This window comes from Gopherus evgoodei, chromosome 3, assembly GCF_007399415.2.
Source record: "Gopherus evgoodei ecotype Sinaloan lineage chromosome 3, rGopEvg1_v1.p, whole genome shotgun sequence".
Classification (NCBI taxonomy): Eukaryota; Metazoa; Chordata; order Testudines; family Testudinidae; genus Gopherus; species Gopherus evgoodei.
In genome coordinates, this window is record NC_044324.1 from 48,278,092 (window position 1) to 48,396,849 (window position 118,758).

The 118,758-nt window shown below is 42.1% G+C and overlaps 1 protein-coding gene across 5 annotated transcripts; it reads left to right on the forward strand.

The window, feature by feature from the left end:
• The first annotated feature begins 23,407 nt into the window (after positions 1 to 23,407).
• FBXO25 (F-box protein 25) lies at positions 23,408 to 99,081 on the forward strand. Of its 5 annotated transcripts, none has more exons than XM_030555538.1 (12): positions 23,408 to 23,512; positions 29,304 to 29,450; positions 46,410 to 46,516; positions 47,600 to 47,649; positions 52,751 to 52,843; positions 64,399 to 64,492; positions 65,302 to 65,486; positions 74,874 to 75,056; positions 81,650 to 81,793; positions 87,559 to 87,585; positions 93,129 to 93,221; positions 96,572 to 99,081. In XM_030555538.1, the coding sequence occupies exons 2-11, from the start codon at positions 29,311 to 29,313 to the stop codon at positions 93,216 to 93,218; spliced, it is 1,113 nt and encodes a 370-aa protein (XP_030411398.1). In that variant the 5' UTR covers positions 23,408 to 23,512; positions 29,304 to 29,310; the 3' UTR covers positions 93,219 to 93,221; positions 96,572 to 99,081. The 5 variants fall into 5 exon arrangements, with proteins under 5 accessions (XP_030411398.1, XP_030411399.1, XP_030411397.1 ...); XM_030555539.1 differs by lacking the exon at positions 96,572 to 99,081 and adding an exon at positions 96,347 to 96,553; XM_030555537.1 differs by lacking the exon at positions 96,572 to 99,081 and having other exon boundaries at positions 93,129 to 94,371.
• The last annotated feature ends 19,677 nt before the right edge of the window (positions 99,082 to 118,758 follow it).

Genomic DNA, 118,758 nt, shown 5'->3' on the forward strand with positions numbered 1-118,758 from the left:
ATTCACCCCATGTCTAGACTGGGAAAATGGATGATGTTTTGATATAGGTTAGTAAACATATTTTAATTAAAAGATTACAAACAGGACTTTCCACCCAGTGTAACTAGGACAAGTCATCATCGAAAATCTGTGAATTTGTTGTCATAAACCTTAGGGATAAGCCATAGAACCTGATTCTAGTCCCACAGATCTGATGTAAGTCAGGAATAACTCCACTGAAGTCAATGGATCTACATCAGTGGAAGTGAAATCAGTAAAAGGCTCATTATCATGTATCCCTCCTGCTATGTAGCATTGGCAGCAACAATTGCCAAATTCAGGTTCCTTTTAACATTACAAAACAAAACTGGCTCAACTCCCTCATCCAGAAATCTTGGAAAACTAAACACCACCCCCGAGTACCTCTAAGAGGCACTACTTCCCCACTTGCAAGCACTGAGTCCGTGCATGAGAAAAGAAAACTTACTAAAAATAGAAGATGTGGCAGGGTGCTGGTGCAAAAGCACCTAACTAGCCCCTGCCCAGTCAGTTCCAATCAAGGGAAGCAGATTGGGGCTGATGGAAAAGGCCTGATGCCGGCCTGAGGGTTGGCAACACCTGATGGCCTGACAAACCAAGGGCTAGAAAGGCTGGAAGGGAGCCAGAAGGTGGGGGGCAGCCAGAGAGAAGTCAGTCAGGGAGGGAATAGAGGCCTCCTAGTTGAAGGCTGACTCTGCCTGTAAAAGAGGTTGAATAATCCTGTAAAGCTTGTAAATAGACAGACACTGGTGCTGGGATAACTGTTGGTAAATAAAGGCACAGGTGTTGCACAACCCTAAAGCCTCTCTGAGCCTTATTGGGGCAGCAAGCAGGCCTCAGGAAGAGGGATGGGTTGTAAACCCTGTTACAGAAGGAAACACTGTGTTAATTTGGGAAAACCCTGAACAATAACTCAAAAGTAAATAAACAATAATAAAGTAACAATAAGTAAAACACCTACCCCACATTATCTTGGGCACTATCCTTTGCATCAGTTTCCCATTTTCTGTGTGAATGTCCCCTTAACACACCACTTCCCTTTTCCCTCCGTAGCGCCCCACTCATGGTTTGTTGTCTAAAGTCAGCAAAATCCCAGAATTCAAGAGTGCATTCACAGGCTGGGGGAGTGTCAAGCAATGCCTCTACTGCTACCACCGCTCATGCTGCCGTATCCTGAGTTTCCACCACTTAGTCCAGCTCTTAATGATTTCAGCAGGTAGTGAGGAACCTCACTGCCACAGCAGCCTCTGCGATGTCTTTCAATACAACACTGTCCCAACACCAAGTCTAAGGGTATGTCTACGCTGGAAACTTCAAAGCTCTGTCACAGGAATGCTCCTGCGGCAGCGAAGTGCGCGTGTGGTAGCGCGCAAGCTCTGGGAGAGAGGTCTCCCAGCACTCCTGGTATTCCATCTCCATGAGGGGATTAGCTCTGAGCGCTGTGAGCACGGCTCCCAGAGCCTGTCCACACTAGCACTTTAAAGTGCTCAGACTTGCTGCACGCAGGGGGGTGATTTTTTTAACTCCCCAAGCCAGCAAGTTAGAGTGCTATAAAATGTAAGTGTAGACAAGCCCTAAGATTCAGTCCCCTAGACCTGTTCGTCAGTGATTTCACCTCAGTTATACCTGAGCAGAAGCCAGAAGTCTAAATTGACTCTGATCAGCTCTTTCTTTAAAGACTGGAAGGGGAGTGTAGACAAATGGGGCAAGGATGGTACTCAAACTGAGTTTACACTGCCAGGAAGGAACACCCAATGCTTAATTTATGCCAGCTGGCACCTCTAGGCTTGGTAGTTCATAGCCCCAGTGCCTCTGGGCTTGCTGCATCAGTTATGAATGTAAAAAAAAAATTGGTTGATCTCTGCTACCTAAATGCTTCAGCCCCAGCACCTCTTTCATTACAAATTAAGCACTAGGAACATCTCTCTCTCTGACTTTCAATTGGATTTGCATGACTATCACATGCTTAGTGAGTGAAGTTACCTTTAAAATGACCTCCTCAAGTAGAGCATATTAAGTGTGAAGCTCTATTGCCCTTAGTCATACAATAAGGGTAACAACATTTCATTACCCCTACATCCACAACTAAATTAAATTTTAACCCAAATCAGCCAAAATTGATCACTTTAACAAAGCAGGTATATCTGTTGATCACCTAGGTAAAGTAGGTGTGTTTATGCAAATATGATCTGCTCCTGTGGTCTTTTCCCCCAGTTCATCACAGATGACAGGGAAGAGCTCATTCAGCCCGATTACAGCTACAAATGTATTTTTCCATTGTTGTCAATTTGCTTCCTGTCTGATCCTGTTTATCCAGAGATAACAGATATGGTTACAACCTTTGAGACATTGATAGCATCACTCATAACAATACTTATTCAGCTTGGTTTTACATTATTCCATTAAGCAATGGTTATTTTAGAAGAGAGATTGCTAGATAGGAGATAAACATGATACAGTTAGATACTTTAAATTATGGCTAGATATAGAAAGTAATACAGTATTAATGGAAATAAATTAAAATAGTATCTCTTGCAGGGGTTTGGAGAACAGGAATTAAAAGTGTATGACTTGAAGGGTATGGTTGTGTTTATTTTAGATAATGTGGTTTACAGGGTGCTTATGCTTAGGGAAGCATGCTGTGGCTCACCAGCCTAGCAACATTCTGGAGAAGGCCAGGGGGAGGGGTGTGAGCTCAGCATGTGGACTGGAGCACTATGAGCATGTGATAAACCCATATATGGGTTTGTTTAACTCTAATTGGTTAGAGGTTCATGTTATGTAAGTTGTTATGTAACTTGTTATATAAGCACCATGTGCTATAAAGTAGCAAGGGGAGGGGCTCCTTGCGGGAGGGACTGTGTCTGATTTTTTGTACCAGGGGTTCTCTTTGTCCACATGTTGAATAAAACTTTATTGAACTGAACTGAATTGAATTGAATCGCATTGGATCGAAGTCCCATGATTTCTACCCAGCATCAGACTCACTGGGAACCACCAAATCCCAACAGACTGTAGGAAGTTGAAATGATTTAAGGAAATCTTAATTATAGATACATACTTCTTTTTTGTTTTTAATTGTCTCTTTAAAGACAGAGAGATGTCAGATAGGAAAGGAGCGGGAGAGGGAGAAGATAAAAGATTATATTTTAAGCACAACTTGACACAATATAGGAACACTCACCACATCACTAAAATCTATTGTCCAATGTAGGCCCTGCTGCTGCCAAAACTGATTTAATTTATTTCAGTAAAGACTCCTCATGAAATCATAATATTTAAACAGACAAATTACAGAAAGGGAAAGCTTTTAACCCTGCTTCCTCATTAACCTCATCTCCAAAAAGGCAGAAACAATTTCCCAGCTCCCAGAGAGAAAATCTGTAGTTTCAGACCCTGCAACGCCCAAAAGTAATGGGTTAAAATTGAACATTGCCCTCATTCTCCCATCACAATCACATTCCCCTCTTGCCAAGCAGCTTTAAATGGTGGTCCTGCTGCTGATAAATTGGCCTCTTATCATTCTACCCTTCATCTTGTAATCTAAAGCAACATTTGACACAATTTTACCAGCTGTTAATGCTTTAGAAACACATTTTAACATTGACCATAAAATAGATTTATTGATTCAAAGGATGAATTTTTAGAATCAAATGTGTAAAAAACTGGAGGAAGCAGTCAAATCCAATCAGATACTGTGTAGCTCTAAGACTTTTTATTGGTATCTTGAGAGAAGACAATATTGTACTTTATGTAGGTCACCAGGGAAAGCTCCGGCTATGCTCCATAAGCACCAAAACCATGAATCTGGCTCTCTTAGTAACTTGACTCCCATTGATTTCTCCACTGAATCCAGCCACAATCCACCCAGCATAGCAATTTTCTAGAAGAATGTATTACTGCTCTTAAAACACAGTTATTTCATTACAGCATCAGTACAGACATTAATTTGGAAAGTTTAAAATTTCTGCTCTAAATCCTTTCTCACATGCCAGTTTTTCTTACTTTGAATTAACCAGGGTTACCATGCACCCTGCCTTTTATCAACCAGTGCAATTTATGTTAATTTCCCAGTACTTTCATTTTAATATGTCTCTCCAGATAAATACTCACTGTACTTAACATTTTCTCCAGTGTTTTACTATCAATATTCCTCTTAGCATGGCTTAAATTCTCATAGACTATTTTCCAGTGGGGCTGAAAATATTTACCAGAGCTCCACTTTGGACAGCTCTGGCTGAAGCCCTGCCTCTCAGGGAGGAACCAGGGTTTGTAATGCATTACTGGACTCACTCTGCTTCATCTTTACTACTATTTCCCTTGCAAATTGTTGCCAATTTAATCTCAGAACAATCATCAGTTCTCCAAAATCTTTGCCCAATACTTACCTCTAATTTTTCCCACCAGTACAAGTAAACATCCAGCCATGGGTTACTTCTAATAAACCTCCTTTTATACTAAATCCTATCTACAATACTTTTGTTTATGCATCATTACCAAAAATACTTGCATCTTTTGATAACTCTTAGTGTCCCTCAAGACAAAATATTTATTAGGATTTAAAAACAAAAAACCAACAAAAAACCCTAAAGCTCTAATTTTCTGAGATGCTGCTTTATTTGGTATGTTTGCTGTTACTTATTTTCCTCTTAGACAGCAGTTTCTCTTTCCTTTAAGTAATTTTTTTATCCTAGAAAATTTTTTTGCAAAATTTTTACATAAAGTTTAGAATCCCCAGGATACCCTATTTCCCTCCCAGTTTACAACTCTTAGAATTACGGCACAGATATTTTCAGAGATTAGAAATTTATGGAAAACTCCTTTTTTCACCTTTTAAGTGTCCTCTTTTGTTGCTGCTTCTTTCATAGAACTCTAACTGAATTCAATAAAAAATCTATGGGCAGAGTGGTGACAATATTGGACCAATGTATTATGGGTAAACTTGGATTTCTTGGGACATATTAGAAATGGGGGCAAATTTTAGACTAGGCAAAGTTTTAGTTATGTGTGTGTGAATCTGCAGAAAATTTCAATTAGCACAGAAAAACTTGACCATAAAATTTAGAAAGAGGAAAGCTGAAATTGACTAGGATAATCAACATAGTTGTATATTGTTTCTTTGCTCATTATTTCATTTTGAAATGTTAACATATGACTTTTCCACTGAATTATATAGAGAAAAGGTGTGTTAAAGGTCTTACCCAAGAAGGGATAGAGAGTATTGCTGACAATCCTGACAGAGTATCATGGGACAGCTCTGCCCTGAGCACCCTTCAGAGACAGAACAGTCGCATACCTGCCTCAGTTTTCTCAGGAACTATACACAGGCTTTCTTGTCTTAATAATACCCCTCTTTGGAACCACTTTATTACCAAAATATAGTTCAAATAATCCATAATAAAAGTTCCAAACATAGTCCATTTCTCACACCCACAGTATATAGTCCTTAAAACTCCACATCCTCTGGTCCAGTGGTGAGCAACCTGTGGCGCGCGGGCTGCCAGACAGTTTGTTTATTGTTCCTGGCCAATGGGAACTGTGGGAAGCAGTGCAGGCTGCAGGGATTTGCTGCTTACCACTTCCCACAGCTCCCGTTGGCCAGGAACAGCGAACTGCAGCCACTGGGAGCTGCTGGCGGCTGTGCAAATATAAACAAACTGTCTGGCAGCCAGCCAGCAGATTACCCTGGTGGGCCACATGCAGCCCACGGCCCACAGGTTGCCCACCACTGCTCTAGTCCATGAACATAGCATATACCACCCTCCTGCATCTTCCACCACACCTAGGCTCTTCTTCAGTCCTCTCCTGTCCCTTTTAAAGGACAGCCACCCCATCCCTTCCAGCTGGACTGCAAACTCGCTCTTACCAATAGGTTCTCCCCACAGCCTCTCATCTGTGAGTTCATCCTCACCAGGGGAGCATCCCTCACTCCCGCTGGTCCTCAGACCTCTCTACCCCTCTGGCACCAGCATCAGCAGGTAATCCTCTCTGCTGATCCCTTTCCTTCAACCCTACCCATCTTAGAAATCAGCAGGTAACTTCCTTTGCTGCTCTTTGATCTTCAGCCTCTCCCCAGAACCACCTACAGCTTCCTTCAGAGACTTCCTACAGACTCTTTTTCATTTCAAAAGGGCAGAGTTAGGGATATTAAAGGAATTAGATAAAGAAGCCAGCTGAACTGAAGACCTCAAGGACTTAAATGTGCAGGAAGTTTTTAATTTCTTCAAATCAGCTATACAAAAACTATATGAAATTTGCATCTCAAGCAAGTGAAAAAAGCTTGTAGGGAAAGGCTCCAGACCCAGCTGGATGAATAACCACCCCCAAGAGGTTATTAGGAGTAGGCAGAGAGCCTGCTGGAATGGAAAAAAGGGGTCAGTCAGCAAAGAAAGCTGCATTGTGGAGATTAGGACATATAGGAATAAAGTGAGAATTGCTAAAAGTCAAGGAGAATTAGCTCTTGCCAAGGAAATTAAAATAAATAATAGGTTTTTTAGTTATAAAAAGAAAAAGAAAAGACAGAAGGACGAGGCTGGGCTGCTATTGCAGCAGAGATGGAAAGATTAAAGATAATCTAGGTATAGCCCCAAAATAAATGAATATTTGGTCTTTGTTTTCAATAATGAAGATGACATGGAGCATGCGCATGAAGGCAGTCCAGCTGATGGAAATGAGTGTCTAGAAATGGAAATTATCACATCTGTGGTGGAAGAAAAACTTAAAGAGTTTAAAGCACTCAAATTGGGGGGCCTGGATAATTTCCAGAGCAGACTACTGAATGAACTGGCACATGAGATTGCTAGTCCAATAGCAAAGATTTTTAATGAATCTATCTTTTGGGAGTAGTATGATATGAATGGAGAATGGCTAATGTTGTACCGACATGTAAGAAACAGGAAAAAAGAGTGATCCAGGCAGTGACAGACCTCTTAGTCTTGCAAGGTTTTGCAGTAGTAATGCAAGGTTTTAGAACAAATTGCATCAAAAAGAATAATTAAATGCATAAAAGTAATTGGTAAAGAGAATATAATGCAATATGGGTTTACCAAATGTAGATCATGCCAGACTGACCTGATCTCCTTCTTTGAGAAAAAAACTGGTTTTTTTTAGATAAGGTAGGTGCAGCAGATCTAATATATTTGGACTTCAGTAAAGCATTTGACACAGTACCACCTGGAGAATTATTAGTTAAATTAGGGGAGATGGGGATTAGTACAAGCACTGTAAGATAGGTAATGATTTGGATAAAGGGGAGGAGGCAATGTGTTGTGCTGAAAGGTGAATTATCAGACTGGAGCAAGGTTACTAGTGGAGTGCCTCAAGAATCCGTCTTGGTATCAATCAAATTCAATATTTTTATTAATTACTTTGGTACAAAAAGTAGGAGCGTGCTAATTAAATTTGCTGATGATACAAAATTAGGAGGCATCATCAAGCCTGAGGAGGATTGGAATATTATTTAGAAAGATTTGGATGACCTTGAAGACAGAAGTGACAGAAATGGGTGAAATTCAATAGTACAAAGTGCAAGGTCATGCACTTAGTTTCTAATAATAAGAATTTCTGCAACAAGCTAGGGACTCATCAATAGGAAGCAACAGAGGAGAGAGACCTATGTGTGTGGGTTGATCAGATGGTGTCTATGAGTCATCAATATGATACGTCTGTGAAAGAGGCGTATGTGATCCTAGGATGTATTAGACAAGGCATTTTCAATACAGTATTAATGCCATTGTACAAGGCACTGGTAAGACCTCATTTGGAATACTGTGTACAATTTTGGTCACCCATATTCAAGAATGTTGAATTTAAACTAGAACAGGTGCAGAAAAGAGCTACTAGAATGACATGGGGAATGGAGAGCCTATCTTATGAGAGGAGATTCTAAGACTTGGCTTGTTTGGTCTAAGAAAAAGAATGAGAGGGGATATGACTCCTCTCTATAAATACATTAGAAGGGTAAATATCAGGGAAGGCGAAGATCAATTTAAGCTATTTAAGATAAAGGACAATGTTGGCAGAAGAGCAAATGGATATAAACTGGCCACGAACAAATTCAGGTGGGAAATTAGAAGGTTTCTACCCATCAGAGGGATGAGGTTCTGGAACAGCCTCCCAATAGGAGTTGTGAGGGAAAACAATCTAACTAATTTTAAGATAGAACTGGACAAATTGATGGGTGCAATTGTATGAAGGTTTGTTTGTGAAGGTAGGGGGCAAGGCTCAACAGCCCTGGGCTCACTTCCAGTTTATGTCTTATGCTCCTAAAGCTCATGCTTCAGGGTTTCAGCCAGCCAACTATTGGGATCAGGAAGGGATTCTCTCTCCTCACCCCATATATTCTAGGTGGGTTTTTTATCTCCTTTCTCTGAAGCATCAGGATGGCCATGGCTGGAAATGGGACACTGGGCAGGGTGGGCCAGGGCTCTGAGGTGGCACTGAGCATTTCTTCTCTCAGTTGCTTGGCTGGTTGGTTCTTGCTCCTATGTTCAGGGTTTAGCTGATCACTGTGAGATTGGGAAGGATTTTTCCCCAAGGTCAGATTGGCAGTGACCTTGTGAGCTTTTCACCTTCCTCTGAAATGTGTGAATGCAGGTTACTTACCAGGATTATCAATATACATCTCACTTAATCATTTCTTGCAATTATCAAGGATGCATGCATCTCCTATTCTCTGCCTGTGGCATGTAACAGTATAGTCTCCTGTGAGTTGTAATATTTTGGTCTCATTTTGCTGTCAGGTTTAGTGTGCAGCTACTGGGTGGTGTTGGTGGCCTGTGAGAGGAGGTTAGACTGGATGATCTAGTGGTCCCTTCTGGTCTTAAACTCTATGACTCCTGATCTCTGGCAGTTCCAGTCTCTCTCCTCTAAGGCCCAAATGTCCTCTTTGAAGCCCAGTTGGCAGTCAGCTGACTACTCACAGGTGCACTAGCCTCTTCTCTCTTAAAGGGCCTTTGTCACCCTTATCGTTTTCTTAATCTGTGTGACCCAGAAATATTATGCTATCGTAATTTTGGCAGATCGGTAATATAGCATGTTCTGACAATGAAGAAACAGTGGCAAGATGACCCTGAGTAGATGGTGCTGAAGGAAAGCGTTTAGAAAAGTTGATGCCAGCAGTGAAGAAAAGGTCTGAGGAGCTAGTGTGATAGGTTGGAAAAAATACAATAAATAATCTTCCAGGACAAGTAAGTCTTTTGTCCAAGCTTTGTTCTTGTACTAGTCTGAGATTATTCCTGAAAAAAATAATAACCTGTGCCAGCAAATCTCCAATTCCTTGGAATAGTGAAAACTTCCTGGATTAGCAATCCTTTTCCAACTTTCCTAGGAAACCCTACGATAGTTCTCTTTATAACTGACATGGACTCTCTGCTGCTGTTTCCTGTTTTCTAGCTGCTCCATCACTTCCTTGTTTCTCATCAACTATAAACATCACACCTCTCTCTGATGTCTTCATCAATCCCCTGGAGTCTGGATTTAGTCCAGTTGCTAAGTAACCAAATCAGCTCATGTTATTTTCTGTAATTTCTCCCCTTATTTAAATACAAACATAGGTGAATCAACAGAATTCTTATAATATCAGAGATGACTGTCTCAAAAGCAGTGAGGCTCAGTTAGAAATGTCCCAGGGCATTCACCATAGACCCCATTCTCAGAAGGCTGGTCAGAAAAACAGGGTGACTATCCATCAGCAGTCAGCCTGATTTTAATATAATCCTGCAGTCTTCTCTGACCCAACAAAACCAAAGGCTCTTGCACTAACACAGGGATCAGCAACCTTTGGCATGCGGCTCATCAGGGTAAGGACCCTGGCGGGTCGAGCCAGCTTGTTTACCTGCCGCGTCCGCAGGTTTAGCCAATCGCGGCTCCCACTGGCCACAGTTCACCGCTCCAGACCAATGGGGGCTGCGGGAAGCGGCGCGGGATAAGGGATGTGTTGGCCACTGCTTCCCACAGCCCCCATTGGCCTGGAGTGGCGAACTGCGGCTAGGGGGAGTTGCGATCGTCCGAACCTGCAGATGCAGCATGTAAACAAACCCGCCTGTCAAAGGTTGCCGATCCCTGCACTAACAGACCTATTGACAGCATTCCCCACTATAAGCAATGAGCACTTGGGGAAACTGTAGTCCCCAAATGCTATAGGATTTGATCAAATGTGATGGGTACCAGGAGAAGCCACAAGAGTGGGGGGCTGAACAGTGAAGGTTGGCACAAATGTGATGGCCATCCAGGGACTTGGGGAGTAGTGGATGAAAGAGGGTCAGAGTCTTTCCATACCTTCTCCAATAGTCAAATTCCTAAATTCCTTCAGCATATCTTAGGAGCTTCATGCTGTTGTTAAGTGCTGAGGAATGTTGTTGCTGCTGCAGCACTGTTACTGTTCTTGGAGCACTGATGTCAGCTGCACTAGCAGACAGTGCAGCATGATAATCCAGCAGATCTCAATGTTATTCAGAAGAAAGGCCACGGGATCAGTTCAATGGCAAATGCACTTGGTCAGGTTTATTGTTGGCAAAGCACAGTATCTGTGCCCGATAGAGGCTACAGGTACACTAACACATGTATGCCTGCGACAATAATACCAGTTCTGTCAGCACACTAGGATGCCGTTCCCTATGCTGGCCAACAGTGTCCCTTCTATGACGTCTCCTTTTATACATTGATACAAACAAGTTACACTCCTTATGTGATTAGTTACCAATCCTACACCTTGCATCTGCTAATTCAAACAAAACATCCTTATCCATTATCCTGTCATCCCATCCTTATCTTACAAGAGGTCGGTGTGCTCCTGTACCATGTCTTAAGAATGTGTTCACACAGTTACTTGGGAACTCTGGGTGTTCTTGTACCATCCTCTCTGGTCAGGAATGTGCTTATTTGGTTAGCCAATACCTAGTATGTTGTTATTTTGCCAAAGCCAGGCCTACTCTGGTTCACAGACTTTGCTTCACATGGTTAGTTATGCCTAGGGCTCCAGTAAGCCTACACATGCTCACTGCTATGGTATTGGATCAAAGGTAAGAAGGGGAAAGAGGAGGAGGAGGAAAGCCAAGAAGAGGCTGGAGCAGCAGTCACTGAAGTCAGGAAACTGATCAAAGTAAGGACTGGGGCAAAAGGCTATTCCTCAGTTCCAGAATACTGTGGAACTCCTAAAGTGAGCAGAAAGCCTTCAGAGGGATCCCCATTACTACAGGGCTTTGGAGCAGAGCCCGGAGCAGGAGCGCAGAGCAGCTCTGGAGCAGTGGAGCTGCAGGTTTTTGCCTGGAGCTGGAGCGGAGCTGGTGCACAGCTCCAAAGCCCTGCATTCCTGAAAACTTTTGTAAGTCTATAGTAGGATTGCTACATTCTTGCAGATAACAGAAAGTCCACTGGAGGCCATCCCATTTCTGAGAACTTTAGGAGATTTGCAGAAGCAAAGTCTTTCTTACATAGAGCGGGGGACTCCTGGAGGTTAGACCCACACCTGCAGACTTTAAATGGCTCACAGAAGGAGAAGACGTGATTGAATCTCAATGGAAGAATAGTCACTAAGGTCACGTCTACACTACCTGCTGGATCGGCGGGTAGTAATCGATCTATTAGGGATCGATTTATCGCGTCTCGTCTAGATGCAATACATGGATCCCTGAATTGATGCCTGTACTCTACCTCAGCAGGAAGAGTAAGCGGAGTCGATGGGGGAGCCATGGCAGTCGACTTGCTACCTTGAGGACGGCCAGGTAAGTCGAACTAAGATACTTCGACTTCAGATACGATGAATAGCGTAGCTGAAGTTGCATATCTTAGATCAATTCCCCATCCCCAGTGTAGACCAGCCCTAAGTCTCCGAGCACTTGTTCCTTTGGAGTTAGGAGCTTCAGGATGATTCCTTCCTCCAGCATGACCGAAATTTCTGTATTATCTGACTCTTTAGGACTATCCAGTATCCCTGGTCACCTACCCCAATCTAGCTCTCATGTAGATTTTAGGAGGTACACTATATCTAAGACAAAGGATAGGCAAATATTATAAGGAATCAGGCAAATTTCCTAACACTGATTGGACCCCTCTTAATAATTTCTCAAATTCCAACAGACTATTCTTATGCTCTCAAACTGAAAATGAATGACTTATTAAATTTGCTTTTCTACATCTCAGGCATTGTTCTACATCTTGCCAAGATCTTTCAAATATATTTTATTTGAAGACTCTCAGACAAATTGTTTTGTAGCTAGGAGTTGGCAAAAAAGTATTAGAAATTCAAACATGAATGTGATTATCACTTATTTTTTTCTATGTCCTATCTCTCAAAAATGACTTTTCTGAAGAATGTCAAATTTAGTCAAAATATTGTTAGGTGGTCATTGAACACACATGCCAAATTTGAAGCTGAAAGGACTTTTATTGGGGTACAGAGTGCCAAAATTATCCTTAAAATGGAAAGGATGTCTCAACACTAACTATGGTGTTGGCAACAGTCATTCTATAATAAGAACATTTATTCGGTAAAAGTTTTGATCCATTTGGATTAAAATGCTGGACACACAAAAGATTAAAGTTACTGTCCCAAACAACTAACATTCTTGTGCTAGAACAAATATAATTACCAAAAGAGGCACATTGTTATAATTCCCACAAATGTATAACTAGGGTAAAAATGCTGAAAACAAGGGAAAAATACTGTAATTGCTGGCACCAAGGCAAACCTCTTAATTATTGTCTACAATCAAGAAGGAAGGGAGTTGGCACATGTGTCACTCCAGCAAGTCAACAATTAGTAGCAGCCACAAACATATTCATTCAACAACTATCAAAGGGAAAAAAAGGAAAGCATAAAGCGTATTATCCTATAAACAATACCAATGTGCCTGCTTATATTCAAATGTCAAACATATTATTCACTCGGGTCCCTCACAGTTCTGCCAAGATTATAACAAAGATACAATTAAGTAATAGCCTGTTCCAGATAATTTAAAAGATAGCATACAATGTGTGCAAGAATATTATATTCCTACTTTCATCAAACTTATTGGATGAAGCATAAAACTATAAAGCAGGGATCCGCAACTTTTGGCATGCGGTCTGTCAGGGAAATCCATTGGAAGGCCAGTTTGTTTTCCTGCTGTGTCCACAAGTTCGGCCGATTGCGGCTCCCACTGGCTGCGGTTCACCGTTCCAGGCCAATGGGGCAGTGGGAAGTGGCGGCCAGCACATGCCTTGGCCCACGCCATTTCCCGCAGCCCCCATTGGCCTGGAGCGGTGAACCGCAGCCAGTCGGAGCTGTGATCAGCCAAAACTGCAGACGCAGCAGGTAAACAAACCGGCCCGGCCTGCCAGCAACTTCCCCTGATGGGCCGCATGCCAAAGGTCGCTGATCCCTGCTATAAAGGGTGCAAACATCTACCTTTTACCTTAGGAGTTATTTGGGGTATTTGTTTATTTGGTTATGACGGGGAAGTTTGACGAGAAAAGGTTTGATTTTAGCAGCTTCTCAAAGTTTTCATTTGCATTATATCCAGTCAAAAGATTCTTCTGGACACAACAATTCTACTAAAATCAATGGCAGCTTACTGTGACACCCTGCGCCCCATGTTTACCCCTGTTCTATGATTTTGATATATTTTGTGCAAAGCTGTGCTTTGTGAGGTATCATTCAAAATGCATAATCTACTGAACATCGTTGTCCTGTTAAAAAGTGTGTATCAACACTATATGGAGCTATGAGGTTTTACTTATGATTGTTACTGAAATATGCTGTAATTCTCGGTAATGCCCTCAGACCATTTTCTCAAAGACACAGGCAAACTGGCACATCAGCTAGATGATAAAAGGCCATTAACAGTTTAATCAGAGAGTTATAAACAAAGTATTTACAATTCACCTGAATGACAGCTGGTAGTGCACATACGCAATGGAACTACTTGACTCCATGACCCAGCAAAGACTTTTCCAGTACAAAGGGTCAGAATAGAAGAAGGGAGAAAAAAAGGCCTCTGGCCATCTCTCCTCCCCATCTCTACTCATGGCAGCAAGCTCGCTTGAAAGACAATAGGAGGATCTTTGAACTAGGGGGAGTGGTCTTAGCTGAAAGGCTTTCCAGTTAGTACAGGTCTGTCGCATCTTACACTGGGGTTACGTTCCACAGTCAGCATGTGAAGTGAAAATCGCGTATAGTCAAAATTAGATTAAGTTTAATCGTGGGTGGAATCACCCGCACTACATTACAAGTACAGTATTAAAATGGTTATTTTTCTCTTTTTTTTGTTATTGCCGACTGTGTAATGCTGAAATTGCGCATGTTAAATGCGCGTAAGATGCGACAGACCTGTATGGACTGCTGAAGATTTTTGGGTGAGGGAAACCCTTTTGCTTTCAAATCTTATTTAGCTTAGTAAAGCTGAGGAATTAAATTATGGTTTTATCTTTTTATTCCCTTTGTAACCAGCTCTAACTTTTATGCCTTAACACTTCAATCACTTAATTTCTCTCTCTCTCTAAATAAACTTGTTCTACTGTTTTATCTAAACCAGTGTGTTTGACTAAAGTGTTTCGGGAATCACTACTCAGGCTAACAAAGGCTGGTGCATAATCATTTCCTTTGATTAAATGATGGGCTATTAAAGAGCTTGCATTGTTCAGTGGTGTGAGGGACAGTGCAAGATGTACATTTTTGCGCTGAATGGCTATGCATAAGAATTTGCAGGGGTCACCCTATATGTAGTTCATGAGTGGCTGGGTCAGCATTTGTATAACTTAGCTGGGACTGACTTTACATGATGGCTGTGAGTGATCAGAGCCTGGAAAGGTCTGTTTTTCACTAGCAAAGCAATGTAAAAGGCACCCTGGGCTGGAGAGTTAAAAGGACCCACTAGTTCAACAATCCAGACTGTACTCTGGGGGATGTCACACTTACGTACAAGAGATCATGACTCAATCACATTTATAATGTGCAAGCAGAATAAAATCCAGACCAATAATAGATATACTTGGTCTTTTAATAGGGCCAACTGAACAAAGCTGAAAACAATTATGAGCCAAATCAGCTGGTGGGAAGAATTTAATCAGAAAAATATGAATGATAATTGGGAAATGTTTAAGAACACTTTACTAGAAGCCCAAAAATCCTTAAGCCAAGAATCAAGGAAGAAGGTTGAGCTGGTTAAAAAACTGACCTGGTTTAGAAGTAAAGAGAAGGCAGGTATAAAAAACAAAAAACATATATATAACAAATGGAAGAAAGGAGAAGCTAGTAGTAATTAAATCAGAAGTTATTAATTGTAGAAAATTGATAAGGGAAGCCAAGGAACACAAGGAGAAATCAGTGGTCAGAAGTGCAAGGAAAATAAGGAGGTTTTTTAATATATTAAAATCAAAAAGAATCCTGACAATGATATTCATCCCTTTCTAGATGGAAATAGTAGAATTAGTGTTCAATACATTTCTGTTCTGCATTTGGGGAATAACAGATGATATAGTCTCATCATATGGTGATAATACTCTTTCCATTCCACTAGTATCTTTGGAGGATCATAAACAGAAGTTACTAAAGTTAGACATTTTTAAATCACCAGGTCCAGATAACTTGCATTCAAGAATCTTAAAAGAGATGGCTGAGGAGCTCACTTGACCATTAATACTGCTTTTCAATAAGAACTGGAGCAATGGGAAGTTCCAGAAGACTGGAAGAAAGCTAAAGTTGTGCAATTTTTTTTAAAAGAGTAAACGAGCTGACCCAGGTAATTATAGGCCTCTCAGCCTGAGCAAGATAATGGAGTGACTGATACGGGACTCAATTAATAAAGAACTAAATGAAGGTAATGTAATTCGATGTTAATTTACTTTTGTCATAAACAGATAAGTAAGAGTTAATAGAACAGAAGTACTTCATATCTCTTTTGCCTGTAAGGGTTAACAAGATCAGTGAGCCTGGCTGTCACCTGACCAGAGGACCAATCAGGGGACAGGATACTTTCAAATCTTGAGGGAGGGAAGTTTGTGTGTGTGCTGTTAGACTTTGGTTGTTGTTCTCTCTGGGTTCTGAGAGTGACCAGACGTGCAACCAGGTTTCTCTCCAATCTTTTTGATACAGTCTCTTATATGTCCAGAATAGTGAGTACTAGGTAGATAAGGCGAGTTAGGCTTATGTTTGTTTTCTTTATTTGCAAATGTGTATTTGGCTGGGAGGAGTTCAAATGTGTATTTGGCTGAAAGGAGTTCACATTGGTATTTTGCTGAAAAGATTTTAATTTGTACTTGTATACTTAGGCTGGGAGGGTATTCCCAGTGTCTATAGCTGAAAGACCCTGTAACATATTCCATCTTAAATTTACAAAGATAATTTTTACTGTTTTTTCTTTCTTTTATTAAAAGCTTTTTCTTGTTTAAGAACCTGATTGTTTTTTTTTATTCTGGTGAGACCCCAGGGGACTGGGTCTGGATCCACCAGGGAACTGGTGGGGAGAAAGAAGGGAAGGGGGAGAGAAAGGTTAATTTCTCTCTGTTTTAGGATTACTTTCTCTCTCAGGGAGAGTCTGGGAGGGGGAGAGAGAAGGAGGGGGGAAGGTGAATTTTCCTCTCTGTTTTAAGATTCAAGGAGTTTGAATCACAGTGATCTTCCAGGGTAACCCAGGGAGGGGAAACCTGGGAGAGGCAACGGTAAGGGAAAGGGTTTACTTTCCTTGTGTTAAGATCAAGAGGGACTGGGTCTTGGGGGTCCCCGGGCAAGGTTTTAGGGGGACCAGAGTGTACCAGGCACTGGAATTCCTGGTTGGTGGCAGCGCTACAAGTACTAAGCTGGTAATTGAGTTTAGGGGAATTCATGCTGGTACCCCATTTTTTGGACGCTAAGGTTCAGAGTGGAGAATTATACCATGACAACTTTGTTTATGGAAAACAGATCCTGTCAAACTAACTTGATATCTTTTTTGATGAGATTATAAATTTAGTTGATAAAGGTTACAGTGTTGACATACTATATTTACACTTCCCAAAGGCATTTGACTTGGTACCAGACTGCATTTTGATTAAAAAACTAAAAGGATATAAAATTAACATGCCACATTTTACATGGATTAAAAACTGGCTAACTACACCGCCACCTGTTATAACATGAATTTGGATATAACGCGGTAAAGCAGTGCTCCGGGTGGGCAGGGCTGTGCACTCCAGTGGATCAAAGCAAGTTCAATACAACACAGTTTCACCTATAACGCAGTAAGATTTTTTGGCTCCCAAGGACAGTGTTATATCGAGGCAGAGGTGTATTAGGTCTCAAACTATAACTGTAAACAAGGAATCGTCATTGAGCAGGTATGTTTCCTGTGAGATACCAAAGGGATTGGTTCTTGGTCCTATGCCATTTAACATTTTTGGACAAAAACATAAAAATCATCAGTGATAAAGTTTGCAGATGACCCACAAATTGGGAGAGTGGTGAAATAATGGAGAGGACAGGTGACAGATTCAGAGCGATTTGGATCACTTGGTAAACTAGACGCAAGCAAACAACATGCATTTTAATATAGCTAATGTAAATGTATATATCTAGGAACAAAGAATGTAGGCCATACATACAGGATGGGGATTCTATTATGAGCAGCATTGACTCCGGAAAAGAATTAGGGGTCGTGGTGCACAATCAACTGAACATCAGCTCTCAGTGTGATAGTATGGCCAAAAGAGCTAATGCGATCCTGGGATGCATAAACAGGGGAATCTCAAGTAGTAATAAAGAGATTATTTCACCTCTGTAGGTGGCACTGGTCCAACCGGTGCTAGACTACTGGGTCCAGTTCTGGCGTCCACAATTCAAGAATGATGTTGATAAATTGGAAAAGGTTCAGAAAAGAGTCACAAGAATGACTGAAGGATTGTAATTACTATAGTGACAGATTCAAGGATCTCACTCTATTTCACTTACCAAAGAGAAGATTAATAGGACTTGATTACAGTCTATAAGTACCTACATGGGGAACAAATATTTAATAATGGGCTCATCAATCTAGCAGAGAAAGGTATAATAGAATCCAATAGCTGGAAGTGAAGCTGAACCAATTTAGGATGGAAATAAGGAGTAAGTTTTTAATGGTGATAATAATTAACAATGGTTACTCACTGACAATTTTTAAATCAGAATAGGATCTTCTTCTAAAAGCTATGCTCTAAGAATCACTTTGGGGAAGTTCTATGGACTGCGATATACAGGAGGTTAGACTAGATGATCATAATTGTCCCTTCCAGCCTTAAAAATCTATGAATCTCTGAAATGGGAATAGTGCTAATTTCACTTACACCAGTGTGTAAGTCAGTGGAGTCACTTCTGAATTACACCAAGATAAGTGAGACCACAATCAGTTCCTTTACTTGCTGTAATAACAAGACCCTCTGTAATAAGACAGTTTCTATCCTTTGGATCCCATCTCTTCCCCTTCATTGTCCATATTATCCAGGGGAATTATAGGTCTGAAGACTAAATATTAATAATGGCCACTAAATCACTGGCTTCTCTGTTGAGGCATCCACCATTACATCAAATATGAGGGTGATTTTGACGTTAGTTCACCAGGAACTAAGAGTGAAATCATCAAACTGTTTCACATCAGCCACCAAAGAGCAGCAGCTTTCTATCACTTTTGACATGGATCACTCCTGGACTGGATTTAGAAAATTATTACTCTTAAAAATCATAGGATTTACATTTTTACAAAATATTGCATTGAATTTATAAACAATTTAATACAATGTAAGTACAATATTTATATTCCAATTGATTGATTTTATAATTATATGGTAAAAATGAGAAAGTCAGCCATTTTTCAATAATAATGTGCTGTGACACTTTTGTATTTTTATGTGTGATTTTGTAAGAAAGTAGTTTCTAAGTGAGGTGAAACTTGGGGGTACACAAGACAAATCAGACTCCTGAAAGGGCTACAGTAGTCTGGAAAGGGGTACAGTAGTCTGTCTTAGAGTATGTCTACACTGCAGCCAAGAATGTGCAGCTGGCCCATACCAGCTGACTCAGGCTCACAAGGCTTGGGCTAAGATGCAAGTTAATTGCAGCGTAGACATTTTGGCTCAGGCTCCTGCCTGCGCTCTCAGAGCCTCACAAGGTCCTACAGCCTGGTCTGCAGCCCAAGAATTTATACACCACAGTTAAACAGCCCCACAGCTAGAATTACCTTTGAAATGAAAAAAAGGCACCCCCCCACACACATAAAGCAAGCCCACCACAACCCCAACCCCCAACCACAAGCCAACTCCACAACCCCCCCCCCTTCATAAGCCACTTATAGTATCTAGAGCAGAGGCGGACAAACTATGGCCCGGAGGCCACATCCGGCCCGCAGGACCCTCCTGGCCGGCTTTGAGCAGTGGGCTGCAAGCTCCTGGGGCACTGCAGCTGCAGAGCCTGGCCTGACCTGTTGCTGTGTGCTGCATGGTGGTGTGGCTGGCTTCTGCTCGGCAGCGCGGCTGTAGCGCCGCTAGCCACCGGTTCTCCAGGCAGCGCAGTAAGGGGGCAGGAAGCAGTGGGGGTTGGATAGAGGGCAGGGGAGTTCGGGGTGTTAGTCACGGGACAGGGATGTGAATAGGGGTTGGGGTGGGCAGAGGGCAGAGAACGAGCTGAATGGGGGCAAAGGTCCTGGGGGGGGCAGCCAGGAAGGAGGGAGGGGTTGGATGAAGGGGCAGGGGGCAGTCAGGGGCAGGAGTTCCAGGGGTGATCAGGGACAGGGAGAAGGGGTGGTTGGATGGGGCAGAGGTTCCAGGGGGGCAGTCAGGGGCAGGGGTTCTGGGGGGCTGTCGGGGGCAGGGAGTGGGGGGAGTGGATGGGGCAGAGGGGCCGTAAGGGAATGGGGGGGATTGGATGGGGCAGGAGTCCAGGGGGGGCCATCAGGGGGCGACAAGCAGAGGCGGATAGGGGGTGAGGCTGGGCCACGCGTGGCTGTTTGAGGAAGCACAGGCTCCCCTAACCAGCCCTCCATACAATTTCTGAAACCCGATGTGGCCCTCGGACCAAAAAGTTTTCCCGCCCCTGATCTAGAGAGACAAAACGTATAGATAAAGATTGATAACATCGCACATTTCCTCACTCTCCCATGACTCAAACCCTCTCACAGGCACACTCAGTGCATCTGCGTGTTGGTGGGCAAACAGCTGCTGTATTTTTAACAGTTTTAACTGTCTTAAACTACAGAAGTGGGAGCACTGCAGCATCTTTAGCTGGACACCTAAACTTTTTATATTAGCTAAAACTCAGTGTATTGTAATGATAATGCAAATCTTTAGACCCATGGGAAAAGAAAAGGCAGCGTAAGTTATTTTTCTGGCAACTCTATAAAACCCGACCAGACCAGTCAAATACTGGCCAGGTGGTAACCCTACCCACAGTCCAAGTGCCAGCAAGGGTCCCATGTAGGGCACAGGGGGGTTGTTTCATACTGGAAGTGTGCTCCCAGGCAGAGCTCTTAACTGCTCAGCATTAGTGTAGAATGTGAGTTCTGCAGAGAGGTGCTTCTCCTAGCTTGTGTCCCTGGAGCAGGGAGTCAGTGTTTTGCTTACAAACAGAGGCAGGGTGATTAAGTTAAGAAAAGCCTGGTACTGTAATTAAATTAAGGATCTGGATGTCCTTAGATGAACCTGTAAAATAGGAATCCCTCTGGAGGTGGGAGGGGGAGTTGAAGAGGGAATGCAGGGGACTCAGAAGAAATACAGCCAAGCTTTCTGAGCCAACGTTACATTCAGAAAAGAGGAAGATGTGAGGGGCGTAGGTGAAAAGAAGGGGCCAAAACCCAGGGAAGGGATAGTAATGGTATAGAAAAGTTCCCACTCTGGTACTTAATGTGACCCCATCACCATAGTATCTGAGTGCCTCACATCACAGCCCCTCGGTGAAATAGCAGTGCTGTTATCCCCACTGCACAAGTCGGGCACTGAGGCACAGAGAGACTAACAGCCAGATTTTCAAAGGTATTTAGGCACCTAGTGGGATTTTCAAAAGCACCTAGAAGTCCCTCTCCCTAAGGCACTGACCTGAGGAAGTCCATGGGGGATGAGGGGGAAAGTAGAACCCAGGTCCCTCAGGGCTAGCTCCCTATCCACTAAACCAGCCTTTCTCTCTGCTGCATGCTGCAAAAAAGAGGCCTCTGATGGATGGTAGCAAAACCTAGAAAGCCAGTTCTCTGAGACTCTAGCACACAGTCCCAGATGATTGAGAATAATGTCATGATTATCAGTATCAAAAGCAGCACAGAGGTCAGGAAAGATGAATAAAGAAAGAGAATGAGAGTCAGATGAGAGGAGACCACTTAACTGCCAATGGGTGGAAGGTTCTGCCCCAGGCTGAGTTGTATAGCAATGCCTGCTGTGCAATTTTAGATTTTAACTGAAAACCATTTTGTTTTGTTTTTTTTGTTCTGAGTTTGAGAAAAGGAAGGAATGAGAAAGTGTCATGCGTATCAGCTGTGATTATTCATCAAATTCTTAGGGTTTCAGCTGTATTCAGGCCAAAGAACAGAAATTGCATCCACAGAGTCCATAAAGTCGACCATTATTGTCATGATTTGTGTTATTTAATGGGCACAATTTGTGTGCTCAGCACTGTTCAGAATACGCCAGAAAATGTAGCCCCTGAGCCAATGCATACAAGATGAGTAACTCTGAATAAGATGGCTCCAATATTTAAGTATGAAGTGTATACTTATTGACCACACATGTTATCACAGAGTCATTGTGATATTTATATCTACGAGTGGAGGCACTGATGGCAATGAAAATTTTACTTGATTAAGGACTAGAAGATTTGACCCTCCAACTTTCTTTTAAGAGGAAGAGCTGCCCAGAGTTCTTGTGCCTGCTCATTTTCCTTTCCTGCCTGCAGTGGCCCTGATATACCTCAGAAATGTCAATATTTTCTCCAACTTTAAAACGCTGATTTTTCTTGCTGTTTGATTTAAAATATTCTCCTGTGAAAACTGCAACTCAATCATTGTAGTATTGTGTTTACAAGCCTTCTGGAAAGTAACTAGCCTTTAAAAAGAAAGAAGTGTTGTCAACTCTCATGATTTTGTCATGAGTCTCATAATAATTGTCCTCCTCAAAGCCACAGCTGCTGGAGTCAAGTGATATATGACGATTTCAGCCTTCATTCTTAAAGAAAAATGAAGGTTCTGGCCCTTGCGGCTGTGGAGAAAGTTTCAAAATGCGACCCCAGTGCACCTTAAATGCTCAAAAAGCAGAATGTAAATAAAAAGAACACCAAATCTATTAATTTTATATCATTTCATTATTTTAAAACCAATATTGTGGTTTTTGGTGAGCCTGATTCTTGATTTTTGAAGATTTGGAATTGGCAATACTATGAAAGTGACTTGAAAGTGTCAGTTTCACTCCTTTTTAAAGTCATTTTCTAGTGTATTATTTGTAATAGGGTAACATCCCTAGAGCCCCATGCCAGTGCCCTAATAGGATGTCTCCACAAGTTAAATGATCTATTCCAAGCTTGATGAACTGCAAAAAAGTGATAGAAAGTAATCTAGCCTTTTCTACAATTGTTTAAATTGTTGTACTCAAGAGTAACAAAGTAAGCATATACATTAATTTTTTAAACCTAACCAGGGTCCCTTAAGTGAACTGACACAAGATGTCAAAACATGTTAATATTAGACCTAAGTGGGTCTAATATTTATTTAATTTTCTTTCTATAGGAATTAGAAATGGTTACCTGACAGGTGCACTGTATCTAAGTTATCATCTGCAAAAAACAAGAATGTTTTCAAGTGCTCAAGCAGCCTTTTGAATCACAGTTAAAGTTGCCACCCCTTTGAAATGGTGCCTAGTGCCTGGAAGTCCAGTGAGCTGTCATGGGCCAGCGATGGGTTTCTGATTGCAGCGCAGACACACCTTTTAGGCAGGTTTGAGACCCCAGGAACGAAGTCCATTCACAAACCTCACCACCTCTTGCTCCAAGTATATTGCTTTGACCTGACCTTTTGTAACGTAAGTACACAGACAGCAACGTGGATAGGAGTGGCCTGTTACCGCCCCAGCCACTCTCCTTCCTAGCGGGCTCAGTAGGAGCCGCTGCCTCAGCCAAGTCACCCTGGGGCAGGGCCGAGCCTCCAGCTCGCGACCACAGGGCGAGGGGCGGATCTGCTGACATCACAATGAGCCCCAGGAGAACGGACTCCTCCAACTGTGCGCGAGCGGTGACCAAGGTCCCACAGCCCCAAAACCTGGGACACGCCCCCTGCCCCTCCCAGCCCGCTCACAGCGGGGCCGGGCCTCTCCCCCGCCAACCAAAACACTGACATGTGCCTCTCGCTCGCCTCAGTCACGTGACGCGGGCGTCTTAGAAAACTTTTGACGTCACAAACTCCATAACCAATGGAAAATCCTGCTGCTAGGTAGCAACAAGCGTCGCGGTAAGCGGCCAATCAGCGGGAGCGGGAGGGTGTGGATTTCAGCCCCAATGTTAGTTCCGTCAACAGTCCTGCAGCTGCCCGGGTTCCGTCAGGTGAGCGCCGCGAGCCTCTCGCAAGGCCAGGGCCAGGGCAGCGGGAGCCAGGCTGGGGCTTGCGGGGTAGGGCTGGCGCTGAATGGGGTGGGGGCCTGGGCGGGTTGGCACCGGAGCAGGAGGGGGCTGGGGCAAGAGGGAAGGGGCTGGGCTGAGGGCGGGTGAGCGGCTGGAATAAGAGAGGGCAGGGATAGAGAGAAGGGAGCAGGGATCTGGGGCTGGGACTGGAGGGGGTAGGGGTTGGGACAAGAGGGAGCAGGGATCTGGAGGGCTGGGCTGGGACGGGGATTTGGGGGCTGGGACAAGAGGGGCCAGGAACAGGGATTTGGGGGCGGGGTAGGGATTGTGGGCGGCTGGGACAGGAAGGGGCAGGGATTGTGGGGACTGGGCTGGGACAGGGATTTGGGGGATGAGGCAGGGATCTGGAGGGCTGGGTTGGGACAGGGATTTGGGGGCTGAAGCAGGGATCTGGAGGGCTGGGTTGGGCCAGGGATTTGGGGGCTGGGACAGGAGGGCTGGGCTGGGCCAGGGATTTGGGGGCTGGGACAGGAGGGGCAGGGATCGGAAGGGCTGGGCTGTGACAGGAGGGGGCAATGGTGTTATGGGGATGGGGCTGAACTTGGGGACGGGGTTGCTGGGATCAAGGGGCTGGGGCTGCACTAGAGTGGGGATGTCTAGAGGAGCAAGGAATAGGATAGTAATGGTTTGTGTGGTTGGGCAATGTGGGGAGTGAAGGCAGTTGAGGGAACAGATTTTTACCCCAGGTTGTTGGGGACGAGAGTTGCTGGAGTTAGAAACAGGGTACATTTAGGAGCCTGCAGATTAGGGAACTGGAGTAGATGGAGAAGGAGCCAAGGAGTGAGTAGGGCTGGTGAAAGAAAATGAGAAGATAGCTTTTCTACAGGGAAATCCTCATGGTGTAGAGTGCTGAATGGGGAGTGACAGAGTAGTGTAGGATCACATCATCCTAACTTTGTCTGATGAAGGATTTTCTGTTCTGAATGGTACCTCAAGTGCTGTCAGTTTCATGTGTGATGCTTTATTCACCCCACCAAAAGCAGGACAATCTCAGAAATGCCTTCAAATTCTTTAGTCTGTCAGGTTTTGCCATTTTTTGAGGAAAGGGTGGGAAACCCAAGAAATCAACTCTCATTTGTGCTTCCAGTGCTTGGAAACCAAGAAGCTAAACAATATCTGTTTTAAGTGGCAAAGTCCTGTGGCACCTTATAGACTAACAGAAGTATTGGAGCATCTGATGAAGTGGGTATTCACCCATGAAAGCTTATGTTCCAATACGTCTGTTAGTCTATACGGTGCCACAGGACGCTTTGTTGCTTTTTACAGATCCAGACTAACAGGGTTACCCCTCCGATACTTAATGTCTTTTTGTAGTGCCAATCACTGCAAATCAAATAACTAAGTTTATTGTAAATTATCTGTTGTGTGAAGTTGGAGGGTAAGTTTTTTTTTCAGGGAAAGAGATGTGAGGAAAACAAAAACATAATGGGTCCAACATTCAGAAGTCTAGAGAACTATATTCTTGCCATGGTGGTGCAAAGGAGTTTTCTCTGCATGAGGTAATGAGATCATGAAAATCTCACTCTATGCCAGGGGTCGGCAACCTTTCAGAAACGGTGTGCTGAGTCTTCATTTATTCACTCTAATTTAAGGTTTCATGTGCCGGTAATACATTTTAATGTTTTAGAAGGTCTCTTTCTATAAATCTGTAACACATAACTAAACTATTGTTGTATGTAAAGTAAATAAGGTTTTTAAAATGTTTAAAAACCTTCATATAAAATTAAATTAACATGCAGAGCCCCTGGACCTGTGGCCAGGACCCGGGTAGCGTGAGTGCCACTGAAAATCATCTCGCGTGCCACCTTCAGCACCTGTGCCATAGGTTGCCTACCTCTGCTCTATGCAATTATACATACCTCTTACATAAAGTTTGTGTGGGCTGGCAGCTCTTTAAACTGGTGAGTTCAGGAATGACCAAACTTTGTTCAGTTGAGGGCTATGTTAGTAATTTTCCAGGAGTCGATGAGGATCCAAGGCAAGCCCCAATTCTGCAACTGTACCATTTTCTAATGCAGGGCCCCATTAGCTCTGATTTCCTTAAATGCAACTTCTCTTGTTTTCTGGAATGTCTGTAAGAGTTTTGAGCCTGAGATGCTCCAGGAGAGAAGCCAAGTCCCACAAAAGCAGATCACTGCATAGCAGGTTGTAGTCTCCATGGTCTCTCTGTCGCAACTAAAGATGGGTGAGAAGCATGTTGCAGCATTTTCAGCTGGAGCTAGACAGATAGTTCTAATATTGCACAAGATGAAAGTATTTTTGTTCTCTTTTTTTAATAGAAAATGCAGGTCATGTACTGATCTCACATAGTTATTGATTTTCTGTGGCTGTCTCTTACTATGGCTTTCTCCACAAGGGTTTTATTGCTCATTAAATTGGTAGTTTCCTAGTGATTTTTTTTGTTTTTCCACCCCTGAAGTACAAATGTACTTACTTGTCCTAAACATGGGAGGTCATAAAAGTGTAAGAAAGAAAGCCCTACGTGATCCAGATTCTAGATACAAGTTTCTAAAGTTTATGCAGGAGCAGCAAAAGTATTGTCTGTGGACGTGTGCGTGTGGCTGTCACTTCCATTAGTATTTTTAAAACCTTTAATCCAGTTATCAGTTTTGTAGAAGTAGAGAAAACATTTACTGACTTTTTATTTCCTAGTGAAGACTTTCATTTCAGTCCCATTGGTTTGGAGGTCATCTTTAAGGCTATAAAGTAATTAAGAGTTTATTGACCATGTATACTAAAGGCATGTTGTTTTGAAGCAGACATGACTTTTATAGGAGTGTTTATGCATAATTGTACTGACTCAGTCTGACTGCTGGACGTTCTCAAAGTTCAAGAGCAATTTTATTTATTTATTTATTTATTTTTAAATAATTGAATTTGCTCACTGTTGTACTAGGGTTTCACTGATAATCAGTTGTTCTACTTTATATCCTTCCTGTTTGACGTAAAACTTGAATGACACAGTTTTAGGTTCCAGTCCTACCCATACTTGCACACCTGCTTACCTTTATGGATGTGAGGAAGCCCACTGCTTGATATGGGAGGGAGGAGGGAATAAACCTTTACATTTATTTATGGAGAAACCTGTGGTAATCTGACAGACATTAAAAAGAAAATTCAATTTCTTCTTTTTTAAAACAATGTGATGCTAGTAGTAACTGTAATCAAGCCCTACACAAGATCACAAAGCAATACCTGAACCTCTGTGTTGAATTTCTTTGCTGCCTTAATGTTCCCATTCATGTTCTTAAATGTCTTCATAACTTTAGTTGGACCATTCACATGCATTCTATCCAGTCTCTAATGACTTTTGATGCTCTGAACTCGTTACCAGAAAGATACTGACAACCTGGAAGGAGATGTCCAAAACCAAACATTAATTGGTGTTTACTTTGTCTCTGTTCCAGTTCTTTCTGCAGCACATAACACAGGGATCAGCAACCTTTAGCACGTGGTCCTGGCAGGCCAGGCCAGGTTGTTTACCTGACATGTCCGCAGGTTCAGCAGATCACGGCGAACCGCGGTCAGTGGGAGTCACGATCGGCCGAACCTGCGGATGCGGCAGGTAAACAAACTGGTCCGGCCTACCAGGGTGCTTATCCTGGCAGGCCGCGTGCCAAAGGTTGCCGATCCCTGACTTAACGCATTGACTTAATGTAGCAAGATCTATTTTTTTTTCTTTGACGTCTAGTGGCATAGCTCTGATGGTAACTGTCACAAACACCTGAACGCCAGATATTTGATAAGAAAGATAAAACAGCCTTTTATGGGAACAACATTGCACTCCTGCGGACAGATTTCAAATTGAAATTCATCTAAAAGAAGCTGCAAGTGAAGAAACAGGAAAAATTAAAGGCAGAACTAAAAGTAGGAGCATTGACATTAATACGAGATGGTTTGAACATGAGAATCATCCTGATTAAGACTTCCCATGCTCCTATTTAATACTATTGACTTTAGGGTTGCCAGCCCTCCAGGATTGTCCTGATCTCCAAGAATTAAAGATTAATCTTTAATTAAAGATTATGTCATGTGATGAAACCTTCAGGAACCTCCAACCAAAACTGGCAGCCCTAATTGACTTTCTCTCTCTCTCTCTCTCTCTCCTAAAAAGGAAAAAAACAAAAAAACCCTACATAATATTGCCATTAAAGAATCCAGGAAAATATAACTGCAGCTTATGCCATTTGCACAACCTATACTATGTAGTTGTTCAGCACACTATTTAAAACTCATGGAGGAAAATATGGGTAACACCTCCCTCACTAGAACTGTTTAATATTTTCAACCAAAACATTTTCGCATTTCCCATTAGAAAAATGAAGAGGGTTTTATCAAACAAATTTGAGGTGTATGTGCCACTGCAAAAATCAGGAAACATCAAAATGGAAATTTTTTGTTTAGTTTTCAGGTTTTGAAAATCGGATTTTTTTTTTTTTTCAGTTTTGGACTTTGTCTCATTTCCATTTCTCACTTTTCTCTTTTGTTTCCTTTGCTATTGAAAACAATAAAATGAAATCTAGACTTTTTTTTTTTCCTTCTGTGGTGTCAAGTATCAGAGGGGTAGCCGTGTTAGTCTGGATCTGTAAAAGCAGCAAAGAATCCTGTGGCACCTTATAGACTAAAAGACGTTTTGGAGCATGAGCTTTCGTGGGTGAATACATCTGAAGAAGTGGGTATTCACCCACGAAAGCTCATGCTCCAAAACGTCTGTTAGTCTATAAGGTGCCACAGGATTCTTTGCTGCTTTTTTCCTTCTGACATTCTGTAAATTTTCAAACCTTTTCCAAAGTTGGAGAAGTTAGTGGCAAAAGGAAAAATCAAACAGAGTAAATTTGCCACTCTGTCAAAGAAAGAGAAACAAGTTAAATATTTAGAAAATTAATTTTTTTCCCAAAAGTATTTTGTTTAAAAATTTTGGGAAAAAAAGAAATTATTCTCAATGAAATGGGGAAATTCTTAATGTGTCTCAAAAGTCTTTCAATTTTTTACCAGATCTCTACAACAGATTGTAGAATTTCAAAAATATAAAATGAATATAGCCCATTATCAGCCTTTTGTTTAATTGACCGAATAAAGATATTAATCATCCTGAGAGTTCTAATGTGTCATGAGGAAACTGAGACATTATGTGTCTATACTAATGTCCTGCTATCATAAGTGTATTGCATTTCATACTGAGTATGAAGGGGCTTTGATCACAGCTCACATTAAACAACAAGTTCTACAGAGAACTACTCCATTTAAAAACATAACCAAAGGATGTTTTGGAAGCACCTGACAATTTGCTTATGCAACTGTCATCTTTTTGACTTGTTTGCATTAAATACATGTTAACAAAACAGCTCTTAAATTATCTGAATAAAAATCACTTTCTTTCTCAATTTAATCAGCTTTCAGTTCTGTTGTATCTTTGTCTAACTTACTAGTTCTCCATCTCTTTCAGAATTCTAGAGGAGGAGAAAGGTACATGACTCCTGAATTTCTAATGCAGTAAAAAGTTTGTTTTAAAAAATTTCAGGTCATCCTTTTATGTATCACAAAGGAGAAAAACGAACAGTTTCTTTTCTTTGCCAAACACCGTCAGCTGTAGAAACCTATTTTTTCTGAAACTTGATTGCTCGGTTTAAAATGGGGGAAGATGAAATAATGAATTAGGGAGGTTCTGAAACATTTTCAGGAATATTTAAATTAAGCTATTTATTGCTTATAGGGAAGCCATGCCATTTTTGGGCCAAGACTGGAGATCTCCAGGATGGAGATGGATTAAAACAGAAGATGGTTGGAAAAGATGTGAGTCCTTCAGTCCAGAACTTGAGGATGAGAACAGCCAGCTCAACAACAACATCAGTCATGCTGTGTAAGTTTCAGAACAAAGATTAATAGACTTCAACCAGGAAGTAGGAGGGATTGTGCTCATAGTTTAAAGTTTGCTGTAGCAGGGTGTGTCTTATTCAAACTCAGACTTTGTGTTCCACACATTCTTCCTATCTGCACTCATTAGCAATACAGAGCTGTAATCATAAGCACTTTGGACAGGGAATGTCAATCAGCATTTTGATGAGAGGAAATTATCTGAAACTCCAACTTTGTGGAGGCAGGGAAGCAGCCCACTTGATATGTGATTAATTCATATATTCAAAACGTATAGTCTCCTTGAATAATGGGAAAACATTACAATAACTTTTAATCAGTATTTTAATGAAGATCATATGATTGTTTAGAGTGTAGCAATAATACAAGGTAGTTGGTAAAATTTACCTATTTTTTTTTTTAAATAACGTCTGTCCACGATGGGATGATGTTCATTTGTCAAATGGCTGCTCTAGATATCTTAGAAAACTTGGATAATTTACATACTTAATAGTATGTTACAAGTAAAAGGGTGTACAACTTCTGCAGTTCTTCTAGTATTTTCATGAGTCAGGACAAGGTGGAATAGTGTGTTAGTTTATCATCTCTGGAAAACAGGTCAAATTTAGCCACTGTTACAAGTGAAAGTTGATGGACTCATATTAGTCCTTATTGGAATGTTGCCCAGATCACAGCTACCATGCAATATGTCATGAATGGCAGTCTTCTCTTAGAGAGACAACGTGATTGAGATAATACCTTTTATTGGAGCAACTTCTGTTGGTGACAGAGACGAGCTTTTTGAGCTACAGAGAGCTCTTCTTCAGACCTGAAGCTTGTCTCACTCACTAACAGAAGTTGGTTCAATAAAAGATATTACCTCCCCCAGCTTGTCTCTCTAATGTCCTGGGACTTACATAGCTACAACTACAGTCTTCTCGTAGGACAGACATTGAAATTTATTCTAAGTAGGAGCACTACAGATTAAGATGCTTTAAGAGTGTAGTATGAAGCTTTCAGAACTCTTGCCCATATTATGCCAGATTCTAGCCACCATTGTTTATATCTGACTTACTTGCCAAACTCATCCTCAGACAGCATTGATAGCATTTTCAGGATTCAAATGTTGGGCAGTAAAACCCTGGTCCACCAACTTCAGTGGGAGCTGGAAGACTTTAAATGGGATTTGATCAGACCCTAATTTAAAGCTGCCACATAGTGCCTTTAACCATATGCAAACTTCACTGGTACTACTCGATATTCTCTGCAATGAGTCAAGAGTGCATTTGACTATTCGGATCTATTGAGAAATAACCTGTTTGATATGTTAGCTAATTTGAGAGTGGAATAATGTATATTGCAAATTTTAGTAAACTTTTATGAAATAAATGACCTTTCTGTAGTTCTGTTCTGAATTTATATTGGTTCCTTTCCCCCAAAATTAGCCAGAGGACAGTGCTCTTGGTTAGGACCTCCAGTGTAACCAATTTACCATCCTGAGGAAAGGGAGCATACAGTGTTCAAGTTGTTAGTTCACTGAGAACTTCAATTAATGTACAAATGAGCACAGTATGTTAATTGATTTGAGTGTGGAAAAAAATTAACCGAAAAGAGATTTTATTAGCAAACATGGAAAACCTTGCGTAGATGTGCTCTAAAAATTCCTTAACTGGTCATGTGCAAAATGCAATCCTAAACTGTTGAATGATCAAGGAATGAGTGATGTGTCCATCTCTTTTAAACCTGTCTTGAGACTTGCCTACATCTCAGACCTTACTGCTGTCTACATACCATCCTTCTCTCTGTGCTTATCTACCACAGACCTTTCTGGTTTTTCAGAGAGTTTGCTAGCATCTTGTTGTCTGGAACAGTATTCAGTTATCCTTTCATCTTAACGACTCTTGCCTTCAGATATCTTCTGAAACAGATCCTCTCTCCTTTGCCTGTATCCCTTAAATAATAGTTGCAGTTGAAAAATGAAAACAGGAGGCTTAACTCTGAAGCATTTTGTGAAAGACACTACATATGACGCTGTTATGTAATACTTGTAGAGAATTTCTGTGTGTTAACTTAATGGAAGTTTCCTAGTACTGTATGTATGATATGAATTATATCTTTGTCGTCTTGTAAGCAAACATTTAAAATGTCAAGGACTTTGTTCTGCTTGTATCTTCATATCTCATATTTGTTTCCAGTGTTGACTGGAAAAAAACCATTAATTTCTGTTTGTGTACTTACTTTTCCTCTTCACAATTAAGAAGTGGTCCAGCTTGATCTCGTAAGTCTATTGATCTTGAAATCATATAGCTTTCTTTTCAAGGAAACTAATCTGCGGCTATTTAAAACATTTTTTCTTAAGTATCTGTTAATCTTAACATGAAACTAGTTATATTTATAGAAGGATGATTGTAAGTTTTTTAAATTACTAGGCAGACACAGTGAAGCACTCATATCCTTCCAAGTGACTGCATATGAAATACTTAGTTACTGTGGACTTTGCATCTGTCCTGTAATAATTTGTTGAATTCCCTTTAAACTTGAATGCCTGTCTATAGAATTCCATTCTCACTGTTAAACATCATATATGTAGTTATTTATGCAACATGAAACAATACATCCAATTTTGCTTACTGATTCTACAATAGCACTCTAAGCTCCTTTGAAACAAACAAAAAAAAATACAGAAATTGAAGGAAAACTAATCCCATCAACTCCTTTTTACTTTTGAAAATGGAATGTAGCACTAAATGAGGAAGAATAAAGCTTGATTAAATGTGGGACAATTAATTCCAGCTAATGGAAGTAGCATGTTGTAAGTGGTCCTCGAGTAGTAGTATATTTTACAGCATCCATGAATGTGTTGTGTGCTTTTTTTATAAAGGGACTACTGTGCATAGTGATCTGACTGTTCACTTTCAGTCTGTGAAAGTGGGTAGACAAGAGCTAAACTCATTTTAGAGAGGTTTCTAACAAGCCTATAAAAACAAAAGTAGATTTACCAAAAATTTTTTTTAAAAAATCTGCAGTATCACTAATGAAAGTACTTGGATGTTTGCTGGCTTTGGGGAACATCAGTTTCAAATGAGAACTTTTATTGGCTTTTATATATAAAATTCAAACACAGACTTTCAAGGACAGTTGCTATGTAATAGTAATGGACTATTTCCTTAGGCTTAAATTGCTGTAAAAGGTAATTGTGATGCTATTTCCCTCTCTCTAAAATCCATCATTGGGAGAGGTATGGAAGTGAATGGGGATGAGTGACGTTGCTTAACTTGCTTTGTGAAGTTTGATAAAGTGAATGAGGTTTATTCATTTTTTACGTTCAGTTCAGTTTTGTTTGTTATATAGAGAGAGCTTGAATTTAACTGACTGAAAATTGTTGTGCTGTTGCTGGTATTCTTGTTATGTTTGAGGTAAGGGGTAGGCATTGATACTTTTGATTCAGAGTTTTTTAATGCCCCTGGGGAAGTTAAACACAATGCTTTTTTAGCATAAAAATTTATTAACTAATAAGTTTCTGTACTTCTGACTGCCAGAAGCTGAGGCTTGATGATAAAGGATGGATCACTCAATAATTACCCTGTTCTGTTCATTCCCTCTGAAGCATCTGGCCCTAGCCACTTGTCAGAAGACAGGATACCGGACTAGATGGACCATTGGTCTGACTCAGAAGACCATTCTTATGTTGTTAATTTGGGGAAAATAATTCAGTTTTGTCTTTTTATTTGATCCTGTTTCTGTAAATAATTTGGGACACTTCTGGCACTTATTCATAATATTCAATTAAAGGAGAATAATTATCTAATGATTGAGGCATGGGGTTCTCTTGGAAACTGAGGGACTGGTCAGTGACTTGGCTAAACATCTCTTGCCTCAGGTAATTCAGTTGTAAACTGGCTAAAAAACACTACCTAATGAAAACTGTAGTGTGGAGCAAACAGCCATTTAACTATAAAATAAACAGCATTATGCAGAAACAATTTGAGGATTATTCCTAAACCCTTAAATTGTTGGATATAAATTTAAATACATTTAAACTGGAATGGAAAAATAGAGGCTCCAATTTTGCAGCCCTTTTGCTGGTTGGTGTGAGTAAGGGGCATGAAATTGTGCCCATCATGTCTAAGACACTGAAGTATTTAGAAATGAGTGTGCTGATGGAGACAGTACCACTTTAGTATGATGAACGGGGTACTACTATTGGGGATGGAAATTCGTGATAAAACTTTTTTCTCTAAAATAATAGTGAAAATCACAGAAATATTCTTTCCCCTGACTGACTGCTATAGTTGCCACAAGGTTTACAAATGCAGGCACTCTTTACTAAAATCTGGTCCATACTGTGAAAAATCTGAAGTTCCAGTTTAGATGGTCTTCTCAGCCAAAATTTCATCCTTCTAGGAAAGTTTCTCTTCATACAGCCAGGAGTGAAACTTCCCTGCCACATGACTGGAATATCCACAGAAAGAAATGCTCACCTATTCTATCCTAAAGTCCTATTAATCTTGGAGTCCAGAGCCATACGGTGCAGAGATTAATTTTCTGGCAGTGAAGAAATTACAGGGAACCGTTCAAGCACTTCTACAGTTGATGCAGGTGACTGTCTTTCATGGAGATAGTCTTTCAGATTGTGCTCTGCTACCTTTCCTCCGAAAACACTATTGTAGGTTGGAAAGACTTCATTCTGAGAAAGAAACAACTAGGCGCCTGTTTTGCTTAGCAGCCAGAATGAGGCACCTTGAACTTATGAAATGCACTTAAACATGTAATATAAAACTAGCTGTTGGTTGAACATTGACATGTCTATTGCAGTGTGTCTCTGCAAATTCCTCCTAAAGGCATATCATTGCCTTGAGAATTTTTTTTTTCCTGGAAGAGGAATTTTGGAGAAAACCATGCAGTCCTGTGGACAGTGCAGAATGGCTGAACAGTGGGAGTTGTGTGACTATTTCCCAGATAGAAGAACTTTATCATTACATTGAGTGCAACTCTTACATATGTCTTACAGGTAAAAATAAAAGGGCTGGTATGTCAGTAGAGATGGGCTAATAAAGAAAGGGTTTCTTCCTTTGTCACTTAAAGCCTGTGATAAATGAAGGGATGGAGGGAGAGCTCCCTTTGATGGACACCTAGCCAACCAGTTAGCTACAAAATCCTGTTAGTAGCTGTTCTTTACTTGCTTTACTTGTAAAGGGTTTAAAAAAAAACATTGGTAAAAGGAAGAGAGTGGGCACCTGACCAAGAGAGCTAATGGGAGGGCTAGAACTTTTTTAAAATTGGGAAAGAACCTTCCCTTTGTCTGTCTGTCCTCTGGAGAGAGGGAACAGAGCAGAAAGAAGGCTGAATCTATGCTGTAAAAAGCTGTAAACCAGGTATGAAATTCACCAGATCATACCTAGAACTACTCAGTTTGAACCCCCAGATGTGTAAGTAGATCAGGAAATGTCTAGAAAGATGCGATTAGGTTTCTCTTTTATTTCTGTAAGGCTTATGGACTCCTCTGTGCTAATCCCCAAATGCTTTTGTTTTGCTTGTAACCATTAAGCTGGACCTCAAGAAAACCATTCTTCATGGTTGATTATTATACACTTCTACCTCGATATAACGCTGTCCTTGGGAGCCAAAAAATTTTACCGCTTTATAGGTGAAACTGCATTATATCGAACTTGCTTTGATCCACTGGAGTGTGCAGCCCTGCCTCCCCCGGGGCACTGCTTTACTGCGTTATATCCAAATTTGTGTTATATTGGGGTAGAGGCGTATTTGCTCTTTTTAAATCTAGCAATAACCTAGGTTCCAGAAGTATTTTCTTTCTTTTTGTTTTTAATAAATTTTACCTTTTTTTTTTTTTTTTTTTTTTTTTTTTAAGAACAGTATTGGGTTTTTTGTGTCCTAAGAGGTTTGCGCATATGTTGTTTAATTAGCTGGTGGCAACAGCTGATTTCCTTTTTCTTTCTCCGCCCTTCCCTGGATTGGGGGTGAAAGGGCTTGAGGGTACCCCACTCGGAGGAATTCCCAAATGCGCCTTCCTGGGTCCAAAGGGGGTTTTTTGCTCTTGGGTGGTGGCAGCATCTACCCATCCAAGGTCAGAGAGAGGCTGTGACCTTGAGAGTTTAATACAAGCCTGGAGTGGCCGGTATTAATTTTTAGAATCCTTGCAGGCCCCACCTTCTGCACTCGAAGTGCCAGAGTGGGGAATCAGTCTTGAGAAAGCATCTTACCAGTTAGGCCATTTTAAAAAAAAAAAAAAGCACTGGTTTTTGCTCTGCCGGAAATAGTTTGCAGTTAGTTAGGAGTCTTGTTGACAAAAGAAGGGTTGTGGTATTAGAAAGGCATCTGTAGATTTGGTCCTGGTCTCAGTTAAAACTACTGCAGCACAAAATAAATTTGCTGTAACAAGTACGCTTTCTTTGTGAGGTATCTCTAGTTTGTGTGTTGCAGTTAACATGCCATTCTCTCATACTGTGTTCAGTTGCAGCTAACAAGATCTTAGCGGGTTTTGGTTCACTCACTTACAGACCATTTGCTGTTTGTCACTGTGTTCTGAAAGAAGCATGCTGCACTAGTGGGGTGATTTATGTGGCTTTGAATGGTCCTGTCAAGTATTTCTAAAGCTTTAATGACTTCTTAACACAGCTTTATGCAAAGTCCTTATGAGAGCACTGTTACTATATTATGACTCTGGCAAATGTTCTGGCATTTTGATATGCTACACTATTTGTAGGTTTATGGGCTCCCTACTTTACCAAGAAACTCATTTGTACTTTTTATTTAGAATTTGAAGTAGAATTTTTCAGCAGCACAGGGGTTTGTCTGCCGGAGCAAATTGCAGGATTAGAGCCCAAAATCTTGCTTTCAGTTTAAATGGGACTCTTAATTCAGCTCTGAAAGTCTAGAAGACTCTGTTTCTGTGACTTAAATTTCTGCAGGGCAAAAGCTAAACATAATTTTTGCTGAATAGGACAATATTTCTGGTGTTAAAAAGATCTTCATCTGAAAGCTTCCAGTACCCTGAGTTACGTCACTTTGATAAAAGATAGTTTAACACTTAATCTGGATTTAACTAGTATCAACAAATAACAATGGATTGATGTATTTTAATATTTGCCATTTAATGCCTAGGTGTGGGGTTTTTTCAAATGCACTTTTACTTGCCCTGGTGATTTACAACATCTAGGCTATTGCTGATGCTTCTTAAATCTAAACTGACAATGAAAAATAGATTCATATGGCAAACTCAGCTGTTTTAATAAAAGTGAATACTCATGAGTGGTATAAGGCTTGTATACACTTATTCTGTTAAAGAATGATGCTGGCTGGGGAAATAAAAGCAATTTTACTTATTGTTGAGCTTCAGTGTCCTATAGCTTTAGCGATTCTGCTTATCTGCACAAGGTTGGCTGCCTTCACAGTGAAGACAATCTTAGTTATCCGTGTTTTTGAAAAGTAAGCACTCATGCTTGTCTTTGTATGGTTAGCATTGCTGTTTCCTCTAGTTATCTGCTGACCTGGAAAGCAAAGACTTACTTCAAAGAAACTGCTTTGACTTTATGTTGTGTTATGGAGTTTTCTCCCAGCTTTAAAAAACTTTGCGTTTTTATTGTACAGATGAGTATGTTTTTTTTGTTTGTGTTTTTTTAAAAAATAAATGTGATGGAGCAGGAGGGACTCTAATTTTTTGCGTCTCAAGAATATATTAAGTATATAAAATCATTGCAAAACAGCAACGATCACAGCTTCTAAAATAGTTCTTCAGATAATCTTCTTGGGTCACCCTTTTATCACTGGACTATATATACGTTATTTAAAGTTGTGACAGTTTGGGGAATCTGTTTATGTAGAACTTGTGAATTGTAGTGGTAGTTATGAAGATGTTGTACTATTAAATGGCTCTATACAGATATGAAACACCATTTGGTGACAGCTGTAGCGTGTCTCTCCCAGACTACATACAGTGGTGGATTGTTAGTCTCGTAATTGTCACCTATTCAGGTGGAAGCACTTTGGCACAATGGGTTGGCTGAAGCCCAGGAGAACCAGTTCCACTGTGTTTCTCTGCAGGGGGTTGGAGAAGTGGGAATTTTCTTCTCTCAAACAATTACAACAAGGAACCAGGTGCTGGTGGTGGGACATATAAACTCAAGAGATTAACTGAGACAGGCAACTTTGGGCAGGAGATGGGAAGAAATTGGCATGCTTTTGTGGGAGGGTTGTGTGCGTTTGCAAAACCAGTCAAACTAGCCGACCTAGGAATGCTCCATGATTTTGAAGAGATCCATGAGCTGCAGGAAAAGGATCCCAGACACTGCAGAAAGCTCTGGCTAAGCCCAAAGAAATCTCAAGAATGGCAAGGAAGTTGAAGTAGGAAAAAGCACACAGGCATGTTACTTTGTTTGTTTGTTTTTGTTTTTTTTATAGATCTGTATATTTCTTGTGCTACATAAGTGAAGAGTGATATTTGATAATCTTGTACAAAGTCTGTCTTTCTGTTTGCTTTCACTATTTTGTATCCCTAAGAGGTGAACTGCAAACAGAAGGTTTCCACCTTTATTTAGTGAGATTCAGAGGAACACTCAAAAAGCTGGGGAGGACATCACTAGTTGCAGGGCATTAGGCAATTGGACTGCAGGATTTCCACTACAAAAAGTGGTGTCAGACATGAGGTCTGCTCCTGGAGTGCGTGCCTAGAGGCGCAAAGCCTGGGATAGTGCCTAAGATCTACTGAACACCATCTAGCTAGGGGTAAGTGGGATTCAGGATTGGATCTCCTCACAGCAGTCTGGCAAGTGTCCAGCTGGGGGAACTCAGCCAAATCAGTGATGACTTTTAAAATGTTTATCAATAAGGTAGATATTTTATTAAATCTGTTTATTTGTAAATACCTTTACTCCCTTACTTGCATAACTTAAACTATGCGGGTTTTTATGTGTGTTTTGACATTAATGTATAATATTACATTTCCAGTTTCTTCTCTTGAATGACTGACTGAAACAGTCTCATGTGATTTACTGTTCAACATTATTGGCTGTAAAATAAGTGGGTAATTAAATAAATCAGGCAATAAATTCTGCACTTGGTCTGAACTTTCAACTTTAAAAGCAGCAATTATCTGATATGTATTGCGTCTCTCATCTGATCACTCTCCAAGAAGGATTTACTACCTTAAAAGGTAAAAACAACTACTGGTTTTTCTTAAGCAGTAGTCTTGTAAAAATACCCTTCAGTCAGAAATTTCCCTTCTGCAAAATAACTCTATATCTTTGTTTTGTGGGAATTGTATCACTGTCTTAAGTTTTCTGTGTCTTAGACATAATTGTAACACCTTTGCTTTAAAATAAATCACAATTTGGCACAATAGATATGTGTTGTAATTTGTGTTAAAATGTATTCAAATAGTGGATGAAGCACTTAGATCAAGGCATAAAAATGTGCATTGTGTTACAAACCTCTTTACTTTGTATTAGCATTTTATTCTTTGCATTTAGCAGAGCAGATACAACTTTTTTTGTAAAAAATTAGTTGAAAAATCAATTTGGAAAAATTCAGCTACAGGGTCTACAGTGTTTTCTCCCAACACCCTATTGACAGTTCTTTCATTAATTGTAGAGAAGATAAAAGTAATCCAGGATTTTGGGGATATAAAACTTGCTTTAGTTGTTACCAAACACTTCAACAATTTTTTTTGGCAGGGAAGCTTAACTGTGTAGTGAATTACTATTCAAGAATAGACTTTAAGATCCATTACAGTACATGTTTCCATATTACTGTTATCTTACTGTTTTATATATATATATATATATACACACACATACACACACAAAGTTACTATGTGAAAGGCAAAATACTTCACTAAAATTTATTTCCCATTTCAAACAAGCTTGGTATTTAAAAAAAAATATATTCTCCTTTTTGTTTACTTCATAGGAACATGTCAGTGCAGACATGTAGGCCATGTCTACACTTACAGTTTTGCAGCGCTGGTAGTTACAGCTGTGTTCGTACAGCTGTGTAGGGCCAGCGCTGCAGTGTGGCTACATTTGCAGCACTTGCAGCGCTGTTGGGAGTGGTGCATTGTGGGCAGCTATCCCGCAGAGCACCTCGTCCCATTTTGGCGCTGTGGCTTGTGGGAAGTGGGAGGAAGTGTGCGGGTCTTTCCGCTTCCTGTTCCAACACCCCGTGGTGCTTTGCTGCACATTCCGAGCAGTTTGGCGGCATTGTGAGTCTGCAGCGCGATTTCTGAGATTTCTGTTACAAATGGAGCCTGAGCTGCTGAGGACCTTGCTGATGAATGTTGCCAGCATATCACGCATGGCAGTGGAGCTATTCCTTCAGCTGCAAAGTGACATTGAGGAGTCAGACAATGATATTGAAACGCCTGATGCTCAAGACACTCAATTGCTTGTGGCAGTAACAGACGTGCTTAGCACCGTGGAACGCCACCTTTGGGCTCGGGAAACCAGCACTCAGTGGTGGGATCACATCATCCTGCAAGCATGGGATGACGAGCAGTGGCTGCAGAACTTTCGGATGAGAAAAGCCACTTTCATGGGACTGTGTGCTGAGCTCACCCCTACCCTGCAGCTCAGGGACACGAGATTGAGAGCTGCCCTGCCAGTGGAGAAGCGGGTGGCTATTTCAGTCTGGAAGCTGGCAACTCCAGACAGCTACCGATCGGTGGCGAACCAGTTTGGAGTGGGAAAGTCTACCGTTGGAATAGTGCTGATGCAAGTTTGCACAGCCATTAATCGCACCCTGCTAAGAAGAACTGTGACTCTGGGGAATGTGCAGGACATTGTGGATGGCTTTGCACAAATGGGTTTCCCTAACTGTGGAGGGGCAATAGATGGGACGCATATTCCTATTCTGTCCCCACCCCACCTGGCATCAGAGTACGTGAATCACAAGGAGTATTTCTCCGTGGTTCTGCAAGCGCTTGTGGATCACCGTGGGCGTTTCACTGACATTTACTCAGGATGGCCTGGAAAGGTGCATGATGCACGCAACTTTCGGAACAGTGCCCTGTTCAGGAGGCTGAGGGCCGGGACTTTTTTCCCAGACTGCAAGATCACAGTAGAGGACGTCGAAATGCCCACTGTGATCCTTGGAGACCCCGCTTACCCCTTAATGCCATGGCTCATGAAACCGTATACAGGGAAGCTTGACAGGAGCAAGGACTGGTTCAACTACAGGCTGAGCCGGTGCAGAATGACTGTGGAGTGTGCTTTTGGCCGTTTGAAAGCCCGCTGGAGGTGTCTTTATGGGAAGCTAGATTTGGGGGAAAGCAGCATCTCCGCTGTTATATCCGCGTGCTGTACCCTCCATAATATTTGTGAAGGGAAGGGTGAAAGATTCAGTGAGGAATGGACCTCCGAGGTTTGACGCCTAGGGGATGAATTTGCACAGCCAGAGAGCAGAGCTACTAGAGAGGCCCAGGAAAGGGCTTCAAGGATTAGGGGTGCCTTAAGGGAGCAATTTGATGCTGAGAGTCAACAGTAATGTTTGGTGCCTTTGCTGTGCTCCTTTCTACCTTGGAGTACAATATTTACCACTTCCTGCAATAATAAAACGTATTGTAAAAGCCATAAAATCCTTTATTCAAAGTAGAGTACATAAAAGGCCAGGGGGGTTAGGGTGGTGGACTGTACATTGAGAGGTTTGAATATGTCCTGTTTGGATTACTGTTCAATGTCTGCTGCACTTCAGGATTACTATGCTGCAGGGTAATGGGGGTGGAGTGCACAGAGTAAGAATTGTAGTTATCAGGGCTGGTAGGTGATCGTACAGGTGTTGGGGGCAGCTGGGGGTAATAAGAAACTGGCTGCTGGAGAAAGAGATGTTTTGTGCAAATACTGGGGAACAAGAAAGAGAGCGTTGGGAGGGGTGTGGGTTTCCACGGTACAGATCTGCCTGCATGGCTACGAGAGACTCGAAAGACTCAGTTTGGCGAGCCAGGAGGCTTATCATCTGCTTTGAGGTTTTTTTTGGTAGCCAATTCCTTTCTCCTGCTTTCTGTTTGCCTCCACTCATACATTTTCTCTCTCCATTCCTGCGTCTTCCTACTTTCTCTGTTGTAGTGAATCATAACTGCTTTGATCAATTCTTCTTTTGATTTTCACGGATTTTTTTCTCAATTTCTGCAAGCGACGTGAGGGCGGTGATCCGGCTGCATTAGTCAAGGTCACTAAAAAAAACATAGATAGAAACATGTAATACACAGAGGCTACATTGTTTATTATCATACAGTGAAGGAGATTTTAGACTTTTTGTAGCATCCTTCCCACATACCTAACATAACAAAGAGAGGCCAGGGAAGCGAAGGCATGGCAAGCAATGGGGTGGGTGTTTCTGCCCCGACTGCACCTGGGAGGGTCACTGGGGTTTATTTGCACTGGGTACAGGAGGTAGCTGGTGTCCTGCACAGGGGACAGTAGTGAACAGGAAGGTGGCGAGCTGCTGGCGGGGGGAGGGGGCAGTCCGTGTAACTGCCGGCCTGCTGGAAGGGGGGGGCAGAGACCGGAGCGCACCGCGGGGCTGGCTGCCTGCTGGAAAGGCGGGGGAGAGACTGGAGCGCACCGCGGGGCTGGCTACGTGCTGGAAGGGGGTGGGGAGACCGGAACGCACCGCGGGGCTGGGGGGGGACCGCGAACCTAGCGCCCTGCACTCAAGTATCCCTAAATTCTCAACAGGGTTTCCTACTGCCAGATATATCACTGCTGCGTGTTACCTGGGAAGAGAGGGAGGGTCTTCTACAGCAATGTGGATTCCGCCCTGGCCCCTATGCAGCTTGCCTGTGTGCAGCCATGGTCCCCCCACCCCTCGCTGCACAGTGGATCGGACGAGTTAGCCTGACCGGGACAAGGACCTCTCCCTATAAACTTGCAAAAGCACATTGCGCATGCTCTGGCTGCAACTTTTCAAGAAATTACCAAGGCAGATTACAGAGATGTGATAGAGCAAATCAATGGGCTATTCCACATTTAGGCATGCATGCAGGCAGCCATAACCCCAACCGTTCTCTCCCAAAACATAAAAACCTGCTTACCCCGAGCACGCTCCGCAGCTTCTTCCTCACCAGCAACTTCCAGCTGCTGCGACTGGCTAGCCTCCTCTTGGCTTGAGAAGAGCTCCTGGCTGCATGCCTCCTGGGACTCTGGGGTGTCTCCCTCCATGCCAGTAGCTTCACTGTCGGCTTCCTGTACACCCTCCCCCACTTCTCCCTGCTCTGAACTCTCCATCGTGCTCCTAGGATTGGCAGTGAGGTCACACCCAAAGTATGGCATCCAGCTCCTTATTAAAACGGCAGGTTGTGGGGGCAGCTCCTGAGCGGCGATTTCCCTCACGGGCTTTGCAGTAAGCACTCCTCAGCTCTTTTATTTTGACCCTGCACTGCAACGCGTCCCGTTCATGGCCCCTTCTCAGCAAGGACTGTGATATCCGCCCATAGGTATCATAATTTCTCCGGCTAGAGCGCAGCTGTGCTTGCACAGCTTCCTCACCCCAAACACTGATGAGGTCCTGCAGCTCGGAATTGTTCCATGCTGGGGCTCGTCTGGGGCATGGAGGCATGGTCGCTGATTGATTGTTTGATTGCACTCCACACCTGGCTGAGCAAACAGGAAGGGGATTTTTAAAATTCCCGGGGCATTTAAAGGTGGGGTCAGCTGAGCCCAGGGCAGTGGAGTGTGCATGATTATCAGAGAGGCTTCTAAGGTATGCTGGGATACCTCCTTATACCACGGAGGTCAATAAAAGCGCTGGTGGGCGTCCACACTTGCTGACCAGTGCTGGATCACCAGCGCTGGAATCCCTACACCCGAGGCTCGACCGGGTGTACAACCAGCGCTGCAACCAGGGAGTTGCAGCGCTGGCCGTGCTTTGCAAGTGTGGCCACATCCTAGGTTGCAGCGCTGTAACCCCCTCACCAGCGCTGCAACTCTCTAGTGTAGCCATGGCCATACATTGTTGAGGATAATGATGACACTTTGCAATTAGATTGCTCCAACCCCATCCGACCCTACCCCCCAAAATCTCCAGTGCAATAGCATTTTCCTCAATATTGTAGTGACAGCCTAAAACAACTAACGTTATGATCCTAGTCAGATAATCTCTGCTACAACAAATGCCTCATTGAAAGCTTCATTTAACTGTATCAATGGTGTTTGTCGTATACTATATTTCTGTGGCACTTAGTAAATGGAAAAAATATTCTTGTCGTTTTTTGCTGCAAGAGATCATGTTCCCTTAGAGTGCTAAAGCTTGTTACTGGCCTTCCTCAAAATAATATATATGAATAGAAGAAAAGGGAAGTTGATAGTAATGAGAGAGTAGAAATTGTAAAAAATTGATAAAGGAAGCAAATGGACACAGCGATATCTATGGCTGGTAGAGTTAAAAACAATAAGAAGGAGTTTAAGTATATTAGAAATAAAAAGAATCCTAACAATGGTATTCATAGAATGATAGAAGATTAGGGTCGGAAGAGACCTCAGGAGGTCATCTAGTCCAACACCAACTAATCATCCCAGCCAGGCCTTAAAAACCTCTACGGATGGAGATTCCACCACATCCACTGTAATCCCCAGGATCTTTTATACAGAACTGCTGCTTAGCCTGTCAGTCCCCAGCCTATAGCGGTGCATGGGATTCTTCCATCCTAAGTGCAGGATTCTGCGCTTGTCCTTATTGAACCTCATCAGATTTCTTTTGGCCTAATCCTCCAATTTGTTAAGGTCACTCTGGACCCTATCCCTACCCTACCTCTCTCCCCAGCTTAGTGTCATCTGCGAACTTGCTGAGGGTGCAATTCATCCCATCATCTAGATCATTAATAGATGTTGAACAAAACCGGCCCCAGGCCCAACCCCTGGGACACTCCGCTTGATACTGGCTGCCAACTAGACATTGAGTCATTGATCACTACCTGTTGAGCCCGATTCGCTTTCTATTTTGGTCTATTACTATATGGAAGTGATAGAATTATCAATAATAATGCAGAAAAGGCTGAAAGGGTCAATAAAAATTTATCTTCTATATTTAGGGGGGGATACAGATTATGTAATCATATGATATCACTCTTTCCATTTCAGTAGTATCTCAGCAGGATGTTAAACAGCAGCTGCCAAAGTTAGACATTTTTAAATTGGCAAGTCTGGTAACTTGTGTCCCAAGAGTTTTAAAAGAGCGGGCTGAGGAGCTTACTGGATTTTATGGTGCTTTCACTAAGTCTTGGAACACCAGGGAAGTTGCAGAAGACAGAAGGAAGCTAATTTTGTGCTAATGTTTAAAAAGGGTAAATGGGATGACCCAGGTAATTTATAAGCCTGTCAGTATGACATCGATCGCAATCAAGATAATGAGGTGGCTGATGAGAGACTCAGTTAAGAAATAAAGGAGAATAATATAATTAATGCCAATCAATATGGGTTTATGAAAAAACAGATTGTCTTTACTTGTTTCTTTTTTTTTTTTTTTTTTTGAGGATCATACAAGCTTGGTTGATAAAGGAAATAGTGTATTAATTGTAATATACTTCAATTTCTGTAAGTCATTTGATTTGGTACTGCATGATATTGTGATTTAAAAAGCTAGAACAATTTAAAATTAAGTTGGCACACATTAAATAGATTAAAAACTGACTAACTCATAGGTGTCACAATGTAGTTTTAAATGGTAGAGTGTTGAGATTGGTTCTTTACTATATGCTGCTTAACATTTTTATTAATGACCTGGAAGAAAACATTAAATCATCATCGATAAAGTTTGCAGATGACTCAAATTGTGGGAGTGGCAAATAATGAAGATACCCTGCACAGAGCAATCTGGATCACTTGGTAATCTGGGTGCAATAAAACAATGTTTTAATATGGCTAAAAGTAAATGCCTACATCTAGGAACAAAGAATGTAGGCCATGCATTCAGGAGAGGGTACTCTATCCTGGGAAGAGAGTGACTCTGAAAAAGATTTGGAGGTCATGGTGGATAATCAGCTTAACATAAACTCCCAGTGCAATGCTATGGCTAATGCAATCCTTGATTTCATAAATGGGTATCTCAAGTAGGAGTAGAGAAGTTATTTTACCTCTCTCTTTAGCGTTGGTACAACCACTTCTGGAATACTGTGTCCAGTTCAGGTATCCACAATTCAAGAAAGATGTTGATAAATTGGAGAGATTTCAAAGAAAAGCCGCAAGAAAGATTAAAGGATTAGAAAACATGCTTTATAGCGGTAGACCGAATGTAGCTTAACAAGGAGAACAAGAAGGGGTGACTTGATTACAATTTACCTACATGGGGAACAAGTATTTACTAATGGGCTCTTCAATCTAACAGAGACTTATTTTAATGGCCAGAAGTTGAAACTAGACAAATTCAGACTGAATATAAACTATACATTATTAACAGTGAGGGTAATTAATCATTGAAGCAGTTTCCCCAAGAGTCATGAGGCATTCTCCATCACAAACAATTTTTGAATCAAGATTGGATGCTTTATGAATTACTTTGTGAATTTCTATGGGCTGTGTTATACAGGAGGGCAAATTAGATGATCACAGTGGTCCTTTCTGTCCTTCGAATCTGAGAACCTTGACTGCAGTGGTTTCCAGACTGTAGTCCATCAGCCAGTGTTGATCTATGCACACACAATAGCAGTTTGAGGAAAGGTGTTTGATCATATAGTGCTGGCTCCTCATTAGTTCCTCCTCCTAAATTACACTTTTTAAGGTTTTAAATATGGCCATAATATGAAGTTCCTATGGAAGCTGCTATTTATTTGAAACAAGGATATTACACGATTATGAAAATGAGACAGGAGCTGCTGAACATGACAATATCTCTGCTAAGGTCCCTGACATAATATTCTCTTTAAATTGTGAATTTCCAGTTGGCAGAGTGAGGTGCAAGCCCTCTATAGTTAAATACTTATCATTAGATGGTTCTTTAATTAAATGTGTGTTTATTTCAGCATCTTAACTGATGATGAAGAAGAAGAAATATACAGAACTGAAGACTGTGAATTTGCAGCCAAGAAAAGGAAAAAAGAACATTTTTGGAATAACACAAAATCACAATGTAAGACTAGATTGCTTTTAGCTCTAGTTTGGAGGATGTTTCAGAACTTTGAAGTATTTAAATATTTCTATAAAGCTTACTCATAAGGGCATAATTCACCAATTCTTATTAGTATTGCTTCTATAAAAACTCAGTATTAATAATGCATACATAAATAGTACAGCTTTTCTAAACTATATCATTAATCAGCGAGCATAAGATCTTGATGATCCGATGAAATTACATTCGTGAATTGTGATATCACTTTAATAATCAGTCTACTGATGCTGCTTTTGTTTTCTTTTTCTGGGGAAGTTTTTCTTTAAACTGAGGTTCTTCGAATATGTAAACTTACTTTTTAGTTACTGCCTTTATAAGTGTGTGCTAATCTTATGTAATTTTAATTCAACTTGTCAGTAGTGAAACAGCTCTTGGAAAAATGAATTTTTATTTTTTTTTTTCGCCCCCTTTTACTTTTAATCACAGCATCTAGGGTACTTAATGGTTTAAAAAAATACTGGGGGGTATACAGTGATCCACAATCCTTGAAGAGACAGAGCATAGAGGGACAGAAAGGGGCATACAGAATACTGAAGAGGGGGCACAAACTGCTTGGGATTGAGGGACAACACGGGGGAACCCTGGGGCAAAGACTATTTTTGGGGAGACAGCAGAGTATGTGCACAGAATGAGGGTGGGGCTCTGTGTAAAATACGTGATCATGTAACTAAAACTGTATCCTAATATATACTCACAAGAGGGCAGAATATAGGTTGCTGATGCAGCCTAAAATCTGGAGTTTCCTTACTTTTGAATGCTTGGCTTTGCAACCTAAATAATTTTCTTTTTGTTTAGTTTTTTGTATGTGTAATTTACTACAAAAATTTTATACCACATAAGTGCCTAAGTCACTTAGGGACTTTTGAAACTGTTTATTCATCAGCTCTGTTAAACTTTTGTAAGTAGCCTTCATCTTAATATCTTAAAGAAAACCTCATTTGCAGAGTTTTATCAAGAATGATACATTTGTGTAACTTTTTATGTAATAAACATTACCCAATGTGCTGAAAGTTAAAATTGTTACATTAATTTATTTGTTTTTAGGTTTTTATAGTGAAAAATGGATCTATGTTCACAAAGAAAGCACCAGAGAAGTAAGTGTCCTAAGTTGTCTTGCAGTCCTTATTTACTGCCTGATTACATGTGGTGTTTAAGTACACATCTTAAGCTTTATCTTCACTGCATGCTATCCTCATGATCAACGCTGAGTCGTCTAGTCCCCCCCAACACAGTATGCATTCAGACAGTCTTATAGTGGGGCAGTCCTCACACTCTGAACAATAGGACAGACCACAAGGTAGCTTTTAACACATGTTGCTACCACAAGGTCAACATAGTTAAAACAAGGGTATCTGTAGCTGCTCAACAATTGAGATACCATGGTACTTAAATTAATTCTGATAAGCCTGTTGGGTACCTATTCATGTGTTCTACCTTGCCATCTCCCTGAGCCCTGACCAGAAATGGTCTACCTTCATTCCCTCTGCTCAAGAAAGTGCATAGTCCCACTCTGCTTGCAGTTTTCCCAGCTATCTTATCCCCAGTGTTTTGAAACAGCAGAACAGTGGCCCCTAAGAAGCATATGTATTGGTATGCAGCCTTCTGGCCTTACAAATGCACCAGAATCTTGGTGCAGCTTTGGACTGAAGTAAACCAAACCCACATCTTCAACTATACAAAGAGGAGTGTCAGACTGTACAAAAGGTATATCTGAGGAGCTGCTGGCTGATCATGGGATTGAGCAGACCAAACAGCAGTGCAGAGAGAGAATAAAGGGGCTCGAGGTGAGCTATTGGAAGACGAGAAAAAAGAATAAGAAGTGTGGTAGTGCCCCAGCAACATGTTCATTTTACAATGAAATGGACTGTGTTCTGAGCAGCCCTGTGAGGAGCACGTAGACCCGTTTCAGCCTGGACTCATTTGTGGAGCTAGAAGGGGTGTGGGTTCAGAATTTGAATGTCCACGGAGATGTAACCTAGCCCACCAGCAAGGAGAGGAAGAGGCAGAGGAGGATGGCTTTAGTCTGGTCCACAAGCTTGTCTCCGATTCACAAGAGCTGTTCCCTTAAACATCCCAGGAAGAGCACAGTGTGTTAGAGGGTGTCCACACTGAAGAAGTAGGGGAGAAGTCGGCATCTTATCTGATTGCCAACAGATCTGCAACAGTCTGAAGCTGGCAGTTTACACAGGGCAATAGAAACACTCTTCTAAACATTATTCGTTCTCACATCTGGGTGCTCTGTCTCTTGAGTGCCAGGGAATCACCTTACTCTGTTCCATGAATGTGTGTTTCTTCATGTGAAAGTTCTGGGGTCATGGCTAGTCATCCCATGTTTCCGTCATAATGTACTTGTGCTCCTACCCAGAAGCAGCAGTCTGTGAAAGTTTTGGGCTCATGGCTAGGGCTACATTTTCATCATGGATATTTTTAGTAAAAGTCATGGACGGGGCTGTCCCTGTTACAGGAGTCCAGCACTAGAGAAATTATAGTGTTAGGTGGGAGGGTGCCAGGCCACATGATGCTGCGAGGGGAAGGTTAGTGGGGCTGGCAGGCTCCCTACCCGGCTCCATGTGTCTGTGAAGCTCCTAGGCAGTGAAGAGGGCAAGGGTATCAGTGCACTGCTCCCACCACAAGCACTGTCTGCGCAGCTCCCATTGGCCAGAAACTGCAGCCAATGGGAGCTGCGGGGGCAGGTCCTGTGGGTGCGGGCAGCACGCAGAGCCCCCTTATCTCTCTGCCTAGGAGCTGTAGGGCCATACCAGTGGGAGCTGGGGAGCCCTGCACCCACTTCCACCCTCTAACGCTGAGCCCCCTCCCACACACTCAAACTGCTGCTGCTGGCTGCTGCAGAAGTCACAGAAAGTCATGGAATCCATGGCCTCCATGACAGCCTCACAGCTTACTCATGACTAGTCATCCCATGTTTCCATCATCATGTGCTCCCACCAGAACACATTGTGTGCTTGTGTTCCTACCCAGAAGTAGGGGTTATCTGCCATTTAAAAACAGAATCATCTCGGTTCGTACCTCCATGTCCACTTGGCCTTGTTCAATTGCTTTGATGCTACTTCTGACTGCAAGCTGCTACCTCAATCTCCTCTAGCCCCAAAACAGCCTCCTAAGTCCCTGTTCACATCTAACAGCTAATGTAGAGACGTAAAAACAAAACATTGCATGAATAAAAAGCAGTAGTTCCCTGGTGATTAGAGAGCCAAATGGCACACTACTACATCAGCTTGGTTACTGCCAGTAAGTGAATTTTATGGGCCTCAATTATTTCCTCCCACAATCCCAAGAGCAAACAGACAAGTTGTCCTACAGCACCCTGCAAATGTAAGCACAGTGACACAATTAATCTCAAGATACAAGCCAAGATAACTCTATTGCTTGTCACTGCCACATACAATGCCAGTACAGACATAAGATGTGACAGCAGTGTACTGATATCTACAACAGAGGTGTAGTAGTGAGGCAGGCTACCAGGCACTTACAAGCACACGTTTACTTACCCCATGGTTCCTGATAAAATTGTGCACTGCTGCAAATGCAGAATTTGTGCAGAATAATGTTCCTCATGGAACTTTATTTTTCATGCAGAATTTGCGATTTCCACCAAATTGTTTTTATTTTCCAGTTTTGCGTGTTTCAGTTGTATTACTTATGTATACACATAATGTCTTTGCTCGCACATGAGCGTGAACCCGCTGCCTCCACTCCCACTTATCACTGTACCTCTCCAGCAGTCCTGCACAGGGTGAGCATACCACCTTCAGAGACAAAAGGGTATTGGCTGATGAACCATGTACACGACCCAGCCCACGCGCGCACTCACCCCAACACACACTCTGCCCGGGTTCTCCATTTCCCCATGCTAACCACCACTGTCCTACAACTGAACTACCGCTAACTCACCAACCCCCCTCCTGCTACAGTGGCGTGACCGTAAAACCTTACAATACACACACAGGTTTGAACTTGGACAGGACATGACAGACAGACATAAAACAGTCCTTAAGGATGCTAGCACCCCCTTAGGCCAGGTCATTACAGTACATTTGTATAATGACTTTGTTTAAATGAAATATTTAATTTCACTGAAATAGAAGATAATAGTGCAACGGGTTGTGCCACAGAAACCCCGTGTGAGCTGCCACCTGATGTGCCAAGACTACCTCTGCTCCTGTTTTCCCTGCCAGCTCAGGACTCCAGCACCCTGTCTTGCTGAGCCAGACACCCCTGTCTGCTCCAACAAAGAGACCCAGGGTCTGAATTACTTGCCCCAAAGCTGCAGGTTTACCTGAAAACAGCTCACAGAAGTGTGCTTGTCTTTAGCACTCAGATGCCCAACTCCCAGTGGGGTCTAAACTCAAATAAATCCATTTTACCATGTATAAATCTTATGCAGGGTAAATTCATAAATTGTTCGCCCTCTATAACACTGATAGAAAAAGATGCACAGTTGTTTGCTGCCCCAGGTATTAATACATACTCTGAGTTAATTAATAAGTAAAAAGTGATTTTATTAAATACAGAAAGTAGGATTTACGTGGTTCCAAGTAGTAACAGACAGAACAAAGTAAGTCACCAAGCAAAATAAAATAAAATGTGCAAATCTATGACTAATCAAACTGAATACAGATAATCTCACCCTCAGAGATGTTTCAGTAAGTTCTTTTTTTCAGACTGGACACCTTCCAGGCCTGGGCACAATTCTTTCCCTTGGTACAGCTCTTGTTCCAGCTTAAGTGATAGCTAGGGGATTCTGCATGATGGCGCCTCTCTTTTTTTTCTCTTCCACCTCTTTATATATCTTTTGCATAAGGCAGGAATCCTTTTGTCCCTCTCTGATTTTCCACCCTCTCCTTCTCAATGGAAAGACACCAGGTTAAAAATGGATTCCAGTTCAGGTGACATGAGCCCCTGTCACTGCAAGACTTCATTACCCACTTGCCAGCACACAGGTATACAGGAAGACTTACAGGTAAAACACAGACATTTGCAGACAATGGTCCTAGTTAATGGGAGTCATCAAGATTCCAAACCACCATTAATGGCCCACACTTTACCTAATTACAGTAGGCCTCAGAGTTTTATATTTCATATTTCTAGTTTCAGATACAAGAGTGATACATTTATACAAATAGGATGATCACACTCAGTAGATTATTCCCTCCCCCCCCCCACCTCCCACAGTTCCTTACATCTCGTTGTAAGTTGCTGGAAATGGGCCATTTTCATTACCACTACAAACAGTTTTTTCTCTCCTGCTGATAATAGCTCACCTTAACTGATCACTCTCCTTATAGCGTGTATGGTAACACCCATTGTTTCATGTTCTGTGTGTGTGTGTGTGTGTAATATATATGTGTGTATATATATATAATGTTTTACATAAACTCTTCATCGGATGTGTGTAGTGACACAGTAAAATACAGTAGGAAGTGAGCTGTAGCCCATGAAAGCTTATGCTTAAATCAATTTGTTATTCTCTAAGGTGCCACAAGCACTCCTCATTCTTTTTGCAGATACAGACTACATGGCTGCTACTCTGAAAGCTTTATAATGATACCTTCTTACAAGAGACCTCTTGCATGAAGCATATCTCAGTTACATTATATTCACTTATTAATTTTTTATAAAACCATATAGACTGCACAACATCACAAACAGTCAATAATATGTAATAATATGCCTAGTAAGGAATCTATTTGTCAAAAAACATTTCCTGAATCTTTTTTGTTGTCTCTGTTGTTACAGACATAGTTGCTAACAGGTATTTTGAAATAAATTACCAAAATAATTGAAACAGGTGTGATTAAATTGTTATTTTGACAAATAAAATTATGCAGAATTTTGCAGAATTGAAATATTGTGCACAGAATTTTTTTATTTTTGGTGCAGAATTGTCCCAGGAGTATTCACCTGTGATGAAGAATAAGACCTTACTAATGTGTGGCATCAGTTAGATACCTTTTAGTTCAAAATGGAGCAGTTGTAGTTTCCTCATCTTCTCTCTAAGAAATCAAATGAATGCTTAGCCTAAATTCAGGAAAGTATCCCAATTCCATGAGAGTGCTTAGGTATATGTTTAACTTTAAGTACATGTTTAAGTGCTTTCTTGAATCAGAACATTAGTGATGATTAACTGAACCAGTTTTTTCTTTGTTCTAAAAGTATGTTTTCTTCTTGTTCAAGAGACATGGCTATTGCACATTGGGAGAAGCTTTTAATCGCTTAGATTTTTCAAGTGCAATTCAGGACATCAGAAGGTTCAATTATGTGGTCAAAGTAAGCTGTTTATATTATATATTTCATAAATGTTTTGCTGATTTGTCTGGTATAATTATACACTGGCTATTTGCAACTACATAAATAATCTGTTTGCATAAAAATATGCATTTAAAAATATAAAAAAAATCCAAGTTCTGGAGTAAACTTTGATTTTTTTGTGTGTTGAAAACTGATTTATTATACTGTGAAATTCCTCAGACTGCAGAAGGAAGAAAACAGGCCAATAACTCTTTTCTGATGGCTTTTCAGAGAAGCATTGATGGTAACTTCAGCAGTTTTTTGCATTATAAAAAAAAATAAAACAGCAAATTAAGACCCCCACTATTAATATTCTGCAAAATAAACTATAATACATAATTTAACTTTTATTTTCACAATTGCAATTTTAATAATTATTGATGATGCATTATGAATTAGGAAATTTTCTGTAGAACAATGAAGTGTTAGTGCTATGAGTAGGGTTGTTAAGTGTCTAGTTTTTGACAGGAATGTCCAGTCGAAAAGGGAACCTGGCAGCTGTACTGACTGGGCGCTAAAAGTCCAGTTGGCTGCAGTGGTCTCTGCCACTGGAGGAGGGGGAAAGAGGAGCTGCTGTGGCTGGAGCCACATGGAGGAGCTTAGGGTGACCAGACAGCAAGTGTGAAAAATCGGGACAGGGGAGGAGGAGTAATAGGCTCCTATAGAAGAAAAAGCCCCAAATATCAGGACTGTCCTTATAAAATAGGGACATCTGGTCACCCTAGAGGAGCTTCCTCTCTGCTCAGCTGCTGATGCCTTACAGAGTGTTGGTGTGTTTCTGGACCAGGTTCCAAGAGCTTGGTCCCGCCACCCAGGAGGTGGGGGGATCCTGTCCATTCCTCCTTTGTCCCAACGTGCTCTGATTGCCCCAACCCTAACCCCTCACTATGGGGATTGACCCTGCCCCAGCTTCTTGCTCTAGGGGTCGACCACTGCTGTGCCTTCCTTTTGCAGGTGGGCAGGTTCCATGTCAGCTCCTCCTAGCCTGACTCTGCAGGCAGCAAGTGAGCAAAGTAGGGGTGGAGAGCGAGTGACTGAGGGAGAGGGTGAGGAGTGAGCAGGGCCTCAGGAGAAGCAGCAGGATAGGGGTGGGGCAAGGGTGTTTAGTTTTCTGTACTTAAAAAGTTGGCAACCCTAGCTATGGGGGTCATTACACCAATCTGTCAATCTTTGCTGCTCCACATGCTTTATAAGTGGCAGGTACTTATGAGATAACTGGTATTCCCTTTCTACTAGTATTATTTCCTGTTCTTTGGGAACAGCACGCAGATTTTTAAAAATCTTCTAGCCTGTCCATCTTCCAAAAATGACTTTAATGAGAAGCTGTTCTTGCCATGTTTGTCTTCGTCTATTTCATAAATGACAGAACAAGGCAAAGTTTTTTTTTAGAGAAGAAATTTCTCAACACCTCTAGTGATTACTTCTTGGAACAATTTGTCCTAGAGCATCCAACAAGAGAGGCTAGCCTTAACTTAGTTTTAAGCAACACGCTGTATCTAGATTCAAAAGCCAAGGGACAGGTAGTGTACTATAAAGTGACAGTGACATTAAACTTGAGAAAATGAGGTTTTAGTCAAATGAGAAGGTTAGTCAAAAAGGCCCTGAAGTTTAAAAAAAAAAAAAAAAAAAAGGATTTTAAATCCTTGGTGAATGCAGGGATGGTATTTTAAAAACAGTAACAGTCTCAGAAAATATTTATTGATGAGAAGCGAAGAGAGTGTTTAAACGAATATGGCTAAATGATGGTGCACAAAAGGCTACTTGAGCCAAAGAAATACTTCAAAACTTGGAACCTGACCATAGTAAAGCCAATAAACGGGTGCATAAATTACAGTAGCCAATAAGAGATGGAACTAGAAGGACCAAAATGGATTTCAAAGAGCAAACAGCTAAGGTAAAAGAAGATTTTTTTCTTTTAAGTGTATCAAAAGCAGGAAGCCTGCAGAAGACTCAATGTGACCGCTAAATCATCAATAGTTGAAGGGGGCAATTAAGGACAGTAAGGACATTTCTTTGCCTCAATCTTCACCACTGAGAGTGCTGGAGAGCTGCTTAGCCAGGACCTGCTCTTTTCTTGTAATAAAGGTGATATATTCAGAGGTGTCAGAATAGATGCTGGAACAAATTGTTAATTTAAAAAGCAGTAAGTTACCAGGCCCAAATGGTAACTCAAGAGTTATGAGAAATCTAAGTAGAAGTAGCTGAGCTGGTAACAAAAACATGCAATAATTAAAACAGCCACTGTTCAGAGGATTGGAAGGTAGCAAGCTTTTTTTTAAAAAAAAAAAAAAAAAGTCTAAAGGTTGATCTAGTGAATTTACAATCCAGTAAGCCTTACATATGTACCTGTCAGATTGTTGAAACAATAATTAGCAAAAGATTAACAAAGCACACGGCAGTTCATGTATATTAGAGCAAGGGTCGGCAACCTTTCAGAAGTGGTGTGCCGAGTCTTCATTTATTCACTCTAATTTTAGGTTCGTGTGCCAGTACTACATTATCGTTTTTAGAAGGTCTCTTTCTATAAGTCTGTAATATATAACTAAACTATTGTTGTATGTAAAGTAAATAAGGTTTTTAAAATGTTTAAGAAGCTTCATTTAAATTTAATTTAATTTAATTTAAATTAAAATGCAGAGCTCCCTGGACCAGTGGCCAGGACCTGGGCAACATGAGTGCCACTAAAAATCAGCTTGCGTGCTGCCTTCGGCACACATGCCATAGGTTGCCTAACCGTGTAATAGAGTCTAGGCAGCTGGGTCTCTGCAAACAACATGTCAGAAGTAGTAAATGAGAATTAGTTGGCATTATAAGCAGTGCAACCAGATCTGCCTTAGTTAAGGTTACATAGTTCTTCCCATTTATAGAACCTGTTTTCAGTGGCTTATAGCTTTTCCAAAATTTAACTGTATGCTGAAGGGGACAGACAAGACTGGGACTGATTCAGGAGGGTTCAGGTTTGTTGGGTGGAACAGTAGCACAAAGATCTGTGCCCATTCCCCTCCAGAACTTGGAATGGAACACAAGATTCCTTAGTATTACCATTCCTCTGTCAACAAATCTCTGAAAGCCTCTGGCAAAGTGTGTGTCTGTTCTTCTCCAGTACTATAATGGGGTCAGCACTTGTCTCTCGTGCATGCTCCCTTTTTTTGTCCGGCTGATAGTGCCTGCAAACGTTCTTTTCATGGTGGAGGGACCCACCTCTTGTGGATGGCGCCCTTTTTCTCAGTTAGGTATGAGCTGGTACCTGCCTCTCACAAGCACCGACCCCAGCTGCTAGTTCTCTCGGCTGGTGTTGGGCAACTCAGCTGTCCCCTCTCCCCTCTTCTGGTGTATACAGTCCAAGTTCTTTCTCGGCCCTGGTATGGGGTCATAGCTCTAAGGCTTCTTCCCAGAGGCACTGCCTCCTTCAGCCACCCAGCTGGGGCCCATCTCGGTGCCCTCAGCTGGTGTCCTTTTCAGCAGCCCTCCCTGGGTTCAGTCTGCAGCCAGACCTGCAGGGCCCATCTCAGTACTCTTGCCTGGTCTGGCCAGGTCTTGGGCTCAGTCTGCCCACACTGACCTTTTCATGGTCATGCTGCTACTCTATCCATCAAGCCAGGCACCTGGTCTTTGGCAGCCAATCCTGGGCTCAGTTCTTCCTGGTGAGCTCTCTGCAGTGAGCTGCTCTTGTCTAACCAGCCAGGCACCTGGTCCTCCCTCATCAAGCTCCACACAGCAATTAAAGGCTTTGCTCTGCTGCTTGCCTTTTATCTGTCCCTTCTGGCCCCTTATTGATCGATCCAGCAGCCCCTATGATTGGATGCTCTTCTGCAGCCACTCTAGACTGCCTGGAGGACTTCTCGCCGCTCTATTCTGGGACAGGGTGATGCAGGCCACGAGGCAGACTTGTTCGGGTGGTGGTTCTTCTACTCAGTCTTTGCTCATGCCCCGTTAGTCGGGCTGTACTCCGCTTAGGCTACCTCTGCCTCTGGCTCCTTTTGGCCTCTGGCCCTACCCAGTAAATAATTAAAATCTTGCCTGTTTTCCATGGCTGCCTCTTGCTCTGGCTCTGGCTCTGGCGCTCCTTTAGCCTCTGCCTCTGGATTCCTTGTTTTATTGCTACCTCTGCCTCTGGTCCTCCTTTGACCTCTTCCTCTAGCCTCACACAATAAAACAGTTAAAAGCTTGCCCCAGTAAAACAATTGATTCTGATCTGACCCCCTTTAGGCAAGGTCGGTCTGAAGTTTCCACTTCTGGTACCATAATGTAACAGAGTCAGCACTTGCCTCTTGTGTGTGCCCCCTTTTTTTGGCCAATAGTGCCTGCAAACACAATTCTAGGCTGCCTGGAGGACTTCTCACTGCTCTATTCTGGGACAGGGTGATGCCAGGTTCTCAGTCCTCCAGCAGTGGGCCTCTAGACCTAGTCTACCCTACCACAACTACACAGGACAGCCTACTACTATCAATTTACTCCATTAGCTCAAGTGTTAGAGGCCTGTGCTGTGGATCCAACCCTGCTACTGAGCCATGCTGGTATCAGTATGATGCAATGTGATATGATTTTTTTTTTCAGTTTTCTTTGTTAAAAATCTAGGAAACTATATACAAAAATATTACATTAAAAGTTGGCACAGTCAACCGTAATTGCAGCATTTCTTAATCTGAGTGCTTGGATTGTAACCTTAATATTTCTGATGTAGTTTTTGTATATAACCATTTTTTTCAGATTTCCAAAAAGCAGTTGACAAGATCCGAAACAAGAGGCTACTAAAGAAGTGAAGTAGTCACAGAGTGACAGGCCACATATTGCCATGGATTAAAAACTAGCTGGGAGACAGAAAGCAAAAAATGTAAAATGAAATGGTCAATTTTTATCATGGCAAAAAGTTCCCTGCAGGGTATCTTAAGGTTCCTTCTAAGTTCTGTGATTAATGCATTTATTAATTATCTGGAAATGGCAGCAGGTAATGAGATAGTAACATTTGCAAATGTTACTAATAGGGCTGTCAGGCTATTTAAAAAAAAGTAATTGTGCGATTAATTGCATTGTTAAACAGTAATAAAATACCATTTATTTAAATATTTATGGGTGTTTTCTACATTTTCAAGTATATTCATTTCAATTATCACACATAGTACAAAGTGTACAGTACTCACTTTATATTTGTTTTTGATTACAAATATTTGCACTGTAAAATGCAGAAGAAATAGTATTTTTCAGTTCACCTAATACAAGTCCTGTAGTGCAATTTCTTTATCATGAAAGTTGAATTTATAAATGTAGACTTCTGTACAAAAAAACTGCATTCAAAAAATAAAAGAATGTAAAACTTTTTAGAGCCTACAAATCCACTCAGTCCTATTTCTTGTTCCGCCAATTACTCAAACACGTTTGTTTACATTTGGAGGAGATAATGCTTCTTGTTCACCCTGTCACCTGAAAGTGAGAATAGGTGTTTGCATGACACTGTTGTAGCCGGTGTCCAAGATATTTACATGCCAGATGCGCTAAAGATTCATATGACCCTTCATGATTCGACCATCATTCCAGAGGACATTCATGCATGCTGATGATGGCTTCTGCTAGATAACAATCCAAAGCTGTGTGGACTGACGCATGTTCATTTTCATCATCTGAGTCAGATGCCACCAGCAGAAGATTGATTTTATCTTTTGGTGGTTTGGGGTCTGTAGTGTCTGCATCGGAGTGTTGTGCTTTTAAGACTTCCGAAAGCATGCTCCACACCTCAGCCCTCTCAGATTTTGGAAGGCTCTTCAGATTCTTAAACTTTGGGTCAAGTGCTGTAGCTATCTTTAGAAATCTCACATTTTGTCAAATCTGCAGCGTTCTTAAAATGAACGTGTGCTGAGTCATCGTCTGACACTAATAAGAAATCTATGGCAGAATGCAGGTAAAATAGATCCAGAGATTCACAATTCTCCCTGAAGGAGTTCAGTCACAAATTTAATTAACGCATTTTTTTTAACGAGCGTCATCAGCATGGAAGCATGTCCTCTGGAATGATGGCCGAAGCATGAAGGTGCATGCAAATGTTTAGCATATCTGACACACAAATATCTTGCAGTGCTGGCTACAAAAGTGCCATGCGAACGCCTGTTCTCACTTATAATGTCACCAGAAAATAAGAAGTGGGTTGCATTATCTCCTGTAAATGTACACAAACTTGTTTGTCTTAGTGATTGGCTGACTGAGACGTAGGACAGAATGGACTTGTAGGCTTTAAATTATTGCTTTTGAGTGCAGTTATGTAACCCAAAAAAACCCTAGATTTGTACGTTGCGCTTTCATGATAAAGAGATTGCACTACAGTAGTTGCATGAGGTGAATTGAAAAATACTATTTCTTTTATCATTTTCACAGGGCAAATATTTGTAATAAAAATAATGTAAAGTGAGCACTGTACACTTTGTATTCTGTGTTGTAACTGAAATCAATATATTTGAAAATGTAGAAAAAATCCAAACATATTTAATAAATTTAAATTGGTAGTCTATTGTTTAACAATGCAATCAAAACTGTGATTAATCGTGATTAAAAAACTTAATTGCATGAGTTAACTGCAATTAATCAACAGCCCTAGTTACTTAGGTTAGTCACCCCATCTCAGAAAGGATATTGCACCACTAGAGAGGGTTCAGAGAAAGATGCCAAGAACAATCAAGGGCATGGAAAACCTTTCATAGCAAGAGTGAGTGAAAATATTGTGTTTGTTTACTCTAGAAAGGAGATGAGTAAGAGAGTGGCACATTTGGGGGCTCCACCCTGACTTGTGAGAGGTTATGTCACTGCCTGCCATGGCTTACAGCCCGGATACCAATAGCTAGCAGACAAGCATGCAGGTAGTTCCCTGAGTCAGTATGCTGTGCAGCCCTAGTGCAACACTGTGACCCCAGCAGCCCATGGTCTTCACCAGTCCTCATTAGTGCTTGCACCTCCAGTCCCAAATTTCCCCACAACCATCTGCCCTGAAGTGTCCAGCCCTCTTCTGTCACATGCAGAGAAATAATAAGGTTGGATGCTCTTTTAAAGAGACCAAAGTACAGCTTATCACTTTAACTGGAGTTAAGAATCACTTAAATTCAAATACAGCACTAGGTTGGTTTAGATTAGAAGTAAAACAAGTTCATTAATAAAAGGACATGGGTTAAGTGATATAAAGTTGAAGATAATGGAAGAAGAACAGGTTACAAACAAACCAAAGTTAAAATACGCTTTCTAGTGGCTAAGACCTACCTTAAAAAGCTACAGACTTTGCTCAAGGTAGTTTTCTCACTAGTCATTCTTTGATCAGGCAGTCTGGCCAGGGCCCAACACGTGGAACACAAACTGCTCGGTTTCTTTTTCTCCTGCGAGGTAAGGTAAAGATGGAGTCTCTATCTGTCCCTTACGTTCCCAAAGGTATTGTTTTTTGTCTTGAAAGTCAGGAAGGTTTCCCAGGGATTTAGTCTCCTATGTCTCTCTATGGTGCAGGAGCCATGCTACTTCTCCATCTCTCAAGTTCAGTCTCAGGGTATTCCCTGCTGGTTTAGCTTGATGGCTTTGTTTACTGCTGATATGTAAATTGAGGTAAACCCACATTTCTTTGTCTGTAGGACAAACCTGTTTATTACCTTGGCCCAGGCTAAACCACCTGGTTTTAAACACATTCTAGTAACATCACACAGAGAGAATTCATAACTTCACATATGATGATATTGACCACTGTGATATTATTTTTCAAATGATACCTCACAATGCATATTTTGTACATATAATTGCTGTAGTGTGTAGCAGGTGAAGACAGAGAGATCCTGTCCTTTTGTGACCCAAGGTAAAAGTATATAAAATAAATAATAGAGAAAAGGTAATTAGGAACCTAGGCTTTTGCAGCCTCTTAACTTAAGAACAGAGGAATGTTGAATTCAGGTAAGAGTTGGGGAAGTAAAAAACCAATAAAAAGAAATCCTTTTTTCACATAACCTGTAATTAAGCTGTGGCCAATGGGGGCTGCGGCAAGCAGTGCGGGCCAAAGGATGTGCTGGCTGCCACTTCCCGCAACCCCCATTGGCCTGGAGCGGTGGACCGCGGCCACTGGAAGCAATGATCGGCCGAACCTGCAGAGGCGGCGGATGAACAAACAGGCCCAGCCCGCCAGGGGGTTTACCTTGGCGGACCATGTGCCAAAGGTTGCCAATCCCTGTGCTGCAGCAAAGTCCAAAGGCTTCATGTGGATTTGCTTGAAATAAAATAGTTCCCAATTATCAGTTGCTCACAGCTCCAATTTTATCTAAATTGAGTTAGTGTTTCATGAAGTGGCATTAGATCTCCTTTTCCTTCCTCTTAGGTGCCAGAAGGGTATTTTCTATGTCTGTTATTTTTTTATTCCTACTTAATGACCTAATGCATCTCCCCTTTGGTAGGAATTTATCTTGTCTGAGAGGAAGCTAGAGATTAATATTTCAGGAGCATAAATGAAAGCCCCATACAAAAACTACAGTCCTAATCTGTACTAAAAATTCCCAGCAAACCTAGCTGTCTGTTCCCCCTACTTCTCAAGCAAGTATTTTAGTAGAGTTTTGTAGTGAGGGTTTATAATAGTCTTATGACATCACTTATATTTGTAAAATATGCTTTAATACACTATACAGTAACTAACAAAATCACCATAGTCCAGAACAATAAAATGTATTTTAAACGTACTTTAAAAGCTTTAATGCATTCATTTGTTCACCTTCAAAATGGCAATGGGCTTCCCACTTATTAACACCAATTAGAAAGGTAATATAGTACAGAATAGAACTGTCCGTACGGCTTTTCAAGGGATCGGGAATACCACCTTTGAAGTATTAGATCTTGTAAAATGATTAATTGAGCTTTGCTGAAATTGTCCAGTCTCAAGTTAAAAAAGTTCTCTTTCATAATGTAACTTTAACTACAGTGTAGTCAAAAAGAATTGACCTTGGATCTCCTTTTTAAAGTAATGAAATTAAAAAGATTGAGCACACTGAGTGCACATTAGTTAAACGTCGGCTTGTGAATGCTGGAAATTGTAACTTCTGCCTTTTTCCTTTAGGAAAAAGTCTATCTAAACAAGCTTTTTATATGCATATAGCTCTTTTATTACGAATACAGAAAATTTATGAGAAATTAAGAGAATCAGTGGTGTGAGTAGCAAACTACCCAGTTTTCCCATTGTGGTATTGGTAGGAGATGAGCATGAATTCAATCAACACACCTAGAAATCTGATATGTAAAAGCATTTTAATATAGTGATTGCAGCTGTGAATAAGGTTTTTGTTCTGATGGCTCTCACTATGCAAATAAATATTTGTGCCAATATCGAAATTTTGGGGTATCTCATTTCCATTTCCAACTTCTGATTTATCATTAGTGTAGGCCCCAACATGTAACTTCTCTTATTTTCTACCTTACATTTAATGTGATTTTATGTTAATTGTGACAAAGAGCAATTTTTTTTCTTAGACGTACCTGCTGTTTTTTTGCAACAGAACTGTCTAAAGAGCTCAGTGGTAATGGGTTTTAGTGGTGTCTCTTGCACCAGGAGTTCCCTTGTATGCATTTAAATTGAAGCTCCTTTACACCGCTTAAGGGCTCAGAGCAGCCTATCTATTTGTCCAGGAAATAGCACTCTCTTCAGCTTCTAAACAAGGGAAGGCTACAAGTACAACTTGAATGTTCTTTCTTTCTTTCCTTCCTTTCATGTGCAGAAGGACATTGATCATCTCTGGCTGCATCCCTTGTCAGGCCAATCCCAACCCTCCATCTAGGCGGACCAGATAGCAAGTGTGAAAAAGTGGGACAGGGGTGGGAGTAATAGGAGCCTATATAAGAAAAAGCCCCACATATCGGGACTGTCCCTATGAAATTGGGACATCTGGGCACCCTACTTTCTTCTCACTGCCCACCTATCATTGAGAGTTTCTTAAAGGGAATTCTGCGGGCTATCATGCAACTGCATTCTGGCTGTTCCGACGACAGTTTTCCCTAGCCTGAGGGGTGGAGATCATTTGAGCCAAATAGGAGAAAAATAACAGCAAGTCTCATGATTTGTAGACATGAGAAAACCAGACAGTAGCTTTGATTATTAATTTCAAATACTAACTGTATACTAAGGTCAAAAGCAAAGTTCTCCATCTGCATTTCATGTGCTCCAGATCAGCACCAGACTCACATGTGTTTTAAAGAGATGGGGTTAATTCTTAGAATATTTATTGCAAATTTCTTAAATTAATATTTGTTTATGAATATTCATATCCATTTTTAGCTTCTCTTCAAATACTGTATAACTTGTGGTAATACGATTATATGCACACCATTCATCATTGGATTACTGCAGCTATCAGTTCCTGGGGCTGAAGGTGGAAGCAATGCAGAGGCCTCCAGTTTGTGAGGAATGTGGCCGCTTCCCTCTTGAGTGGGATGCACCATGATGTATACTGACTACCATTTTTTATTCAAAACCTGATCTTCAAAACTCTCAATGAGTACCCATATATATCAGAGTCCACATCTCCATCCATGAATCTCCAAGACAGTGACCTTCTGCTGTATCCCTGTAACTTACAAAGACCATGATGGAGTATGGGAGAGCAGAGATGAAGCATCAGTAAAAAGTTTAAAGTGTATATACTTTTTTTTACTAGGGTACTATGCAAGCTGAGATTTCTGTGTACCAAACCCTGAGTCTTGTTTAAAACTATTTGAATGTTGGATAGTGACTGAGTTATGTTAATACTTTTCACCTGTGTATTCTGTCTAAAGTAATGCAATTCCATGATGTTCAGTGGACCTCACTAGGCAAATGTAATTTATCTCATGAGCAATTGAATATTGCGATGATGGAGTTGCAGAAAGCCCTTAGATGCACAGCTACCCGTTCTGAGAATTCTCAGCAGTAGCGCCTTTCAGACAGCTGTATGGCTTCTGTTAACATTGTTTAGAGTCAGTCCTTCAATTTGATTGTTGTGGAATTTTGAATATGGCATAGCAATTTAAAATAAATTCAGAATGTTCAGATTTAAAAGGGAAAAAAAATATGGCCATCAATGTACATGCTCTGTCAGAAAACATAGCCCTTAAAGCAAGTTTTGAACTATGTGCCCTTTGCAGTTGTACATGGTAGCTTTTCTTGTACATGGTAGCTTTTATAAGAACTAAGGTGAAGAGAGGAATTACCCCTTCAGCTGCAAGAAATGTAACTATATTTTACTAATCTTAGACTATGTGGATTTTTTTTTAAGTCTATTTGGTAGGAACCTCAGAATTAATATTTGTACAGTACACTGAAAATGTATGTCTCAATATGAGTTACAAATGGAAGGTTATTTAAATAGTTAGTGGAACCTTATGTATATTTTCAGTGTTCTTTAATTTATATCCTTTTTTCTCTCCCTAGCACTGTAGCTACTAAAGTTTTTTCATAAGCCATAACTGTGATTCTACAGTCTTTCATAGAAAAATATCTATTTAAAGCATTCTTGATTTTTTTGTAGTCCTTCATTCTAATGTTAATTTTTTTTCTGTTTTAGTTGTTGCAGTTAATTGCAAAATCTCAGCTAACCTCATTGAGTGGTGCAGCACAGAAGAACTACTTTAATATTTTGGACAAAATTGTACGAAAGGGTATGTTCAGGGTTCATTAGCATTGACTGAGTTGCTTTTCTGACTTTTCAATTAGTTTCGTTATTTTTAATATGTACTGCTTATGTCACAAAACAAAGATAATGGCATATTTAATTCATGGAAATCTAATATACTTTTTAACCGGTTTCTTAACGTTGAAGAATATCATTCAAAACAAATGTATAAAGTGAAATCTGAGATTATCCTTCCTGGTCAGAAGTTTATGGTTTCTCTTTTACTATTCTGTACTCTTTATCAAATCTAAAATGTCTTAGTTCTGAACAAAACTATTCTTGTTTTTATTAACATGAATACATGTGAATGTCTTTTTTTTTTAAATTCCTTTGCATGATGAACTAAAACATTTTAGTCCAAATTTGCCAAGTTACCCAACAGAGGTATGCAAGAAACTGCAATTATTCCTGGTGTGTATAATAAGAAAACTGGGTTCTTGCATATTGATGTTGGAAAATGTTGGGTTTTTTTTAAAGGTGACCACTGTATATGGAAAACATTTAATACTATCTATTGAAAATAGGAAATCCACTTGAATAACTAAGATGCAGCATTAATTTTATTAATACATGGCATGAAATGTTGCACTGATGCCTTCATAGCAGTATTGTCTTAAGAATCAATCCTGCACCTATGGGACCTGCCAGAGCAAATTCCATTGTGGGATCAGGGCATTTAGTTTGGAAGTGAAACCACTGCTCAGCTGCAGTTTGAGTTAGTTTAGATAGGAAAATGTCAATAACTTGGGTTAAATGTAACAAATCAAAAGAGTTCTTCTTATTCTTCTTTTCCAGTTTTGGAAGACCAACACAATCCACGCTTAATCAAAGATCTTCTTCAGGATCTGAGTTCTACTCTCTGTATACTAATTAGGGGAGTAGGGAAATCTGTGTTGGTGGGGAACATCAATATTTGGATTTGCCGATTAGAAACTATCCTTACATGGCAACAACAGCTAAAAAATCTTCAGATGAACAAGGTATATTAAATTTGTTAAATCAGAAATATGAGGTAAAAATGTTGGTGTGGATGGGTATAGTTTGCTCAGGAAGGATAGACAGGGGAAGAAGGGAGGAGGTGTTGCCTTATATATTAAAAATGTACACACTTGGACTGAGGTGGAGATGGACATAGGAGACGGAAGTGTTGAGAGTCTCTGGGTTAGGCTAAAAGGGGTAAAAAACACGGGTGATGTCGTGCTGGGAGTCTACTACAGGCCACCTAATCAGGTGGAAGAGGTGGATGAGGCTTTTTTCAAACAACTAACAAAATCATCCAAAGCCCAAGATTTGGTGGTGATGGGGGACTTCAACTATCCAGATATATGTTGGGAAAAAAACACCGCGGGGCACAGACTATCCAATAAGTTCCTGGACTGCATTGCAGACAACTTTTTATTTCAGAAAGTTGAAAAAGCTACTAGGGGGGAAGCTGTTCTAGACTTGATTTTAACAAATAGGGAGGAACTTGTTGAGAATTTGAAAGTAGAAGGAAGCTTGAGTGAAAGTGATCATGAAATCATAGAGTTTGCAATTCTAAGGAAGGGTAGGAGGGAGTAAAGCAAAATAGAGACAATGGATTTCAGGAAGGCGGATTTTGGTACGCTCAGAGAGCTGATAGGTAAGGTCCCATGGGAATCAAGACTGAGGGGAAAAACAACTGAGGAGAGTTGGCAGTTTTTCAAAGGGACGCTATTAAGGGCCCAAAAACAAGCTATTCCGATGGTTAGGAAAGATAGAATATGTGGCAAAAGACCACCTTGGCTTAACCACGAGATCTTGCGTGACCTACAAAATAAAAAGGCAACATATAAAAAATGGAAACTAGGTCAGTTTACAAAGGATGAATATAGGCAAATAACACAGGAATGCAGAGGCAAGATTAGAAAGGCAAAGGCAGAAAATGAGCTCAAACTAGCTATGGGAATAAAGGGAAAAAAGAAGACTTTTTATCAATACATTAGAAGCAAGAGGAAGACCAAGGACAGGGTGTCATAACCTAGTCCCAGATTTGGACCTTAGCGTCCAAAATATGAGGGTTAGCATGAAAACCTCCAAACTTAGTTACCAGCTTGGACCTGGTAAAGCTGCCACCACCCAAAAATTTAAGAGTGTTTTGGGGCACTCTGGTCCCCCCCAAAAACCTTCCCTGGGGATCCCAAGACCCAAATCCCTTGAGTCTCACAACAAAGGGAAATAAACCTTTTCCCTTCCCCCCTCCAGGTGTTCCTGGAGAGATGCACAGAAGCAAGCTCCGTGAATCTAAACAGAGGGATTCCACCCTCCCCGTTTCCAGCCTTGGAAAACAGAAGTGCCGAGAGCTAACCTCTCTTCCCCCCTCACCCAGAGGGAATGCAAAGTCAGGCTAGTAAATCTAACACACACAGATTTCCCCCTGACTTCTTCCTCCCACCAATTCCCTGGTGAGCACAGACTCAATTCCCTGGAGTTCCCCACTAAAGAAAAACTACAACAGGTCTAAAAAAGAAAGCTTTATATAAAAAGAAAGAAATACATAAAAATGGTCTCTCTGTATTAAGGTGACAAATACAGGGTCAATTGCTTAAAAGAAATATGAATAAACAGCCTTATTCAAAAAGAATACAATTCAAAACATTTCAGCAACTATACCCATGTAAATACAAAAGAAAAACAATAGAAACCTTACTGCCTTACTATATTTGTACTTACAACTTGGAAACAGAAGATTAGAAAGCAAGAGAAAGAAATCCTCCCATAGCCGAGAGAGAGACAGGCAGAAGACAAAGAACTCAGACACAAACTTCCTTCCACCCAGACCTGAAAAAGTCTGGTTTCCTGATTGGTCCTCTGGTCAGGTGCTTCAGGTTACCTCTTTCCAGGTGTAAGAGACATTAACCCTTAGCTATCTGTTTATGACACAGGGTAGGCCCACTGCTCAGTGAGGAGGGGGAAACAGTAACGGGAGACTTGGAAATGGCAGAGATGCTTAATGACTTCTTTGTTTCAGTCTTCACTGAGAAGTCTGAAGGAATGTCTAATATAGTGAATGCTTATGGGAAGAGGGTAGGTTTAGAAGATAAAATAAAAAAAGAGCAAGTAAAAAATCACTTAGAAAAGTTAGATGCCTGCAAGTCACCAGGGCCTGATGAAATGCATCCTAGAATACTCAAGGAGTTAATAGAGGGGGTATCTGAACCTCTAGCTATTATCTTTGGGAAATCATGGGAGACGGGGGAGATTCCAGAAGACTGGAAAAGGGCAAATATAGTGCCCATCTATAAAAAGGGAAATAAAAACAACCCAGGAAACTACAGACCAGTTAGTTTAACTTCTGTGCCAGGGAAGATAATGGAGCAAGTAATTAAAGAAATCTGCAAACATTTGGAAGGTGGTAAGGTGATAGGGAATAGCCAGCATGGATTTGTAAAGAACAAATCGTGTCAAACTAATCTGATAGCATTCTTTGATAGGATAACGAGCCTTGTGGATAAGGGAGAAGCGGTGGATGTGATATACCTAGACTTTAGTAAGGCATTTGATACAGGCTCGCATGATATTCTTATAGATAAACTAGGAAAGTACAATTTAGATGGGGCTACTATAAGGTGGGTGCATAACTGTCTGGATAACCGTACTCAGAGAGTAGTTATTAATGGCTCACAATCCTGCTGGAAAGGTATAACAAGTGGGGTTCCGCAGGGGTCTGTTTTTGGACCGGCTCTGTTCAATATCTTCATCGATTTAGATGTTGGCATAGAAAGTACGCTTATTAAGTTTGTGGATGATACCAAACTGGGAGGGATTGCAACTGCTTTGGAGGACAGGGTCAAAATTCAAAATGATCTGGACAAATTGGAGAAATGGTCTGAGGTAAACCGGATGAAGTTCAATAAAGATAAATGCAAAGTGCTCCACTTAGGAAGGAACAATCAGTTTCACACATACAGAATGGGAAGAGACTGTCTAGGAAGGAGTATGGCAGAAAGAGATCTAGGGGTCATAGTGGACCACAAGCTTAATATGAGTCAACATTGTGATACTGTTGCAAAAAAAGCAAACGTGATTCTGGGATGCATTAACAGGTGTGTTGTAAACAAGACACGAGAAGTCATTATTCCACTTTACTCTGCGCTGGTTAGGCCTCAACTGGAGTATTGTATCCAGTTCTGGGTACCGCATTTCAAGAAAGATGTGGAGAAATTGGAGAGGGTCCAGAGAAGAGCAACAAGAATGATTAAAGGTCTTGAGAACATGACCTATGAAGGAAGGCTGAAACAATTGGGTTTGTTTAGTTTGGAAAAGAGAAGACTGAGAGGGGACATGATAGCAGTTTTCAGGTATCTAAAAGAGTGTCATCAAGAGGAGGGAGAAAACTTGTTCACCTTAGCCTCCAATGATAGAACAAGAAGCAATGGGCTTAAACTGCAGCAAGGGAGATTTAGGTTGGACATTAGGAAAAAGTTCCTAACTGTCAGGGTAGTTAAACACTGGAATAGATTGCCTAGGGAAGTTGTGGAATCTCCATCTCTGGAGATATTTAAGAGTAGGTTAGATAAATGTCCGTTAGGGATGGTCTAGACAGTATTTGGTCCTGCCATGAGGGCAGGGGACTGGACTCGATGACCTCTCGAGGTCCTTTCCAGTCCGAGAGTCTATGAATCTATGAAAAGGGAGAAGGTGCTTTGAATACTGGCTTTTGATCTGTATACAAGCAAAGTTTTAAATGTCTAAAGCCATTTTTACTTGACTTCATTAGTTATTCTGCACAAATGAAGATATAAAATTTAAAGTTCAATTATTTTACACTCACTAAGTATTTTAAAATCCTTTTTCTGTGAAAAGGACAACGGTAACCTTAAACTTTAGCAACCTGCTTTAAATGAGTCCTGGCAGATGTTCACAGACTTAATTTTCTGATAGCCCAACCATAAATTTCAAAACTGATAGCTCTGTCGACCTTAATCTGACTAGTTAGAGATAATTATTCACTGGTCAGACATACAATAACTCCACCTTACTAAGGAGACACAGACCTGAAATCCAAGATTTAAGAGGGACCAAGAAAACATGAATAAAACATTGAAATAGTGATTCCAAAGGTATGCAAGCCAAAAGGGTTTTTTTCTATGAAACTAGGTAACTTATGGACTTCTGGAAGCAAAGTTTGGATCTGGGTCACTGCTTTTATTTTTTTTAAAGCAAACTGTAGGGGGCGACAGAGGGTTAGGAGAGGAAGCAAGGCGAGGTACTGAGACTCTGGGGGGGGAAGTAGGAGGAAGGGCAGTCAGCTGCAGGCTGGGAAGGAGAGTCCCAGGTATTTCTCTCTGCTGCCTGGCTCTTGCCTCCGCCAGTATGCAAGATCTTGGAAAAAATTTTGAATGAAAGTAGTTAAGGACATTGAGGTCAATGGTAATTGGGACAAAATACAACATGGTTTTACAAGAGGTCTTGGTAGTCCATCGATCCGATGATGACAAATCTGAGCAAATCATCTATTGTTGGTCTCATGGTGTGCCCTCTGATGGCTATACAAGCCAATTCTAGAGGTGCACATTTTGCTGCAGATGGTGCATGGGAAGTTCGCAGTCAGTGGGTTGTGTGCTGCTGGTACTCTGTGACGTCGTTCGCGTGCCTCTTGTAGACGCCGGCAGCGGTCTTCCTCAAAGGCAATGCAAGTATTTCTGACTTTTGCACGCCACTGTGTTCTGTCGCTGGCGGTGTCCTCAAGGTCCCTGGGTTTGATACTGCTATACTGCACATTGGCTTTGATGGTGTCCTTGTAACGTTTTCGTGGACAACCTATATGCCGGATGGCTTGGGAGAGCTCACCATAGAGAAACTGGTGGACGATTCTGTTGGCATCCATGCGGCTGACATGACCGGTCCAACGTAGCTGTGACTTCATGATCATCATTTCAATGCTTGTCATCTGGGCTCTCTGGAGGACCTCAAGATTGGGCACTTTGTCTTGCCAGCGGATCTTCATGATGTTGCGGAGGCAACGCATGTGGAATGCTTCAAGCTGCTTGATGTGACACCTCTGTAGTTATCTGAGACCTATACAGGTTCGAGTAAGTTTTGGATCGAGTGAGGAAAATCAAACGTGACAGACTGAAAGTTCAAAACCATATGACCGTTTATTGATGGGGAATTAGTTGCAACTTGGGCTGGGGAGGAGCGCTTTTACCAACTAATACTATTAGAATGAGAATATTTACACAACTTGAAACAATCTATTTACATCCAACAACAAGAAATCAAACAATTTATAATTAACTGATTACTAAAATTCGGAACAGATACAAAAAAACTAAATAAACTGTGCGCACATTAACTAAATACTGTAAAATACAACAATTAACCGCAATAGCAATTAATACAACAATTTAACTTTTATATACTATGTACATAACTTGCACCAAATAACAATATATACAGTTCTGTACCAAATAAGGGAGGGAAAAAGAGAAGAGGCTAAGCAAACAGAATATTACGGAAATTAGAATACAAATACCGCACTCCAGGCTCAACTGACCAGCAGTACATACACCGAGAGCATAACGAATTGATGGGAATTAATCCCACCCGTCCCGAGCCGGCTAAATCTGCAGGAGACCCTTCTAGCTGGAAGGAAGATCCAAGTCTTCCAGCTAACATGCGGATACTCCTGCAGATCTTGGCGCGAGACATGGTTTTCTTCGAAAGCTCTCTTACTCATGTCAGCATCTGATTGGTCCCTAGCTCCTTCGCCTTCCAGGTTCCGAGTTGGAGCCCTCCACGTAAACAGGATCTGCACACGGCACACTACCCTGATGCACACGGTACGCTGGTATTTTTGCACAAGGCACTAGCCTGACCCCTAGGTGACCAGGCAAAAAGGCGGGAAAATGCACACGGCACTATAATGTTGCACACCGCACTAGCCTGACCCTTAGGTGACAAGGGAAAAAGAGCAGGAGAAGTGCAACACCATAGTGCAGTGTGCAACGGTACCAATGTGACCTTTTGACCGACAATTGGCCATACGGACGCCATGTTTGATCATAGGCCTAGGGCTGCGACAATAGTGTCCAAGTTTCACACCCGTACAAAAGAGATGAAAGAACAGCAGCTCTGTACACAAGGAGTTTTGTTGACATCCGGATGTTGTGGTGGTTTAAAACTTTGACATGCAGATAGCCAAGTGCCTGGCTTGCTTTGGATATTCGTGCGTTGATCTCATTATCCAATGATTCATCACTAGATATGACACTGCCCAGGTATTTAAAGTTCTCCACTACTTTAAGCTGAGTCCATCAATGGAGATACTCGGGACAGAAGCATTTGATCCAGGTATAGGTTGATGGAGAACTTCTGTATTTTCGAGGCTGATAGTTAGTCCGAAGAGTTGCGAGGCCTCGGCAAACTTGTTGAAAACATGCTGAAGATCATTTTCAGTGTGAGCCATGAGAGCACAGTTGTCGGCAAAGAGTGCCTCAAGAAGGAGTTTCTGCACTGTCTTAGTCTTTGCATTCAGGCGACGGAGCTCAAAAAGTGAACCATGGTGCCGATATTTCAAATATATACCTCGATCCAGATCTTTCATTGCATGGTTAAGGTTAAGTTACAAGAGGTAGATCGTACCAAACCAACCTGATCTCCTTCTTTCAGAAGGTAACAGATTTTTTTTAGACAAAGGAAATGCAGTGGATCTAATTTACCTCGATTTCAGTATGGCATTTGATATGGTTCCACATGGGGAATTATTAGCTAAATTGGAAAAGATGGGGTTCAATATGAAAATTGAAAGGTGAATAACGAACTGGTTAAAGAGGAGATTATAACGGGTAATACTGACAAGTGAACTGTCAGGCTAGAAGGAGGTTACTAGTGGAGTTCCTCAGGGATTGATTTTGGGACTAATCTTGTTTAATCTTTTTATTACTGACCTTGGCACAAAAAGTGGGAATGTGCTAATAAAGTTTGTGGATGACACAATGCTGGGAGGTATTGCTGCTACAGAGAAGGACTGGGATATCATACAGGAAAATCTGGATGACCTTGTAAACTGGAGTAACAATAATAGGATGAAATTTAATAGTGAAAAGTGCAAGGTTATGCATTTAGGAATTAATAACAAGAATTTTGGTAATAAATTGGGGGCACATCAGTTGGAAGTAACGGAGGAGGAAATGTTTTTGTGCATTTTTAATTCAATTCCAATTTCCAAATAGAGCTTGACACAAATCATGAGTAAACAGTCATCTAGTAAATGAGAAGTATATCATTCACCGTTTTCTAACATAATAAAAATATAAAAATTAAGAATAAATAAATGTACATTAAGCTATCTAATTGCTTAAATAAATGAGGATAGATACATTGTGTCTCCTGGTTAGCAAGAAGAAGTAGCAAATTTAGTGTGAAAGCTATATTTAGCTCCAAATCAACATGTGTTAATGAACACCAACGAATGAGAATAAACTCTAGATATTTTCCTAAAGAAAGAAGTATCAATGCAAAACATGATTAAAATAGATTTATTTAAATCAATCCACCCTGAAGCAAAGTTAGAAAACCTTAGCAGCAATAAACTAATATAACTGTTTATCTAATATGCAACTTTGCTTATTTGGTAGGTAGCGGGGATGGAATCAGGAATTTACTCAGACTTGTTACTTTATTATTCTGCCCTGAATAAATCACAACACATTTTGAAATAGAAGATAGTTTACACTAAAAAAAATGGGAAATTCAGCCTTGAAGATATTTGTCATGTGGCCAACAAACCAAAATACCATCCTTGCTTGACAGATAGTTGCTTGATTTGTTATTTCCTTTATTTTATATCGTAACTTCCACTGAGTGCTTTTGCTTTAGTTGCATATTACAAATGCAAGATTGTAGTCATCATGTTCACAGATGCCTGAGCATGATGATCTCTGAAAAACTATACACAAGATGTCACTACAGAAAGTATATTCTAAAAGCGAGACTAATAAGTGTAATGAACTAAATTGTGGGATTAAGTTAGGGCTGTCTATTGGACCCAGCCACCCTGGGGAGTGCAGCTGCTGTAATACGATTGAAGAGAATGATGCATATGCTTCCCTTTGCATCTGGTCAGTTCCACTAGGTGGGGCCATTGTCATCCCTTGCATGGAACAGTGACAGCAGTGCTAACACTATATAGTCTATATAGTCCCTAAAAATGTCTCTTATTGTGCCCAGCCCCTTCCAGTAGGTTCAAATAGAGGAAAGGACAATGCACTTTTTACATCTATCATGCCCCTGCTGCAAGGAAGAGAACCTCTCTAGTCTCCACCCTAGGTGCTGCTGCACAGAGAACGAGTGGCTCTAGCTTTTTTGTCACATCAAGCACGGCAGTCAGGCAGCCGGTCCTGCAGATTCCGCAGCTTGTCTGTGGGAGGTCCGCCGGTCCTGTGGCTTCGGCATACCCGCTGCCGAATTGCTACCAAATCTGCGGGATCGGCGGACCTCCCGCAGGCATGCCACAGAAGGCTACCTAACTGCCAGCCTTGCAGGGACCAGCAGGGCGCCTCCTTCTTCCCTCCCCCCCGCAGCTTGCCGCACCAGGCACGCACTTGGAGTGCTGGTGCCTGGAGCTGCTGCTGACGGGGACCCCATGGAAGAGGACTCTAGTCAGGGATATATACTCCCTTGGGTCAACCACTCTATATTTGCTTTCCTATCAGTGTGGCAGAATCAGTGTTTCATCTGTTGGGAGCTCTCTGCAGAGGTGGTATTTGTCCTACTCTCTTCCCTCCAACTCCTACATTCCATATCTGTTGCACATTCTGTTGAGTAATTGACATAAACTTCAGTGCTTTTTAATAATAGTTTCTCTTATTTCTGATTGTCCAGTTTACTATAATAAGGTTAAAGATTGACGATAGTGGAGGGAAACTATAGGTACGTTTTTAATGTGTTCATTTTTCTGAAAGTTGGTGTTGTATGCAACTTTTAACTAATTTTCAGACTGCATATTTTGGATTTTTGCTTTTAATTTCCAAAAGCTTTTTCATCCAAAGCGTAACTTTAGGTTCTAAGAATTCTCATACATTTAATACCAGAAAAACTAAGAGCTGTAAAACCACATTATTCAACTTCTGTTCCTTGAGGAATTTAATTTTCAATAACAAACTTGCAGAATAATCTAACAAATGTTGAAAACCAAATGATCAAAATATCAAAAAAAACCAACAAAAAACCTGGTCCATATTTTTTCAGGGAAACACACATACCTATATATAATTATAAAAAATATAAAACTTTAAGAGATGAAATAAAAATAATTTTTTGGTTTAAACCTAAAATTGAAAACACTGCTTATGTTATACTAACAACTCCATGCAGTTAAAAGTTAACTCTTTTTGTTTTTTCAGCAAGTCAACAATGGTCTCACGCTCAGTGATCTCCCTCTGCATATGCTGAATAACATTTTATACAGGTTCTCAGATGGCTGGGACATTATTATGCTAGGTCAAGTGACCCCAACACTGTACATGCTCAGTGAAGACAGGCAGTTGTGGAAAAAACTTTGCCAGTACCATTTTGCAGAAAAACAGGTAACGAGAGAGAGAGAGAGGTGTGTGTGTGTTAAATCTGATACTTTTTTCTGTCATACTGAATGAAGATGATCTCAGTATGAATTCCTCAGTGAATTTGCCCTTGCTTTCACGTTGAACTATGGCAGTGTGGGTAACAGGAAAGTGATCTGTTTTTTTCAGAGGTGGTGTCTAACCTCAGTTCCCATTGATTTCTGTGAGAAATGTGATCTGTACATCAACCCAAGAGACTTTATCCGGATGTTTTCCATGCAGTGGTGGGGAATACAGTGGAGACAGTGTCTGCACTAAACTTTTTTCCCTCCATATTTCCCACCATTCCTGCCAACTGTGGCAGATTGGACTCTTAAAGCTTTAGTATATGCATTTTAGATGCCAAGGTAATAGGTGCTTCAAGCTAAGATTTTTCATAAATTATACAAATCTGAATAGTCAGCCATGAGCTTCTAGATTATATTTCTCTACCTAGACTATTATGAGTAGATTTTCTTGTATACAATTAATTTTTACCACACATGCATTAGTCTCAGAGTTCACCTAATAACATTCATATTCATGATTTTAACCTCAAGGCATCTAGATAGACTTATGTATCGTACTGAGGAGGAGCCAGTGCTACATGTAGATACCAATGACATAGGGAAGGGTAGGAGAGATGTCCTGGAGGCCAAATTTGGGCTGCTAGGAAAGAGACTGACACCCAGAATCTCTATGGTGGCATTCTCAGAAATGCTTCCAGTTCTACGCCAGGTAGGCAGGAAGAGCTTCAGAGTCTCAATACGCGGATGAGATGATGGTGTAAGAAGGAGGGGTTTAGATTTAGTAGGAACTGGGGAAACTTTTGAGATAGGGGGAGCCTATTCAGGAAGGATGGGCTCCGCCTAAACCAAAGTGGACCAGACTCCTAGCACTTAACATTAAAAAGGTTGCAGAACAGTTTTTAAACTAAGAAATGGGGGAAAGCCGACTGCTGCAGAGGAGCACATGGATCGGACAGAGATTTCTATTAGAGGAGAGTCTTTTGATAGAGAGTCTCTAGGTTTTAGTCAGGAGGAGAGGATGGAAGAGGATAAAGCATGGGCCAGATCAGATGAGAAACATTCACATAAAAAAGAATCCGACACATCAGAAAAGGGCAGACAAATAAACAGGGACAAGTTTTTAAAATGCTTGTACACAAATGCTGGAAGTCTAAATAATGAGATGGGTGAACTAGAGTGCCTCATGTTAAAGGAGGATATTGGTATAATAGGCATCACAGAAACCTGGTAGAGTGAGGACAATCAATGGGACACAATCATTCCGGGGTACAAAATATATCGGAAGGACAGAACAGGTCATGCGGGGGATGGGGAGTGGTATTATATGTGAAAGAAAATGTAGAATTAAATGAAGTAAAAATCTTAAATGAATCCACATGTTCCATAGAATCTCTATGGATAGCAATTCCATGCTCTAGTAAGAATATAACAGTAGGGATCTATTATCGACCAGCTGACCAGGACAGTGATAGTGACTATGAAATGCTAAGGGAGATTAGAGAGGCTATCAAAATAAAGAACTCAACAATAGTGGGGGATTTCATTTATCCCCATATTGACTGGGTACATGTCACCTCACGACGAAATGCAGAGACAACAGTTCTCAATACTCTAAATGACTGCTTCTTTGAGCAGCTGGTACAGGAACTCACAAGGGTAGAGACAATTCTCGATTTAGTCCTAAGTGGAACACAGGATCTGGTCCAAGAGGTAACTATAACAGGACCACTTGGAAATAGTGACCATAATATAATAACATTTAACATTCCTGTGGTGGGAAGAACACCTTAGCAGCCCAACACTGAGGCATTTAATTTCAGAAAGTGGAACTATGCAAAAGTGGAGAGGTTAGTTAAACAGAAATTGAAAGGTACAGTGACTAGAGTGAAATCCCTGCAAGCTGTATGGACACTTCAAAGACACTATAATAGAGGCCCAACTTAAATGTATATCTCAAATAAAGAAACACAGTAAAAGAACTAAGGAAGAGCCACTGTGGCTTAACAACCATGTAAAAGAAGCAATGAGAGATAAAAAGCCATCTTTTAAAAAGTGGAAGTCAAATCCTAATGAGGTAAATAGAAAGGCACATAAACACTGCCAAATTTAATGTAATAAGAAAAGCCAAAAAAGGAGTTTGAGGAACAGCTAACCAAAAACTCAAAAGGTAATAACAAAATGTTTAATACATCAGAAGCAGAGAGACTGTTAACCTGTGGGACCCCGGACAATCGAGATACAAAAGGAGCACTTAAAGACAATTAAGTCATTGCAGAGAAACTAAATAAACTTTGCTTCAGTCTTCATGGCTGAGAATGTTAGGGAGATTCCCAAACCTGAGCTGTCCTTTGTAGGTGACAAATCTGAGGAGTTGTCACAGATTGAAGTGTTATTAGAGGAGGTTTTGGAATTAATTGATAAACTTAAGAGTAACAAGTCACTGGGACCTAAGAGTTCTGAAAGATATCAAATGTGAAATCGTGGCACTATTAACTATGGTTTGTAACCTGTCCTTTAAATCAGCTTCTGTACCCACTGACCACAAGATAGCTAATATAACGCTGAAATTTAAAAATGGCTCTGGAGGTGATCCCAGCAATTACAGACCAGTAAGTCTAACGTCAGTACCGGCCAAATTAATTGAAACAATAGTAAAGAATAAAATTGTCAGACACATAGAAGAACATAAATTGTTGGGCAAAAGTCAACATGGTCTCTTTAAAGGGAAATCATATCTTACTAATCTGTTGGAGTTTTTTGAAGGGTCAACAAACATGTGGACAAGGGGGATCCAGTGGACATAGTGTACTTAGATTTCCAGAAAGCCTTTCACAAGGTCCCTCTGTCATTTCATGCTAACACCCATATTTTGGACGCTAAGGTTCAGATCTGGGAAAAATGTTATGACACCCTCACCAAAGGCTCTAATGTAAATTTAAGTTGTCATGGGATAAGAGGGAAGATCCTTTCATGGATTGAGAACTGGTTAAAAGACGGGGAACAAAGGGTAGGAATAAATGGTAAATTTTCAGAATGGAGAGGGGTAACTAGTGGTGTTCCCCAAGGGTCAGTCCTAGAACCAATCCTATTCAACTTATTCATAAATGCTCTGGAGAAACGGGTAAACAGGTGGCAAAGTTTGCAGATGATACTAAACTGTTCAGGATAGTTAAGACCAAAGCAGACTGTGAAGAACTTCAAAAAGATCTCACAAAGCTAAGTGATTGGGCAACAAAATGGCAAATGAAATTTAATGTGCATAAATGTAAAATAGTGCACATTGGAAAAAATAAACCCAACTATACATACAATTTGATGGGGGCTAATTTAGCTACAACTAATCAGGAAAGAGATCTTGGAGTCATTGTGGGTAGTTGTCTGAAGACCTCCCCGCAGTGTGCAGTGGCAGTCAAAAAAGCAAACAGGATGTTAGGAATCATTAAAAAAGGGATAGAGAATAAGACAGAGAATATCTTATTGCCCTTATATAAATCCATGGTACGCCCACATCTTGAATACTGCATGCAGATGTGGTCTCCTCATCTCAAAAAAGATATACTGGCATTAGAGAAGATTCAGAGAAGGGCAACTAAAATGATTAGGGGTTTGGAACAGGTCCCGTGTGAGAGAGATTAAAGAGGCTAGAACTTTTCAGCTTAGAAAAGAGGAGACTATGGGGAGGATATGATAGAGGTATATAAAATCATGAGTGATGTGGAGAAAGTGAATAAAGAAAAGTTATTTACTTGTTCCCATAATATAAGAACTAGGGCCACCAAATGAAATTAATGGACAGCAGGTTTAAAACAAATAAAAGGAAGTTCTTCTTCACACAGTGCACAGTCAACCTGTGGAACTCCTTTCCTGAGGAGTTTGTGAAGGCTAGGACTATAACATTGTTTAAAAGAAAACTAGATAAATTCATGGAGGTTAAGTCCATTAATGGCTATTAGCTGGGATGGGTAAGGAATGGAGTCCCTAGCCTCTGTTTGTCAGAGGGTGGAGATGGATGGCAGGAAAGAGATCACTTGATCATTACCTGTTAGGTTCATTCCCTCTGGGGCACGTGGCATTGGACACTGTCTGCAGACATGATACTGGGCTGGATGGACCTTTGGTCTAACGCAGTATGGCCATTCTTATGTTGTTATTTTAACCTACCCATTCTTTAAACCCTTAGTAATGCAGGGGGAGTGTATGTGTCTACACACACATCCTTGCCCTTTAACACACAAGGCTAAGAGTTTAAGAACTGCTTTCCAAACAACTGTCAAAGAAATTCCATTACTGGTTGGAAGTGAGTCAGAATAGCCTCGTTCTGTTACATTGGGTGAACTCTAAGGCCTTAGACCAAACTTAGAAAAATTAACCCTCCTTCCATTCCTAATAGTCAAAGAGGAGAATAGCGTAGAACTTCATGTCTGACCATTCATGGCCTTATACAAACACTGAGCCAGTTAACTACCTAATGTTGAATATATGTACAAAATACAGTGCACACTGTTTGAAAATAGATATCAAGAGATACAGAGAGCAAGAATGAGGGCCTCATCAGATGACTAGTAAATATTCCACTACTAGAAATTCTAGGATTCTAAAGAAGTTGCAAGCATGAGGTAGGCATGGCCACTGTTTTGTGAAGATTTGAGAGAGGTGTTTTCCAGGTGGCACTCTTGCAAATATCATGGAGATGAGCTGACCAGAAATTGTTCTGTAATCATTGGGCTGAGCTAATCCAATTGTACCAATGTTTTATTCTTTTAGGATAAAGTCCCACATTATTATTACTGTATTCCTTGAATGCCATCAGTGTGCTCTCTGCCATTCAAAGCATCAAAGAAGGCATCAATGCTACCTCAAAAAATACTAAATTCAGTGAATTATACAACTTGGCCACAACAAATTATCTCTGATATAAAATCTGTACTGTCTTGAGATAGTTTGTAATCTAGCAAGGTGATATTAATGTGAATATCTTCATAGAAACATTCTAAGTTGGTGCTTGAATAGAGACAGTGGTTCTAAAGACTTGCTAATTCCACATACTCACAAGAAACATTGATTTTAAATGTCATTTCATCGTGTGAGTTGCCCAGCATATCCCATCCTGTCTCCTCTGTCTTTAAGACTGTAAACTCTTTGGGGCAAAATTATGTTATTGACTATATAGCACTGAGATCAAAATGGATCTTAACTAATACATAAATGGTGATTGTTTCTCAAGGAGAGGGATGGAAGGAGTCCCAAACTGACATGGCATCAGGGGAATAGAAGTAGTATGCCAAAGGAGAGCTTAGGAGGGTGATTTGGGGGAAATGTAGGCTATAGGAGCAGCCATAGGAAGAACAATAGCTGAGAAGTAGGCAGGGTGGGGTTGAGCATTTTGAATTTGATGTACAAAGTCAGGGAATTTTGAAGAGGAGAAGGATTCTGAACAAAAATCACAATGGCTGGAGAGGAAGCTGTTATCTTAAGATAATATAAGAAATAAAAATCACTCCAGCACATCAGTGTAACATGTCAGATACAGGATCTCTAAATACTAGTGTAAAAATACTTCAAAAAAAAAAAAGTCTTTCTGAACTCTAACATTGAGTTTCCAAGCAGCTTGTAAGTGGACTAATAACATAACTGAATCTATAGGGGTTTTTGGGGGCTATTAAATTGTAATTTGCCTCAAGTTAAAAATGTTTCACTTTACAAGCAGCAATATGACCTTAACCTTCACTATGTTCCAATGTTTTCTGCTGTCTTCTCAATACGCTAGTAGAAACCACATTGATTTGAAGGATTCTTGCACGGTTGCTTGGAAAAATTAGGCAGCACATCTGTCCATGTGCTTCAGTGTTCCGTGCTTCCAAAAAGGATATACAAAGCATGTGCAAGTAAGACTAACATGCATTTATTCAAAATTAAAAGAAAAACATTATTTAAGGTTCTAATAATAGTTGTGTAAAATATCTTAATTGTGAAAAATATGTAGCCTAAGCCTCCATTTATAAAGTCTAACGCTTTGGTTGCTTTGTCTGTACTTTACAAGGGAGTATTTTACAGCCACTGTCCTCACAATAAGCCACTAGTTATAATACATCATCATCTTCCATCAGTTTAGAAGTGAAGAAAATATACAGTGCAATATTTTTTCTATATAACTCTTAAAATAGTACTCGTATGCAACAAGAGAATTATTAATTTGGCCCTTTCAAGTTAATGGAGTTGCCCCAGTTATGAGTAAGGCCCAATGTAGCCTAACAAATCTGTATTTTCTGTTGTTCTACCTAATTTAGTTTCATTGCAAAGGTCTCAAATATTTAGAGGGGTATGGACTAGAATATGGCATAAATCACTGTTATATGGATGGGTCTCTAAAACTGTGCTTCAGAGTTTCAAGTTGACATTCCATGAAGTTGTATATATGAGTCAGAATATTAGCCCAAGAGAGCCCCCATTATAAAATAATTGATATTGAACTATTATTTTATACTTCAGCCTTTGATTGACTTGATTACTTTCTGCTAACAATTTAAAGAAAAATGTTAATTTTATGTCCAGTTCTGTAGGCATTTGATCCTGTCAGAAAAAGGTCACATTGACTGGAAGTTGATGTACTTTGCACTTCAGAAATGTTATCCAATAAAGGAACAATATGGGGACACATTACAGTTTTGTCGACATTGTAGTATTCTGTTTTGGAAGGTAAGAACTGGCAATGTATAATTTAACAAAACGTTAGAAAATACTTTGACAGTTAGCTACTGAAAAAAATATAGTTGACAGGGAAAATGTTAGTGTTGCATAATTTTGTGCCATCCCAGCTGGAAAGTAATTGAGCCTTAAATCAAACTAAGTAAAGTGGTCATACCTACGGAGCTTGGTGTGTGGTTCCAAAAGAGGATTCCAGATGAAATGAAAAATCAAAAGTTCAGTTCCGTGCTATATTTAGTTTTTAAATCTGTACCAGAAATTGATATTCTGTGCTTTTATAAAGAAAGAAGAGAAGAGTGTTACTCCCTACCTTCCAGCAGCCTTTTCATTAGACAGCTGTAATGCACAAATGCTCAGGGATGAGGAGGAAGCAGGCAGAGGACTAACTTCAACATTATGGCAGCTAGTAAAAAGGATCAATAGTAAAAACATTTTACCATAGTTTTTCCACAGCAGTGATGTAATATTTTACATGATTTAATAACCAGCTATGTTTTGTGAAATGCACTGGAGAACATATTAAAAACGATCTTTCTAAACATGAATTTTGTGTTTTTCCCCTATCTTGCTCTTTGGTAGTGAGTATATTTGTCCTTGAAGGAGGATTTTGTTTCTCCAGGGCAATCTGCTTCTTAACTCTCACCTGAAGTCATAATAAGCCTATTTTGGTTTAACATTTGATGGCTGGAAAAGTGATTAGATGCCTCTTTCTGACGGACTTCAATTTGCAACTCAAAGACTACAGTAGGTTATGATTTCAGGTGGAAAATAAATAAGAAAGAGTTACTTAGAAACCTTGAAAAATCTTCTCCTGAGAAATCATTTTGCTTTTATACATTATATTTTGTTCCTTTTCCATTATTCTGAAATTCTAAAGACATTTACATGAAAGCAAGATTGTGTAAGATTCCTTTTCTGCTCTTTCCTCACTCTCCTCCCAAAGAAGATCATTCTTCTTGTGTGACTATGGGTCCCTTGCATGACTTTGTAATTTGTCCAATGAGGAGTAATAGTATGTATGCCAATAGCAATGTATGAATCACGTCGTTCTGAATTTGAATATCCTTGTTATCTTGTCTGTACCTGCAGACCCTAATTAAATCAGCAGTACAAAAACATGCAGTCAGTATAGCCTTCTGCTTTAAAAAAGTCTAGACAATCTATTGATGTATAGTTCTTGCACTTCTGATAAAGGTTTGCTAGGGAATAAAAGCTGTCCATTGCAGTAGACTCTGTCCTGTAATTTGCTGCCTGGTCAGTAGGAGACGGTTTCCCCTTGATAAAATGCTGCTGGTGATATAATGATGCAGTTAGGAGAGGGTTGGATTTTTTAGTCCTTGTGTATACTAGTTCCCTTTCTAATTTCTAAAGGCTTTTGTTGTTGGTGTATTCCTGTATAAGGGGATGACTGGATACTATTTGACATTTTGCCTCCATTCAAATGTTTGCTAACTGTTGTGCTTCAGAGTGTATTTCATGCATTTAATGCTGGGAATGACCAGTTTTGTGGTATTCTTAGGAGTCTAGAACTTAAGTTGAAGGATCATGGGGGAGTATAGCAGGAAGCAGAAATGCCACGTACATGGCTAGAATGACTAGATACTAAGAATTGTGGAGTATTCCATGCAAGTGTACTTACTGATTCCTTCCTCCTATGATAGGAGTTCTAAGTGCTGCTCGACAGATCAATTCCGAGGCAGGAGTAACAATAATTTCATGGTGGCATAGCACTAGTGATTGCTGTTGCAAGACTTCCCATTCAGAAGTGAGTTGTTTGATTGGGCTGACTGTGGATTTTCATAACTTCTTTCAGACAGTTTTTAAACTTCTCAAATTAAGGAGTGGCTTTAATTTTCAGGCTCTCGGAAAAAGCGGATATGGGAATGTGACAAAAAACTTCAACTTTTAAAATAATTGTTAAAGTTTGCCAGTAGTGGGGAACTTAATTCTTTCTCTATGCAAAGTGGTCTAACAGCTCAGCTTAGTGCTACTAATTTTGTTCTGGTGGGACTTTTTATTGTTGTATTATCTTAAGGTGGCTAGGTCAAAGAAGTGGTGTTTGCATTTGGTTCTGAAGGTACTGAAGTTTGTTGGCACCCTGATCTCATGAGGGAACAGGTTCAAAATCCATGGGCCAATGGGCAAAAAACCTGCGTTTTCTGAATTTTTCACTTTGTTTCAAGTTCCACTGGAATGTAGGTTTCTTGGGAGGTCATGATCATGCAGGATGGAGAGGTCTTGTTGGTAACTTGTGACAGTGACATCAAGACATTTGAAGAGGAGGATGAAAACCTTGAATCCAAGGGAAGCAAGAACAGGAGGCAGAGCACCGGGCCACCACTGTGGCTGAGCAGAGAAGCTACTGTGTTCTGAACTAGTAGTAGCTTTTTTATTATTATTATTATTTTATTTTATTTTGATGGTTTTTTATTTGGGTTCAGAGAATTACAATAGTCAAGCTTTGAGGTGATGAACATGCCAATCATTGGACACTGTGGCTAAATCTGAAAGGTTTCCCACCAGCTATGAATGAAGAAGGAGCTTTTTGCAGCAGTGGTAGTTTTGGCCTCCACAGGCCAAATGGCCACTGAGGCTATGAACTAGTACTATCTGAAAGCAGATGCCCTCAAAGGAAGTGGTGACGTAAAAATGGGAGTTCTTTGGAGTGTTTCTGTCATTCCACCAGCATCATTTCAATCTTTCCAGGATTCTGCTTCAGCCAGCTGCATTTCCTCCAGTTGCTGATGTCAGCCAAGCTGTTGGGTAGCTGGGAGAATGTGCTGTTTGTGTCTGATGTGAAGGTGCTGTAAAGTTGAGTGTCTTCTGTGTATTGTACCTTTTTAATTCCTCCTCCAACCAGGGGTATGGCCAGTGTACCCAAGCTAATACCTTTTTCTTGTAGGACGTGTAGTAGGATTGCTAGTGACTCAGAATCTCTGGTGTACTTCATCCAAAAGATGGTAGCTGGAGCAGAACGAACACACACACACACACACACACACACACACACACACACACACACACTTTTCAAAACCTTGTTGTGTGTTATTGGTTCAGCACTGAGCCTGGGAGAAGAGGGCCACTTACTGAATTACCGGGGAACCTGTATCAGTATTCATGTCGCACTCCCAGTCAGTTACTCAGCCCAAGCCGGAGAAGCTAATAATCCAACCAGAGGACCAAATTCGGTGATGAATCCTAGTCACGTGTCACCTGAGGCATGTTGCGCATATGCTGAGAAGACTGAATTACCATTCCAATACTGTGACCTTGCCTGATCCTGCTGATTTGAGGGATCTAGTAGAAGTGGTATGGCTGCAGAGTTAATAAACGCATATCTCCAAATCCAAATTTAGTAATCTTTGTGGCACCATAATCACCTCCATAGCAATTGATTGTGATATCAGATAGGATTATGACTTCTGGTGTAGAATAAGCATGGATGTGTTTTGGGATTAGTGATGAGATATGGAGGTTTATCTCCTCTACAGCATTGGAGTGTGAACCACATCAATACCATCTAACGAACATTTGGCACTGCTGAAATAATTAGTGGTGTTACTTCTTTCTAAATGGATTATTTCCCCAAAACTGGCACCCTTGTTGGCAGAGATGCCAAAGGCTTGATCAACATAGAGCCTGAATTGCCTCCTTGCTCTGACCCTTTCACAAGCTTCTTAACCAAAAAAAGAGAAATCAACCAAGGGAAATGAAACTTCCGCCCCTGTCATCTCTGATGAGCCTTTGTGCTCTTTGGAAAAAGATGTATACCAGTTTAAATATATTAATGGTAGTAAACCTAGTTGTGACAAACCTTCTGTTAGGGTTTAGTGTGGTACATGGTTTTAACTTGGTCAATAAAATGCACCAATTAGTGGTTGACTAATGTCATTATACACCTCTACCCCGATATAACGTGGTCCTCGGGAGAAAAAAAAATCTCACCGTGTTATAGGTGAGACCGCGTTATATCAAACTTGCTTTGCCCTCCCCCATTCCTTGTTCCCTGACTGCCCCCAGCAGAGACCCCCATCCCTAATCACCCCCAGGACCCCACCTGCTACCCAAAACCCCTGTCCTCTGACTGCTCTGACCGTGGGGAGGTTGGGGAAAGGGCATCCCCCATACTCACCTGCGACAGGAAGTGGAGAACTGCGGCTGGGAGCTGGCGGAGTGGAGTGGGCTGGGGCCAGGCTGCTCCGCTTTCACCGCTGCTGGTGAGTGTGGGGAGATCTCTTCCCCCAAACCTCGTCCCCAGAGCGACACGGCTGAGGCCAGGGCGACGGAAGCAGAGCGGGCTGCTCCCGGCCCCCCACTAATCCCCCGGGCCACTCTGGGACTGCACGGCCCCCAAAATTGCCCTCCCACAGCTCCTGCCCCCCTTGGCCCTGGCCTGGCCCGGCACCCTTAATGCGCTGCTTAGAGCAGCGTATCAGAGCTTTACTGCGTTGTATGCGAACCTGCGTTATATTGGATCGCATTATATCGGGGTAGAAGTGTAGTATCTGTAATTAACACTTATATTTTCCAAACTGAAACTTGATCCTTTACAATACTTTCAACACTTTCTAAATGTTTGATTTAAAAAAAATGGAAATTTGTAAAGGAAAAACACTAGCTAGTTACTTTACATAGGGGTGGGACTGATAAGACATTTACACTTTGTTAAATTACATATTATCAGTACATACTATGAAGAAAATAAAGGAAGATATTTTCTTAATTGAATACCTATAATTCAAAAGCTGGTCAATTTTTGCAAAGTTCAAAGTAATTTTGGAGACTTTGCTCTTTTTTGTTTTCGTTTTACAGTTCCTTTCCTATCTTTTTTAAAAAATAAAAAGTTGTTTTATCTCCTGTTATGTGAAAAATTCACACAAAAAGGAGAATGTCTGACTATACATGGAAGTAGTGACAGTAAAGAAAATGATTTCTCACTTTTCAGTTTTTCAGTCATTCAGTTCTAGTAATCTTTGCTGTTATTTGTAACAGTAATAGTTTTAAAAAACCTTCAGACAGCAAATGTATAGGGTATTTTTTATTGATGGCATTCCTTTAAAACAAATGATCATAGAAAACTTAAATACAGCAGTGAAACCATTACTGCCTACTTCATAGGAGGTGTAATATATAAAAGAACATCTTATACTCTTTAATATTAAAAGAGAAAATGAATATAGCACACACTCATCACCTCAAATGACACTTTGAAAAGTGATTTTTCGAAAAAAGACTGATGTTCATTTTTAATATAGACTAAATATGTAATTACTCAGTGGAGTGAAAATGCTGACATCTAGTACTATTAAGTGATGCACTTTTGTGAGCGCTTTTTGTTTATATCATAACTCTTCCACATTATTATGTGGTGTCACCAATGTGGGTAAATGTCTTCCATTGCTAACTGGATGATATATTTCAGCAGGTCTAGAGATGGACAAGAATGATGGAGTATTTGTCCTTCTTTAATGGTAATTTTTTCAACGGTAGGCAGATCATTGAAGCAGTACGCAGTGACTAACAGCTATTTCAAGCAGATGATGTTCTTGCTCCTCTCAGAGCTTTAGCGGTAGTTTGTTTGTGGGCTTTGTTTTCCAACAGATTAAAGTAATCTAGTGCAGAATATTCCTGTGGTGAATAATAATCAAAATCCTGTACTAAGCTTCTTATTCTAAATGACAGTCCAATAAATCTTACTGTTTCCTCTCTTTTACTTTATTGCACTCCTTCCTGCTTCTTCCTTCATGATCCCCAAGGACTACCACCTTGCTTTGTTACTCAAGGTATTTCATGTGTGTTTCATCCCTGCTTTTATCTGTGCTGGTTCTGTAATGTTGAAGTGAACAAGATGTTCAGTTGTAATTTGTTTCGGTTTGTCATGACTGGCTAAGAACAAGCTATTCCTGCAGCTGTTGACACTATGTTAGATACTGTCATCTTCCAGCCTCAGTTTTGCACTTTTTGTTGTTGTTGTTGCTATTTTTATTGCAGTGTTCCTCACTGTACTGTTTCAACTCAAGGGACTAAATTCAGCCTCTGATGTAAGCAGGTGCAGCTGTCACTGAATTCAGAAAGTGATGCCCTTTTACACTAAGGATAAATTGTGCACAAAGTAGGCATTAATGGCTGTTTCCACACTCTAATGGATTTAGTTCAGCACTGAAATCTAAGAACAGTAAAGGCAACATCACAGAATTATGTCTCTGCAGTATGAAACAAAGGTACTGAAGTTCCTTTTACCCCAATGAATAATTTAATTACACTTTAACCTGTTTTACTCAAAGACCTTCTACAAATAGTCTTTTTTTTAAAAGAGACCTCTTGTGATTGGAGGAAAAGGAAATTAGGACATTGCTTTCTGATTGAGAAATTAACAGAAAAGAATTACACAGAGCACCATAGGCCTGTCGTTGTCATGGGAATGTCATAATTTGCAATTAAGCTGAAATTTGAGGAAGAAAACAATATTTGTCATTTGGTGCTCCTTGTAGACAGTGCACATTTTCATTCAACTTACATTTATTTTGATCTAGTTAAACAGATTTATTGAAATTTGATTGGAAGTGAATCATTATGCATGAGCAAGATTTTAAATTAAAATAACTCTCAGAAGCAAGAGCATTCAGAATCACCGGTGGATATGCAATGCCTTACCTCTGATTTTAAAAAAAAATGCACATAGCTCTTCAAATCTATAGGCTCTTCCATAGTAAAATTGCTATCTTGGTTTAAAAAACAAAAGTGGATTTTAGTTGAGATTGTTCTTCAGCTTCTCTTCCTGACTGAAAGGAGGAACTTGAGAGGGTGATTTTCATGCTGTTGTGAAGAGCAAAACAGACAACACCTGACAGGCTATGCCTTAGAATTACATTTCGAAAGACTGTGGAGGGAAACACAACTAACTCTTCTCCAAGAATCTAGTTCTGGGGAGAAGGTGGGTGCTAGTTGGCTAGTTACAGTATCTGATTTTCAGGGAGAAAGGCTCTTCTACAAACTGCAATGGTAGAGGAGCCTTTCTCAAGAGAATAAGTGAGGTTCAGCTTTCATCTGTTCTAAGTCTTTGGCATCTTTCTCTGCTAACTGCAGCATCTCCTCCTCCCTTTCTCTGAAGGCAGCTCAGTTAGGGACCTTATTGTTAGATGTTTGCTTTTTTGACGGCTTTTCTCCGTTTCCCATGTCATTAAAAGAGCACCCTGCTCTCAGACTGTCCGTATGCCGTAAGCAAAAGAAGGAACATAAATAGATCTTTGTTTTAAAATCTCATTTAACACTTTTTTCTTTAAACTCAGACTAGGGTATTTATTTTTATAGAATGAGACTCTCCCATTCAAAAGTTCCATGGCATCTAGATCCCCATTTAAAATGGATTCTTCATCCTTAGCTTGTACTATTGTGTCTACATATGTGTGCTTCCATACCTAGGTTTTAAGGAATTGAATTCAGAGCTTCCATTTTAAGTTCTTGTTTTCTGTGAAATACAGTTCCTTTTTTTTCCCTCATTGAAATGTCAGTGGAATACATCCATCGACAGCAGCAGTGCGTAACGTTAATAGTAGAGGCTGTATGATTTCTTTAACGTGTTTTTACCTTCTTTGAGCCTTCCTGCTCAACACACTGGATTTATGGTTACACCTAGCAAGTACACTAAAAAGCAGGTGTTTAGGAGCTTTATGAACATTGTCTTTTAAGATATTTACTAACCTCACTATCCAGACTCGTTCAGGACTTTGTGTTTACTGCAGCTATAGCATTTCCTTCTGGTAACAGTTGTTACAGATTACAAAAGAGATGTTACTATTTAATCATAAAATTAACTCAAATCCTGAATGTTTTTCATCAGTACAAGATCCTCATGCTGAGGCTAGGCTCTCAATAACAGTTTTAAAGCAGGACCAGATGGCTCAGTGGGATAGCATTGATGGAGCCTTTCAACTTGAGGTCACCAATTTAAACTCTGACTAGTCCAGTATTGAACAAAAGTCAGTGACTGAAAATGCCATATGCAAAACAAACTGGTGCTCTGTCAGCCATTCCTCCAGTGTCACAATTGGCTATATCTGCAGAGAAACTGAGAATTGGGTGCAAATTACACTCTCCTCACCCTTACTACAAATATTCTGCCTAGAATAAGGTCCAAGGCAGTATAGGAAGCTTGCTCTGCTGCTGTCCTCCTTCTGTGTGTGGGGGGGGGGGAGTTGTTTGGGGTTGGAGGGCATGGGGGAAATGAGACATCAACTTTGTATCTTCCCCAATAACTAAATACAGTACAGTGGGGGGAGGAGGGGAGCAGGAGGGAGGAGGAGTGATCTAATTTCTATGATTTTTCCACTGTTATGAACGCTTTCATTTTAAAGTGCCAAATTTAGGCAAGCCTTTGATAGGATATTTTAGACTCGTTATTATTATTAGAATCTAATCACTTAAAAGAATTATGCGTGGTAAATGAAGGTATGACTGGCATACTGAAGGTATGACTGGCATTCTATGCATGCTTAGTATATGGTTGAGTATTTGCAAGATATATTAACCAAAATGCACATAACTTTAAAACACACCCCCTCTCACATTCCTTCCGAATGCTGTTGCACAGGGATCGGCAACCTTTGGCATGCAGCTTGCCAGGGTAAGCACCCTGGCACGCCAAGCCGGTTTATTTACCTGCTGCGTCCACAGGTTCGGCCGATTGCGGCTCCCACTGGCCTACAGTTCACCGCTCCAGGCCAATGGGGCGCAGGCCAAGGGATGTGCTGGCCGCTGCTTCTCTCTTCCCCCATTGGTCTGGAATGGCGAACTGCGTCCAGTAGAAGCAACGATCAGCCAAACCTGCGGACGCAGCAGGCAAACAAACCAGCCTGGCCCACCAGGGTCCTTACCCTGGCACGCTGAGTGCCAAAAGTTGCCGATCCTTGCTGTTGCATTTTATGTTGGTACAGTGAAAATATAAGAAAATAGTAAAATAACCATAGCAGGGAAGGAGTTCTTAAAAACTACATAAAGTGTGCATGTTGGTCTCCTTACAGCTCAAAGCATGGAAATTAGGATGTGGCCCAGTTTATATAACTAATACATTTTGACAATTTTTGTTTTCAGTTTTCTGTCATCCTTCTCCTGAAAGTAATTTTTCAGAAGATAAAGGAAATGTTGAAATGGAAAAACTAACAGAGCACAGCTTGTTGGCTATGATTTAGAAGCAGCATGGGGATCAGCAATAAAAGTAGCTGCTTTCACCTCTGTCTCCTGTTACAATTTATGGTGTCACACAAGGCTCTTTGTCCACAGTTTACCACTTAAGCATTAAGAGTGTTAAATCTTTAAAACTCAGACGTAATGCTATTGAAATTCTAAATGACAAGCAATACGTACTCCTTGAGAGTTTCTCCCAAATGGATGTATGTGGCAATCCCCACTGTCTTTTAAGCCTCTTATCATTCACAAGAAAGGGCATTTTCCCCACTACAAATACAGCTAGCTCCAACACAAGAACTATGTTGTAACTGGTTCCTTCCAATCCATGGTATTTATAGAGAGAAAGAGCCCTGAGTTTCCTGCCGTAGCTTCCCAACAGATCTGAGGAACAATTTGAAGTAGGGTTCAGTCACTTGACCATTTCCTCCCTTGCAGAAGAGGAAAGGAAGTAGCACTGAAATTCTTTAGAACTTGAGCCCATTGCAGAAGGAGAATCTGATTCTGCAGCATTTTCCACTTGTGAAGTTCCACATTGCTCCTGCGCTTACTTCTTTTAAAAAAAAAAAAAAGTTACACCCCCGGCCCCCCCAATAGTTAATACTAGAAGGGGAAAGGTGGGGTGGGGGAGGAGGGAACAGCTTGGAAGAAAAGGAAAACAAGAAACAGATGTCTCTGGTATTTCTGTTTCTTCACGTGTAACCATGTTTGTGGCAAGGATTGTCTTGCTGAGCACATAGCTAGCACTAAAGTGAGAGAAGACAGGAAAAATAATTATATAGGGAAGAAGAAGAAAAAAGAAACAAGTTGTGCTACTGTACAATTCTCCAAGAATGATATTGCTCCAAAACATATTGGTCCACCAGCTGTGTTTGATAAACAAGTGATCATTCGGATTGATAAAATGTAAATGCTGCTACTTTTATATAGCTGTCCCTGCAGTTTTCTCTCCATTTCCTTTCCCCAGTCACTTTGCCTTAAGAATGTTAACCAGAGAGAGAGAGTGTGTGTGTGTGTGTGTGAGAGAGAGAGAGAGAGAGAGAGAGCCAATCCTGAAGCTCTAATTACAGTTCTTCTCCCATTTATTTGTGTACTCTCTCCTCTCTATATATGTTCTGCCCAAAAGTGAGTTAAGGCATATCACTAAAATACTAATCCATCCCCAGGCCATCTCTGACCTTTAATGCAAACCCCACCATCACCACCACTGCCTTAGCACTTCTCTCTTTCCCTTCTAAGCCATTCAGTGTATCATTGCCAAAATTATGCTCCTTGTTGGTTGATCAGACCATATCATTTCCCTTTTTGAATCACTCCACTGGCTTTGCCTCGGCCCCCATATCAAGATTAAATCTCTCAACCTTGCCTTCAGAGTCCCGCACAACTGTCTGCCTATAGATCTGATCACTTACTCTCTTCCAGTGGCAACAGCCTTGCAAACCCCTACTTTCCATGATGTTCCTGTTCATGGTGTGTCATCCCCATTCCAGTGTACAGTCTCCTCTCTCCCCCACCCCGCCCTCCGCACCCTTCCCGTTTCATATACATCATAAAGGCCCACATTTTCCTTAAGGCCTGAAGACAGGCAAAATTAGATTAAAGATCTAAGGTAACTATTTCCTCTGCACCACCCAGTGCATCTTCTCTGCTTTCTAGGTTATAAATTTGCTGGAGTACAGGCTGTCTCTGTCTGTTTTATACAGGGCCAAAAGTTCTTGGGACAAAAGGAGAGGGAATGTGGAAAAGCTTGTTCTGCTGTGATTTCTTGTTTGTACCGCAGTAGTGCCTAGGAACCCCAATCAGGGCTTGGAGCCCCATTGTGTTGCTATATAGGCACTGTGTACACATAACAAGAGAGAGACTGTAAGCTCCTTGGGACAATGACCAAGTAACTGTATGTTCTTGGCAATTTTTTCTCTGTAAGGGCCTTGTAGGCTTTGATCCAGAGTCCCAAAAGGCCAGTGACTTAAAAACTGTTGTAGTCAGTTGCCCAGCTACTTAATTTGTCTTTTTAAAACGTAAAACTGAGGTGTGAATTCTTGCAGTTCTTTTCTTTTAAAATCAATGCTCAGCAGCTTTTTGTTTTTGTGGGTATTTTTTTAAAAGAGAAAATAACCTTTTCCCCTCCTTTTAATTTCACTAGGATACAGGGCATCCCTGCACAGCCAATGATCCAGACACCTGTTTCATGCCAGTTTCTCCGCAGCACTTCATTGATCTCTTCAAATTTTAAAAGGTGCAATAGCCTTGTTTTTGTTTTTATTTTTGGTCCTCTTTGTGAAGAATCATGCAGTATGTATTATGCTTTGTGTGCAATATCTTTTTAAATGTACTTCATAGTAAAAAGGGATGTCTAGGAGGGAGGGGGGAAATTGGAGAGGTGTATTCCAAATGCTATTTGTGTGCAGAAATGAACTGAAGAGGAATGAATATTTCCAAAGAAGACACATTCTGTAGAGATGTCTACAACAGGCTCTTTTGACTCCAAGAAAGAGTACATTTTTAGTCCTGCCTTTAAATCCATTTTGTACTGATTTTAACATTTCATTAAGGCTATTGAGACTTAGGGGAGAGAGGAGTTGGAAGGGCTATTCTTGGAGTGACCAAAAGCAATTTGTCTTAATCCTTCACTCTTTTTATGCCACCATTTTCCAAGTACTAACTTACAATTTGCACATTTATAAATATTCATCTGATTCCTTTTTGGACTCCTTCATAAATATCAAGTCAATTACCAAGTTGGCGTTAATCATTGTGAGTTTGTGTGTGAATAAAATAGAGTTGTGATTTATCTGTTGTTGAACCTGTTATGAAGGAAACCAACCTCTGTACATACATGATGCAGAATATTTATTTTTCTTAAAAGGTATTTTATTAACCACATCAAACCTGTTTAAAGACTTCCTAAATACTATGGGAGGCTGTTCAGTGGCTGCTGAAGAATGATGGGTTTTTCCAATGGTAACCAGAGTTTTTCATTTTAAGTTAGGTTTAAACTGTTGCAGAAGGACTTTTAGAAAGAACACATTACTAAGCTTTAATGCAGAAAATGAGTACATTGGTGGTATTACATTGTTCTAGTAAATGAGGCTCTGAGCTGAAAATTCTTTGCACTAAAAGGCAGCTTGTTGATCTGGAGCACCTTCTGCTGATTAACCCCATAGTGACATGAATTCTGCAAGAAGCTATCTTCTTATACTTCGTAAATTACAGAGGAGGGGATGGGGTGCTGTCCAGAGATAGGAAAAATAAAGTTCACAGTTTTTTGGAGAGATCATTTACCAACTGTGTAATGTAAAGACAAAATACAAAACATATTATATATCACACTGCTTGTTTTGAATCTAGTTTTGTACACAATGTAATAAATCATGTTTTACCTATTACTCTTTAGTAATTTCTTTTGCATTTAGAAATTAGTCCATTTGAATTTATAGCATTGGCTTCTGTGTCCATCACCAATACAGGTTAGCATTTGCTAACTGAACTAGAAAAATGTGTGTATATCTTCTGTTCCCATAGCATTTTAAATTCATTTTAACAGAGCCAGAGCTTTAGCAGTAGTGGATTGTACAGGAAAGAGAGAATATTTAAGTGCTTGAAAAGAAAAGTTAGCTCTTCACAGTAAGTGAACTATTCTTCCCTGGGTTTAATACCGATGACCTGTCCTTATCAAGGGAGATGTGAAAGGTAACAACCCTTTTTGCCCTAAAGCTTAACTAAATAAAAATCAAATGTTGAGCTCCTAAGACTCTCTCCTTGATGCAGTTGGTTTTAGGGTTGTGTTGGTGTTTGTTCTGAGTCTACATGCAAGGCATCCCAAGTAAAATGTTAAAGAAACTGAATCTGATGGTAAGAAACAAGGCTTACTATTTTTGCATTTACTGGATTGCTAACTCTTTTGATCTTATTGCAAGTCTTGTGACATGTGATGTTTTCCTAAGCCCCAGCTTCTGGAGTCAGAACCTCAGCTTTCTATCCTTAGAGTTGTGGAGAAAAGCTTGAAAATGGGACCAAAAAGGTTCCAATATCAGAGGTCAAATAAGAGTCCTCAAATAGATTTTAAAAAGAAATCTCATGATTTGTAAGCCACTCTCATGAGTGTAGGGGAGGGCAGGGGCTCACTTGTGTGAGCACTTGGGGTTGTCACTATAGTTAGCGGCTCTCAAACCTCTTTATACACATTATTGAAGCTTCACAGTCCTGGGGTTGTAGTTATAGCTTATCCTACATTTTACAACTGGGTCAACCGTAGGCAAAGAGAGGTTAAGTGACTTGTCCAAGGACATACAACATGTCTGTAATAAAGCACTAGCTCTTGCTCCCAGCTATACTCATTAACTAATGATTCTTTCACCAGGGGTTGGTCTGGCTACCTTAACTTTAACATCTACAGTCCCCCTGGGACAGATGATGACATTGCTGCCTATCATACCCTATTTCATATTTAATTTTGTAGTGATATAACCAGTTGTCATAACTTTAGTCCCAGATTTGGACCTTAGCGTCCAAAATATGGGGGTTAGCATGAAAACCTCCAAGCTTAGCTACCAGCTTGGACCTGGTACTTGCTGCCACCACCCAAAAAATTAGAGTGTTTTGGGGCACTCTGGTCCCCCTGAAAAACCTTCCCTGGGGACCCCAAGACCCAAATCCCTTGAGTCTCACAACAAAGGGAAATAATCCTTTTTCCCTTCCCCCCTCCAGGTGCTCCTGGAGAGATACACAGACACAAGCTCTGTGAATCCAAACAAACAGAGTGACTCCCCCTCTCCGTTTCCAGTCCTGGAAACAAAAGCACTTTCCTCTTCACCCAGAGGGAATGCAAAATCAGGCTAGCAAATCCAACACACACAGATCTCCCCGATTTCTTCCTCCCACCAATTCCCTGGTGAGTACAGACTCAATTTCCCTGAAGTAAAGAAAAACTCCAACAGGTCTTAAAAGAAAGCTTTATATAAAAAAGAAAGAAAAATACATACAAATGGTCTCTCTGTATTAAGGTGACAAAATACAGGGTCAATTGCTTAAAAGAATATTGAATAAACAGCCTTATTCAAAAAGAATACAAATCAAAGCACTCCAGCACTTATATTCATGCAAATACCAAAGAAAAGAAACCATATAACTTACTATCTGATCTCTTTGTCCTTACACTTAGAAACAGAAGATTAGAAAGCAGAAACTACTTCTCCAAAGCTCAGAGAAAGCAGGCAGACAGACAAAGACCTCAGACACAAAATTCCCTCCACCCAAAGTTGAAAAAATCCAGTTTCCTGATTGGTCCTCTGGTCAGGTGCTTCAGGTGAAAGAGACATTAACCCTTAGCTATCTGTTTATGACACCATTTCTCTTCAACAGATATCTCAATACCCACAGGAGATCAGTAACTGGCTCAGACTCCCTCTGGCAACCTTGAAGTGATGCTGCTTGGCAGAGGGAAACATATCAAACTCAGGTTCACTTCTTTCTCCTTCCATCAAAGACATCTGTTCCGGTTTGCCAAAGTGCTGCAAACTCTGTCCTGCTTGACTCATTGTTAAAGCTTAAGGAACATGGTGAAAATTGCTTTCTTCTACCCTCTAGGACAGAATCTGCCTAAAATTCTCAGTCCATTCAACACTTCCAAAATGGATTGTTGTAATTTGCTATATGCGGGGCTGAATGTGGACACTGGGCGGAGACTCCAGTTGGTGCAGAATGCAGCTGCCACCTTCTCTACAGAACAGACCACCATACATACATAACCTTTGGGCTCCAATTACTCCACTGCACCTGTGCCACTTCCCGCAGCTCCTATTGGCCAGGAAAGGTGAACCGTGGCCACTGGGAGCTGCGAGCGGCCGTACCTGTGGACACTCAGGTAAACAAAGCGTCTCACAGCCTGCCAGGGCTTACCCTGATCAAACCGCGAACCAATAGTCCTCCAATACTCACAATGCACTGAACTCTTTTTTGTCTGTCCCTTACCCCATCAATAAAGATCCTTGTCACCCCATTTTCACCAGTAGGCACAAGCTGTGCTGACCCCACTAGAACAGTTCTCCACTGCACATCAACATGGAGCCTGTTCTGAGAGCAGCCACCTGGCCCCCAATCAGTGTGTGACTGGGGTACAGCATCCTCCACAACTTCTCCTGGAGCAACAGGCTCGTGGAGGTGGGCAAACAGCAGACTCTGGTCTAGCGCTGGGAACACATGAAGCATGTGAGGCTCTTGTACAGGAGAGTAAAGACTCCAACAGTCACTCTGGGAAGGTGCCTCGTTCATGCCCCTTCTATGATAAGCTGGACCAGATGCTGTCCAGGGCTGCCAGTGCAGAGCCTGAAGTTGCACACAACCTCCCTCCCGCACCACTGCCCAACCCTGCCAGCCTCATTGCTGGGATGCCAGTGGAGGCCAGGATGAGGTGGCAATAAGGACCACAGAGTTGGTCCTTGAAGACTTGCAGGACATAGAGCATGTGATTCTGCTCCCTCTATCCAGAGAAGCTGGTTGATGAAATCTACACGCACCCCATCCCCAACAAACCTGAACCACAGCAGGACCTAAGGCTGGGGAGTTAGAATGGACTCCCTCACCCTCCCTGACAGTATCCCCTCTTGCTCTGGTGCTATAGTCCTGATTTTAAGTCCAGCTCCCCACTCCACTTCCACCTTCACAGGGCCCCTGAGCAAAACCCAGCTATAAATTAATGATTTTACTGATTGCCAGTTAGCAATTATTATGCATTTTGCAGAAGCAGATCAACAAACAATCTTTGTTCATTTCTCAGCCAACATGCAGGCAGTGATGGTCCTGGTTCTGTGTGGATCAGAGGAAGAGAGAGTGGGTTTAGAAAAATCTCAGTTGGGGTCATTATAGAAAACTTATAGTGGTTTGTCTAAAGTTAGCAACAGCTGTCTTTTTTCCCTTGGAAGATTTACACAGTTTCAGTTCATCTCCCAGCCATGCCCGATCATGCTGTCCCCTTACAAACAGAAACCACACAAGAATGGAGGCAGGGGTTGAGGTGGCAGATGGGAGTTAGGCCCAGGAAGGAGAAGAGAACACTTTTCGGTTGTCTGAGGAAAAAAGTTAGTCACAACAGTCCTTTCTCACTTAGACTCAGGAATAGTAAAAATTCTGTCGTCTTCTGTCATTGCCCCACACTGAGACATGCTGCATGAAATGGGGCTGAGAGCAGGATCCTAATTGGCAGCTGCATAAACAAGAGGGTGTCTCTTTGCAGTGGCGAGGCAAGAGTGACCTGGTGCTGACTTGAAATGTCAGGGAACAAAAATAAAGTTGTACTGTGTCTTTTTCTTTCCCTGTTTAATTCAGCAGGCACAGGGGCAAGATTTTGTGGTGATGCCAGGGTGGATGAGAGGGGGTGGGCATCGTTCCTGGTTCATATTTCCCTTTCCATCAAAGCTCCGTATGCTAGCTGAGAACATAGTCTATTTCCAATGGACTTGCCTCCCAGTTTTGGAAGCATATTCCAGTAAACTTTTGGTGTAGCAGAAACTCCAGCTGCATCTTGAGCTTCAGTTGAGGTGTAAATTGTTTTGGTCCATTGTTGTAGGTGACTAAACCCCTCCATTCAGCAATATGTAGGGGGTGCCTGTTAATATATGGGTCTGTCTGTTTGCCTGGAATAGAATTTTGATACTAATATGTGTAAACAGAGGACAAAGGGCTTCTGCCTAGTCAGATGGAATTGTTAGTACAATGGGAATAGATAAGAGCAGTTAAAGTGTTACTCAGAGCACACTTTAAGATTGCCTCAACCCCTATCTCAAAGCAAAATCAAGCAACCAGTCGGGAGGGGCAAAGGGACTTTGGGGGCAAGGTATAAAACACTAACAGACCAAAGAAATGCCTGTCCCTGACCCGGAGCACAACCTCATGCCTTACCCCTCCCATGGGGTACAAAAGAGGTGGGATGAAGACCCCAGACCCAAAATGGAACATGACCCTAAGATGTAAGGGGTGGGACTCTGGGCATGCATTTCAGGTATAATTATGCCTCCTGAGGAGGGGGGATGAGACACTGGGAAACAAGGCTCTGCAGCATCAGAGTTATAGAACACATGTTCGCTGGAAACTAACCCCAATAAACATTGCATTGTCTACACTTCGGCCTTCTGGTCTTCTGCTTTCTGTCCGCATGACAAGAACCAGGGGAGAGTGTGAAGGGAAAGCCCTCTAACATTGCCCTTTAGCAGAAACATCTCTCTGGCATAGATTTCCTCCACAGAAGTGGAAAGCCACATCTCTTTTCAGCCTGGATACCTTGAAAACATGCTATGTTCTCCAAAGGTTGCCCAGCCTTTAAAAAAAAAGAAATCGCAAATTGGTAACTTGGAGGGAACTGTCACCCCCACCCCATCCCTTGAGACACTATGGAAATGTCATAAAATGTTGTTAGTACATGTATCTTACCCTTCGTAGCCACTTCTTCCTCATGGGCTTTTCCAGCAGCTGCATAGTGGGTGACACTGTTCCTCAGCACAGGTAGACGTCATCCTCTGCCTCCCTGCTGTGCCAGGATATGTGAACATACGGCATCTCTGATTTCCCTTGACTTCTGGGACCCAGGATCAGCATGCAAGTACAGAGTTTGTAAACCCAACTTGTCCTGTGCCCACACGAGGCAAGTACTTCCTTTTACCTTCACAAACGTTAGGGAGAATGCAGCAGGCAACAGTTCTATGAATGTCATTGGCCACACTGACATCCAGACCTGTGTGGACAGCACCGCTGAGATTTCAGCCTACAAAACTCATATTCCACAATCATTCTGCAGCTATTGAGTTTGTAACTAAATTCACTTTTTCCAGCTTCAGTTATGTTGGGGTTTCACAAGCCAAGTTGGAGCAAATATGCAGGATTCTCCCAAAATAACAGTTGGTGCAGACATGCCGTAAAGAACCATATCATTTGTGAGATGTAAAGTTCCTTCTTCAAGTACAATCCTGATCTCCTCAGCACCCTGGCATCATGAAACTTTCCAGTGTTTCCCACAATGGAACTGATGAATCTGACTCTGTGGTCCACTAACCCTTGCAGAGTGAGTGAATGGAAACCATTTAGGTTCACATGCTCACCCCTTTTGGCAGGCACAGTATTGGGATGTGAGCACTATCAATGGCAGAGTTTGGAAATCTGATCCTCTGTAATTGAGCTATTTGTTCTGGACCTCTGCTTATGGCAACCACCCATGGGTAGATCCGTGTTAATTGTCTTGCAAACCAGCACAATCCTGACACTGATAACGAAATTTCCAACTGTGAAGTGGTTTGCAATGGACTGACGGCTGTCTGGTGTTGCCAGCTTCCAAACAGCAATAGCTACCCACTTCTGAAACAGTATGGCTTCCCTGAATTGAGATCTCTTGCACTAGAGTCGTGGTGCAAGCTCCTCACACAGCGCCATGAAGGTCTGGTTCCTCATTCAGAAGTTCTGATGCTATGGCTGGTCATTCCAGGGGTCAGGGACAGTGCTCTGGAACAGCTCTGGAACAGTCCCTTCAGTGCGACACACCCTCTTAGGATCTCACTCTTTCACTAGGGTAAGCCACTTTGCTTCATTGCTTCCTTGGACTGAACCTCCACACTTTCATCACCCCTGCTTCACACAGTGAGCGCCCGTCAATGAGTCCACCTCAGATGGGCACCTGAGAGATACTTCTACACTCAAAGGCAGCAATGCCCCCAGCCTTCAGCATCTGCAGTGACTCTCAGCCAGCATTGTAAAAGCGGTAGGGTTTGTTAAATGTCTGGAACACAGCCTAGAAAGTCCTTGGTTAGCATAGAGTAAAAAGTTATAGCATCGTCCATTCTGGTTACCAAGGGTCTCAGCCAAGCAGTGTCCATCGTTGGCTCCCCCTCTGTCCTCTTTGTTCAAATTCCAAGGCCAGTCCCTGCCTCAGTCCTTTGTTCCCAGCTGGTCAAATGCAGCAGGCTTCCTGCAGGGGGGTGGACCATCCATGATCTTTAGTTGCTAGGTAGCAAATGTCCAAGAGATTGGCTTTGCCACTGTCTTCATGGACTTTCCGATGATATGGGCCTCAAACTCGAGACAGCCAGACATCAGCTACACCTGTGTAGTAGCCTGCCTGAGAGTAAACACCTTTTTTTCCATCCCTTTAGGTGGAAAATGCAGGATATAGGGGAAACTGAGGTACACAATATTCATACAAAATATTTACAAAAAAAATCCCCCTCTGTGACAGCAGGGTTCCAAAATGATGTGATCCCACTACACCATGCTGTTTCTCCTGCACTAGACACAACAGTCAACCCTGGGCAATACAAGCATTCACCATATCTACCTTGAGAACCAGATGAATTATCATTCACCCTCAAAGTCAGCCACTTTGGATGTGTCAGACATTCCAGCCAGCATGTTGCCGATCATCTACTCCGCTGCATAAACGTTTGTCTTGCAACAAGAAGCAGGAGCAAAACCAGATCATTATCCAATTGCTATGTCTTTCACCCAGCTTGGCAGGAGGGGCATGTGAGCAGCAACTCTCATAAGCAAGCATGTGAAGGTCGAGGGGGGACAGTACCAACACCACAAAGCAAAGAAGTTCCTAGAGTGTCTCCTTGTGATACACTAAACCCTGGGATACCATCCCTGAAATGGTAGTGCTAGTGTCACGTGACAGTGTGGACACAGGTATCCATATATACATAGTGTTATATCCATTTTAGCACAACGTATGTAGACAAACTGCAGCAGGAAGGGAACATGTGTGAGCATGCATACAATCAAGTATCCAAGCATGCGTGCCAGTGTAGGCGTAGCCATAGGGAGGTATGATACCTATTTTAAAGATGGGTAAACTGAGCCAGTTAGTAGTAGAGGTAGGGCAGTAAACTAGAACTCCCGGCTCGCAGTCTAACTCTTGGGCCATGCTGTATCTCCTACACAAGCTATATATGTCCTTTCTCTTGTAAAGCACATATACTTGTCTAATTGTCTCTCAGTCATTCTGCTAATAACACTTAGCTAACAAATGGCTTTGAATGTTTTCCCCAATTTTGTTTCTGTATAAGTTTTGTTTAAAATATGATTAAAACTTGCTCAGGCATCCATTTCTAAGGGATTATTGCACTTTATGGGTAATTTTAACTTTCAGCTCTAAAGCTATGTAAAAATCCCTGAGGCATGCACAAACTGTTACTGCTAATTCTGAGTTTACTTAAGGTTGGACGTATTTAATCTTTATATAGTCTCTTTCTACTTGAATGGTCACTTTTTCTATATTATTTAAAAACTAAGTAATAATGGAGGAAATGCAATTAATTTGCCAAAGTCATACTTTTCTGTTCCCTTACAATGATCAGATTGTGGATCAAAATTCCTCATTCACAAAGCATTTTTTCTACTTTGCTTTAAGACTCTTTATCCAGACAAGCATGGGGCAGTGGCTGATTCTCAGACTTTTTCCTCCTGGGATCCACTAACACCACAGACTCTTTTGTGTACACTCTCCTCCTGAAGTGGATGACACAACTGCCCTGCAACAGTATAATACAGTAGTGGACTAAATGAAAAAGTAATATTGTGACAGTAGCATGGAAAGAGAAGGAAAACAAATTTGTTTTAATATGATGCTTGCTGCTGTTTAGGTATATCCTCCCATTTTGTACCTTGGCTGTTTTTCCTCATGTTAAATGTATGGTATTAGGACTGATCTTCTCTCCCTGCTGGGGAGACCAACACAGGCTTCCCCCTTGATGGAAGTCATCAAGACACTAACAGTAGCAGCTACCAATACTGACTGGTGTAACCAGGGCTGTGCCAGTTCTGGGATCAGGCTCAACAGACCCTTCCTGGGCTCCAGAGTCAATAGGCTGTACCTAGAGGTGCATCTTCTTCGAGTGCCCTTCAGCATCCTTGCCACAACTCAGTGCCTTGGCTGAAGATTTCAAAGGCCCGGCCTGGAGTCCTTCGAAGACTTACCAAATCTTTTCTTCAGTACCAGTGAGGGTGACCTGCTTATAGACTCAGCTAGACTAGGCGGAGCACTCCTGACAGAGTTGGATGTTCTGAGCAGTAATGTTCTGATGAAGGGCAGAGCAAAGGCTCCATGAGGAAGTATTTGAACCTGGCAGCCCTTGCCTTTTTGGAACAAGGTTTCAATCCTCTACCACTGTGACATTTGTCACCTGTATGTGCCTCCCCCAGACATTTAAGGCAGCTGGGGTAAGGGTTTGCCACAGGAGTGACAGGCCTGGAAGCCAGGACAAAGCAGCATTAGTCTGGAACCAGACCCAGTACCCAAACAGGCACTGGAGACAGAGCTTAGTTAAGAAATGAACTAAAACTTACTCTAGTCACTAAACATGTACAAAAACCACTGCTCTAGGCTAAACTAACATGACAGGTACTATATAGACACAAGAAGGGAGGGGAAACTTACAAATGTAAAGACCATGGGTCCAACAAAACGTCATTGGCAGTAGGGAAGAACGGAGGGAGGCATGGGCAGCGTGGCCTTTTTTGCCTGTGTGTAATGGGGTGAGGAAATAAAGCAGCACTAACACTGCTGAAGGAAAAATCTCTTACAGCTGTACATGAGGTGCACACACACCTACAGTGGAATGGATGTGCAAACACTCGAAGAAGGTGGTAGACTACTGTGTTAAATGATTTCACTTGACATGTAAAAGAGAGCCTGTTTGGATATGCATCTGAGCCGTATTACAGCTCTGTCTGAAATACGGAGAAATGGAGTACAATTACCATTGTATCAATAGAACATAAAAAGAGCAATCTCCAACTTTACACTCTCTCTTGCTCCCGTTTCCTTACTCCTCACCAAACCTTCATTCGTTCCTTATGCCAGTACATCCGCTCCATCACTTGTCCTTAACATTCCTTTTCTCCTCCATACCTAGCTCCCACAGTACTACACCGGTGATCTGTTCAGGGCCTCCACCTCAGTCTCAAATATTTAAAATCAGCTGTCAAATCAGGCCACCCACTTTCTATGGACCTGATTCAGCACAATCTATGTAATGTGCCATTCGTGCTGGGTGCAGTATGGCAATACATCCTACATGAGAACACTATAAAAACTGAGGGGACGAGCAAAGAACGATGGCTCAGTTGGAAAGGCGGGGTTTGGTTTTTTGGTAATAGTTTGTTTTAAAACAAAGAACTGATCCCTCTCCCTTCACCAACATTCCCTTCTCCTCCCTTCTCCATCCCGACAGTGCAACATTGAAGGGAAGATTCTCAGGTTTTGGCAACAATATTTTTACATCCTGCAAATAAAAATGTATGCCCATTTCAGTTAGCACTTCTAGTAAGTTAGATTTAACAATTTCATAGAATCGTAGGACTGGAAGGGACCTTGAAAGGTCTTCTAGTCCAGTCCTCTGCGCTCAAGGCAGGACTATGTATTATCCAGACCAGTGGTTCTCAAACTCTTTGTATTGGTGATGCCTTCCACATGGCAAGCTGCTGAGTGCAATCCCCCTTATAAATTAAAACACATTTTTTATGTTTAATGCTATTATAAATGCTAAATTTATAACCCTGTAGTTTAAAATGAGTTCACCTTCTCTCACCGCTATAAATTAAGACTAAAGCACACTTCTATCCAATTATTGTTATAAGCAGAAAAATTTTAACTACTTAGTATTTAATACTACGAGGGCCACAAAGAAACATCAATATCACTTTTCACAACAGATTTACTAGTGCAGACTTCGCAGCAGACTTGCTAGCTGTTGCTCTCAGTTTCGTGCATGTACTCGCAACCCCGATGCAATGATCTCATGAGCCCCTGAGGGGTTGCAATCCCCTAGTTTAAGAACCCCTAATCTAGACCATCCCTGATAACACAGATGCCCACTGGCAGCCAAGCTCCCCTCGCTCCCCGCCACTCCCACCCGTGGCCCCTGCCGATCAACTTCTCCCCCTCCCTCCCAGTGCCTCCTGCACGCCATGGAACAGCTGTTCCACAGCACACAGGAGGCGCTTGGGGGGAAGGGGAGGAGCAGGGATGAGCCACGCTTGGGGGAGGGGGAGAAAAAGAGGCAGGGAAGAGGCGGCATGAAGGTCGGGCGGGGCCTTGGGGGAAGGGGTGGAGGTGGAGCCTGGGGCTGAACGGGGGTTGAGCACTCCCAGGGAAAATTAGAAGTCAGCGCCTGTGCATGACAAGTATTTGTCTAACATGTTCTTAACAATCTCCAATGACAGAGATTCCACAACCTCCCTGGACAATTTATTCGAGTGCTTGATTACCTTGACAGATTGGAAGCTTTTCCTAATGTCCAAACTAAACTGCCTTTGCTGCAGTTTAAACCCATTGCTTCTTGTCCTAGCCTCAGAGATTAACAAGAACAATTTACCTCCCTCCTCCCTGTAACAACCTATTCAAAACTGTTATGACCCCCCTCAATCTTCTCTTCTCCAGACTAAACAAATCCAACTTTTTAAATCTTCCCTCATAGGTCATGTTTTCTAGGCCTTTAATCATTTTGTTGCTCTTCTCTGGAATCCCTGAATTTGTCCACATCTTTCCTGAACATGATACTCCAGTTGAGGCCTAATCAGCACGGAGTAGACTGGAAGAATTACTTCTCATGTCTTGCTTACAACACTCCTGCTAATACATCCCAGAATTATGTTCGCTTTTTTGCAACAGTGTTACACTGTTGACTCATATTTAGCTTGTGATCCACTGTGAGTCCCAGATCCCTTTCAACAGTACTCCATCCTAGGCAGTTATTTCTCATTTTGTATGTGGGCAACTGATTGTTTCTTCCTAAGTGGAGAACTTTGCATTTTCTCGTATTGAATTTCATCCTACTTTCTTCGTATCATTTCTCCAGTTTGTCGAGATCATTTTGAATTTTAATCCTATCTTCCAAAGCACTTGCAACCCCTCCCTCTTGGTATTGGCCGCAAACTTTATAAGTGTACTCTTTATGCCACTATCTCAATCACTAATGAAGATTTGAACAGAACCAGACCCAGACCTGATCCCTGTAGAAACCCACTTGATATGCCCTTCCAGCTTTACTGTGAACCACTAATAACTACACTCTGGAAATGGTTTTTCTAACCAGTTATGCACCCACCTTAGAATAGCTGAATCCAGACTGTATTTCCCCAGTTTGTGTATGAGAAAGTAATGCAAGACAGTATCAAAAGTCAAAAGATATACCACATCTATCACGGCCCCTGTATCCACAAGGCTTGTTACTCTGTCAAACAAACCTATTAGGCTGATTTGACACAATTTGTTCTTGACAAATCCATGTTTACTGTTATTTATCACCTTACTATATATTTAGGTGTTTGCAAGCTGATTGCTTAATTATTTGCTCCATTATCTTTCCAGGTACTGAATTGAAGCTGACTGGTCTGTAATTCTCAAGGCTGTCTTATTTCTCTTTTTATAGATTGGAAAAGGGCAAATATAGGGCCAGTCCTCTATAACCTTTCCCGTCTTCCAGTGCTGTAACAAGGGCAAGGCGAGTGAGGCACTTACCTCGCGTGCGCAAAGCAGAGAGGCGCAGCTCTATCGCCCAAGCGGGGCAGAGGGAAAAAAAGCCGCGATCGGCGGCGGGTCCCTCAGTCTCTCGTGAAGGGAAGGACCTGCCGCTGAATTGCCACCACTGCTTCATTCATTCTTCGGCAGCAATTCAGCGGTAGGTCCTTCCCTCCAAGAGAGACTGAGTGACCCGCCGCCGAATTGCCACCGAAGAGCCTGGAGCCGGCCCTTGCCTCGAGCGCAAGAATTCCTTGTTACAGCTCTGCCATCTTCTATGATTTTTCAAAGATAATTGCTAATGACTCATATCTCCTCAGTCAGAAATTTATACTTATATTTCAAGCAGATTACATCTATTTTTGATACATGTTGCAGTTTTGTATAAAAATCCTATTTATTTTGCAGTAATTTTACTAGATCTGTAGTATGAATTTTATAATCCTTTTAAGAATTTAGGGAAATGAAGGTCCTTATCCTATGAAACAACAGTTTACTTCCTAATGGGAAGTGATACTTGATTTGTTTTCCTTTGTTTGCCTCTCTCAAATGCTGCAATGCCAAGTTATTGTCTGAATGTTTAAAAGGTAAACAGTTTACAAGAGTCAACCTGAATGTAAGCCCATCTGCTGAAAGGGGAGTTACTTATCTGTAACTAAAGGTTCTTCTAGATTTGTGATCTCTCTCTGTATTCCACTGAGAGTTATGCGCATGTGCCATGCGCCCAGAGCCAGAGCTTTTGAAAGTAGTATCATTCGGCGGTCCATGCATGCACCTTTTATATTTCCTCATGGTTTCTCGAGGTGATAAAGGGCAGGGCAAACCACCAGCATCTCCAGTTCCTTCTCCATCACAGACCTATCAGATCCGCAGCAGAGGGGAAGGAAAATGGGATCAGAATACACATAGGGACCACACATCTTGAAGAATCTCCAGTTATAGGTAAGTAACTTCTCTTTCTTTTTCTTCAAGTGATGGTCCCTATTGCAATTCCACTCAGGGTGACGGATGAGCAGTATCTAGATACAAGAAGGATGCAAGGAAAATGATGGAACCATAGAACAGAGGACCATTGTGCTTAATGAGGCATCTGTCGGGGAATCACATACTAGAGCATAGTGAGAGGGAAAGGTCTGTGCCAAACTCCATGTGGCCACCTTGCGTATATCCGCAAGTGGCATGTTATGGAGCACAGCTATGGTTGATGCTTGTGCTCCTGTAGAATGGGCTCATATCCCATCTGGTGGGGAACGCCCTGACAATTGATAGCAGTGTGTAATGCACCCTAAGACCCACTTAAAGATTCTCTGGGTGCAAAGGGCGTGTCTTTTAATTCTCTCCGCTATGGTGATAAATAGCCTGGGAAACTCTAGAATGGCTTTGTCCTTTGTATGTAAAAGGCCAGGGCTCTATGCACATCGAGGGAATGAAGCCACCATTCCTCATTCAAGGCATGTGGTTTTGGAAAGAAGATTGGCCGATGGACGGGTTGGTTCAGATGGAATTGGGAAACCACCTTTACCAGAAACTTGGGATTCAGTCATACAGACCTTGTCCATATGGAACGTAGTGAAAAGATAGGGGGAGAAGGTTGTCACCAGGGCTCCCGGCCCACCAAACTTCCTCGCTGAGGTAATGGCAATAAGGAGGAGACCTTCGTGGAGACCTGAGAGAAAGCAGGAGGTTCAAAGGGAGAGTTCATTAAACAGATACAAGCACTAGGCTGAGATCTCACTGGGCTGAATGAGTGGATATTTATGTAAAAGGCCTTTCTAGAACCAAGTGGTCAAGGGTTGGGTAAAAATCAAATGCCCTTCCACTAGTGGACGGAAAGTGCTGGTACATCTGAGAGCAAGTCCCAGAGTTTTCAGATGGAGGAAATAGTCTAAGAGCATGGGGATGCCTAGGAGGTGAACCATGTTCATTTGGCCTGATACAATCACCTCGTGTAGTTCTTTCAGCTACTGGAGAGGATGTCTTGCACTGCCAATGAGCATTCTCATGCTAATGGAGGTGTCCCTTCAAAAAACATGCAGTCTGGTGTAGCATCCATGCATCTGGATGACAGTCTGCTTCCTGTTTGGGCCAGACTGCCAGCAGCCAGGTATGGGAAAACAAGGATTCCCTTATGTCATAGACACATCGCTACCACAGAGAAAACCTTTGTAAAAATTTGTGGGACAGTGGTAAGTCTGAATGGTAGAACCTTTTATTGGAGGTGTCAATGCCCCACTTCGAACCTCAGGAACTTTTTGTGGGTCGGATGTGTGTCAGTGTGGAAGTAGGCATCTTGCATGTTGAGAGCTGTAAACCACATGCCCTTTTCTAGTGAGGGAACAATGGCTGCAAGCATGACCATACAGAATTTCAGCTTGCTAATTCAGCAGTTGAGGCATCAGAGATCCAAGATTGGTCTGCACTGAGTACCAGGAAAGAGTTGGAATAGAACGCTATGCCTCAAAAGGCTTCAGGGACTGGCTCCACTGCTCCTCTCTATAGAAGTGAGTCTACCTCTAGGTTAAGAATACTGTTGTGAGAGGGATCTCTGAGGAGGGTTGGAATGGGATATGTGAAGAAGACATCATCATAAACCTCTAATGTAGCCACATCAAATGACATCCAAGATCCACTCATCCATTGTTATAGCTCTCTAAGATAGTAGAAAGTTTGAGATGACCCCCAAAAGGTGTGGCGTGTAGAAGCACTGGTGTACAGAGTGGTTGGCAGCTCTCTAGGCATCATTTTTGCAATGACTAAGTGTGTTCTGCAAAGGTCTCCATTGCCGGAACAGGCGGACAGGCTCTGTGTACCTTAGGGTGCTTCTGAGGAGGTTCATAGGCCCATTGGTGGTAGAAGTGAGGAGTTCTATAGCACTGGACTGGTGGTGGGTGATAAAGTTTTCTCCTTGGTGTCGGTATATATATGCTTACGGTGGTTCTGGAGTCTTTTAGAGAGTGAAAAGAACCATCAGTTTTCTGGTCGAAGAGGTGCGATTCATCAAAGGAAAGGTCCTCAGTTGTGTTCTGCACATCTCTAGGGAAACCTGAGGAGTGTAACCAGGATTCCCTCCTCATGACAATTCCAGTCACCAATACATGCGATGACGTGTCTCCTGAATCAACTGCAGCCTCAAGTATATACCTGGCAACCAACTTGCCCTCTTGTAAAATCGTTTGGAATTGAGTACGATCCAACAGAGATAGCTTATCTGCAAATTCCTCCATCCAGCCATAGTTTATCAAGTCATACTTGGCCATCAGTACCAAGTAGTTAGAGATCTGGAACTGTAGTCCAGCCAAGAAGACCTTTCAATCCATGAGGTGCAGTCTCTTATCCTACCTGTCTGCCGAGGTAAAGTGTGAGTGGTGTTTGGATTGCTCTGACACAGCCTGTATCACCAAGGAGTTAGATGGAGGATATGAAAACAGAAATTTTGACCCCTTATGGGGGGACATAGTGTCTTTCTCAACCCCCTTTGAGGTTGGCACACACATGGCTGGGGTACACCACACAGTGTGCACTGATTGAAGAATGGCCTCATTGATTGGCAGAGTCATCCTTGCCAGTACTGATGCATTCAGAATGTCTACTGACTGAGGCTGACTGTCTTGCACCTCTTCTAGTGGATCTCAAGAGCACTGGCTATATAGCAGCTCTTGAAACTGTGAGTAGTTGTCTGGTGGAGAGGAAGGTATCGATGACATGGCAGCATCTGGAGACAACTAAGGGAGTCTCTCCAGATCCGCTGGTACCATCAGAGTTGGGCTAATCAGTGCATCGTCTAACCCCATTTCCGAATGTCTACCAGACAAAGGTTGTGGGGGCAAGATGATGGAGTCCTCCCAAGTTGAACAGGACTACTCTGGAAGCGAATACTGAGGCCAGGAGCTCCACTATGACCAACCCACAAAAACAATGAGGAGTCTGGTGGCACCTTAAAGACTAACAGATTTATTTGGGCATAAGCTTTCGTGGGTAAAAAAAAACCCACTTAATTTTATGGCTTCAACCCACGAAAGCTTATGCCCAAATAAATCTGTTAGTCTTTAAGGTGCCACCAGACTCCACATTGTTTTTGTGGCTATAGACTAACACGGCTACCCCTCTGATACTTATGACAAACCCAGTTGATCCTGCTGTTGCTGATCCTGTGATCAAGGAGCTGGGTACCAGCTCTGTTGGTCAGGCAATGTAGGGAACTGCTACAGGGCCACTGGAACCCATCAGTAGCCGTGCTTCCAGAATGTGAGCAGTGGGCTATGTTGAATGTTTGTATCCTTAGAATTGGAGAAATCAGAGACCTCCACTAGAGGAAGCCAACAAAGCTGTCAGAACCATATTCAAATTACAGTAGTTAATTTTCATCTGTATTCTTTACTCTCAGACAGAATGGATTGATTTAAATCAAAATGATTTAAATCCTGATTTAAAATCAGTGAGCAAGAATCCTTTGATTTATGAGGAGATAAGAAGAAGAAGACTGGGACTTTTCAGTTTAGAAAAGAGGACCAAGAGGGGATATGATAGAGATCTATAAAATCATGACTAGTGCGGAGAAAGTAAATAAGGAAATGTTATTTACTCCTCCTCATAACACAAGAACTAGAGATCACCAAATGAAATTAATAGGCAGCAGGTTTCAAACTAACAAAAGGAAGTATTTCTTCCCACAGCGTAAAGACAACCCGTGGAACTCTTTGCCAGAGGATGTTGTGAAGGCCAAGACTAAAACAAGGTTCAAAAAAGAACTAGGTAAGTTCATGCAGAATAAGTCCATCAATGGCTATTAGCCAGGATAAGCAGGTATGCAAAACCATGCTCTGAACTATCCCTAGCCTCTGTTTGCCAGAAGCTGTGAATGGGCAACAGGGGATGGATTACTTGATGATTACCTGTTCTGTTCATTCCCTCCAAAGCACCTGGCATTGGCCACTGTAGGAACACAGGATACTGGGTTAGATGGACCATTGGTCTGACCCAATATGGCTGTTCTTACGTAAATAATTTTAATCTTTTTTTGCATGTGTATTTGAATAATTTTCCTAAAGAAAGGTTGATTCTTGTTGGTTGGGAACCATCAAAATGTGTTGATTTGAAACTACATATATACACACACACACTTTACACTAAACTTGGTACTTTCTGCTAACCAGGAGGACATATCATGTATACAGATTTATTTAAGCTATTATATAGCATAACATACATATATTGAGAGTCTTAATTTTTAAAATTTTGTATTATGTTACAAAAATGGTAAATGATGCATTTCTTATTTATTGGATGATTAATTTTTTATTTGTGATTTATGTCAAGCTCTGTTTGGCTAGAAATTGGAGTTCACTTAAAAATGTATAAAAATAGCATTTAAAACTTTTGTTAAACTATCTTAAATGTGCTGGATTCAAAAGAATGGTTTGCATTTAAAGCTAACTCATTCATTAAACAAAAGTATTACCTGTAGGTAGTGAATCTCACTGATTATTTCTGGTCATCATGTCCTTCAAGACTTTAGAACTTGTAAATCTCATCCCCTCACAACTAGTTTTTATTTATAGACTGGAAGAGGAAAACAAGCTTTCCTGCTTTTTCAACTCCCAATCAGTTTCTTAACTTTAAATGAACTAAACTACCTGAATAAGTGAAATGAAGATATTGTTATAAAAAACTGGTTTAGCACTTTAAAAAAAAAAACACCATACACACACACAAGCCAGATTTCATGTGCTTAGCCTGTTCATTAGTTTGGCTTGCTTTAAAACTTGGCAGCAAGCAGATGTAAGCTAGGTCTAAATGAGTTCTCCCCTGACAGCTATCTGGGAGAAGAGACGAGACTTCAGGAGCAAAAAGACGGTTACTCACTCTGTAACTGTTGTTCTTCGAGATATGTTGCTCATATCCATTCCAAGTAGCCGCGTGCACGTTCGTCGGAAGATTTTCTACCCTAGCAACACCCGGTGGGTCAGCTGGGTGCCCCCTGGTGTGGCGCCGCTATGGCACCGAATATATACCTCTGCCGACCCATCTGCTCCTCAGTTCCTTCTTGCAGGCTACTTGACAGTGGGGAAGGAGGGCGGGTTTTGGAATGGATATGAGCAACACATCTCAAAGAACAACAGTTACAGAGGTGAGTAACCGTCTTTTCTTCTTCGAGTGCTTGCTCATATCCATTCCAAGTAGGTGAATCCCAAGCCTTACCTAGGCGGTGGGGTCGGAGTGAGAAACTGCAGAATGCAAAACTGCTAAGCCGAAGGCTGCATCGTCTCTGGACTGCTGCCCCAGGGCATAATGGGAAGTGAAGGTGTGTACTGAAGACCACGTAGCTGCTCAACATATCTCCTGAATAGGTACTCGAGCTAAGAAGGCGGTCGACGTGGCCTGGGCCCTGGTGGAATGTGCGGTAATATGACCCAGAGAGGTATGAGCTAGCTCGTAGCAAGTGCGAATGCACGCAGTTACCCAGGATGAAATCCTCTGAGCGGAGACGGGCTGACCTTTCATCTGGTCCGCCACTGCAACAAAGAGTTGGGGCGTTTTGCGGAAGGGCCTCGTACGGTGTCAATATAGAAGGCGAGCGCCCTATGGACGTCGAGCGAATGTAACTGTTGCTCCCTACGAGATGTATGAGGTTTGGGAAAGAAGACTGGTAGGAACATGTCCTGGTTGAGATGAAAAGTCGAGACTACTTTGGAGAGGAACGCCGGATGTGGGCGTAGCTGCACCTTGTCCTTGTGGAACACCGTGTATGGCGGGTCCACCATCAGAGCCCGAAGCTCAGAGACTCTCCTAGCCAATGTAATGGCTACAAGGAAGGCTGTTTTCCATGATAAATATAGGAGTGAGCAGGTTGCCAATGGCTCGAACGGGGGGAGCGTAAGTCTTGTCAGAACTAAATTGAGGTCCCAGGAAGAGGCAGGGTGTCGTACTAAGGGGTATAGACGCTCCAGGCCTTTGAGGAACCTCAAGACCATAGGGTGGGAGAAGACAGAGTAAGTACCCTCTCCGGGGTGGAAAGTAGAAATAGCCGCCAAGTGCACTCGCAGAGATGAAATGGCGAGGCCTTGTTGCTTTAGGTACCAGAGGTAGTCCAAAATGGTAGGGATAGGGACCTCCACAGGGGCAACATTCTGCGAGTGACACTAGCATGAAAACCGTTTCCACTTGGCTAAGTAAGTAGCCCGCATAGAAAGTTTCCTGCTACCCAGGAGAATCTCTTGCACTGGGGCAGAGCATCGTAACTCCGATTGGGCTAATCATGCAGGAGCCACGCTGTTAGATGGAGGGATTGCAGGTCTGGGTGGAGAAGCCTGCCGTGGTCCTGCGTTATCAGATCCTGATGAAGGGGTAGGGGGATTGGGTTGGCTATCGAGTGGTCCAGCAACGTGGTGTACCAGTGTTGTCGGGGCCACGCAGGGGCGATCAGGATCAGTCAAGCCCTGTCCCTGCGTAGCTTTACAAGAACCCTGTGCACCATCGGAAAAGGTGGAAAGGCGTAAAGCAGATGGTTCGCCCAAGAGATTAGGAAGGCGTCCGATATTGAGCCCAGCGCAAGGCCCTGGAAGGAGCAAAACCTCTGACACTTCCTGTTGTTGCGGGAAGCGAATAGGTCTATGTGGGGAAAGCCCCACTTCTGGAAGATGGAATGTACAATGCTGGGCGGAGTGACCACTCGTGGGAGAGAAAGGATCTGCTGAGATGGTCTGCCAGAGTGTTCCGGACCCCTGGGAGGAGGGATGCTGCAAGGTCTGTAGAGTGGGCTATACAAAATTCCCACAGTTGGATCACCTCCTGACAAAGAGGGGAGGATCAAGTCCCTCCTTGTTTGTTTATGTAGTGCATTGCTGTTGTGTTGTCCGTGAGTACTAATACACAACGGCCTTGCAGATGATGTTGGAACGTCTGGCATGCGAGGCGAACTGCTCTCAGCTCCTGGACGTTTATGTGCAACGCTAGTTCTTGAGATGACCAGAGGCCTTGCGTGCGACGATGGCCTAGGTATGCCCCCCAGCCGAGAGATGACGCGTCCGTCGTTAGGGACACTGAGGGCTGTCTCGGTTGGAACGGCATCCCTGCACACACCAGGGAAGGTGTTAGCCACCAGTTGAGGGAGCCTAAAACGCTCTGAGGAACGGTGACGATCATGTCTATAGCGTCCCTGCCCGGGCGGTAAACTGAGGCAAGCCAGGTTTGAAGGGGACGCAGACGTAGTTTGGCATGCTTGGTTACAAAAGTGCACACGGCCATGTGACCGAGAAGGCTGAGGCAGGGGCGGGCCAAGGTCGTCGGAAAAGTCTGGAGGCTTTCTATGACCGAAACTAGTGCCCGAAACCGGGGTAGTGGAAGGCAGGCTGTTGCGAGTTTGGAGTCTAGAATGGCCCCGATGAATTCTATTCTTTGAGTGGGCACTAGAGTAGACTTCTCTAGATTGATCATCAGGCCCAACTGCTGGAATAGGTCCATGACAATAGCAATATGCCTGGTGACGTGAACCTCGGAAGTCCCGCGAATAAGCCAGTCGTCTAGGTAAGGAAAAACGTGTATACGACGACGGCGGAAGGTGGCCACTACCACCATGCACTTTGTAAAGACGCGCGGGGCAGTAGAGAGACCAAAAGGGAGGACCGCAAATTGAAAATGTTGGTTGCGCACCATAAACTGTAGGTACCGTCTGTGCGGAGGGTAAATGGCGATGTGAAAATATGCGTCCTTCATGTCGAGAGCAGCGTACCAGTGTCCGGGATCCAAGGATGAGATGATGGTCGCCAGGGACACCATGCGGAACTTCAACCTCTTCAGAAAGACGTTGAGACCGCGTAGGTCCAGGATGGGTCAGAGACCCCCTTTTGCCTTGGGGATTAGGAAATATCGGGAGTAAAACCCCTTCCCCCTGAACTACTCCGGTACCTTCTCTATAGTTCTGATGGAGAGGAGCGTACGAACCTCTTGCCAGAGGAATTGCTTGTGAGAGGGGTCCCTGAAGAGGGACGGGGAGGGAGGGTGGGAGGGAAGGGGCGAAATAAATTGGAGGTGGTATCCAAATTCCACTGTGCGTAGGACCCAACGGTCTGAGGTTAATTGGGCCCACGCAGGGAGGAAGGAGGAAAGGCGGTTGGAAAACTGAAGAGGATCCTGGGGAAGGACTGGTGCTCTGCTCTCAGGTGCACCTTCAAAAGTTCAGTTTTGGTCCCTCTGATGGTTTGGTGGGACCATTATTCTGGCCCCTTTGGGAACCCAATTGCCGTCTGCGGTTCCCACGACCATGCCTCCTGTTAAAGTCTTGTCGTGGTCTGGGCCGAGGGTAAGGGCGTTGAGGCTGGGTGCGGAAGGACCTCCATTGGGGTTGCGGAGTATGCATCCCGAGGGAACGCATGATGACAGGATTGTCTTTGAGACTCTGGAGTCTAGGGTCCGTTTTCTCAGAGAAAAGGCCTTGTCCATCAAAAGGGAGGTCCTGAATAGTGTGTTGCAGTTCAGGAGGTAAGCCTGATACCTGCAACCATGATATTCTCCGCATTGTAATCCCCGAGCCCACGGTTCTGGCTGCCGAATCAGCAGCGTCGAGTGAGGCCTGCAGAGAAGTCCATGCCGCTTTCTTCTCTTCCTCCAGAAGGGCTTGGAATTCCGGGCGGGAGTCCTGTGGGACCAGTTCAGCGAACTTGCCAGGTATTATAATTATACCTGCTGAGCACAGCCTGTTGGTTAGCCACCCGTAGTTGGAGACCTCCAGCGGAGTAAACTTTTCGCCCCAGTAGATCCATCCTTCTAGCCTCCTGCGACTTTGGGGCAGGGGCTTGCTGGCCATGGCGCTCGCTCTCGTTCACAGATTGAACGACCAGAGAGTATGGAGGAGGATGGGTATATAAGTATTCATACCCTTTAGAGGGTACCATGTATTTCCTTTCCACGCCTCTGGCCGTGGGAGGGATAGACGCCGGGGATTGCCAAATGGTGTCTGCTTTGGCCTGGATGGAACGGATGAATGGCACAGCCACACGAGTTGGGGCATCCGCCGATAGTATGTCTATGACCGGTTCTTCCACCTCCGGGACCTCCTCCATCTGAAGGTTGATGTTTAAGGCGACTCGCCGGAGAAGGTCCTGGTGGGCTCGGAGGTCGATCAGGGGTGGGCCCGATGTAGAAGTACCGGCTACTGCCTCGTCTGGCGAAGAGGAGGACGACAGACCCAGCATGGTTGGCTCGTTGAGTGACTCCTCTTCTGGGGGAGCATTAGGGTCCTGGAACACCTGAGGATCTGGCGCAAGAGCCGAGTCGTCCGTACCCGCTGGAGGAGGGCAGCTAATGGCCTCTGGTGCTCGATGTTCCAATGGGGTGGAACGAGATGGAACTGTGGGTTCGCCTTGGGCCTGGTGATATGCCCAAGGCGTCCAGAAGGACCACTGAGGCGCTTGTTCCGTACCCTGAGGCTCCTGGAGGACACGACTCTGCGTTTCTGAATCTCCATATATGACGCTACCAGCGTGCGAAGACCCAGATGGGTGCCGTGATGGCCATGGCGGAGCAGAGTACACGTGAGGAGAAGCCCTATGCATAGAGTATCGAACATCATGCCTCACAGGAGAGCGGTACCGGGAGTCATACTGATGCCGAGAGGTTGACCGGGACCTGCGACCGGCGCGGTGCCAGGAGGTCGACCGGGATCATGAAGCTCTACAGTGGGAGTGGCTGCGGTGCGAACGGTGCCGGGAGCTGGACCACCGTCTGGAGTATCTGTCCGGAGAGCGAGATCTTGAACGGTACCACGAGTATGGCCGGTGCCGAGAAGGAGATCGGTACCGGGACTGCGAGTGGCATCGAGATCGGGACTGGTGGCGAGATCGGGAGCGCTGGCGAGACCTCGATCTCGAGTGGTGCCTGCCTGCGGCATCGATGGAAGGTGGCCTGACTAAGGCAGGCTTCCCTGCTGATGCAATAACCCGCACCGGTGGTGCCGGGTGTTGGGGCAGGGTGGGCTCCATTAGGGCAATGAGTTCCCTCGCCGTCGAAAAGGTCTCTGGCATGATGAGAACAATAAGCTCGACCTCGGTGTGTGCCGGGAGCTGTCATGCACTGGACTCGACAGCTCTTGCCTGGCCGGAATCAACGGTGCCGAGATTGCCGGTGCCGTGGCAGTTGTTGGTCCCGGGCGACTCGGTTTTGGCTGCTGCTCAGACTGCGGTGTAGATTTCGGAGCCGCAGGGACTTTGGCCTTTTTGGCACGCAGGAAAAGGGAGCGGTGCCGAGCTCGTTTCTGGGCTGGTGACGGCTGGTGACGGGGCATCTTGGCAGTGCCGGCGCTCTCCGGTGCCGACGAGGCACTTCTCCCCGGCACGGACTGTGCGGCGCTCGGTGCCGAAGACGGAGGAGTGAGGGCCGGTTCCATTAGGAGCTGCTTTAGACGAAAGTCCCGCTCCTTTTTTGTCCGCGGCTTGAAAGACTTGCCAATCCGGCACTATCTGTCAGATGGGATTCCCTCAGGCACTTTAGGCAGGAGTCGTGGGGGTCTCCCGTTGGCATCGGCCACCGGCAGGCCGAGCACGGTTTGAAGCTCGGTGAACCAGGCATGGGCCTGGGCACTGGGAGAGGGGAAGGGGCTAATCCCCAACCCTCTGAACTGTATACACTAACTAGGTTTACAAAGGTTATTAAAAAAGTGTTAACTACAACTATAAACTATAAAACTATATACACAATAGTACTAGAACAAGTGAATAGCTAGGGAAGTGGAGGTCAGCTAAGCCGCGCTCCACTGTTCCAACGACCGACACGGGCGGTAAGAAGGAACTGAGGAGCGGACGGGTCGGCAGGGGTATATATTTGGTGCCATAGCGGCGCCACGCCAGGGGGCGCCCAGCCGACCCACTGGGTGTTGCTAGGGTAGAAAATCTTCCGACGAACGTGCACACGGCGCACACACACCTACTTGGAATGGATATGAGCAAGCACTCAAAGAACTATATTTACATGAACACACCTACTTTGCATAGGTGTCCAGCAGACAGGAACTGTTTAGCTCCAAGTGATCAAGTTTGGCTGGTGTTAAGTTACAAATCACTTTAGTACTGAATGAAGGGGTAGTGACATTTTATCAATGTTATTGTCTGTATTACATAAATAAGGGGCACAGAACTGTGCTTAACCTGTTCCAAATGAAGGGGTTGTCCTCAGCTGAAAGGGTGATTAAGCCAGCAACTCGAATACCAGACTCCTGTGAAAGTAAATTAAGAGGGGCGGGGACAGCGAGCCAGGAGGAGGGGGCTCTGTCCAAGTATCCCAG

Coding starts and splice junctions, on each gene's coding strand:
- FBXO25 (XM_030555538.1), top strand. CDS start 29,311: ATGCCATTTTTGGGCCAAGACTGGAGATCTCCAGGATGGAGATGGATT. Junction 46,517..47,599: donor GAATAACACAAAATCACAAT/GTAAGACTAGAT, acceptor ATTTGTTTTTAG/GTTTTTATAGTGAAAAATGG. Junction 47,650..52,750: donor ACAAAGAAAGCACCAGAGAA/GTAAGTGTCCTA, acceptor TTCTTGTTCAAG/AGACATGGCTATTGCACATT.